This window comes from Mauremys mutica, chromosome 13 (assembly GCF_020497125.1).
Source record: "Mauremys mutica isolate MM-2020 ecotype Southern chromosome 13, ASM2049712v1, whole genome shotgun sequence".
Taxonomy (NCBI): domain Eukaryota; kingdom Metazoa; phylum Chordata; order Testudines; family Geoemydidae; genus Mauremys; species Mauremys mutica.
Window position 1 is genome coordinate 1933945 of NC_059084.1, and position 143055 is coordinate 2076999.

General features: G+C 46.8%; 4 protein-coding genes across 12 annotated transcripts; 1 reads left to right on the plus strand and 3 right to left on the minus strand.

Moving 5' to 3' along the window:
- Nucleotides 1-1345: 1345 nt before the first annotated feature.
- On the minus strand, nt 1346-38505 carry EFCAB8 (EF-hand calcium binding domain 8). Its single transcript, XM_044985790.1, is given in 27 exon segments — nt 1346-1582; nt 1998-2096; nt 3215-3419; nt 5180-5312; nt 7370-7538; nt 9579-9737; nt 10134-10355; nt 10450-10593; nt 11024-11278; nt 14281-14485; nt 14728-14798; nt 15270-15497; nt 15660-15767; nt 17804-17941; nt 18981-19129; nt 20597-20664; nt 24928-25058; nt 27291-27364; nt 29882-30003; nt 31345-31429; nt 31728-31833; nt 32782-32962; nt 34271-34374; nt 34598-34716; nt 36119-36293; nt 37614-37671; nt 38304-38505. Coding segments are annotated over 27 exon segments (3825 nt in total). The 5' UTR covers nt 38384-38505.
- Nucleotides 38506-42461: 3956 nt separating this feature from the next.
- Nucleotides 42462-53643, minus strand: MAPRE1 (microtubule associated protein RP/EB family member 1). 4 transcript variants are annotated; one of them, XM_044985608.1, is made up of 8 exons: nt 53491-53643; nt 52256-52379; nt 48991-49136; nt 47628-47835; nt 47218-47295; nt 46915-47033; nt 46152-46304; nt 42462-45766 (listed from the first exon to the last, which is right to left on the minus strand). In XM_044985608.1, the coding sequence occupies exons 2-8, from the start codon at nt 52374-52376 to the stop codon at nt 45710-45712; spliced, it is 882 nt and encodes a 293-aa protein (XP_044841543.1). In that variant the 5' UTR covers nt 52377-52379; nt 53491-53643; the 3' UTR covers nt 42462-45709. The 4 variants fall into 4 exon arrangements, with proteins under 4 accessions (XP_044841543.1, XP_044841544.1, XP_044841546.1 ...); XM_044985609.1 differs by lacking the exon at nt 53491-53643 and adding an exon at nt 52898-53015; XM_044985611.1 differs by lacking the exon at nt 47218-47295 and having other exon boundaries at nt 53491-53642.
- A 3996-nt stretch (nt 53644-57639) lies between these two features.
- DNMT3B (DNA methyltransferase 3 beta) lies at nt 57640-104514 on the minus strand. Of its 6 annotated transcripts, XM_044985976.1 has the most exons (23): nt 98035-98135; nt 96427-96565; nt 94887-95022; nt 94098-94257; nt 91299-91405; nt 88022-88174; nt 87498-87689; nt 81833-81991; nt 80363-80470; nt 78818-78959; nt 77659-77790; nt 76944-76988; nt 75610-75689; nt 74857-74969; nt 73349-73532; nt 72492-72576; nt 70390-70535; nt 70084-70174; nt 69469-69617; nt 68300-68385; nt 64838-64907; nt 63818-63936; nt 57640-61745 (listed from the first exon to the last, which is right to left on the minus strand). In XM_044985976.1, exons 4-23 carry the CDS (start codon nt 94237-94239, stop codon nt 61604-61606), a joined length of 2445 nt encoding a protein of 814 aa, XP_044841911.1. In that variant the 5' UTR covers nt 94240-94257; nt 94887-95022; nt 96427-96565; nt 98035-98135; the 3' UTR covers nt 57640-61603. The 6 variants fall into 6 exon arrangements, with proteins under 6 accessions (XP_044841911.1, XP_044841910.1, XP_044841908.1 ...); XM_044985975.1 differs by lacking the exon at nt 98035-98135 and having other exon boundaries at nt 96427-96981; XM_044985973.1 differs by lacking the exons at nt 94887-95022; nt 96427-96565; nt 98035-98135 and adding an exon at nt 104400-104514.
- A 16130-nt stretch (nt 104515-120644) lies between these two features.
- Nucleotides 120645-130141, plus strand: COMMD7 (COMM domain containing 7). Its single transcript, XM_044985791.1, has 10 exons — nt 120645-120659; nt 121892-122053; nt 123977-124030; nt 124132-124234; nt 126895-126951; nt 127029-127066; nt 127686-127776; nt 127939-127988; nt 128480-128528; nt 129835-130141. The coding sequence occupies exons 1-10, from the start codon at nt 120645-120647 to the stop codon at nt 129909-129911; spliced, it is 696 nt and encodes a 231-aa protein (XP_044841726.1). The 3' UTR covers nt 129912-130141.
- The last annotated feature ends 12914 nt before the right edge of the window (nt 130142-143055 follow it).

Here is a 143055-nt window from a genome sequence, read left to right on the forward strand (position 1 = left end):
TGTCACCCCCTCTTTAGATTTCAGTCAGAATTTTTTTTTTAAGATCAGAAAATGACTATACATGGCACAGGAACCTGGAAATATTGAAGTAACTTGCAAATATTTAATGGAAAAAAAGAAGGATTTCCCACCATCAGTTTTCAAACTAAACTGGTTTGACTTGGTTCGCTATGAGATCTTGAAATGTAAATAACCTGTTTTTCCCGTGTGCGCACACATTTCCGCACATGCCCATAGATGAGCTGAGACACTCAGCATCAGTATCCAGAGGGGAGGAGTGAAAAGAGGCTCTAAAGTTAATATACTGAGCAAGTTCATGCGATTAGGCACCTGTAGATCATGTGCCCTCTGACCTTTGATGCCCACCAGATGGAAGCAATAGCCCATTGTAGTCTTTGGTTTACCAGATTTATTCCAGAGCTGTTTTTATCAACTGAACCACATTTTTATCTCATGATTTAGTGAGGGCACCACTTGCATTACACCTATAGGCACGGAGACATCTGCTCCCTGAGTCATAAAGATCCCTTCAAAGCTTTTACCACCACTTTGCCTAGTCAACATCGGCAGAATATTACACTCCTTTGTAGAAGGAGCTAATTAAGTAAGGGAAAGAATTGTCTAATGGCTAAAAGGTGAGGCCATTCTCAACTCTGCCTTTGGCCCACTGCAACACTGGGCAAGCCACTTACCCTCTACCTAGCTAGGAAATGGAAACCCTTGCCTGTCTTATAGAGACAGTGTAAGAGTTTACACAGCTCTTAGAAAAGCTGCTGCAGGAAAGGTATTAGTATTAATACTTTGGACATATGATGAAAGATGAGACTTCTTCCTTGTGATTATAGATTACATTAACTGTTGGGAGCAGAGGGGCACCTCCCTACATACCCAGGAGAACCCTGCCATTGACATGTACTTATCTAGAAGCTGCCAACCCTAACTTCTTTATGAAGCCTGCTGCATTCTGGTATTGAGAGCTCTGTGAAACATTCCACCCTGGCTTCCTGCGGCTCTTCAACAAGGTGCATTTAACAGTTGGAATTGCTCCAACTGGCAACATTTCAAGGCTCCATGTCTCATTCACTAAGAAAAACATGCAGTGCATTAAACTCCAAGCTAGCACATAAAATAAATGTTACCTTTATTTGCAAGATCCAGTGTTTTCTCAAATACATTACCTGGTCAGAAATTGTTTCTAATACTTATAAAAACAAATGGCTAGAATGTCTAGGACTATTACAAACTATACATGATGCATACATATTGTATGACTCTAGCATCTGTTAAGAAAACAGAGTTCATTTTTTCACATTTCCTACACATTTTTTCCCTGTTACAGGTCAATCTATTTCAAAGGACCAGATGAGCTTCTTTCAGTAAAGTTCAGTCTCTTGTGAGTGAAGACAGTTTACTTTGTTTTCAGATTTAGCTTGTGAGAAATGGCAGCAGATAAGTTTTTTCCTGACCTTGATTTTCTCCTAAAGTTTAGTTGACATTGTTGCATCTCTACCAACATCTCAGGAACTGGAGGAGGAGTGACATCCTGCAGATCAGCATACTGGATACAGTGATAGATCCTGGCCTGGACCAGACAACAGAAGTCTTGTTAGGAAATTTTTAGAGGCGTATTTTGCATGTTTAGGCCTTGTTTTGTAGCAGTCATAGAAGGAAAAAATGCAGCAGTAGCACAAAAAAAAAAAAGATTGTACTGCCCCAGCCCCCACCATCAGCCTCCAGTTCAAGATCCAAAAATAGCTGCCTTGCTTTAAAGCCTCTGCTCCATCCCAAGTCCTGCCTGTCTCTACTCAACTTAGTCTTTTCACATTCCTACCATTTGCCTCCTTTCTGCTCCTGTCCATCTTACCATTTGTGCAAGATCCTTCTCCTCTGCAGTGCCTACATCTGAAACCACCTTTCCATTGTCAAGGACAAAAGACATCTCCCTCAGCCATTCAGGCCCTGAGGGTGTAGCTTCCGGTGGAAAGACATTAACTAACCTGCTCTTTGTGGGTAACACAGGCCTTTACATCTGGGAGGAACTCAGATAAACGACGCCTCACTTTTTGCTTGTAGGAGGAGCCCAGGATCTCACTCTTCTGTGATAATTATATTAAAAAGAAGAATCACGGGGTAGCCATGTTAGTCTGTATCCACAAAAACAAGACGAGATGGGTACCCAGAAGTCACCTACTACAGGACAGGCTTAACAAGGAAAACAACAGAACGCCACTGGCCATCACATACATCCCCCAGCTAAAACCTCCCCAGCACATCAGCAACAATCTACAACCTATCCTGGAAAACGATCCCTCACTCTGACAGACCTGGGGAGGCAGGCCAGTCCTCACTTACAGACAGCCCCCCAACCTGAAGCAAATACTCACCAGCAACTACGCACCACACCACAGAAACACTAACCCAGGAACCAATCCCTGTAACAAACCCCGTTGCTTACTCTGTCCCCATATCTACTCTAGTGACACCATCAGAGGACCCAACCACATCAGCCGCACCATCCGGGACTCGTTCACCTGCACATCTACCAATGTGATATATGCCATCATGTGCCACCAATGCCCCTCTGCCATGTACATTGGCCAAACCGGACAGTCTCTACATAAAAGAATAAATGGACACAAATCGGACATCAGGAATGGTAACATACAAAAGCCAGTAGGAGAACACTTCAATCTTCCTGGACATTCTATAACAGATTTAAAAGTAGCCATACTTGAACAAAAAAACTTCAGAAACAGACTTCAAAGAGAAACTGCAGAACTAAAATTCATTTGCAAATTTAACACCGTTAATTTGGGCTCGAATAGGGACTGGGTGTGGCTGGCTCATTACAAAAGCAGCTTTTCCTCTCCTGGAATTGACACCTCCTCATCAATTATTGGGAGTCGAAGACATCCACCCTGACTGAATTGGCCCTGTCAACACTGGTTCTCCACTTGTGAGGTAACTCCCTTCTCTTCAGGTGTCAGTATAATATGCCTGCAGCTGTAATTTTCACGCCATGCATCTGAAGAAGTGGGTTTTTTACCTACGAAAGCTTATGCCCAGATAAATCTGTTAGTCTTTAAGGTGCCACCGGACTCCCTGCTTTTATTAAAAAGAAGGCAGTTTACTACGTTTGTAGGATTCTTCCTCCAGCCCTCTGTACATTGTCCCTTTTAAACAGCATGTCAGACAACAATACTGATTTCCTCACCAGCTTCCCCTTCTCTTCCCACCGGTGCCACTCAGCCTCAATTTGTTCATCCATGTAACGGGTGAGTCGCTTCTCTTTCTGGATCATTTTTTGACTGTTCGGATTAACATCTGAGATTAGGCCTGATTTTCCTTGCAATAAATTCATCATCATGGACTGCTGCCGCCTCTGCTGGTTCAGCGTGTGCATAATGCTTCGAGTCCCTCTGGGCACAAAGGCAGAAGGAGAGGATTAAACTTCCACAGCAAACTAATAGCCTTTCCCCTCTTCCCTAATGCAGCAGAACGGAGCCCAGCCTACTCATTGAACTAGGAAATATTTAAAGCAGACGCCACATTAGGATTATGCAAAATAATTAGGATAAAATAAGAAAAGACTTGGACTGGACTTTCTTTGGGTTCAGAAAAAGTCAGCCTCATTTCCCATTCGCCCCTCCCAGCCCTCTTATCGATCATTCTCTCAGATCTCTGCAATTCCTAGTTCACGGTGGGACTCGGCACTTCTGCTTCTCACGCTGGCTGCTCTCCTGAGCCCAGCTCGGCGCTCACTACTCAGAGCTGAGGGGGCTATGTGAGGACAGGACTACCCCTCTGGCATTCAGTGTCCAGTCAGACTTAGAACAAATCTTCTCATAAGAACATAAGAAAGGCCGTACCGGGTCAGACCAAAGGTCCATCTAGCCCAGTATCTGTCTACCAACAGTGGCCAATGCCAGGTGCCCCTGAGGGAGTGAACCTAACAGGCAATGATCAAGTGATCTCTCTCCTGCCATCCATCTCCATCCTCCGACGAACAGAGGCTAGGGACACCATTCTTACCCATCCTGGCTAATAGCCATTTATGGACTTAGCCACCATGAATTTATCCAGTCCCCTTTTAAACATTGTTATAGTCCTAGCCTTCACAACCTCCTCAGGTAAGGAGTTCCACAAGTTGACTGTGCGCTGCGTGAAGAAGAACTTCCTTTTATTTGTTTTAAACCTGCTGCCTATTAATTTCATTTGGTGACCCCTAGTTCTTGTATTATGGGAATAAGTAAATAACTTTTCCTTATCCACTTTCTCAACATCACTCATGATTTTATATACCTCTATCATGTCCCCCCTTAGTCTTCTCTTTTCCAAACTGAAGAGTCCTAGCCTCTTTAATCTTTCCTCATATGGGACCTTCTCTAAACCCCTAATCATTTTAGTTGCTCTTTTCTGAACCTTTTCTAGTGCTAGAATATCTTTTTTGAGGTGAGGAGACCACATCTGTACACAGTATTCGAGATGTGGGCGTACCATCTCAGAGCAGCCCGAGGAATACAGACCTATCAGGTGCTTTAGAGAAGGCTCCACACAATTTTCTTGTGAATAGAACCTTTGGGAATGGAAAAATTGATTGAATTTTCTCAAGTCTAAATATTACAGACCCCCAAAAGTCCAAAGCTATGTCTACACTACAGACCTTACAGCTGTACCTCTGCAGCGGTGCTGTTGTAAGGTCTCCCATGTATGCTGATGGGATAGCACTCACCTGTCAGCATAATTAAACCATCCCCCATCAAGTGGCGATAGCTATATTGGCAGGAGACGCTCCACACCAGCACTTTTGTCGGTGAAACTTGTGTTGGTCAGGGGTGTGGTTTTACTGACAAAAGTGCTAGTGTAAACACAGTCCAGGAGAGAGAGCCCTAAAAATCCAACTTCGAACCGTGGAGAAAGAGATTGAACACTTGCTGAACAGAGATTTGTAACAGATCATGGCAGCTACTGGGTTTACCCCACACCCTGCTGACAAAAAATGAATGGAGTTTATCACTTCCTTTAACTATCCCTGTCCATTATTTCGAGGTCAGATACAGACTGGTCCAGCATACTGAAACCACACGTGACAAAGACAGAGGCTATCATATTCATCCTCCACGCTGGAAAGGCATTTGCTTAAATGTGACTCTTCAAAGACGCATTCCAGTTCACTCACTCCCAGTGCGGGAACCTGCCCTCATTTAGCACTTTCAGGGTTTGAGTGGAACCAACTCTTCGGATTTCCGATGGCACCTCAGCTGGCCTCAGATACTGGAGCCCAACGTTCCACAGCGACTGCCCAAAGGTCCCTGCCATTTAAACCAGCAGAAAAGAAAGGTCAGAATGAGGGCTGAATGGATAGAGCAGTTAACACCTGCCTACAAGCAAACCTCTCACTCTTGTTTGCCTTTGGAATGGCTGGCGAATCCCCATCTCTGCAGAAAGGAAGGTTTTTGCAAGTGAAACTGATGATAAACCCAGGCCTTTATGGTTGTCACTATGCTACAGATCACTAGAGCTGGGTGGAAATTTATCGACAAAACATTTTTTCATCAGAATATGCCAATTCATCAGAACTGAAGCTTTCCATGGAAGCTTACTGGCTTTGACTAAACTTTCATCGGGAAGATTTCTCAGATCCAGGATGGAATTTCCATTCAAAGCCAGAAGGGGCGGGGGAAGGGAGAGAGAGAGATAGAGAGACACCCCTATCCTAGAATAGCCCTTTGCAATGGTTCAGACTTGCCCTGAGTCTCCCACATCCCAGGTGAGTGCCCTGGCCACTGAGCTATTGGCTAGTCTGTGGTGGATCGCTCTGATTTCATCACAAAACACTTCAAAAAGGTCTCCGTTTTATTCTGAAGTGGAACAAAAACTAATTGTGAAATCTCAAAGTTTTTCACAAAATGGGACCTTAGTTTCTGGCCAGCCCTACATACCACAGCCTGGCTCCAGGGCCATCACCGGGACAGAACTCTCCGGGCCCAGCTGAAGAGCGGAGCACTCTCCATTCCCACTGAAACCAGTAGGAAGTGAGAGCCCTCCGAACCGTCCAGGCCTGAGCCCTAAAGAACAGCCCCCGACCGTCTGAACTACAGGAGAGCCGTTGTGCCAGCCAGAGATCACTAGAGCGCAGCCGCCCTTGAGTCACAAACGCACCCTCTCTTCTCTGTTTAGGTTTAAGCTCTTTGGGGCTGGGTCCCTCTCCACAGATCATTACAGGGACCCATTTCAGTTAGGGCTGCTAGGTGCTACCATATTACAAACAACAAACAGCATCCCACACCACCCCCTGCCATGGGCATGCCCCTGATAAGCCCTCTGCTCTCTGGGGGTAGTGCAGAGCCAGCACCATTTGGGAAGCTTTATGGCGCCATTCCACCACCAGGGCAGTGAGAAGGGACCTTCACATGGGCCGGTATCCGGCCCTGAGTGTTTGGGACAGACCTCTGGCTAATGGAAATGGTATGACATCAGAGAGTCACCTACCCCCACCTTCCTGGTAGCCATGGCTAACTTGAATGAGATCGGTTACCAAAATAATTTTCTTATTTCCCTCAACAAATGAGAATTTTTTAAAAAATTGACAAACTGGATTGAAATGTTCTCTCTCTCTTTTAAAGTAAAATTTACAGAAAAGGGGGGAAATCCTAGAAATGGGAGTTGTATGGCATCATTTTTCTTATCTGCAATACTGTACACAACTGGCGTCATTTCCACAACATGGGGGCTCCCGGTCAAGCCCGTACTACAGACCAACCTTGCCTTCCCAAGGGCTGTCATGTGTTTATCTTTGACATTTTAGTAAGAAATGGCACTATGCCTGGGATGGCTTCAGGCAGCAGCTGGGCATTGGTAGCTCAGCCACAGAGGTTCATTCCCTCTGGGGCACCTGGCATCGACCACTGTCAGAAGACAGGACACTGGGCTTGATGGACCTTTGATCTGACCCAGTCTGGCTGTTCCGATGTGCAGTGTTCTCCCTGAAGATTTTCAGCTGGGTCCTGAGCCATGAGGCGACACCCTTGTAATTTCATAGTCTTTGGTGAGAGTTGGCTGACACTCTCTTCTGCAGCACTTTCCTCACATTATAACCAAAACTGCATTGATGGGCTCAGAATATTTCTAAGGATGTAGGTTTTGGTGGGGTCAGCTGTGGTCCAATTTAGACTGAGCTGAGAGCCAGCCATCCTACCCAAATAAAAATCCTTTAGAGTTAACAAACTGCACTTAAGTTAGAAAGCCAGTTTTATCTAACAAGCCAGCAGAGTGACACGTCTATTGGTCACTTCTGTCTCATATCAAAGGTGGATCTCTAGAAAACACCAGCTTGTACGAATGGCGTTAGCATTCCAAACAATTGTACCTATGTGCCTGCCTGAGAGCAGCCAGAGTTTGACGTTGCAGTCATAGCTGGACGTGACAATCAGTCTGAGCTTTTCCACATACACAATGTGGGATACATTCTTCAGATGACCCCTCCAAGAGTTTAGAAGATCTGGGGGGACGAGGGTGGTACTCCAGCCATCCAGGACCTGCAGAACAGATGACATGAGAAATTAATTGGTGAAGATGCTCACTTGGGAGAAGGTCAACAGCTTAGTTTAAACATGACACAAACCTTTATAATCTATAAATCATCTCCACTCCCTATCTAAGCTATTTTTATGGCAGTTATCACCAGGGTATTTAAATACCATGAGAATGTAATCTACCAAGAAACAAACTTTCATCCCTTTCAGTTTGTGGACAGCAATAATAATGGTATAAAGCCAGTAGGGTTCTATAGTTCTGACACCTTTTCAACCATAATCTGTAACTATCTTGATAGCAGTATGCATCAGCTGGCAAAGTCTTCCTTTTGTATCCCAGTTCCACTGGGAATCTGCTAATGGATTGTGTCCAGTATAACACTAGGGAGTCTACAAAGTCAGGATCTTCTTGGCCCATATTTCTCAATTCAAACAAGGCAAGTGTATTTGTTTTTCCCTCTTGCTATGAAATCACATCTTGCTGAGCCAGGAAGGGCTGAAGAACCTCCTCCCTTCTTCATAGAGGTGGTGTGAATTTAGTGCAGGTCACCTCCAAGGGTGAGGAGAAAGGTATGTTTTCATAATGTCACTCCAGAAAGAAAAATAATCCTGATATTTATATTGAAAATAATGTCATGCATCAGCATGTCTATTGATACCTTCCCAAAAGCAATGAGACCAATCCACATAGCCTAGTTAATCTACCAAGTATTTCAAGAGGTGGTCACTGACACTGGCAGACCAGGTGCCAGCTCACACCAAGGCCTGTAGGTCTCACTGTAAAATGACAAATGTATGGCTGGAAGCCAGTCTGACTCACCTGTGTGTTAGTATTGTTAAAATAGGTATCAAATTTATAAAAATGTGTTTAGTGTTAAGCATTTCATAAACTCTAGTGAGTTGCTGCCTGCATTAATCTCACTTGTAATGTCTGTATCCCAGGTTATAAGGTAGTATTTAAGTGTTTACTCTGAACGTGTAAACCCTCACAGTCAGGAGAGAAGCATTACCAAGTGTGAAATACTAGTTTGCCACAAGGGGTGTCATCTCCTGCCCAACAAAAGAAGGACCATAGACACCAGACACCCTATTGTGGAAAATCAGGGGACAGAAGACTTTGCTAATTGCTCCCCCGACACTCACAAAGAGGAGATGTGCACAAGCACTCGTCCCATCAGCTTGAACTCTGGGAGGAAAGCAATAAAAATCCACCAATAAGAAATTGATCTCTCTGTGCCGCTTGAACTCTGAGAGGTGAAGATTTCTAAGCATAAGCAAGGGATCCCCAGCTTTTTTACCTGGGTTAGCCCAGGAGGGCTTACAGAGCTTGCATATTACAGCAGCTTCCATTGCCTTTTAGAACCTAAGACTTACTCATTCGTCTGTGTGTATCTGCTTTAACTTTGTAAATTACTCATTTCTTTTTCTTAGTTAATAAATCTTTAGTTAATTTATTATAGGATTGGCTACAAGGATCTAAGGTGCAGTTGATCTGGGGTAAGTGATTGGTCCTTTGGGACTGGGAAGTTGTGATTTTTTGTGTAAAGGCAAGTTTACCTGGGTGGCAAGACAGATCGGAGTACCCAAGGCGACCGTCTGTGACTCCATGTGAAGCCTGTTATAAGTGCTTGAGGAGTTCACACTTGATACGTGGTTGGTGAAATCTAAGTATAAAACTCACAACCAGTTTGGGATTTGTGCCCTGCTTCTACACAGTCTGCCCTGAGGCTGGTACTCATGTTTGAGCGCCACTTCAGACATCTTGACAGTCATACTTCCAATAACCTTCTAAAAATGCATGGGCAATATTTGTGAATATAAGCAGGTATTTTCGAAAGCACCTGCATGATTTAGGAGCATAAGTACTATTTATTATGCAGGGACATTTTAGAGGCCTGCAGAAAATTCAGTCCATTACAAAAACTCTGAAATGCCAACCCCTCCCTGAAGGTGATGAGGAGAGCTTAAAGGAAACAAGGCTATGCCACTGCTAATTAATATAACGTATAAACTCTTTACAGCACAGATTCTGCAATGCACTACCTCAGTTTCCATAGATGGATTTTTTCTGGCAGGAACTCTGCAGTATTTTGGGATTAAGTCACGAAACATGTTCTCATTTCTATGAGATGTTTCTGTCTTTCCTGCCCTGGAAACTTTCTTTACCTCTTTTGATTTGCAGTAATTCTCGATATCCCAGATCTAAGGAGAGACTTTGTTAGTAACTTTTTAATTTTCATTTACAGAAACACCATATTGCACATTCCCCTGAAACTGGCTAGGAAGTGACCAGTCACACCGCTCCCATTTACAATAGTACAAGTGGTGCACATAACTCATCCTCCAGTTTTCATTCTTGTGACATCTCTAGGGACAAAAAATAGTCCCATTTGCTCTCCAGCTTTGTTTGTTCATTCACTAGATTTTAAATTAAGGTCTCAAGTTTTCACACAGCTCATTACTTTCCAAGCCTTTAAAATGGAACAAGCTGTTTGGTCTATTTTGAACAGCAGACAAGTTAAAAATCCTATGACTTTATTTCTTATCTTCAGAGTCAGACTCAAAGAGGCTGTTTTTCAGACATCATAAAACAATCACCTTAATATAACCTAGGGAATCTCCAGTCAACAAGATGAAGTCCTCTGGATCCGTGGACATGGTACCGACTACTGCATTTACATCATCCCCATGTACTGCCTGAAATTTGCCCAACATCCCCCCTTCACTACTGACTGACCAGGCATAGATATAGCCACCTGCAGAGCTGGTTAGCAAAATGGCTGTGTCAGGAGACGGCTCACGTGTCTCCAGGAAAAGTATCTGCAAAAGAGAAAGCCATAGCAACATGTGCCCTGTCCACTCTCACATCCACTCTGATTGCTGGGTAGGTCAGAGAGAAATGTAGACATTTAACCTTTTCCACAGCAGCTGGGAGGCCCTTCAACTCTTCCTGCCAATTTGGATAGTTTTGCTCTTGGTTGCTGGTTTTAGCAGCATCTTGGTCTTTGGGAGAATCACTTTCTAGGTCAGTATTTTCCCCTCCTGGAGGCTGGACTGCCTACAGGATCAAAAACATCACCACATACCTATAGCCAGGCCTTACATTGGAGGCTGATTATGTTCTGCTCTTCTTGACAGCAGACTCTGCAGGGTGGTAAGACTTTTTTGAAGGGCCAATATTTCTTTCAACCTTAACTACAAGAAGTTCTCTGTTATAAGGCCAGGTCCTGAGACCCCCTTACAGAGGTGAGTAAGGGCCAAAAGCAGCAGAGAGCTGTGTAGGAAACATGCGGCGGAGGATGAGGGGTGAAAAGAAGCAAGAGTAGCAGGAAACCACCTTGAATTTTTACCCTTTGTTGTTTAGGGCATGGTTCACTGTGTAAAAGACAACAATGCTTATGCTGTGACATGTCTTCACCCCAGCTTGGAACAAGCCAGAGATTGTTGTGGGTTTAGTCTAAATCACAAGAGCTTTCACAGAACCATACCTGCTGCCCTTTAGCTTCATCCAGTTGCTTTTCTCTGGGCTGTCTTATAACAGATGGAGCAGGAGCCAAATTTCTGCATTGGCCAAAAAAGGAAACAGAAGGATTCTCAGTAGTTGAAAGCCTAGTTGCCAAGCTAGTCCTCGAGTCTGCCCAGCGCTTTTTCCCAGACTCGGCATAACTGCTGAGCTTTACTGATACTGATGGTTTCTTTGGGATATTTCCTCTGCCGGGATCTTCCTTGCTCTCAATAAACACCTAAGCAATGGGAACAAAAACTGCATTTCAGTGTGAAACGGTCCCTTGAGACTTTTCCCATCTTCCTTCTTCAAACTGCTACATCCCATCCCGTCTGCTGGGCTGAATTACTAAAGAGGCAATGGGTTCTTCACTTGCAAAGCAGACCCAGCCATTCTAGCCAGCAACATCACTGTTCTGCTGCAGTAGCTTAAGGAGAAGTAGAATTCCTGTTTCTATTGAGAAGTAGCTGCCAGTGTGACTAAATTAGAGTCTGATTTATCTCCCATTCATAACGTCTGTGACTTCAGTGAAAGGAGGATGAGCCTTCAACTTGTGGAACAAATACCAATGCAGTATATTTTCAATACAAGATCTGGAGGTTCATAGTGGTCAAAGCTTCCCACAATCCAGCCTTGTAAAGCATTGGAACAAAAGGAGGAGGGGGAAAAATTGTTGTTCTTAACCTCTAAGGATAGGACAAGGAGCAATGGGGTTAAATTGCAGCAGGGGAGGTTTAGGTTGGACATTAGCAAAAATTTCTTAACTGTCAGGGTGCTTAAGCTCTGGAACAAATTGCCTTAGGAGGTGGTGGAATCTCCATCATTGGGCATTTTTAAGAGCAGGTTGGACAAACACCTGCCGGGAATGGTCTCAATAATATAGTCCTGCCATGAGTGCAGGGGACTGGACTAGATGATCTCTCAAGGTCCCTTCCAGTCCTATGATTCTATGCAAACATGATGCACTTACAAAGCACCACACAAATCTATGCTCTGTCCCCCAGTGTGCAGACGCTAGTTCTGTTCTGTAAGAACTAAAACAGAATTCTGGCTACTGACATGCAAATTAAACATCAAGTGATTCCACAATTTCAATTTGCTCCAGTGATAGAACAGCTGCTTTCTCAACAAGATGTGCACGCTCTGATGTGGACAGGAACAGACTTGTCCTGTGCCTCAAACAACTAGAAGCCAAGATATTTATTAAAAACACAATTGACTGTACTTTAAATATCTTGTTTCTGATTGGTTGGAGTATTATTAATATTCATAATTTTATTTGCATAACTTCTCCATCACTCTCAACTTAGTGTGTAGAGGATACCTGTCCAATAGCGCAAAACAACTGTAAAACTCATCAGATTTCCAGGTCCCCATTCAGGAAATGCCCAGGAGTGGAGAGCAGGGACATTATAAATCAGGATTGCAGAACATTCGTAGAACTAAAGGTGCACAGCCTGGCTCCAGCTATCATCAGTACCTAATTTTAGTGAGCAACAAATTAAACTTTTTTTTAAATAAAAATATATTTTCTAACTGTCAATCATAAGAACACGAGACCAGCCAGACTGGGTCAGAGTAATGGTCCTTCTAGCCCAGTGTCTTGTCTTCTGACAGTGGCCAATGCCAGGTGCTTCTGAGGGAATGAACAGAACAGAGCAATTTATCGAGTGATCCATCCTCTGCCCTCCAGGCCCAGCTTCTGGTAGTCAGAGGAACAGAGATACCCAGAGCATGAGGTTCTGTCCATGACCATCTTGGCAAATAGCCATTGACAGACCTATCCTCCATGAATATATCCATGAACAGAGTGGCTGAGACCTTGCGAATTTTTGCCTTCCTCTGCAACACGGGGCATGGGTCTGTGACGCCGTAGGGAGCAGGGCGGATTAACCTGGAAATGTCGTTTAGTTTTACTGGAACAGTCTGCATGGAAAATGGAAAAGCAGGGAATAACTTTAGGTAAGGGATGGTACCTAAGCCTGTAACCTGAGCCAGGAAGGGGGGTGGGGCAAGTCGACACCTTTGCCCAAAAAACTGGACAAAGGAAGAGGGAAAAAGAAGAAGAGGAAGAGAGCCTGCAAAAGGGTTTTTGGGTTTCAGTTTTGGGCTGGCTGGGAAGAGGCAGGGAACCCCAAGTCTGGGGTCTAAGATCCTTGCCCCCCCCCAAAAAAACCTGGCTGTGGGTCCTGGTTGCACGTACAAGCCCTGCTTGAGACTGTGTTCCTGTCATCTAATAAACCTTCTGTTTTACCGGCTGGCTAAAAGTCACGGTAAATCACAGAAAGTGGGGGGGTGCAGGGCCCTAACTCCCCCACACTCCGTGACAGGGTCACTTGCAGATTTAAATTAGTGTAAATAGTGGATCCTCTGTAACTTGAAGTCTTTAAATCATGATTTGAGGACTTCAGTAACTCAGCCAAAAGCTATGGCTCTATTTCAGGAGTGGGTGGGTGAGGCCTGCAAAGCACAGGTCAGACTAGATGATTTTGATGGTCCCTTCTGATTTTAAAGTCTATAATTCTTTTTGAACCCAGTTATGCTTTTGGCCTTCACAACATCCCATTAACGACTTCCACAGGTTGACTGTGTTATATGAGGAAGCACTTCCTTTTGTTTGTTTTAAACCTGCTGCCTATTAATTTCATTGGGTGACCCCCGCTTCTTGTGTTATATAAAGGAGTAAATAACACTTCCTTATTCACTCTCTCCATACCATTCATGATTTTATAGACCTCTATCATATCCCCACTTAGCTGCATCTTTTCCAAACTGAACAGTCCCCATCTTATTAATCTCTCCTCACTTGGAAGCATTTTTGTTACCCTCCTTTGTACTTCTTCCAATTCTAATATATATTTTTTTTGAGATGAGGCGACTAGAACTGCATGGACTATTTAAGGTGTGGATGAACCATGGATTTATAATAGTGCCATTATGATATTTTCTGTCTTACTATCTATCCCTTTCCTAATGGTTCCGAACATTGTTCGCTTCTTTGACTGCTGCTGCACATACAGCAGATCATTTCAGAGAACTATCCACCATGACGCCAAGGTCTTGAGTGGTAACAACTAATTTAGATCCCACCATTTCTATGTAGTGACAGAGCAATCTGATTAGCTGTTAGAATGTGGTGCACACATCCCCTCAATTTACCAGTAATCAGAAGGCACATTTAACATACTGAAGCACTGAACTGTGTAGGAAACAGAGCTGGGCAGCTGTTCTTGAACTTACCCTGTTTGGCATAAGGGTCAAAGGACTCTGGGATGCGTTAACCCTGCAGAGTGCCTGTCCCGTGTCTGTTCTCCAGATCACTACATCTCCATCGCAGGAGGCAGTAGCCAAGAGTTGACTGTTATATTTGGCTATAGATAAGATGTCCTCTGAGTGGTAGGATTTCCAGTGCTTGTATTCAATTACCGCATCTTCTTTAACATCTCTGGTGAGCAAGATCAAACAGTCATCCAGGAAGAACAGTGTATTTAATGAAGTTAGAAGGCAGTGGACTGTAAAGTACAACAAATCCCTCTCAAGACCATAATCTGCTTCACCTTTTAGACACTGGTATGTTTAAGGAGACATTTGGCACACAGCAGGGTTAGAGATAACGCGCCAGCAATGGGAACCAAGGAAATACATTTTTACATGGGCTCATGGAATCCCCGCCCACTTCCTACTTACAGGTACCATGTAACTCTTTTACTCCAGCCAGTCACATATACCTTCAGATTGATATACAGAATTCCACTGATCTACGGGAAAGACACAGAAACAATGCTAAGGTATAACTAGTAATTGCCTGAAAAACATCTGCTCACATATGCAAAATCCACACTTCTCCATTTGTGCAAAATTTGCACAAATCAGATAATTGTGCACCAAATTATCCATCACTGCTGTCAAACTGCATGCAGGAAGGGAGGTTTTATATGTACAATGGATGCCTCTGCAATGTTTTCAGGGTTTTTACAGACAGTTTGAAAGTCTGGCCCTGAAAGGGCCACCTTTCCAAGTAAAACTGTTACTGGTATTTCAGCTTGTCAGTCTTCTCCCGCTTACTCATCCTAGGACAAAAAAACACTATGATAGCACCACCCCCTGCTTCCTGGCAAGCTGAATCGGAGCATAATGAAATGGTGCTTCTACTCCAGGCTGGGACAGAGGAGAGATGGATGTGACAGGCACTGATAAAACACATCTCTCCTCTTTCACGAGGTGCTGACCTCCGTTTTGTCCAAGTGAGGCATCTCAAGCAGACAGGCCCCATTGTTGAAGTTCCAGAACTTGATCGTCCCATCTTTCAAAGCAGTGATGAGGCGTCTCTCCGGCCCATCAAAAGCCATTGCTGTTATTTCTGTGTGCTTGCCCTCTGTGGTCATAAACTGCATCATCTTTTGCCCAGTCATGATATCCCAGACTCTGACCATCCCACGATGGCAACCACTCACCACCTGTATAGACCACCATGAAGAAGTGCATATTGTCAATCTATCAAGCTCTCGGCATTTCTAGGTCATAAGATATAATGGGGGGAGTGCATTAGACATTAATGTGTCATTACGGCAGTTTTAGTGACCACAGATATTAAGACAGTTTATAATCCTGGCACTCACCTGTTTGAAGTTCCTGTTATACAGGGCTGTACATAGCGGCTGGTCATGGGATGTGACTTCTGAGTTAATGGTTTCCATAAATTCTACCTCTCCATAGAAAATTCCAATCTGGATTGAAATAGATTTAAAAAACCACAAGATGCAAAAACAAACATTTATGCAAAAAGAACCATCAGGATTTGAATAAAAGATGAATTATATGAATCAGAGCTGCCACCTCTAGGCAGCGAATGGAACATGGACTAAAGGTATCTAGATGCTTCAAGAACAGGGAACCCATCAGCAAAGATAGCCCCCCAATATTGCTACACCTCCCAAGGAAAAATAAACCAGGACCTCAAGAACATCTGCATTGCTGTGTTACTGATACCAAAGTGACACTTCAGTCCACTGAAATACCCTGACTATATTAGTTTTTCAGGATGACCATCCTCCTGCAGATACAGTGGAAGGAATGTTAGGTTACATCCAGATATTCCTTCTTTTACGGGGGGATATCTGGAACTGATGTCAGAGCATCAGTTGGTCTGCAGAGCCCTGCATGGATACAAAATTTGTATCCGCGTCTGATCCGCAATCCGCAAAGATGGTCCACAGACATATGCAGATCTTCAGGGCTCCAGATATAGAATTTGGATCCGCATCCACCCATGATCCACAAACATGGTCAGCAAATATCTGTATCTCTATTCCGAGCCTCCTACTGAATAAAAATCCAGCATTTACTAATACCACCACCATGTATCACTGACAGTATTTAGCACTTTATGTCATCAAAGCACTGTAAAAACACTGATGGACAGGACCTTGCAAAGTGCTGTGTTCATGCAGTTCCCATTGACTTCAGTAGGAACTAATGGCACCCTACGGAAGCACTCAGAACTCTGCAGGATCAGACCCCAACAGAGGGCCAAACCCTGCTCCCCTGACTAATGCGAGCAGTCCCACTGACACTCTGTTCACATGAATAGGGTGAGAATTTCAGTCAAAATCTTGTTTACAATATCCCTGTGAGGTAGCTAAAGAATATTACTGTCCCAATTTTGCAGATGAGTACAGAGACGGAAGTTAGCTGACCTCCACTAGGCCACACAGCAAGCCAGTGGCAGAAATGAAACTAAAACGTATGTGCTACTGAGTCTGTCTCCACTAGGCCATGCTGTGTCTCAGTGGGTAGACATTCACCTCAGGTACAAGGTCCCATGCAGGACTGGTTAGGATATTTTGATTAATTGTTTTTCAGCAAAAATATCAATTTGGTGAAACACAACCTGCTGGTAAAACGGGGTCTGCTTCAGCAAATTTCCCAACTCAACAAAATGTAGAGGAAAAAAAAACACTCTGAAAAATAGTTGAAATATTTCATTTTAACATTTTCAAAAAGAAAAATACTGGTTTTGCGGTTCAAAACAACTTTTCATTTTGAAACTTAAGCTAGTTAGACTGAAAAAGTTTAAAAAAGAAAAAAGGGCCAAAAATCAGACATTCCAAAATTATCAAAACAAAAAACATTTCAATTGACCCAAACCAAGAGCTTACGCTCCATCTACATTTGAGCTGGGAGGTGGGATTCCTTGTGTGTGTACAAAAACCTGCACTAGTTCTGCTCAAAAGCCGGAAAAGCACAGGCAGCATCTCAGCTCCCTGCAGTTGTACTTGAGCAGCTGTCCCCCACGCTACCTCCAACTACACTGCTATTTTTGGGTGCTTGCTCGAGCAGAACTAGCACAGGTATGTCAATGCAAGCTGGGAACCAGACTTCCCAGCTCAAACAGAGGTGTGGTTTCAGGTTTTTTTATTTGTTTATAGTCAAGATTTCAATCTTCCATTCCCATTCTGATGGTAAAAATTTTCAAACTCTCAAAAACATTTGCAGGTTGGGAAAGACATTTCCTACCCAGCCCCGGTCCCACGTAGGCCCTAAAGGTTTAAATGGTGCATAAGCTTCGTGTTGGCCCTTTGCACAAGAGTGAATTTAAATCAACAAGAACTTTGAACTTCGGTCAAAAATTAATCACTCACTGATGTTTGCTAGAAAGATGAGCAAAGAAAGGAGAGATGTCATCCCAAAAATATGTTTTTCCCTTTTGTGAAAGAAAAGGGTACATTATGTCTTCTGTTAAAAGGTAAAATAACTAACTCACAGAGAAGGTGGTGCAGATGAGCATATTGTTTAACGCGCTGTAACAGGCATCAACAATCGGGCAATTCCCTAATGAGATACTCCTGCCAGGAATGGACTGGAGACAGAAGTGATCCAGCAAATCCCAAACACGGATATTCTGAAGGATGCAGGAAAGAAACCAGAAGTCAAAGGGATTCAGGCATTTGTGAGCACATTAGAGAGTTCATGCTGTTTAGCAGCTCAACCCAGAGGAAATAAATGCTTCCCATACACTCAGGCCAATATCCAAACACATGCACAATCCCAATGTAGAGTTGTGTTCCCTGCAATAGCCCAGGAATGGAGGCAAAGGACCTACCAGATAGATGCCACCTTCCCCAAGGAAACCAAATATCAACATTCTCCAGGAAATTTTTGTTTTGTTTGCAGAATTCCAGAGAAGGCAGCACTAAAGTATGATGCTGCACTAGCTTTAAATTACAATACAAGCTATATGAATGGAATCCTTGGGGGGGGGGGTTTGAATCAAACCCACAACCTACAAGGAGATTCAAAGCTAAAGCTAAAATCTTAATATTTGAGCCTTTTCTACTGCCCTGGTTCTTCCTCCCACCAATGTTAGTGAGCTGAGCACAACAGACAAGGACACAATAAAAAAGGCTCTTTGTACCTGACATCTACTCAAGATGGAGCTACCAACAAAGGTAGAATGGCACCACGGAAGATGGCCAGGGACTGAACAGGGCCAGAGGAAGGCAAGGAGGAGCAAACTGCATTTTCATGCTTTGGGGGCCCCTAACTAAGCAGATGTGGGAGCTTCCCAGGATCATGGCAGCTATAATATTTGACTGACTGATTCTGGTGCCCCTCAGTCACCTTCTCCTGGCCCAGAGAGGATGCAAAGATGTAGTTTTCTATTCAGCGAAGCTAGTTTCACCAATGTTTAGCGTGTGCTCTTCAAAAAGAGGTTAATTACACCAAAGACTCCTCTCTCCTGCTCCCATGTCTAGCATTAAAAGAATCTCTCTCAAACCTAATACAAATCCAGCTGGTCGTTCAGACACAGCTCCGGCACCCATCATACCCGCAGAAATAAATAATATGGATATTTAGACGATGCTTTCCCATTGCCCGAGCACAGAAATATATGGCTCCAAATGCAGCAAGCCATTTTTCCTATAATCCAGACTTTGTACTTTGTCTTTGGAGATGCTGAGGATGGTGTTTCTCTTTCCATTCACTATTATGTGAGTCACAGCAGTAACGTGGCCTTTCATCAGCGTTATGGGGCTGTTGGTAACAAATGGATTCCATATTCTAACCAGTGGATCCAATCCCCCGGTCACTAATGTAAAGAAAATACATTTTAGTTAAAGAAGGCCATGACTCACCTAACTTCTCCAGCACCCCATGAAGGAAACACTGGAACAATACATCAGAAGATGCTTAGGTCCATACCTAACCCGTCTCCTTGTTCTAATTCAAAGTAATTACCACACCTGACACACAGAGGAGAAAACCTAGGACCATGATATGACTAATGAGGGGGTGATGCACAGATTGGGAGAGTTCAGACCTGTAGCCAAACTGTGTGTGTTCTTCCACAATCTCCACTGGATATTTATTTGAAAATAGTTTTTTTCCCCCTACATGTGCTTAAATCTTAAATAAGGCCAAGCCTGTGTGTCATACTAAGTCTCCTATCTCAAGTCTGAAATAGCACAGCATTCTAAAACTGGCTAAGGGAGTGACAGATTCCACCAGAGAAACACAGTGTCACACGCTTTAGTCTGCAATACAAGTACAAGTAAGGGGAGTTAGATGTGAGGTGTCTCACATCTCTCTGTGGATGACGACGTAGGGAATTTGTATTTTTTGCTGATTGATAACTTCAATGAAAAATGTTCTCAGGACACTAAGAGCAGAAGGCAGAAGAAAATTCTCAAAGCCCATGCTCCACTTAACCCGTATTTTGAGGGTTTCAATGGGACTTAAATGGAATATCATACAGGCCACGTGCTGGCTTTTACATAGGGGTACATTTCACACATACAGAGTACAATCAACCTATGGAACACTTGCCAGCAGGGCCGGCTCCAGACCCCAGCGCGCCAAGCAGGCGCGTGGGGCGGCATTTCGTGGCAGGGCGGCATTTGGCTCCGGCAGATCTTCCGCAGTCATGCCTGCGGGAGGTCAACCAGAGCCCCGGGACGAGCGGACCTGCCGCAGGCATGACTGCGGAGGGTCCCCTCTTCCCGCGGCTCCGCTTGAGCTCCCGCAGGCATGACTGCGGTGGGTCCGCTGGTCCCGCAGCTCAGACGGAGCTCCCGCAGGCATGCCTGCAGATGCGCCACTGGAGCCGCGGGACCACGGGACCGTCAGCAGACACTTCTGCCCCGGCCGCGGGACCGGGGAAGGGCGGCGCGGCACGCCGCCCTGCTTGGGGCAGCGTAATTTCTAGAGCCGCCCCTGCTTGCCAGGAGATGTTGTGAAGGACAAAACTATAACAGGGTTCAGAAAAGAACTAGATAAGTTGCTGGAGGACAGGTCCATCAGTGGCTATTAGCCAGGGTGGTCAGGGATGGAACCCCATGATCTGAGAGTCCCTGCTCCACCATTATTAGGAGGCCACTGCCATTAAAGTAACCCGTTTCTGCTGGCCCCCTACGTGGCAGTTTAAGAGGCGGTTCTCTGTATTTGAACTCAGACTCTTTCTGGACACTTGTCTTTTTATCAAAGCTTTCAACACAGCAACTATAGACGAGTGCAGAGATCAGTGGGGTAAAAATGGGCTTTGATGATGGCGACTTACCAAGCACGTTCATCTCAGGTGAATAATCGAAGCAGAGAATGCCTTTCTTTAAAGCAATCGTTGATGACCTGGAACAGAGAAAATAAAATGAACAGACTTGTGCAAGAACCACAGCTGGATCTTTTAAAACATATTGCAGATTTGGTGGGCAAGGCTGTGGAAAATACATCTGCTTGTGTGAAGGACACTCTATGCTAATTAAACAGGGGAGCTCCAGAATAGGTGGGATGGTCAGAAAAGGGGGAAATACAGACACAAGTGTAGAGAAGCAGAAGGAACAGCAAGAGAGCTCTATAAAATTAGCCAAACTCTGTAACCTGCACATCCCCAAACTTTGGAAAAGTTCCCCTCCAAAGGGTGTAGCTCAGACCCATCTCTAAGAAGAAATAGTTAAGGAAGAGAAGGGACCAGGGCTGGCCTTCAACACAAGCAAAGCAAGAGGCTGCTTAGATCTCCACATCCCATACAAGCTCCACAACTTGCTAACACCACCAGCGGGAGCCAAGGGGAAAAATACTGTAGGTCTTTCACCCTCTGCGAGAATAGGACAGGAAAAAAAAATAATAATAATAATTGGAGATATACCAATCTCCTAGAACTGGAAGGGACCTTGAAAGGTCATTGAGTCCAGCCCCCTGCCTTCACTAGCAGGACCAATTTTTGCCCCAGATCCCTAAGGGAAGGGGAGGCAGGCTCACTTCCCGACTGCTAGGACCTCTTGCATTGGGCTTCTGCATATTGTTAGGGTGACCAAGCAGAAAAGAAATTGCAAGGAGAGAGGAAGAGCAGGGTAAAGACTCAAGTCGGAGAGGTGCTATGGCGGGGAGAGAAAAAAGAGAAGGTAACCAGGAGAGGCAGGATCCCAGAGAATGTGCCACTTGGGAAGCCACCGGCTGGCAAAGAGGAAATGCAAAGAGAAGGAATGGAACAGCTATAAGGAAGGAGGCTGAACCCAACCATCCTCTAACCCATTCTTATGGGTAGTACAATAGTCAGGAGCAGGACAAGGCCCTGGCTGGGCCTATCCAGTGATTTATTATCTGAGAGCCGGGGGTCATAACAGAAGAATAATGCCTGTTATATTAGAGTCCCTGGAGCTCCGTCTCAGATGATATTCGGACCCCAGGTGTGACAATTCACCCCACTGACAGCTGTGAATTCCGTGGCCTCCACCAACCCATTTCAAGGTACACAACCCATTTCTGAAAGGGAAAGCAGCCGTGGTTCAAAATAATGAGTTGCGGGGGAGCACAAAGGTGAAAATCATAAAAATGGGGTTAGTGCAGAGCAAGAGGCTCAGCTGCATTATAGCAGTAGCCACAATAGCTAGTTCACAGGTGGATCATTAAAAATGAAGAAATCTGTCTTTACTAGAGAAAAACAACTTGCAAACAACTAGACGACTTCTAAATAGATTCTCTCTTTGACTGTGTCCTTTTTATCCCCTCATCATGAACACTCACATGAGCAAAGATTTGCACATACAAATGGTTGCAGAGCAAATTCTAAGCCTGCCATGTGACCCAGGGGTCCATTCAATCACTAACCAAGCTACTGTTTGAAAGGAAGCTGGAGTGGCACTCCTAAGAGTTAGGCCACCCTGCCAAGGAACAAAACAATACCATGAAACATAGTTAACCAGCAGCACAACTTAAATACCGAGTTATGAATACTCAAGGGATAATGGGCAGTTGGCAAGTAACCCGCGAGCTGGAATTTATTCACCCAAAACTTCCATACAAATAGCATAATAAAAATGCTGCAATGATCCAGGCTAAAGCTGCCAAATAAACTGTTCAGTGGGAATTGCTCACACAGCTCTCATCTACATAAAAGAACACCAACAATAATTCTCTCGTTGCAGGTAAAGGAAAGCCCAATGGCACCACCTGCTGGTAAATCTTCCACACGGTAACCGGGGTTGTGAAATTCTGAAATAGCTATTTTAGCATTAATCCAGATCTTCTTGAATTAAGCAAGAGAAAGAGACAGACACACACACTACCACACAACTCTTCAGAAATTATCCAACATACAGATACAGCACGGGACAATGTCTCTGGATTTAAGTATGCACAATCTTCAGAACTGCAGACAAATCCATTAATAAAGCAAGTTTTAGTATTAAATGCAGACAAACCCAATTACGTAGCTCTGCACACACCATCTTTACATTCACAAATCACTGGAATCCATTCCTTTAAATCCATCTGTCACTAGAGGAACATATTTCTACAGTAAGAATCCCACGACCAAAAAGAGAGATTGTTAAATTATATGAATTAGCAACAGGAGACTTTGGAGCCTCTGGAGAGAGTAATGCCAAGACAGATGAGTTTCAACACCCAGGTGTCAGCAGCATGCGATTGAGATTTTAGACTCTACTCCTGGAGGTGGTTATTTAGCATTCACATCTTTTGTTATTCCATGATCGTTTGGACAGATTGCAGATGCAGAGGCCTGCAATTTCCAGGCCAACACATAATTCAGCCTTTTCAAGAGCAATAGCCACCGCTGTGAAAGGGGCTGATTTCGGAGGAGGGATGAAATAAAGATCTGGACAGGATGCTGTTCTAGAGCCAAGTGTTGCATGTACTGGGAAAGGGGAGACAAAATGGTGATTGCCAGGGACCAGGGAAAATTGCAGAGAGAGTAAAATTGTGGATTCAACCCACTGTCCGCTATCTGCACGATTTACAGTGAGCCAGCTGCTGAAATAGGTCTTTGGCCCATTGCCAGGATGCTAGCTAACGAGGGGGCTGTCTGCTGCACCCCATTAGCTTTCAGGAGGCGATGGACTGCTGCCAGTCCTAATGCACTTTGAAAGCAGAGAAAGGGACAGGGACAGAATACAGAGCTGAAAAGGGCTGGGAAAGAAGGAATGAAAGAAGCAGAAAGGATTGAGGAAGAAAAGAAAGAAGGAGGAGAGAGAGAGGGGATATGGAAAGCAGAAGGGGAGAGAAAGAAGCAGGGAAGGGAAGGGGATTAGAGGAAAAGGGAGACGAGCTAAGGCTGCAAAGAGAATAAGCAGAGGAAGGAGTGAAGGGTAGAGAGAAATGAGGGAGGTGAATGGCAGCTGGGGTACACAGCAGATACAGCAATGTATGTAAGACAACCTCATCTTCCCCTTCCTCAAGCATTTTCACAAACAGTCTTCACCCTGTACTTGTCCTGCCGGATGTGTATTACTCTAGATCCAATCCCTGAAACATTTTAATTGGAGATAGGCCTGAACTGGAAACACTGGATTCAAACTCCCCTCCCCATCTCGGATGTTAACTCTGGGGTGAGCTGAACTTTGGATTGGAATTTTGCTGCCCAGCTCCATACAATTTACATTCACCTGCCCATTCCCCCCACAACCCACTGAGCCTGCCCTATTCCCACCCGCTCCTCCTCACAACACAGAGTCCTACTTGTGCTGCTCAGCTCTGGCAACACTCGGGTTCAGCACCACTGCCTACAAACAAGCATGGCACGCTCGGACCCAGCAGACCAGGAGCAGCAACAGCAGGATGGGCATCCACACCCAGAAAACGGACCAGAAGGCTGTTCCCAAGCTTTGCTACACTGAAGCCCCACTTCACCTTGCCTTGCCTCTTGAAGACGGAAAGGAGGAAAAAACAGGAAGTCAGACACCATTGCAGCTGCATTTTGCTTTTTTTTCACTTCAGCAAATCTAATAATAATTTATTTTTAGCTAAAAAGAAATACGTTTAAGAGACTTGCATTTGTTTGTTCACTTTTCCTGTGGAGTAAACTTCCCATGCAGCACATGAGGGTTACAGGACATTAAGAAGAAATCCAACTCAACCAAAATTTAGATCCAAAAACCCACAGTTGCTAGGGAAGTTTGGACCAAGATTGGGACTTCCCAGCTAGACCTTTGCTCTGTGACAGGTCAAACCAAACCCTTCAGCCCATCAGCTCTGGGGACATCTGGGTCTAGGCTAGACTTCTCAGGTCAGGCCCATCTCTATCAAATATAGACATAATAGAGCTGGAGCAGTGTCTTCCCATCTTCTCTGAAATTTTCCTCAAGAAACTGTTCCGTGTCCAGCAATTTTCCCACTGCCCAGAGGCCCCAGAAATGACTGTACTTACAGCCTGAAAAGTCTGTTGGAAACTTCATCTATTTACAGGCCACCGAGTAGTGTCAATTATGGGCCCCTTTACCCACTTTCTGTAATTTAGGTTTCCTGAGCCCTGCCTGAAATTTGAGTCCCAACAGGATTTTCCTGGAGGAAATGGAATTTTAAGAGAATTGTAACATTGCCTGCTACCATTGTGTGATGGATAATTTACAGAACAGACAAAGAGACCTGTCTTACTGGGGTTTACCCAGGATATGTAGTGGAAGTGAAGTAAGCACCATGGCTCTCTTATCAGCTGCTGAGCAGGAGGCAACAAGATTGAGCTGAGGAATGAATTTTATCTGGTGGCACCAGTCCCCATGGAGAGCCTGGAAGAGAGAGGAAAGACTTTACTTACTGACACTGCAGGTCATAAACAATCGCACAAGGAGCTCGTTCTTCGTCAGTGGGGGCTCAGCAGTGCCACTCCCATTCCAACATGCCTGGGTTCATGTACAGTTTGAAGTAGACAGAAAAACGCCAGCGAAAAACAAAGTGAAATGTGAAGCTGAGGAACAATAAACACAGGAAAAGTGGGACAAGGAACAGAGGCAGCAGAAAGAGGGAGAAGAGAAACATTAGGGTGACGCCCACAGCAGGACCCCGAAAGGGGAAGGGCATGGTATTTGATTGGACGAGTGCAGTTTTGAATTAAGAGAGATGGTTCATTATGCACATCAAGAAACAAGAAGAGGGTCATGACTTAGACATGGGGATTGAGAGGGTTCAGACCAAAGGGATTCTTATAGACAAGGCTCTTCTGGGACCCAGGAAGCAGTGGGGCTTTGAATGTGCATTAGCCATTGTAGCGAGGGGACGTGGTCTCCCCCTCTGATTGACAGGGAGAGACTCACAACTGCCCCATGGTGGGCAGAACCGGGACACCCGCGGGGGCGGGATAGGAACCGGAACTATAAAAGCCTGGCCCTCCAGCTCAGTTGAGGAAAGAGCTGCCGGAGGAGCAGGACATCTCCCCCCGCTGCTGAAGCCCGGCTGCCATACTGCCAGAGACCTGGAGGAGCTGCCAGACACCGGGGACACTGAGGAGCTGTAGGGGCTGCCACTAGCTGTCTACCCCAGCGAGGCGAACGATGACCCCAGAACCCAGGTACCCCCGGACTGGGAGGGTAGGAAGGAGCCAGGGGAAGCTGTATAGTGTTCGGCTGTGTGACTGACTGCAAGCTGGTCAGCGTGTTGTGGACAGACTTCCCCGCAGACGCAGTGGCGGACCACTCCTCCACTGTTAGGGCCCAGGGCTGGGATGCAGTGGAGTGGGTGGGCCTGTGTCCCTCTACCCCTTGCCACTCCCACCATCAGGGTGGCAGCCTCCCCACCTTTAGGCCAAGCGGCCTGCATTGGTCTGACACCCACCCGAGCTAGGACGCCGGATGGTTTTGCTGACTCTCCCAGCAGAGAGCTAATCTTTCCCTAGACTGCTGAGTTGCTCTGCCTGACAGCAGGCCAGAGCCCTTTCACTGATTACGACCCTGTCCTGATTGAAGGTGCCAGGCCTAGAGATGTGCCACTACCATGCCTGACTGCGGGCCAGACCCATTAACTATGTGCTGCCCGGCTCTGGCTGAATGTCAGGGCTACCAGCCCCAACTGCTGCCTCAGGGCCTATTAACTGTTGGCTAATTCCCCCGAACAGAGCCACTCTAGGAGCGTTACAGCGACTGATGGGGAGACACCCACGGCCGCACTACAGCCATCCAAAATGGTCTGAATTGGTGCTTGCTGAGCTGCAAGATCGTGAATGTCTGGCTGATGGAATGATATAAAACGACCCAAGGTAAGTCATTTTGGTTTGCAGAGCCAGCCTTCGGGATGTGTAAACAGTGCAGCCCTCGTGGCACTCCGCAGCCCATACTCCACCCTGAAGGGGCGTCTACACAGGGAGTGGCAGCAGGTCCTAGAACCCAGCTCTACAGATTCAGACTCACAAAACTTGCACTACAGCACTAAGAATAGCTGTGTAGGAGTTCAGGTTCTGAAGCCCACCCCCTTCCTTAGGCTAAAGAGTCCGAGCTCCAGCCCAAGCTGCAACACTTATACAGCCATTTGTAATGCGACAGGGAAAACCGGGCAAGCCGGACTCTGTTGACCTGGTCTCTGAGACTCACCACTGTGAGCTACTACTCAGTGTAGACAGACTCTGAAAGGCCACAGGTCTTGGTCTACGAGCATCAGCAGTAAAGTACACTTTGCCTTTTTATGTAAGACGATGGAAGGAATGAGAGCAATGAGCGTCCCACAGACCTATTAGTAGTAATATTTGTATTATGGCAGCACTCAGAAACCCCACTGTGCCAGGTGCTGCACACACACAGGTAGATGAGGCCTCTGCCCCAAAGAGCTTACAGATTAAGGCGGCGAACAACATACAGAGGCTCTGGGAAAGACAATTCTGATAGACATTGTACATAATTGCTTTTGAGTATTTTAGTTTATAATTTAATAAATATCAACTTTCCTCAACTTTCTTCAGGATAGGGGAGCAACAGGAATCTAAGTAGGAGTGAGGTTTGTCTCAAAATGTAACTTTAGACAGAGAAACTCACAGGCACTCGGAAATTTCTGTATAGGCTGGCCTTTCCTTTCAGGAGAAGATGCACTGGGATTCTGGCTAAGACACCTGAGGGAGAAAAGCCATATATTAATCCTGACCCAACACTTGCCACATTTCTCAAAAGAAGTTATTTTAATTGTGCTGAAGTGCACCTAAGGCAATAATAGTAGCCTAAACCCCATGCGTGACCTAGGATATATCGTGTACAGGATAGCTAGTCACAAGGGACATTCATTAATACCTGGAAGGATTATGTGGTATTTTCATAGATCCACCTTAAATGTCGAGACACAAGCATGGCACTAAAAGCTTTAAAGTGTTAGCTACAATCTAGGCTTAGGAGAAATATTAGTAACATTCTACAAATACATTAGAAGAGGAAGACCAAGGACTGGGTAGGCCCCGTTACTCAATGAGGGGGAAAAATGTGGAAATGGCAGAGGTGCTTAATGACTTCTTTGTTTTGGTTTTCATCGAGAAGGTTGGTGGTGATTGGACGTCTAACATTGTGAATACCAGTGAAAATGAGGTGGGATCAGAAGAGACTAAAATAGGGAAAGAACAAGTTAAAAATTACTTTGACAAATTAGATGTCTTCAAGTCCTAGAATATTATTACTATGAAATGTATCCTAGAATACTCAAGATGCCGACTGATGAGATATCTGAGCCATTAGCAATTATCTTTGAAAAGTCATGGAAGATGGGAGACATTCCAGAAGACTGGAAAAGGGCAAATACAGTGCCCATCTATAAAAAGGGAAATTAGGACAACCTGAGGAATTACAGACTAGTCAGCTTAACTTCAGCATCCAAAAAGATAATGGCGGAAATAATTAAGCAATCAATTTGCAAACACCTAGAAGATAATAAGGTGATAAGTAACAGCATGGATTTCTCAAAAACAAATCGTATCAAACCAACCTGACAGCTTTCTTTGACAGGGTAACAAGCCTTGGGGGGCGGGGGGACTGGTAGACGTGGTATATCTTGACTTTAGTAAAGCTTCTGATACTGTCTCGCATGCCCTTCTCATAAACGAAGTAGGGACATGCAACCTAGATGGAGCTACTATAAGGTGGGTGCAAAACTGGTTGGAAAACCATTCCCAGAGAGTAATTAGTTGTTCACAGTCATGCTGGAAGGGCATAACCAGTGGGATCCCACAGGGATCAGTTCTAGGTTCAGTTCTGTTCAATATCTTCATCAATGATTTAGATAATGGCATAGAGAGTACACCGATAAAGTTTGCAGATGATACCAATCTGGGAGGGGTTGCAAGTGCTTTAGAAGATAGGACAATGATCTGGACAAACTGGAGAAATGGTCTGAAGTAAATAGGATGAAATTCAATGAGGACAAATGCAGAGAACTCCACTTAGGAAGGAACAATCAGTTGCACACATACAAAATGGGAAATGACTGCCTAGGAAGAAGTATTGTGGAAAGGGATCTGAGGGTTATAGTGGACCACAAGCTAAATATGAGTCAATAGTGTAACGCTGTTGCAAAAAAAAAAAAAAAAGAGAGAACATAATTCTGGGATGTATTAGCAGGAGTGTTGTAAGCAAGAAACAAGAAGTAATTCTTCCACTCTACTCTGCTGATTAGGCCTCAACTGGAGTATGGTGCCCAGTTCTGGGTGCCACATTTCAGGAAAGATGTGGAGAAATTGGAGAGAATCCAGAGAAAAGCAACAAAAATGATGAAAGGTCTAGAAAACATGACCTATGAGGGAAGATTGAAAACACTGGGTTTGTTTAGTTTAGAAGACTGAGAGGGGACATGATAACAGTTTAAGTACATAAAAGGTTGTTACGAGGAGAAGGGAGAAAAATTATTTTTCTTAACCTCTGAGGATAGGACAGGAAGCAATGGGCTTAAATTGCAGCAAGGGAGGTTTAGGTTGGACATTCGGGAAAATTTCCTGTCAGGGTGGTTAAGCACTGGAATAAATTGCCTAGGGAGGTTGTGGAATCTCCATCATTGGGGATTTTTAAGAGCAGGTTGGACAAACACCTGTCAGGGATGGTCTAGATAATACTTAGTCCTGCCATGAGTGCAGGAGACTGGACTAGATGGCCTCTCAAGGTCCCTTCCAGTCCTATGATTTTATGATCTTAACAGCAATCATACACAATTACCTAGAGATTAGAAAACGTGGTGCATCAGGACAGACACCAAAGAACAGGGATGATTCTGGTTTTGCAAAACCTGCAACAGAGTTCGTTTTTTCAAAACCGAAACGAAGGTGCTTTGGATCTAGCCCTGCTTAGGGAATCAGGATGGTTAAGGAGCAAGCAGAGACCTGAGGGCCAGGTCTCCTGGATTCTACCCCGACCCTGTGAGACTTTGGATGAGTCGTGGAGGGTGTCATTTTCAGAGGGGCAAAGCCCTGGCAGCTCTCTGAAGTCAATAAAATCTCAGTCAGTCTCATAATACCTCTGTGTTTGTAAAATGTGTAACATTTGCTCTTCCTCTAGGAAGGGCAATTCAGATAAATGCTCAGTCCTCGCTCATCTCTCCAGTAATACCAGACAGGAGAACATGTGATTATAGCTATGCTTGGACAACGTATCTGTACCTGGCTTAGTTATATAGTGACGGACGTTGAAGATCCCATTTGCTACAACATCCAGCGAGGTGAAGATCAGAATGTTTCCTTTCACATCACCAACACAAAACACTCCTTTGTACCCATCTGTCCTGACTCAGGGAGAAAGGAAAGAAAACAGATCAGACCCCATGTACATTGCCATTTCAGGCAAGTATTACACTAGAACACTAGTGGGCGTCACAAATAGAAAACTCAGTTTTCCAACAGGGCCAGCTTAACTGAACATTTGTGCTCCAATTGGCTCACAGACACATGTAGTAAACACCCATCTTATGCACCTAAGTGCCAATATGAGCATGCATAGGCAGGATCCGGAGAACCTATTTGAGAACTCATCTTTGGAAAGTGCACATCTAAATACCATAGCCATGCACTGGGCACAAGACACATGTAGGAAGGAGGGCCTGTCATCTCTCTGGAAGCAGCTTTTTTTTTTTTTTTAAGATTGGCTGAAAAAAAATTCCTAGGTAGTATCTGAAAGCTGAAATGTTGCTCTATTATACACAGCTGCAATTCAGATACAACAGTATTTATTTATTATAAGCATGAATTTGAATTAATAAAAGTGACCATCCCAAACTCGGCCCCCTTGACAAAGTTTTACGGATACATATCCTAAAACAGACTCCAGCAATTATCCAGTGATAACACTACACCCAGGCAACCTAAATACGGGGAAGAGGGAGGATTCAATAGATTTTGCACTTGGCCATGTTTTTGGTAGACTCCAATGCTCATTGAAGTCCCATGAGCAACTAAAAGAAAAACATTCAAGAATAATTCTCGGTCCATGATATTCACTGTCCCCTGGCCATACATGACAGGACAAGCAGTACACCAGAGACAGTGACATTGAGTCCTCTGGGAGTCCTTAGAGGGACACAGAAGTGTCAGGCCTGCTGGAGGAGCTACACAAAACATATGCCCCTTGCAAAACACGTTCTTGTTTTTAAAAAGATTCATGTGCAGTTGAAAAAGGTGTGTGTAAAAAACAAAAGAATAGGGTTGAACATCCCTAAACTCCTGTCACTACACTATTTAGTACGAAAATAGAAAAGGAGAGAGAGAGGCTCACTATGTAAAGTAAAAGAATGTAGGTGACAAATCTGTGGCGTCTCACAACTTGCCATTGTCTCTACAGTATATAGGGTGGCCACTCAGAGCATCACAGCAGCAGTAGATATAGAACTCAGATCTTTTCTACTCCAAAGAGCATGGATCCATGGCCTTAAGTGTTAGCGAGTACAGGGGCTGTGATTCAGTGAGCAGTTCTCTCTCCGTCCGGTAGAGGGAACATGAACATCCCCCAGTTCATTACAATATAAGGGTTAGTCATTTCTCAAGTACCTTGCACAGCAGAGGAGCCATAGGTCTGTGATGCGAGTATCTATGTATTTTAAAATCCTGCTTGGGAGAAGCAGGTAACCTACCAGTAATCCAAGGCCGTAACACAGCTGTCAAGCTCAACAAGGGAAAAGAGCCTGTCACATTTGTTGCCACTGATATCAAAGAATTCTGTGCAACAGAAAAAAAGAGAAATCCCATGAATCTCAACATTAGCATCAACATCTTGATGTTTGGTGTTCATGCAAAGATAGACCTTTTGAACCTGTCATATGCATGTATGTTTATTTAGACATTCTGCCATGCAAACATGCCTGTTGCTGAACAGGTATTCAACTGACCAACGCTACTACATCCATACGTAGCGGACCTCATGCTCACTTCAGTCAATGGCAAGGCTTCTATTAACATCAGTGGTGCAGGTTAGGGACCAGATCTTCACAATGGGGAATGATTTGTCTCTATTTACCAATAATCTGATCAGTAGATGCTATCGCCAACAGGTTGATATTAGACAGACACACCATGTCAGTGACCCACATCTGCTGACTGGGCCGTCGTCCAGACTGATCAAGCTACACAAAGAGGAAACATACACTGAAAAATCAAGTAACCCCAAAGTAGTTGCAAATCCCACTCAGAGCTCACGTAATAAAGCACTACCATGGCACCAGGCTTAAGCAGGATGTAAGCAATGCATAGGCCTTGGGCTCGCTGTCTGACCTGAGGAGAATTTCCCCCTAAGTTAGCAGCAGCTCTGGTATTTTCCACCCTGAATGAGAGCTCCAGACCAGCACTTATTTTTAAATAGGAAGAGTTTTACTGCTGAAATGGTAGAAAGATGCAGTGATTCAAGGGTCTAATTGGTCTTGTCCTATTGTGCTCAGCCCTCATTCATTATCTTATGTTCAGTTTATAAGAAGACAAAACTTAGCAGATAGATCAAAACTTGAGCTGAGACCAGGTGCTTCTGTTTAAAGAGATTCTCCAGGGACATTAGTGCACAATATCCCTTCCATGAGAAACGGTACATTTTCCCTTTATATGCCCTCAATATTAGGTTTTTTGAGAGTGCTGGTAATCCAGAAGAGAAGGCTTTGACCCCACCCTCTGTGCTAGCAGTGTCCAGTGTAACACAGCACTGCCTCCCCGCTGACTAAAGTGATTTGGTGATTTAGAAATGCTTCATATGATCGGCAAAACTCTCCCCTCCGAGCCACGCTGTGGGTCTCTCATCTGCAGTGGGGGGGCTCTCTGGTGCATCCACATTTGTGGAATCACCACTCATGGCAATGGGATGTCGCCCATGCAGAACGAGCACTACACACACAAAGGAGACATCTGCACTGTGAATACAAGCTCCATGAAGGCATGGGTTGAGACTCCCAGGGAGGCCACGTGGACCTCATTTCTAGATGGCTAAATGGGAGGGTGTCGTGGTCTGGGAAAGGTTGAGAGCCCTGGATTGTGTGGATTAGATAGAATCTAGCTCTTCATTTCGATCAGGTTCATGAGCTATGTACCTGGACAGTGCGGAGCAGTTTGAATGTGTCACTCCAGTAGAGTAAGATTCCATCCCTGCTGACCGTCAGGAATCGCCCTGACAGATTCCAACCACTACTTTTCTTGGCCTTTTCATTCCTGTCCATTGCCCGGCCCTGGCTTGGGAAAAACTGCACCTTGATGATTTCCTGGCCTTGGATCCTGAGCAAGGGGAAGGAGTGAGATAGGAGAAATGGAGCAGAACAGTCAGGAAGCGGAAGGGTAAGGTGGGCCTGTAAGAGGGGGGAATAGAGCAGGGGGGAACACAGGGACTGAAAGCACTTAGCAGAATTTAGAAACTCAGGCCCCTGAGCTCAGGAGCTTTTGATGCGTGTTAAGTAAGTCTGAGCCTCCCCCAGGGCGAGAGACACAAGGCGAAGTGGTGGGAGTGGGAAGGAGATTTTCACACTATAAGGTTATAAGGTGGCTGGTGTCCACGCTGCAATGTCTCCAACCCCTTAGCACAAAGATACATTACAGCACATACAGAGGAAAAAAGACCTGTGGGAGGGACTGGCATGTGTGGCAAGAAGTTGAAACCTGGACACATCATGTGGGATGTTTTTTTAAGCTAGCCACAAACTCTTAATGCAGATGGGCTGAGCCTTTGTGTGCAGCTTGAAACCCCCTGTATTACACAGGACAGACTAGATGATCACAGGTTTAAGATCAGAAGAGACACTACGACTGAAGTATTTACAGTGCACCCATTTCTGAGAGGCCTGGACAACAAAAGACCACCTGTCCCTTTATTTAACACCCTAGAAACTGAAGTCAGCCCAGAGTCTCCATGGCACTGGAGCATGCTTCCCCAGTCACAGCATTTGCTAGCCTTCAGTTCATGCTGTAAAGCTCATCTATTCCCAGGCTCTATCCAGGTAGGAAGGAAAGGGGACACATTGGCTGGGGGGAGAGTTTTGGCTGGACTAGAGAGGATTTGAGTTCAAACAAAATTGAGTCAGAAGCAAGTGTGCAAGAGAAGTTAGCCATATTTCACCACCACACTCGCTCTCAGGTATTCATCATAGCATCAACCCCAAGTGGTATCACACTGGCAGGTCTGAGAAAGAGGCAACACCTCACTTTTAAGTGACCCCCAGAGAAGGGAGTGTTGTCGTTTCTCATGTTCAGGTTTGTTGCTATAACAGCAATAATCTAATGCGTCCCTAGTTATACTCACAATATCCTACTGAGACTGATTAATACTGATGGGAATTCATCTCAAGCAGCCATTTCACCTAGGCTATAATCTTTAATAGAGGTTGTTCCTTAAATGATTAGAGGCTAATTTATTAAGCCAATTTCATATGGGAAGATGCGCATGTTTGCCATTTGCTGTTAAATACCTGATTTTAAAAAAAGAAATTTTTCACAGCTAGGATGTCACAAGAACACACTAAACTGGAAGACTAATACAAGCAGCTTTAATGTGGATCACTCCTCCTCAGACAGTAATGGCTAAGAGCTTACACTGGAATGATTTTCATGGGTGTCTGAAATAGCAGAGGAGATTTGCTTTTCAGCATGTCATCCTTTCCTCTGTACTCTCGCAATATATAGTTCAGATATTCTTCCTGTGAGAGAGAACAATTTCATTAGCACGGTATAAAAAGGAGAACAGAATTAATTATCTCAAGTTCTATGGTGCTGACAGATACAGCAAGAACTATGGCAAAGGTAACAGGAATAGCAGGAAACACTGCCTTCCCCCAACATTAAACCAAAGTAAATAAAAATCAGGAAATTTTTGCAACTGCTACACAACCACCATTCTCTTTGATTAGAGCACAGTATTACCCAGCCCACGGAGCCATCACAATCAGTGTCAATTTTCATAAATATGATATCAATATCTTCTTCAGTAATATTGTCCATTATCATCTTCATTGCCCTGCGGAACTCTTTAATATCCAGCCCTGGAAGAATAAGCACAGTATATTCAGCCCTAAACTTTTCCAGATAATTATATCTATTGAAAAAATAGACTGCACAGAGCACATTAAAATGGCAATTAAGCATCAAAAGCAATCCCCCCAAAAACACACAAAGGGGGCAGATTTCTCAACAATTTGTGCATACAAAAAGGCACACAGTTGGGTATCAAACTTGCTCATACAATTTATTGCAACTGTGTAAGTAACGCATCGATGTGTGCAAATGCTTCTCAATTAGCTGTTTACAGATGCAATTTCCCAATCCGCATGCACATCTGCAGTAGCTGCAAACACTGGTAGGCACCTAAGAAGTGCAGAACTTCTTTGAAAGTCTGGTCCTCGGCAAACAGATTTTTGAACAGGGGCCCCTAACTAAGATTTTCCTTAAATGTCTAAACCGGAGTCAGAACTTGAAGCCATGCGAGGCTTAACTTACGCTCATCAAGAAAGTCAAGATTCTCATCTGGAAGATGCTGTGGAAGTGTTAGTGTCATTATTACAATATCAAGTATCAGAGGGGTGGCCGTGTTAGTCTGGTTCTGTAGAAGCAGCAAAGAATCCTGTGGCACCTTATAGACTAACAGACGTTTTGCAGCATGAGCTTTCGTGGGTGAATACCCACTTCTTCGGATGCAAGCAGTGGCCCGAAGAAGTGGGTATTCACCCACGAAAGCTCATGCTGCAAAACGTCTGTTAGTCTATAAGGTGCCACAGGATTCTTTGCTGCTTATTACAATATGTGATTTTACCCTGTTTAAACCAAACCTAATTAGAGATTGGTACATTTGTTCTCCTGACTTCCTGAATATTAAGCATCAGAGGGATAGCCGTGTTAGTCTGGATCTGTAAAAGCAGCAAAGAATCCTGTGGCACCTTATAGACTAACAGACGTTTTGCAGCATGAGCTTTCGTGGGTGAATACCCACTTCTTCAGATGCAAGAAATTTTTGCATCTGAAGAAGTGGGTATTCACCCACGAAAGCTCATGCTGCAAAACGTCTGTTAGTCTATAAGGTGCCACAGGATTCTTTGCTGCTTTGAATATTAAGCTTGACTTCTGTACCATAGAACTATGGGACACAAACCTACATCTAACAACTGAGGAAGAGGAAATCTGTGTCTACTTCACCATACAGAAACCCAAAGCTATCACAAAGAATGGGTGATATAGACTTGCTGTGAGAGGTAAGCTGGAGATCTCTTCAGTGGAAAAAATCAGGTCCAAAGTAACTGATGAAGCCTGAAGGGGCTAATTCTGATGGATACTGTTGTGTAGACTGCATGCTTCTTAACAGCAACAGAGATAGCTATGAAACTAAAAAAGTGACCAAAAGAGCAGAGTTATCTAGAAACTGAAATGCTTTGGGAAATGCTGCATTATCACCTCCACCCTTGTCTAAGTCGGCTTCCCGGAACGATCGCTCCAATTTTTGCAAATGCTCATAATTGATCTGGTCCTCAACTTGCTGTGCACGGGAGGTATCAGTGGATTCTGGGAATCTCAGTATCTGTTTGGGAGATGAGCAGCTCGAGACAGATTTGCTCTGAAGTCCAGTGATCTGAAAAAACAGTTAGAATCAAGAACAGCATGTGCAGAGCTTTTATTACACCCAAGAGAGCCCTCTTTACTCACGTCTTACATAAATGGGGCAAGAGCAGGAAGATAGTAAACCTCTTATAAGCAGTAACCTTATGAGAGCATATACAGATAAGCAGAGAAATGGCCACTGCCCAAAAGCCCTTAGAAACTGAAGGTCCAGTTCTGGAAACTCTTGTTCATGGAAATAGTCCTCACTATTGATAGTAACCCCATGGACTTCAACAGGGGTAAATCCATGACAGTGCAGAGACCCCACACAAGGTCTTATGCACCACAACTCTCACTTAAGCCCCATTTCATTACTACCATATCATTAATTTTAAATCACTTAAGAAATACAGGATCCAATTTATAGCGGCTACCAAGCAATTACTTTACATAGAGGGCTTTGCTGGCTGGGGTACAGCTGGCATAGCTAGCTCTCTGCCATCCTCTGCAGGAGACCCTGGCACAAGGGGCATGGCAAAGGCAATCCCAGAAACAGGCAGGCATGGCTAAGATCTGTCTATTCCCAGTTGCTATGCTGGCCCATTTGTCACAGGCAAGCTGAGTGCAAATCAGCACAGCACTCAGGCTGTTTCAATCTGTGCTGCAAGCTGAATAGGCCCTTCGCTGGTCCAGGATAGGAAAGGTGCAAAATGAGCATAAAGCCAACATTTCCTGCACCCGCTCAGCAACTGCACAGAGTTTAGCCCCAAAGCCAGGATGAACTGGGCACATTGGGGTTTCAAAGCAGGGAACACTGCGGTAAGTTTCAACTTTAAAACAAAATATTTTCCTTGCCCACCTGATACCTTAAGGTAAAGGTATAACCATTAAAGCTTGCTTTAAAAAAAAATTAAAACATGACTAGCAGTTCTTAAAGTCATTTAAATCTGAGAAAAAAAATATAGCTGGATGCAGATATTAGAGGGGTCACTGAATACTGCACTTGAGAGAAGCAAGGCTATCATTTGGGGGGAGGGATACCTCAGTGGTTTGAGCACTGGCCTGCTAAACCTAGCGTTTTGAGTTCAGTCCTTGAGGGGGTCGTTTAGGGATCTGAGGGTAAAAATCTGTCTGGGGATTGGTCCCCCTTTGAGCAGGGGGTTGGACTGGATGACCTCCTAAGGTCCCTTCCAGCCTTGATATTGTATGATTTAAGCTTCCAAAATATGGATATGTACAGTTAAGAAAATAAGACCACCACATCAATCCTGCTCCATTTGCATTTTAGAAACACCTAACAGCCTTTTTTCATATAACACTGTGTCCATCAATAGCATTACTGCTCATTTACCTTTTGCCCCATTTGATACTGTTTAAAGCTTCCTTCATCTTCAGAATCGTTGTCTACCCTAAAATTTTAAACAGATAAAATGTTGCTTTATTTGCTTTGGGGGTGGGAGAGAGATTGTAATCATTAATAAGGCTGCAAGCCTTTCAATCCTTAAAATGGCTATTCAGGTATTAATATTTGTATTAAAGTAATTCCAGCATAAATTAGTGTAACCTGACGTAGGAGATGACACTCTGTATACTGCCTTAGGTACTATGATGTCATTAGTTCTTACTGCAGAGCTATGTAATCCTGAACTCACATCCTGGTAGCTATGGAAGGGTTTGATCATGAGAGGTGCTAAGCACCTTGAACTGAAGTCATTTAAGGCTGATTTTCTGACATATGCAGAAAGTCCAGCTAGTCAATTGGAGCTGCATGTGCAGGCTCTTATTGTTTTACAAGTTTTAATTAACCCTTACAATGCCCAAAGAAGGTAGAGACATTTTTATTCCCATTTCACAGATGGGGAAATTAGGAAAGAATTTCAATGCACTTACACACTTACCCACTACATCATCCTAGCAAGGAGGAAGGATGGATTAAGAGAAGGGGTTACTATACTGGAGGGTGGCTCAGAGAAGCAGCAATAAATTAACTAGGTATTGTGAAAAGCAAAGTTCCTTGGGTATCGTGTCTTTCATCACTCACCATGCCACAGAGGGATGAATACTAATCCTATGAGTCTCTGAGCCCATCAAAGAGCTGCTCAGCTTCTCAGAAGTAGACATTCTCCCTGTTCCTGCTGTGTATCCACTGGCGACTTCCACCCCAAGACCATCAACAGACTCAACTATGATGTCATCTTTGGATTTGTGACTTCATCCACAGAACTTCAGGCAGACTGCTTTCCCCAGTCTCTGTTAGAAGGGGTTCTCTTCCTTAGAAAGACTGGATGGAGGTCTCCATGCCAAGAAGCCACCGAGCAGCCCATTTCTATCCCTCTCCCTCAGAGCAGCTGGATGGGGAGAGGGAATTCCTTTTCAATTGCTCCATAAGGAGCACACACATGTGCATGTTCGCACCAGAGATGACTTGAGGCAGGGGCGCTACAAAGGATCCATAGAACACGAGAGGAACATTTCCAGGGATTTATGGCTAGAAATCCTTTCCTTTTCCTGCCCCTTTCAAGGGCTGATAGGAGAGCAGTCTCTGCAACAGATCCAGAGTCAGGACTCCCACTGGTCTTTGTCATTAAACCCGCCCCTCACCTCCAAGTGATGGGATGATTGAGAAAGCCAAGCTGAAATGAGGTTTGTATTTAGATTTGTTGAGATGATCTCACCTCAATTGTCCCTCCATTTTAGGCCAACCTGCTGCTTGTTTATTTGATATAAAATATTGAATCATGAAGTTGAGGTTATATTGAGACGTATGTGAATGTAATCCCACATTATTTAAAGCTTCCTGGATAACTGTTCTTGTAGCTCCCATTAGAACAGCAGTAGATTCAGAGAGCTCCTGGAAGATTAAGAGGCAACCAGTTTATGAAGCTACTTTGCAAAAGCACATCACTCTTCCGGGGCCTTGCTGAAATTTCTTGCAGACCTCAGAAAAAGCACCCTCAGTTCCTGTTTTCTACATTTCCTGACAGGTCAGCCACAGATTTTTAAAAGGCTGATGTTTGAAAACTAGCCAGGCTTACTAAATGACTGAGAAAAATTTGCTTTAAAGAGACAAGCATGTGTTCTAACAAACACGTGTCTTCCAGATCACATCACTATGGCCTGCAGGAAAAGAATGGGTTTGTGCCAATATTTTACTTCTATACCATGTAGAAATAAGGTGGCTGCTTCAACCTTAAACAAAGGGTTTTTCCCTTCACCTTAGTAATATCAATATTTAGCTTTGTACTTGTTTGGGTTGAAGCCTTTCTCGGACAACGCCGACTTGTGCCTTGGAAGTTCTTAGCCTCTAGATAAAGATTCAACACCCACATCCTTTTCACAAATGATTTTTTTCTTCCAACTATTAATTCAGCTATTTGAGTGAAGCGGGGGTTTCCAAAATGAGTTTTAACGCTCCCATTCCCTTGTCTAATATGAAAGCTATAGGTTTTACCCAGGCTCGCTCCAATTTTTGGAAGGTATTGCTATTGAGGACATCACACATACCCCAATCTCCAGCTCCAACCACCAAATACCAAGCTCTTCACCCATTCCAACTGGAGAATATACTGTTCAACATATTCATACATGATCTGGGAAAGGAGGTAAAGAGTGAGGTGGCAAAGTTTACAGATGATACCATACTACTATCTTGAGTAGTTGCTGACTGCAAAGAGTTACAAAGGGATCTCATGAAATGGGTGACTTGGCAATAAAACAGCAGATGAAATTCAAAGTTGATAGGTGCAGAGAACATACACTGGAAAACAATCTCAACTATACATATAAAATGATGGGGTCTAAATTAGCTGTTACCACTCAAGAAAGAGATTTTGGAGTCATTGTGGATAGTTTTCTGAAAACATCCACTCACTGTGGAGCAGTAGTCAAAAAGGCAAGCAGAAAGTTGGGCATCATTAAGAAAGGGATAGATAAGACAGAAAAGATCTTATTGCCTCTATATAAATCCATGATAGACCTACATCTTGAATACTGCGTGCAGATATATTGGAATTGGAAAAGGTTCAGAAAAGGGCAACAAAAATGATTAGGGGTATGGAATGTCTCCGTATGAGGAGAGATTAATAAGACTGGGACTTTTCAGCTTGGAAAAGAGATGGCTAAGGGGGGATAAGATTGAGTATAATAAAATCATGACTGGTGTGGAGAATGAGTAAACAACACTTTCTCATAACACAAGAACGAGGGGTCACCAAATGAAATTAATAAGCAGTAGGTTTAAAAACAAACAAAAGGAAGTATTTCTTCACACAATGCAGTCAACCTGTGGAACTCTTTGCCAGAGGATATTGTGAAGGCCAAGACTATAATAGGGTTAAAAAAAACTGAAATTCATGGAGGATAGGTCCGTCAATGGACAGGGATAGTGTCCCTAACCTGTTTGCCAGAAACTGGGACTGGGTGACAGGGGATGGATCACTCTATTGAATGTCCATGTTTTGTTCATTCCCTGTAAAGCATCTGACACTGGCCACTGTCAGAAGACAGGATAATGGGCTACATGGACCATTGGCCATACTGGGTCAGACCATTCTTAAGAATGAACCCCTAAAGCAGACTGGTCTGTGTAAATGTTTTATCCTAAGTTTTCAACACACACTAGGAAGGAAAACTGCCCAGCTGTGAGACCAAAGGGCTAACAAGTCAATAGAACAGTAGGATCACCAGATAACTACTAACACCAAGCTTCCCCCTCTCAGGGCAGGAAGATCACCAAGGTTCACCATTGAGAATCAGGAAATGAAGCCCATAAAAAGAAAGCTAGAATGTCAGGAGGACAAAGTATGCTCTGAACCAATCCAATAACAGAACAAAGGCTTTTCATAGGAATATGCCACCATAGTAAAGGAAGCAGAGAAATTTCTATTTGGTCATCACAGCTGGCACAAACTACCCCCATCTAATAAAACAAGTGGCTGCAGAATCCAATCGTGGGCCCCCAGCACCAATCCTAATTTCACAGGAATTGTTAATGAGCAAGAGGTGTTGCTAGACCAGCACCTTTCATAAAGCTCTTCCACCATAACACAGGGAGCGCAAGACACAGACACTGCACTAATCCTGAGAAGAGTCCTATAACCAGGGAAGGGAGAAAAGCAGAAGAACGCATACAGGCCATTAGGGATCCTCCACCAACACATAATTTATCTGGATAAGAGCTCCGGTTTTTAAGTCCTTTCGAATCTTCATATGTCAAAACCCAAAGATGATCTGCAAAGGGAAAAATTAAGTTATCTTTCAAAGATGGAACTCAGAGAATAATTTTTTAATCAATTATACCACCCAACTTGTAAGAAAAAGCAGCAAAGGAGAAAGAAAAAAAACACCTCAGCCATGATTTTATACCTGGTAATTCTAAGCTGAAAGCATCACATCTAAGCTATGCTGCTCTGGAAGGTCTCTGACATTTAAGACTTCAGTTTGCTCTTAGTTACATACAAACTGCTGCCATCTTTTGTAACAATATAATGAAGCTGCTCTGGAAAGTCAAGCAATTTCCAGAAACAAGGGACTGGCACCCTCTTTTAACCAAAATGCAGGAGTTTATCTTACAATGACTAGGTGGGCTGCTGTCATCCTCTGCTCCATATCACAAGACTATAATCCACATGGCAGGCATCTGTTTAAGAGCCCCATTCTGCCAGAGTAGATGTATTGCAGCCCATGCGTGGGCAGTATTAGAAGACTTCAGTACTTACACATTATGCCTTCAGTGCTGTAGAAGCAATCTGACTACAGTTTAAGAGTTTCCTGCACAATGGGCCAAGGTTCTTAATTGCACAAGTGTAGATGAGCTGTTTACACTAATGAACGGAATAGCTGCATAATTGTCATTACTAAGCTCAGAAATTCATAGAGCATTGCATAGTGCCATTTTTCTTTAAACTGGGTTCTGAAGACTTACATAATTTTAGTCAGAGCACTGTACAAACAATTCCCAGCTAATCCTCAAACCCTCTGAGATATAACCCCATCTTAGTAAGCGCAGGAGAGAGCTATGATCAGAACTACTTCCGAGCTCCCAGCAGTGCTCAAATCACCAGGCTAAGAGGATCCCCAAGTACTAGTTCAACTTCAGCCAATTCCATAAATGTGTTGTGTGTTCTAACATCAAAAGCAACAACAGGGTATCATTTGTCAGTGAAACAGTGGTCACATTAAATAGTAATAGACAAATGAGTGATGTAAATTCTTGGCTTTTATTTGGAGCCTTTTAACAGTTACAGTAAGAATTGTCATTGCAAACCAGGAATTTTGAAAAGATTGAACAATTAAGTTAAAAAATCTGAGTGCACACCTGTAAGACACGTGGGGTGCAGAAAGACAGATATAAGCTTTTGGTTGTTCTATCTTGTTTGTTTCAGATAACCGATAAAACTAAATCTAAGAAAGGTTGGTTGTTTTCTGAAATAGTCATTCCAGCAGAAAAGCACTTAACATCTATCAACCAATGCCGTACCAGGTCAGAGTAGCCACTTGAGTTTTAAGTTTATTCTGGTTATCTGCTTTCCAGCAAGGAAATTATAAAAGACTGCACAAAAAGTCTATGATACAAACTTGTAAATAAGTTACCTGTATTATGAATTTCCAAATTTTATTTACGACTTGTCATTTCTTGGTATATTAGAGAATGATGCAGCAATCTGAAATTTCACAGGACTTTGACTTGCAAGATTGAAAGCTTCCACACTGAGTTGTGGTCAATTTTGTGGTCAAGGAGCACCAGTAGTATTTCTACGATTCCCATCATTCCCTCCCCTTTAGCTTAAGAGATTTGTTTGCTTTTGGCAGAAGCAGAGGTCAAATTGATCACAGCGCAACTCATCTAGTGTCATGGTAAACATGGATCCATCCTCGCTCCTCACCAGGTGGGATCTTGCAATACAAAGGTGAAACCACAATGATCCATAGCACGTAGCTGACCCTTCACAAAATGTGGAAAGCCTAAAAATGTTATTTCCCATGGCAGGTCACACAAGCCACATGTTGCTACTTTGCCTTGAGTATGCAGAAAGGATAACAGAGTGATGTACACAGGTATCAGCAGTTGAAAGATAGTAAATTTTTCACCTAATACCAAATAAGTAATGGTAGAGAAGATTTTATGTGCATCAAAACCCCATTTTACCAATGCACTTTCACACTGCAGTACTAGTTTTGTTGCCATTAATAACTATTCCTTAGGATAAGACTTCAATGGACCATTCCAAAGTTTGCCTGCATGAATACTGGCAAGACTTTGGGGGATTTGTCAGAACTTTTAAAAGGCTAGACATGCCACATTAGCATTTGTTTCTGCAGAAGCTAGTTAGTTCTTGTCTAACATTAAAGCTTGGCTCACTGAAATTTACGGCAAGCTTAACAAGATGACTACATTACAAGAGATTATGTTTGCTCAGAGCTGGTGACAGAACCTAAGGTCAAAAACATGGTATTCTTTTAACTTTGGTGTTCTAGTAATGCAATGCATTAGACGTCACAAGTCAGATACAAAGAAAAACAGACCAATATTGCTGTCACAATGCACCACTACATTACACCAAAGGAAGGGGAAACCTACAGTCCAACTATGATTTGTATTCACTGTAAGCCTAACATACGAAAAGAAGTTCTCTCCCAACAGAATACAGGTGAGCCCCAAGAAAAATTATTGCAGCAGTAATTTGAGCGAGGAAAGGAGCTATGATTGGAGGATGAAGGCCAATGTTGCAAGTTGTGTAGCTTCAGACTGAAAATACCAGGATCCTTTGCTTAATCTAATCATATCCCCAGAACATGACGACTCCAGCAGACATGACACTCTTGAAATACAGAACTTTATTTAGAAACGGCTTAAAGTAGAAAAAACCCTGTCAAGAAAAATCCAGGTGGAATATGGTTTTTCAGTAAAATGGAATTTTAGGGCAACAAAAGTCTAGAAGGCCACAAGAGAAATAGCACCACTGGAATTTTAAACAATGGCTAGTTACTTGCTTTTTTTTTTTTTTTTTGGCATTCACTGAAATTGGGTTTTCCTCTGAATTTCACAAAGATTCATGCACTACACAACAGTTACAATAAATGCTTGCCTTCTACACACATTTTAGGACAAGCTACAACCAGAAACAAATGCATACAAGCACATCAGGACTGATTAGACTCAGTGTGGGTGGATCAGGTGTCCTGTGGGATCTTGCCAAACACAAACAGCAATGAGAGGAACTTGATAGCAAAGGAAGGGACAGTTCAAGAATAAAGTATCTTAAATATTAATATTAAGTTAGTCTGGGTACTGTATTTTCTGCAACATTAGCTTTTCTATTAGCTAACATTAGTTTTGTCCCCAGAAGGTTACTGTACTGGCAAGTATCACTATTAAGATACACCAAGGGCTGAGGAAGACTTCCCAACAGCCACAAAATAGGTATATCCTCAACCCACTCACTCCCTTTAATACAACCGAGACACTTGCATAACGCAAGTTCTATTAGATCCATTGGTTTAACCAGTACTCTAGGATGGGGGAGAGAAGAGGAAACCAGAAACAAACATACCAGAAAGGACACCACAAAAATAAAGGGAGACAGGACAAGTAGAAAAATGATCCAGAGAGTGAAGTGAGAAACTTTTGAAGAACCTTCTAGGCAATACGACTAGATCCATGTTCTCAGAAAATATAGTACATGAGTTTGGCAAAGTTGTTAGCCACAATGCCAGAGAAGGATTTAGCACTCAAGATAATTTTGCATGTTTGTCTGAGCTCTTCATACTCACTCCAGTATTGTAACAAGCAGCATTAAGGCCTATTTTGTCATTGAGAACTAACCACTTAGTGAGCGGCTTTACACAGGGAGGGAGTTTTATTTTACTAGCCCCTTTTGAGTAGTCACTATGCCGCACAAGGCCTCCCAGACAGCAGTGTAAGTTAGACACTTTCTAACCCCAGTATGAAGCACATAAAATCTCCTGTCACATTACTTTATAATTTGGCATATGGAAGCATATTTTAAATACTCTTAAGGCATTTTTATTAAAAGTTCTCTGCTGCAATTTCACATTAACACAATCTTTCCGTGAGTCAGTGTTTAGTTTCTCTATTACACACTCCACCTCAGTAAGGTACAGAAGAAAAGACTTTCCACAAACCAATGTTTTACCAACAACCAAATAATTCCGCAGCAAGCATCAAAATATTCAACCTCTTGTTCCCTAAATATACCAACTAGATGTTAATACTGTTTTGCTACGAAGTGAAAAAGAGCTCCTAACTCAAACCCATTGGAAAAGAGTAAAACTTCTGCAAAGTGCACTTTAAGAAGAGGTACTTTTTACTTATGAAAAGAAACCAGTGAGTCCTCTAATAATAAAGTGGAGTATTTTACAGTTAAGCACATGATTTGGGGCAAAGAATTCTGATGTTCCTGCTCTGCTGGTACAGTATATGGACTGTTAATACTCTTCTTGTTCCTCTTGTGGTGCTCCTTCGTCAGGTATCACAAAGCCTTCCTGAAGGGGGAAAGAAAGAATATATTAATGGAAGCAGGTGTCAAATCAGGCCTACTGATCCAACTGGTTGCACATACCCTTCCCTGCAGTTTTACTTGGGATACTGTCAAGGAGGTATACACTCACTTATGAAAGACCAGTTATGATACTAGAAAGATTTTTCCTCTCAGATCTTGGATCCAGTTGTCACGGAATTTCAAGTAGTTTTCTATTCAGACAATCTCCGGCGTAACCACAAGGATGCTATCTAGAGCTTTAGTACAAAAGATGCCTGCCCCAAAGCACATAGAAGCAAGCAAGATTGGACATTGGCCCCATGGAAGACTTCTAGTTAGAGAAAATTCGCCCGCTTGCCAACTAGTAGTTTATGTAAAGGCAGACTTACATCTGTTGCATAAAGAATTTCCACAATCCTCTGCAACACTGGATCACTCTCCCCTTCATTCTCTTGGCAGATCAATTCGATATTTCTCAGTTTGCCAAAATAGAAGTCCCTCTCCTTCTCCAGATCTTCAACAGTAAGTTTCAATACATTGATCTGCCAAAGATAGTCACACATGATCATTTCTCCACCAGAGAGAAGTGCACAAAGCATTTACTCAGAAAGCAAGATTCTCATAGTTCACAAAAAAAACAGATTTTTGTGATGTATGAGAGCACTTTGGGAATAATCAAGACCTGCACTGGTCTATTACTAACACTCAGTTTAGCTCATATGTTCTATTTCTGTGTTAGACGTCCAATTCACACGAGGGGTGGTTCTCTTTGCTAATGCTAAGGGATCGCTACTTTATACAGATAAAAACCCAAACGTCTGCAGGGCTTATTCTTTTAGAGGCTAAATTACCATTTACATGAGGTCAGTTTAGCTTCTAACAGTGTGACCCATGACATCTCACACTGCAGCATAGCAACAGCCATTCATAGTTTAACTGCAATGCTGCTAGATATCTGCAACAGCGCAGCAGGATGAAGTATCAGCATGTAATAGATTTAAGTTAGTGTGTGTGTGTGCCATGCTGCAAAAGGAATTTGAATTATTTGCTATATTTCCAAGACCCAGTCATTTCTTAACTTAAATAAAGATTCATGTAGATTAATCTAAAGCACTTTCACTTCACCTGACAGTCCACAGGTTTAACACTCACCTGCTGGATCAGCTCTGCTGATTCATCCTCTACTATTCCTACGGGAGCCTTTTTAACCATTCCAGTGCCAGTTTTAGGAGCTGCTGTGGTTCTCTGAGTAACAATAGGCCTCTGAGGAGCTAGAAGGTAAGATGCAGTGTTAATTCTAAGCCTAATCATTTTTAGAACCAAGTCCCCATAGGAGTTATTTCCATCCATGCTTAGATAGAACAGTGAAGAATTTGAAAGCCAGCGTAATGTAGCAAGAAATGCCCCAAGCTCCCCATGTGAAGTGTCCCTTCTCCCTGGCAAGAGTGTTGGTACCAATCATCGCCATTTTCTTTAAGGAAGAAGCATCTGTTCTTGCAGCCTTCACTTCTGTGGCTCCCAGGTAACTGTCATCTAGAAGAGGTATAGCAATTCTAATGGTTACACACTATCTGACCTGAAGATGCCTGCCATGCCAAACCTACAGATTAAGTGTCTCACACGGAAAAGAGCTTCCTATCCTCCATGAGATAAGAAGTTTAGCACTACAGTGTGATCTCAGGCATATGTATCACGATTTGATTCTGTGTTTTAAGAGACTGGAATCTTTGTGAAATAGAAGCAAGCTATGAAACTACCACAATTTAATGCACTGAAATTAAGCAATGAGTCAGTTTTGCTATTTAGGTTACTGAAGCTCTTATCAATTAGAAAGACTTTCAGAAGACCGTCAATGTTTCCTTTACCTGCACTGCTGGAACTGAGAGCTTTCTTGGGTTTGTTCAGTACTGGAGCAACAAGGGTGGGTGCTGGAGCTGTTTCTTGGCCTTGTCGAGCTGCAACAGGGTCATACTCTTTCCCATCATAGTTTGCATCAAAAAATTTTTTGAACCACTGAACAAATTCAAAATTGTCCTGAAATTTTCCTTTCACTAGTTTGTCCACAGGGATTATCTGGGGGAGGGGGAAATAAAGCTGGTTAAACAGAGGGAAATGTTCTGAGAGCAAAGAGCAAGCTCTACAAAGTGACAGATTGCATTTACACAATCCTGAGCACAATCTGTGGTCCAAGTCCAGGGAAGATTTCTCTTATATATTTAAACACAGGAGTGGTCAAAGATTTTTCTCCACTCGTTGGAATGGAGAGATAGTTGGACCATTAAAGTTGAGTGGCGACTATCACATCTTATACCATTAGGCAATCTCTGCAATGAGTTCCAATGTCAAATTTGTTCCTCCTCTGCTGAAGTCCATCCATCTCTCCCTACTCTAATATCTTAACTTCATTCCAAGTCTCACCTGTTGGCCCACCTCCCCACACACTCAACACCCAGTTTTGGGGTGGTTCCCCCTCTCCCCCACCCCACCCTGCGAGAAGAAAGCCAGAGAATTATTAAAAACCTCCCTATAGACAACCAGTATGGGGTCAGTCCAAATGGGCAATGACCAAGGCTAGCCATCTGCTGGTTAGTCAGTGATTTGAGACATAGCAGTCCAGCCCAGTTCTTACTAGACAAGACCTGCACAAACTAATGCAGTTGTCACACTAAATAGTAGTCTTAGCCCATTCTCTATACCCATGCAGTGCGCCTATCTAGTCACCCTTAGATGAGGTTCCCTCAAAATAAGAGATAACATTGACATGCTAATTCTGAAACCTTGTACTGATATTGCTTGAAAGCACCACTTTCACATATCTACTCTACAGCTGCTTGGAATTTGTGGGAAGAAGTACAACTTGCAGTCCTTGGGACTACCATACCAATTGGTTGTAGCCACATGTCTGGCACAAACAGAGCAGGAAGCTCAACTGCAGTGAGAAGAAGAGTTTAACAGTGGTCTGTAAACAAGCATGTATGTTTCAGGTAGTGAAACTCATTCAGTTAGTAAGAGCCAGAAATCCAAACCTAGCAGCAAAGTTTCCAATTTGGGGAAGTTGGAAGGGTAAGTACTGTCATCTAAGCTGATGATTGGCAGACACCTAGATGTAAACAGAAATCCAGGTCTAAGCCATAGGGTTCATACAGCTGTGCAGCTGGCAGTACTGATGACCTGAAACTAAATTGCATGCACCCAATGCAAGGAGTACCAATTACAATTCCAGCTTACTTTGTCAACACCCATTCGCTTAAAACCTGCTTGTAGAATCTTGAAGTTTTGAATGTATTCATGTTCCAACTTTGCTTGAAATTTCACTTTCTTGAGTGCTACCGAACCAGGGAAGAGCATGTCCAGAAACTGACAGTAGGCAGCACCTGCCAAGAAAAAACAGAATGTTTCCATAAAGCCATTTTATACAAAGAGAAGTTGGGTGAGGTAGTATCTTTTATTGGACCAACTTCTTTTGGGGAAAAAGAGAAGCTTTCAAGCTACACAGAATTCTTCTTCAGGTGTAGCTCAGAAGCTTGTCTCGTTCATCAACAGAAGTTGGTCCAATAAAAGACATTACACCTCACCCACCTTGTCTCTCTAAAATCCTGGGACCAACATGGCTACAACATCTTATTCAAAGTCAGTCAGAAGCAGAGACTTCTGGGCAGACTATTTACTGCAAGAGAGAGGAAATATGAAGGATATAAGATGGTCCCTGTTATGATTTGAACCCTTATAACATTGCCTCCATAACTCTCTAAGTGAGCATACTAGTTGGACATGTAACTAAGATCTGCACCATGACAGGCCTGCAACAATAAACTCAGTGGGGTTGCACGGGATAGATAGGCAAGAAAACTTGGTTCTCAACCTAGTGAATAAATTAAAGATTATTTTAGAAATTAGAATGAATAAATAAATAAAACAAACAGCACTTATCCATAGCTCTTGATGCCCTGGGAGTTAAAAGGCCATATCAATCCTCACTCCCTAACAAAAATCCAGACATAATAAAAGTAACAAAAAAGCCAGGGCTTCATTCCACCCACCTCGAAGACCTCTCATTCCCTTCCAGTCCCCTCATAACTACAATTAGAACTTGGGGGGGCAGGAGGAGAATCCACTCACTCAGAAAAAAATAGAATTCTTTCCCCAGCAAGTATTATCTTAGATTCTGCAAAGATTTTAATTTAAAAAAAAGTTTCTAGCCCTTATTGTTGGCTGCAGAGGTAATATGTATTTAGTAATAGGTTTGGAAGGTTAACTAGTTATAACAGTTCATGCCACATACATGGTAGGTGCCTATCTTAGAGGAGTTATTTTTTTCCTGACATACCAGAGGAGTCCACGTCCACATTCATTGGTGGCAACAGAAGCCAAACACCCTGACCTGTCATACCAAGACAGGTGGTATGTGGGACAGACTTTTGTGGAACGTTTGTAAGAAGTCTGTTTAACTGCCAAGAACATAGAATTCCAAGTTCCCTTTTGCCTTCAGTCCTAATGTGTGGTCTAGTCATGCCTGCAGCTGTTAGGAAGGTGGAGAATGCAGGAAATTCAATCAGGGTGCTGTTCCTGCTTGGGGGCTCCCACCATCTCCTCCTGTTATTGGAGGAGAGCTTCTTCTCCCTTCTCCACAGCCTCCTGATAGTGAAAATTAAGGTAGGAAAGAAGTGTCTGCAACTGAATCCTCCAGCATCTTTTTCCCCTATTCAGTGAATAACTCCAGTGTCTGCCTCTGCTGGAAGTTCATGACATTTCCCAGGAAGTTGACATGACCAATCAGTTTTCATGGAACAGCAGTGAAGCTGTTTCATCTTGCTTATTTCACTCTGTAGAGAAATGAGCAGCAGCAGTGGAGAAGTCTGTCTGCAAACACCGGAAAGTGACACTACGCAGTTTATAGCAAGTATACATTTGAAAGTTTTTCTTTGCAACTGTGAGTGGTAGGATCTAAGACCTGTAAAAATGAATCAAGATTCTGCAGAAGCTGATGTAGGTTCTCTCACTCCTCAAGGCAAAGTCCTCATGGAGTTCCAAATCCTCTGGTCCTAAATGAAAGTCACCAGCAATCCAAAAGTATTCTTATTTTGATTTAAAACCTTAGACACTGGGTAACTCAGCTCTTTGGTTCTCGTAACACTGTATTTTTGGTTCTTTCTACCCTTGCTGACCATTTTTGCAGCTTATAAATTAGCACCTCATTCGCCTTTCTACTTCTCTGTACTAGTTTGTTTCCATGGATTCAGACACAAACTCTGCTGACAATTCCCAAATGTACCTCAACTTCTGCACCTCCTTTGTCAACCTAGGAAATTTCGTGCTTCCCACCTACTGGATGTCCTACCACTGTCTCAAACTCACCTCCTAGAACTGAACTATTTTCTCCTGATCCTCTTCACCTTCCTTATCTACCACTACTTTTCCTGTGTCCCATGCTCACAACCTTGGTTTAGTCTTCAACTCCTTTTCCCTTCCCCATATCCTGTCTTGAGGTCTGTTACTTCATTTTTATCAGCATCAAAAGATACCCTTTTGTTTCAATTTTCACAACTAATTCCTTTAAAATGTGACTCTTCAGTACCATAACCCTTCTCTTCCCCTCCAAGTCTATCCAAAACAGCACCATATCAAAAGCCTCTCAAGTCCAACTATATCACCTCAAATCCCCTTGTTGGCTTTGCCTCCTTACCACATTAAGTTAGAGCTTCTTGACCTCATCTTCAAAGTCCTACCCATCTGCTGTCCCAGTTCAATCCTTAAACTCCTCCCAGGCCTTCCACCTTACTTTTCTTTTCATCTTTTTAGTAACCAGCTGTTCAGAGAAGTTGGTCACCACCACCATTTATAAACGATGGCCACAATCTAGTTTCCATCTTTCTCTCGTGTTGACATGGAAAGATGCTTGGAAAGTCTACTTCCTGTCCATGAAAGCCATTTCAATTCCTTCTTTAGAATTCAGTTTCTCCCAGGAAATTTCCCTTCTCCACACCAATGATATTACTTTATTCTCCCTTTCCTGAACTTTTGTCCTGTATCTTAAAATACACCTTTCACATTAAATGCAGGGTTTTAGTGACAGTTTCACAGCCAAGTTATAATGCAAGATGACAGATTAACTCTGACTATGGATTTGTCTATACTAGGATTTTAACCAACCATGTAGTTATGGCAGTTTAGAGGCGTATCATAACCATGTTTTACAATTTCCAGCTTTAGCCCTGTTGTCAAAAGAAATAGGCAATGAGCTGAAAGTTCAAAGCTATGTTCTAAGGCAGTCTTCAAGTTCCACAAAGCTATAGAAGCAATCCTTTGTACTCACAACTAGGAGCTATAGTTTGGGGTTCAGGTTAGCAAGTCTTAAATCAAGCAAGATCCCAGTGACAGACTACTATATCTTGTATACTTGCAGTCACTTTGCACACTTATTAACCTTTTGATAGCCACCATCAGAGAGATGCGCTTAAAACCCCTAGCAGTGCCCTGTCATCGGCCCTCTTACCTGAGCACAGGTGTTCAATCTTTGTCAGGTTCAACTGCAAAGACTCGTTGATCCAAGCAAGCATGTCATGTCGACTCAAGTTATCACTGGTCACTGAAGTAGAATACACATTAACTGCCATTTTCTGAAAGATAGAAACCACAGATGAAAGTTTCATACTAAAGTATGGTTAGAATATGATCTGCTACAGACTTGACTCATTAGAACAGTAGTGTACACCCGGATTTACACCCTCCTGTTGCTACAGAGAGCAGATTCTAACACTGCCAAGTAACAGAACTAGCTGCTGGAAGTACCCCACATCATCAGAAGCAGAGAGTAGTTGATTTAGTATTTTGTGAAGGACATGGAAGACAGCTCAGGTAGTGGCAACCGAAACTTCCCCTAGTATGCTTCCACCCTGACCTAAAGGAACCACCTCTATAATGAACCGGTTCAGTCCTCTTGTCCATCTTCCCTAAGAGCGCCAAAAAGGACAGTCCACTATACTACTAGGCAGGTTTCCTAGTGGATTATAGCTAGTGCACTCCAGAGGGCTGAGGCCACTAAACCATTCCACAGAATATTAAACCGCTCTTCAGGGAAGCTGCTCACCACCAACCTCTATAAGCAGTAGCCACCCTCTAGTTTCCCAATACAAACCTTCAGGGAAGTCACCGCAGCAAAAAGCAAGAGCCACTCAGAGTCTCCTTTTCACACTGACACGTGATGTAATTTGTGCTGCCCCCCCACCCCACCCCACCCCGGGGCGGCCGGAGCCGGACTCCCCTTCCCAGGCAAGGAAGGCAGCACGTCCACGTCGCTTAGATGCTCACTGGCACCGGCTAGGAGTTCTCCCGTGGTTCAGCGTCACCCCTGGAAACACCCCGCAGGCCCCACGCTGCGGGAAGGGCACCGCTAGAGCATGCAGGAGCCCCCCCGCCCCGCACCCTTCTCAGCTCTCAGCCCACGGCGCGGGCCCCCAGGGGCAGCCTGCAGGGAAGGCGGCAGCGGAGGGTCCCACACCGACCAGCCCTCGCAGGGCCCGGCCACCGCAGCCCCCGCCCGGCCCTGCCCGCTGGGCGGCCACACGCGTGTCCCGGGAGGGGAGCAGCTGCCATCGCAGGCCAGGCCGGCCCGGCCCCGCCCCACCCCCGGGCCTCGTGCCGGCCCCTCACAGCCCGCCGGCCCCTCCCCCACCGCCCGGGGGCCCAGCCCGCCCGCCGCCGCCCCGACCCGGCCCCCGAGTCCGTTACCTGCCCCCGCTCTGCCCCGTCTCCTCAGCGTTCAAACCGGCCCCGCCCGCCTGCCCGCCCGGGAGCAGCACGTCACTCGCACCGTACGTGCTCACGTCACCACCCAGCGTCCGTTACAGCGAGCGTCGCTTGTCACCTTTCCTCGAGTTAGGGCGGGGCGGGGCGAGGAGGGAAGTGGTTACTAAGGGGCGGAGCCGAGGCATCGTTGCTAAGGCGCCGCACGGCCTCCTTTTTTGGGTCACGTGATATTATTTACCCCCTCCCCCATGGATGTCAGAGGATTGGTGCCCCCCTTCCTGGGTCATCCCGGCCCCTCCCACCGCAGGCTCCCGCTCATCACTTCCCCCCTCCCCCCCGCTCTCTGCCCTACAACCCCGCCTCTCCCCCAACTCACTTCCCCCCCGTTCCCCCATCACTGCCTCCCCGGCTCAGTGCCCCCCCGCTCAGTGCCCCCTCAGCTTATCGCTTCCCCCCCCCCCCGGCTCACTGCCCCACAACCCCGCCTCTCCCCAACTCACTTCCCCCCCCCCCACTACTCCTTAGCTCATCACTTCCCCCCCGGCTCACTGCCCCCCCCGCTCAGTGCCCCCTCAGCTTATCGCTTCCGCCCCGCCCCGCATGTCCCCCCCCCCGCTCTCTGCCCCACAACCCCGCCTCTCCCCCAACCCACTTCCCCCCCCTTCCCCCATCACTTCCTTCCCGGCTCACTGCCCCCCCCCGCTCAGTGCCCCCTCAGCTTATCGCTTCCTCCCAGCCCCTCACTTCCCCCCCCCGCTCTCTGCCTCACAACCCCGCCTCTCCCCCAACTCACTTCCCCCCCTTCCCCCTTAGCTCATCACTTCCCCCCCGGCTCACTGCCCCCCAGCTTATCGCTTCCCCCCAACCCCTCCTCTCCTCCAGCTCACTGCCCCCCAGCCTCTCTGCCCTCCAGTCCACAGCTCATCACTCCCCCCACAGCTCACTGCCCCTCCCCCCAACAGTCTCCCCTGCCCTTAGCTCATCGCTTCCCCCTAGGCTCACTGCCCCCCAGCCCCTTCTCTGCCCCAGGCAAACGCCCCCTCCCCCCAGGTTCACTGCCCCCCCAGTCCCTCCTGCACCTCAGTTCAGTCTCCTTGCCTCCTCCACAGGCAAGGCCACCCAGAGGATTCAGGGGGCCTGTGGCAAAGCAATTTTGGGGGCCCCTTCTATAAAAAAAAATTGCAATACTATAGAATACTATATTCTCATTGGGGGCCTGGGGCAAATTGCCCCTCTTGCCCCCCCCCCCTCTGGGCAGCCCTGTCCCCAGGCTCACTCACCCCTAGCCCCATCCGCCCCCAAGGCTCATCCCCTCCATGCTTACTCCCCAGACCTCACTCCAGGCTTATTTCCTCCTAGAATCCCTGACCTGCACCCCAGACCCCTGCAAACCCTTGCCATCCTGCACACAGACCCCTCTAGGTCCTAGCAGCCTCCAGTGTTCCAGTTTGTTTGGCCTGTTTCTTGAGAGCCCTTTTCTTGGCTTGGGCGCTGCATACAGACCCTGGCAGAAACAACTGGGCTCTTCTTTATGTAAAATAATCAGCAAAGTTTGAGGTGTTTACTCAGGCTTGTCTTGTGCATAGTGGCCATGGCACCAATCCCCATTGCCATGTCTAAAAAGCCCTCCGCTTACTGCCCAAGCCAGACCTTGGCAGCCCCCAACCGCCACATAGGGCCATGTTCATCTCCACCCAGCTACCCATCCCCAAATCAGGGAGATAAGCCTGTTCCCACTTGGCCAAGAGGACTGGAATGACTTACCCCACCCTCTCAGAACACATCATCTGCCACTTCAACTCCCCATGATATAAAAAAAATGTCCCTGATTTGCCAACAGGAAAATATGGCATCACCAGTCCTCATCCCTGGGTACAACAAATGAGTAGCCATTGCTCATCCTCAATACAGGGCTAAAACAGATCCCCACTTGAGATGAAAGACAAGTGTAAATTGTTCTTTAAATATGCATGGAATCTACCTCCGTACCATCAGTCAATGACTCTGTCTTCCCTGCATTCACATACACAAACTTCTTATAGCTTTCTAGAAGATCATGCTACCCTGGGTAAGTGTTAATAGCTAAGGGCCTCAATCTTCTTTGTTCTGCATCCTGTGTTGTACTTTTCACCTGTGCTCTGCACTCACTGTGTATAGCTGTAGATGGAGACACAAGATGCTAAGCAGTGGAGAATGATGTCTCCTTGCTGTATCTCTTCATTGCACATAGCAGGAGACACAAAAGAGAAAATACCTCATCTTTATGACTACAATGTGCAAAAGCAAACAACAAAAATACAAAGTTTGTGCTGCTCCTTGATGCATGTATATTTTTAACATATCTTGCAGTTAGTTCCCTTTTTTGTTTATCTTGAAGATGTGGCTTTGCTCATGTGATATTTAGCAGCGTAACGTAAAGAGCATGATGAACACAAACGAGGAGTGTTTCTTTAGCAATAACTTTAGAAATTCCTGTCCAATCATGTGAGTTTCTAATGCTTTGGAGAGCAGAAGGTTCACCAATTATAATTTAAATATAGTTCTTTTTGCAACAGCTTTCTCTAAGGCCTTCGCTATCTAAAAAACAGTTCAGAAAAACAGTTAAAACTTCTAATTAGCATCACGGGCTTTAAGAAAATAAGGAAAAAGTCTTCAGTCAGGCCAGACCAAATTCTCCAGCAGAGAATTCACAGCCAGGAGCAAAGGTTTCTAGGTGACCAAAAAGCAGCAAAGAGTCCTGTGGCACCTTATAGACTAACAGACAAATTGGAGCATCAGCTTTCGTGGGTGAATACCAACTTTCTCATGACCAAACACATCAGTATGAAAAGAGGTCCAGCTCTAACTGATAAAGTACCACTGGCTTCATATTGACTTCAGAGTGAGGAACAATGTGGATACTCATAGGTATGGTACTCCTGGTCACGTGCCCTGACAGCTGCTGAAGAGGATGGTTCTTAGGACAACTGGAATGAATAACAAGGTCCTGACCCTGCTCCTACTGCAATCAATAGTTTTGCCCAGTGTGAATAACTCGATATTTGAGGCATAGAAGCACAGCATGTAAGGCCAGAAGGGACCCCCAGATCATTTAGTGTGGCCTCCTGTACATCAACGGCCACCAACACCACTTAGCACCCATTCTGATCCCCTGACCTAAACACTGAGGGGTCCTGTTAATTAAATATCTCTGTAGAGACAGCAGTCGCTCCATAGTTAAGGTTGCAACCCAGGGAACCGAGCTGAGCAGCTGTTATTGTTATGCAAGGATGTGAGGTGGGCTGCAGAGACCCAAGGTTAGACTCCATTGTTGATGGCGAGGCCTTGGCTTGCAGGGGCAGAACTGAGTGGCAGGCTTCAGCCAACAGAAGGCTCGTGTTGCTATGTTACATAATGTGTGAAATAAGAAATAATTTAATAATTAAACACAAGCTCTCCATGGCTTAGTGGACAGAACACCACAGGCTCCATTATAAGGCTGAGCCATGGCGAATAGTAGACACTATAGCTGTAGAGATGATGCTTCTTGCCACAGGATTTCATCAGCAAGAAGATCCTTAATGCATAGCTGAGGCTCACGACAAAAGTTCTTTGGAGAACAGCTCATGCTTCTGGCTTCCTACAGGCTCACTCCTGCAAGGAGTAGAACATCCTTCATTTTAAGGTGAGAGATTCAGCACTTCAGGATTCAACCTACAGCCTGATCCTGCATCACCTTACTGATGTGGCAGTCCCACTGCCTCATACTGTGACACATGCCCCTTTGCAGAGGGCCAGCGCAAGCTCTAGGAACCCCTTAAGTCTTTCTTATGCCTGCAGCAGGATTTTAATGGTGTGTGGGCCCATGTGCTGGCCTTCTGCTCCAATTAGATTTCACTCTAAGTGGGAATCTTTTATCTAAACCAAACCGCTAGATAGCTCTAGGAATTGTGGTCCTGATCACCTCAGCGAGGTGTTGAAGATGCTTGGTGGATACTCCTGTGGGTGTGGTAATAGTGCTTCTACTCACATGAAGAGAATACTAAGTGGACAGCTAACTAATTTCAAGCACATTTCATCACCACCATTTCCTAGCACCATACTGTTTTTTTTAACTTTCTTTTGTTTCTGTTAAAAAATATTGTCCAGTCATATAGAAATACTGATTTTAATTAAACTGTGATAAATGTTAAGGTAAACTCTGGGCATTGATCTTTCTTCTTTTCCATAAGAAAATGAGTAAACTGTTTAGACAAGGCACAGTTTTGATTTTTCATACTTTGGTACTAGGCCAATTTTACAGAAAACATGAATTATTGCAACACAACAAAAATACAAGCTTGTCGTGATTTTAAAAGATCACCCACAAAAGTTTTGACATTAAAATCCTTAGTCTAAAAAAATAGCACCAATGAGAGTAAAAGGCCTTTAAGATTCATTAAAATAGCATTCCTGAAATGCAGCTCTCTCCTGAAAACATTTGTATAAACATGTAATAAAAGGCAGATTTAACAGGGGAAAAAAATATTTTGTGGAAGATTACAATTTTTCATGTAAATTTAATGCTAAGACAACCCTTATTCCTCTTTTCCTAATCTTTGTTTGCTTTCCAAATCTTCTGTATTGTATTTATTTTTCTTTTGATGAGGAAGGGAAGGATATAAAAACTGGGGTAGAGAATTCAAAGATAAAGCTGAGTTGGAGGACTCACATGGGGATTTTGTAATCTTATCTCATTTGAATCTAAAGTCTCAGTTCTGCCATGAGCTCCATGTAGTCAGACTCCAGCAAACATGCAAAACTCTGTTCTTCTCTGTGGGGTTCTGCGGTCCACCCCCTTGAAGCTCATGGACTATAAAATGCTTTCCCAGCTCAGGGCTGGGATGAGGAATTAGTGTTCTAATCTAGGTCCAGAACAGGTTTAGGGTTCAGAGTTTAGCTTTTAGTTCAAGAGTTTCAGCCGAGGTAGGCATGCAAATGCATGTGGAGTTCCTCCAACTTTGCACACAGAGGCACCCAATTAGGCAGCTGCATGTGCATTACTGTGTGCAGACTTGTCAGTTGCATGCTCAGGTGAGAAGAGCATTTTGAACACCTACATCACTTGAAAATCTGGCCCCATGTGTCTCCTGAGTCACATCTGTATAGTTTATGGGTGTGAGATGACAAAGGGAGATGATAGGTTGCGGCTTGTCCCTGAGTTGCTTAGGAAGAATGGAGGTAGCACACAGGAGAGCGCTGCTTGGTTTTTCTTCAGCGTTTTGGCAGTCAGTGCATTCTCAAGTGGAGGTCCCCTGGGAACAGCTAACTGCCAGGGTTTCCAAGTGCAACTGGATAGGACTGAGAGGAGAGCGCTACTCAGTCTCTCCTCTCCTCCGTGGGAAAACCTGTCTCCCATGGCTGTGACCTGCTTCCCCCTGCTGTCAGTTCCCAACAGACTCTTGACCTGGGCATCGAGAGGAGGCAGGCTGCAGCTGCGCTTGGAGGTGGGAAACAAGCTGCAAAAGCAGCTCGACACAGGGTAAGCTACACCATGAGAGGAGTGGGAAACATGAGAGTCTTCATCCACTGGGGATGATGCCCTCTTCTAGGACGTGGGAAGGAAATGCACAGGGGTCTCCTGCTATCAAGGAGGAGCAGAGAGAGGGACGCTCTCATTTCTCAAGGATCCTTGTTAAAGTGGAGGCTGCCCTTTATGAATGCTGCTGAGCACAATGCAGAAAGACTTCGGTTTGCCTAGCTTTTCACAATGCCTGCAAGATTGTCTGGGGGCCAGGCCGATGTTTACTTTGCCATAGGAGACAGAGGCTTCTCTTAATTTAGAAATGGAAGCCATTCCAACGACTATCCAGAGTCCATTGGTCTGTCTCTTGCGTGAGCCTTTTCTTACATACAATGGCATTTGCTTTCAGTCAAATCAGATATAGCAACACTTAATGCAATTCAGCAAAGCACTCCTAGAAGCACGTGTGTTCTATTGAGCATGAGCATAAAAAGTGCTTCACTTCACTGGGGCCACTGTTTTGAGTGAAGACCAGAGCTAGGAGAAGACAGAGGAGCTGGAGTCCTAGATTGTTTCAAAGCATGGCACATGAAGGTGCCGCTTTTAGGAGAAGCTTTGTGGGGAAAAATGTCTGACTTCCTATCAAAGGATCCTGTGTCATTAGTAGATCTGTGAGAGAGACTGTTCATCACAGTATATGTACGATACGCAAAACAGCCCTACACACTAGCTTGCCCGGCCCATGGTTACCGTATTTGATAGCTGAAATCTTTGGGTCCAGGCTTTATCCGATTCAGGGTCCAGCGAGCGCTAGTCAGGCTTGGGACTTTCTTTCAACATTTCAAATGTTTGTTTTTTTCCAGTAAAGGCAGGAAAGAAGGTGAGGCCCTCAGCAAGGCGCTGGGGCAGCAGGTCTGCCCTACCCACCATCATGATGGCCAGACCTGACTGGGACGTCCCTTTCTGAGAGCATGGCAGTGGATTAGACAGGAAGGTTCCAGTGGCACTAGATCCATATTTGGTTGTTCAGCCTGAAGCCAGATTTACAACCCGGGTCAAACCCAACTCAGCAAAGGGCATCATCCACTTCACAATGGGTAGGTGATTGCACCTGCTAAGGCCGGGGCCATGCACACAACTGGTGCAGGTGGAGGCCCAGCTGTCCCACCTATGTGCACACCATTTTGTGCCTGTGGGCGGGCAAAGATCAGAGTAAAAATATGTCCCTCTATGCTTCTTAACAGACATTAGCTGTATGTGCAGGGATGGCAGATGACATAAGAACAGTGGGAATCTGTCTGATTGACCTTATAATAAAAACTGACTCTCCCGGGGGAGGATGGGGGGTGTTGAGAGTTTACTCCATGGCAAGAGGATTCCCTTTTCCATTAACACAGGCCTGCTCCAGCCCCACTGTAGTCAGCAGCAAAAGCACCACTGACTAACCCAGGAGAAGAATCAGGCCAAAGCCCAGGGCAAAATTCCTAAGGTGAAATCTTGGCTGCACTGACGTCAACGGGAGTCTTGCCATGGACTTCAATGGGGCCAGGATTTCACCCCTGGTGACTTAGTGGGATCAGGATTGGGCAACACTATGTTGGCAACACTGTTCAAGTTTATAAAACTGTTAATAAAAATAAAGTTTTGAGGTTTTTTTTAAAAAAAACAAACAAAACAACCCAGCATTGAACATGAGTGCTGCCCCTTCCTGCCCATTTCAGCACATTCGTTTGCAAAACGTTAAGAGAACATTTTCCTTTTGGATTTGGGGCCCAAACCCTCCAGAAACTGATGAATGTTTTACCTTTCTAGCTGTTCAGCCGTTCTTAATGTAAAAATTAAAAGAATGTTTTAAAAAGGAAGGAGCGAATATTGGTAAAACTACAGCCAAACACAAACAACAACATTTCTTTAGCTCTAACTAGAACAGTAATTCTATCACCTCACAGTTCAGTTTCAGCTACATTCACGTCTAGGAATTTCCACATTCTCATGTAATGCCTTAAAGCAGCAACAAAAGTTTAAAAACAAAATTAAACTTTAACAAATAAAAACAAGTAAAAAGCTATTTGGTTCTTGTATCCTGCTGGTTTGTTCAGTGTATGTAACCTGACCGAGTTCTTTAAACCCGTGGCTACAGTTCTGATTTCTTAGCAACTGTTTTGAGAGGCTGGTTTTTTTCCACAAAAGCCTTGTTTCTACCTATTTCAAGTATGGTTGCAGCACGCCAGCCAGCGGCTTTCACCACCCAGCCTCTGAATCACTACTTTTCAATTGTACAGACAAATGGAATGGTTAATGCTCTGTGTGAGACACAGTGGTCTCATCCACCATACCGCTGCTCTCCTGGGTGGGGTAAGCTAGATTCTGTGTTCGGTATTTTCTAAAGAGCGTTGTCTTCTGTCCCTTTGAAAAAGTCTCCCTAACAGGTTCTTTGGTTAAAGAAAGTTTCCTACGCTCTCCCTGCAGGGGCACACTTCCTTCCCAAAGCGTGTGGCTCGGGGGACCATTTCCTACCAAGTAATGGAGCTTGTGGGCCGTTCTCTTCCTTCCCTCTCCCACACAGGCAGTTGAGCTAGTGCGTCTTTACCAGAAGAGACAAGGGAATCCCTGCTATTCACAGGCAAAATAATCCTTGAGCGGGGCAAACAGGTGCCGAATGACCGGGACACTCCACGATCTCCCAAGTAGCTTCTGACGAGCTCCACGCCCCATGTTGGACACATCCGTGTAGTGAAGGGGGAAGCCAAAAATCCTGCAGGGGGAAGGAAGAGACGAGGCGCTTTTAGAATAGCAGTTACCCTTGGATGACGTCTTGTCCTTGTAGTCATTGCCCATGGTACTGGGCTTTGTGCATTCGTTCTCTGGGTGTTCCAGGGGAGGCATTCCCACGCCCACTATACAGCTCCTGCATTGAAGGAGTTTTGGCCTGTGGCTCTTTGCAGTAGCAAAGCCAATGTCTCACCTATGCCCACTTCTGCGTGGTCACGGAGACAGCGCCCTCCACCCGTATGACACACAGTTGGTATGGAGTGCCCTTGCAAAGCCTCAAGGCATTATTTCTACACGGTGTCTCTTGCGCTGGTCACTGTTTTGTCTCACTAAGGGGCACATTTCCACAGGGATGAGGCCCAGACTCCCACTCTGTGGGCACAGTGTCTGCCCACAGTCTGCACTGGAAGTAAAGGTGAGGGTCTTCAAGCCTCTCTCTGATTTGTGCCCACAGTTCCATTGTAGGTACATGTGACACTCACATTAAAGAAGCCCCCCTCCCTCTTTTACAAATCTGGTCCCCAAATCCTGGCCCTTCTCTCATTGAAGCTGAGTGTTCCATATATGCTACGTATTTTTTCTTTCCTGTAGAGATCTGTATCCTGAAAAATCACTTCTGCACCCATCTGTGAAAGCTTGTCTAGTCACATTATTCTGGTATGGGGCTTTTATGTTTCCACATGGCTCTCTCACTCTTCCATACTCATGATTTTCACAAACCTAACACAGGTTTAAGGGGTTTTTCAGCTTCCATTCAGATGCTGAAATCTAGTGATCCACACTACTGTTAGATTCATGGAGGGAAAAGTACTCTGTGATCTTGGTTCGCTTATATTACTGAAAGGCAGAGATAATCTCTCTTCTCTGAAACACAGCACTGGACTCTTGTCATACTGAAAAGCCCTGATGTGCCATCAGTCAGGTGAAATGCAGTGACTGTCACACTTGACTGAAGTGCAGTAATGTATTTCTCTTAATGGCAGTTTCTAGTATTAGTATTATTACTGCTGTCCACTGAAACACAAGGCAAGTGAATATATCCAATCACTTGCCTGAAGAGCTCAAACAGATGTGTCAGGTACTGGAGAATCACTGCACAACATGAAAACCAGTTTCCACCAGAACTGAACTTTGGAATCCCCTTAAACTAAAGAAGAAGCACGTTCCGCCAACACATGCATGAACTAATTCCACTGGGAGCACCCCCACAGCAGAGCCCAGCTGTCCCGGCTGACAGAGAGACCCTGGATGGTCTGATTAACAAATTACCCTTTCCTGGGGTGCCAGCTTTATTTAAACCATAACCAGGGAAGGGGGAAATAAAAGAACCAGACGACACACCCAAGGTCTCTCTGTCCAGGGATCAGGGCCGGGGGCTCTTTCAGTCATTAAACTGTAGGCTTCCTTTTGCTCTTGCCTGCTGCAGAGTCTAGAAACCATTGAGAAGTCCCCTTGTTGGGCCATAGCCCTTAGTGACAAGCCAAGGAGCCTGCAGTGTAAACTCCTAGGCCCCTGCCAAGGAGGGTCAACAGATTCTGCTTCTTGCTGAGGAACTGCCAGGTTAGAAAAGGCCACCTCCCATGCACACTTCATACCTCCCTCCCGTGTATGCTGGAGAAGTGTTTCCTTTCCGGGAACCAATTTAGGGCAGGGGGCTTCTGGACCATGGCCTCGCCCTCTTGGCGTCTCACCCTGAAGAGCCAGTGAACTCCCTCATAGACTCCCATGGGAAGAGCTGGCAGATGCACAGGCCTTTAAGGGCTTGGCCAGATGGACCCTGCTACTGTGCACTAAAAGTTCCACAGTCCGCTTTGATCTGAACAGCAGTAGGTCAACGCACTCCACAGTACTTTTTGCTCACAGTAACAAGCACCACATGGCCAGTCAGTTGACAGCAGGCTGCAGCGCTGTGGATTTACACCCCAGCCTGACATGCACTGACTCTCCCTATAGACATGCCCTGAGCGTGTGGGTTCTACCTAATCCCCCTTTTGTTTTTTCCCCTCTCCCATCCCTCCACCTCTCTCTGAGCCACCCCATGGTAGTGACGCTCACCTTTCTAACTCAGTGCACCACAAATTGTCTTCTTTCCCATTCATGAGCACTGGGAGCTGCATGCTTTTCCCCTGCCTGAGGGAGTTGGATTTAGTCGTTATGGTTTGCACTTTTCTCAACTGAAGAACAAAACAACAAGAGTTGACGTGAACTTCTGGGTTTAGTCTTAGGGATCAAATGGATGTTCAGTGGGCTACCCTGCAAAGATCTCATACTGAGAACAGGGCTGAGCTAGGCAGGGAATGATAAAAGGAAGGAGCAGGGATTTTGCATGCCAGCATTTTTAGTATTTACACCAATATGCATCAGATGCCAGCAACGGATTCTGCAACCACCGGCATGTCAGCTCTTAAGAGAGTGGTTGCACTCGCAGAAGAGGGTATTTGTAAAAGGGTAGATGGAAACGGATGGAGCTACTTTACCTGGGCACTGAAATCCATAGCTCCCAAGAATTAAAAATATCTATACAGAGACCCAGAGGGAAAGCAGCAATTTGTGGCTCCTGTAGGAACAGCGTTGGCATGTAGGAAACAAGGGGAAGTAGCAGGCCAGGGTGTGTGCCCATTAACCAGGCCTGCGCCATATGGCGTTACGTCCCCACAGTTACAGCCAAACACTTGGCTTTGGGCTTCATTTGTGTGTGGACGATACCTCAACAGAAAGCCCCTGTGAACAAGACAGAAGCCCAGCATCATCTGTCTCACCAGATCCACAACGCAGAACAGAGGGGAAAGTAAGGGAGGTGTGGGGGAGGGAGAGAGAGGTTGGAACCACAGAGAAATCCCTCATTAGGTTGAAATGAGAGAGAATATCCTCAAGTCCAGGAGAAAGCAGAGAATCCTCGAGAGTAAATCAACTAGAGCCTCCACCAGACAGGACATCCCTTATTATAGCATGCAGTACTGCACGACGGAGCCCCAGGAGGTGCCTGAGCCCCGAGTATGTGGTATTCATGGCAAGCTGAGAAATACCAGCCTGGCCCAAGGAAGGAAAGGGAAGGGGTTGAACAGCAAGTCTTACCTTTGCTATCCTACTGTACTCCAGGCAGTCCTGAAGCTCAACTCTATCAGTCCTGGAAGCTACCAGAGGCCTGAGAACAGGCAAAGCTCATTACACTCTAAACTCTACAATTAACTCTGTTCTCTAGTCCTCCACCAAGCTTATCTTTTGTGCAAAATTCATTGCTTCCTCTGCTGTAGCAGGGAATGCGGCATCATTTAAAGAAAAGGTGAAAATCAAATGTAATCCCAGACTGCAAGTCAAGTGGGTGAAAATAAAGCCTCACCATTATCATCATTTCATACATGTGAACAGCCTTTGTGAAAGCCCCACGCAGCCCTGCTCAGCATAAGCAAGTTTTATGCACAAGAGGCAACAGAATCCAGAAACCTCCCAAAAGAGAGAAGAACTAAGAGAGGTCATGGGGGAAACATGACATTAACGGCTGCCCGGGGCTTCTGGTTTTGTTCTTTAATTATAGTTGTAAGAAGTGGAAAAATATTTTTGACTTTTAAAAAAATCCAAGAAAAAACCCACTGGCCTATTGGGTTTTTTTTTTTTGTTGTTGTTGTTGTTGTTTTTTTAAAGACAGTGCGATTGTTGAAGATTCATGTGTGATGGGGAATAACCTGCACAACAAATCTGGCAACTGATTACTAGGATTTGTGCACGTCCTTTCTGTGCCACACCTAGCAACTGTACCCCTGGCCTCTTATATCATTTCATTCCCCACCTTAAAATGGCAGGTACAGATGAGGAGGGAGGTTGTGAGACAAGGTCAGTGAGGGCCGCCAGCTTGAGAAATATAACCAGAAAAATGAGTGGTCCAGTGGTGAAGCCCCCTGATGCTCAAACGCAGATTCACATTTCTTGACTACTTAAGAGGCTTCAATGAACATGCCTATTTATTAGATGATGCAAGAGCATATAATCTACTTACAAATATCCCACACAGTACGGAGCTCTGGGCCCAGCTAGCAAGTCAATTTGAACGGCCGTGTTCTTTAAAGTAAAGGTAACAACTGAGTGCTTCTTCCAAGAGAACAAATAAGCTGTTTCCTTCAAATGTAGGACCACCCAGGAACCCAGCCCAAAGGCTGCTTTCACTGGAGCTACGGCTTACAGAATTGAGCTGTTACCCCTCTCCTTGCAGTGTGCTGCCAGCTGTCTGAATACGCAGCTCCTAGGTCGTCTGTGGATCTCTCTCATACCAAGCTTTCCAGAGAGGACCAGTGCCTCTCTCCCTCTCCAGCTCCAGACCATACCTGCCTCTTCAACCACATTATAATGCCATTGCACATGCCCTTGTTCAACTTCATTGGCTGGGGTCAGCCATATTACAAAACCAACCACACCCCTTTACAGGCTGCTAGTGCTGTCTCTTTGCAGAGTTCACTTGTTTCAGGCAACGTACAATAGTTACGCAACTTACAGTGGCTGCCTGTATCCATCAGACACATCACGATGTGATCAGAAATGATTAAAGGGTCAGGGAATGATCCATAACAATAAAATTATGGTGCGTCATTGACAGTCTCTCTCTCAATAGCCTGAAGGAAACATTTTAAAAAATTATAGCCTACGTGATGAGAGAGACAAGGTGAGGCAGGTAAGATCTTTATCTTTTATTGAACCATCTTCTGTGGAGGAGAGAGACAAGCTTTTGAGAAGCAGGTCCAATGAAAGATATTACATCACCCACCTTGTTTCTCTAACACCCTGGGACCGACACGGCTACAACTACACAGCAACGACTGTAGGTTTTATCCTGTTACTGCTGTCCTGGATACCTGACAATTTTAAATGAATACAAGCAGATCAAATAGCAATAACAGCTAGTACAGTTGGCCTCATTTAATTAGCTATTGTTCATAGGCACATGCTCTAAATTGGGACATGTGGCTGGTAACTCAGTTTCTGCAAAGCCCTCAGTAGGTTTTCATGGGTAACATTTTCAAATGTGCCAAAGTCCCATTTTCAAAAGACCCTTAGGACCCCACGTCTCATTAAAAGTCAATGGGACTTGACTCCTAAGTGCCCATCGATTTTGAAAACGGGACTTAGTCACTTTTGAAAATTTGACCCCAAATCCACCTTAGTGGGACACCACTGAGCCCTCATGCTTTAATCTCTATGCTCAGTTACAAACAAATTAAAGTGCAACCACGATTTTCAAAATGCAGGTGTAACAGAAGCCATGGAGCTTCTCTTTCACTTTTCAAATGCCTACTTCCAGCAGGTGCAGCTTTAACTATTTATAATTCCTCAACATATCTGCAATTAAAGTGCAATCCAGCATATCAAGTTCAGAAATCCATGAGGGATTCCATTGGTTTCTTTTTGTCCCTACTTACTTACTGAGAATTTTGATGTGTGAAAATTCCCTCTGCTGTTGCTAGGAATCTCTGGTTAACAGGTCACTATTTGCGTCATTTTATTTAATTGCAATGTCATTTTATTGTAACTTTTCCCAGTGAATGTGGTGGTGGGTGAAAGGGGCAGGCCAGAAGGCTCAGGGAGAGTGGAGCCTCTGTTCATCCTCAGAAAGCTACGGTTTAGACTGCAACAATGCCGGCTTTCCCCCATGGTGCCCTGCAAACGGGCCTCACTACTGCCCTGGCTGGACCATCTCCTGGACGGAGAGATTCGTTTGATCTCTACAGCCCATCCAAACCCTTGTTCCCTTATGCTGAGGCTGTCAGCATGGGGAAGGGCACTCAGTGCCACTCACAGTGGTGGGTTTTGGTCCATAGGGAACTGGACTGTCAGTGGCCTTCGGAAAAGGCCATTGTGCCTGTGCGATTGCAAACACTGAACTGGTATCTGTAGAGGCAAGAGAATCTCCAGCTCATGGAAACAGGGGAGTGTTTTGCTTAAGAGAACTGGGTACATTTATCACAAGGTCTGTTAAAGCAACAAAGAATCCTGTGGCACCTTATAGACTAACAGACGTTTTGCAGCATGAGCTTTCGTGGGTGAATACCCACTTCTTCAGATGCAAGGTCTGTTAAACGTATCAAACCCAGAGTGCTGGCCGAGCATGGATCCCAGCCTCACAGCACTGTGCAAGGGAAACCAAGTGCCCTGTGCGGTGGCAGAGGGGAATTCAGATTACTCACTGTCCCATCAGCAGGCCAGGAGTTTGCTGCAGCAACCCATTAGGACGGAGGAGAATGAGTTTGAAATTCCTACCATAGCTCCAGCAAACTGCTTGAAGGGCCTGAGCCAGTGCACCCTGCTATCCAGGGAGGGGTCCCATTGACTTCAACGGGCTTTGGATCAGGCCCAAACGCTACAATTTTTCCAGATTCACATAATTGCTAACAGTAAGTGCAACGCAGAAACAGCAGCATTGTTAGGAAGATCACTGAGCTCCGCAAAGGGCTGTGGGGTCGCAGGCTAGCGAGTCTCATTGGCTCCCAGGAGCTGCACATGGTGCCGAGGAGGAAAGAACCAGGAGAGCGTCACAAACAGAAGAGTTACCTGTTCATCCCAGGCAGGTTGCCCCAGAAATAGCGCGCTCTGTGTGCGGCTGATACCTTGATGGCGTCGATCATAACTGGGTTGCACTGCATTCCAAGATAGAAAAAGGGAAAAGATTAAAGAGAAGCACCTGTGGCCAGCACAAACCGTATCATCCAGCACTAACTGCAGCCACCTCCAGCCGCGTTCTAAATCAGCTCACTGCATGGAGACGGCTGGCAAACTGCCCTGCTCCTCAGGCAGCCAATGAACAAGGCCTACTGTATAGGACCTTAAATTTCAAAGTGCTGCTGCTGCATCCTCCAGCTCCCTGAAGTCCAGTGCGGCAGTGGCCAGGGCTGAAGCAGCATCCTCCAGCTCCCTGAAGCCAATGCCCAGCATGGGAAGTGCATTCTCCACTACATGCAATTTTAAAAACGCAGTCGATCCTCTCAGAGGGAGCCAGCATAAATGTCTTTTTGTTCTGCGTGCTTACAGTGCCCAGCGCAATGGGGTCCTGATCCAGAACTAGGAATCCTAGGCACCAATGCAATACAAATGAGTAATAATGATACATGTTGATCAAATTCGAGTCTCTCACTGTTCATTACTTTGGGTCAGGGACAGAATTATCCTCCTAGGTAGAGACTTTTACAACACGCAATAGACAGGAAGCAAATGATGCCACAGAAGTTGCAGCCTCATCTATAGCACCGTCTTTGTTATTGTGAGAGTTAATGCTTTGTACTTCCCTAAAACCTTCCAGCTGGAAATATCAAAGCACTTTACACTAATGAACGGACGCTCACAATCCTCCTGCCAGGTTGCTAAGAACTATTAATCCCATTTTACAGATGGGAAAACTGAGGTACAGAGTGGGGAAGCCATTTGCCCAATGTCAGAGAGGAAATCTGAAGCAGGGCCAGGAATAGAACATATATCTGCCAGTTCCCAGCTCTGTGAATCATCCTCTGGAACATCCTTCCTCCCCAGTTGTTTTGTTTGAGCTTTTTAACCTCGGGTCCCTATACAACCACCACCCATACATATTCTTACAGCCCAGTGTCATCCTCAGGCTGATTTATAGGATATATTATATGACAAAGCACATGAAGGATGCAAGAGCCTGCCCATTCTAGGCCCTTGTCTGCAGAGCAGGAATGCAGGGAATGGCCCCCAGTGACTCCTACCTCCAAAAATCGAGAAATGTCCCTTTTATCATTGACTCTCATGGCCACGACATTCTCAAACATCCAGAAGAAGGGGCGCTCCTCCCCCACCTTGGGACGGGCGTAATTGAGGAGATGATAGAACTCGAAGAACAGCCTTCCAGTGCCTTCTGCAACAGGGAATGTATAAGACTGTGATGTCTTACCGCAGCCCAAAGAGAAGAGAGAGACTCCCATCTCCTGGAACAGCGACAGCACAAGCAGGAACAACAAGAGCTCCCTTCACACAGTGCTCTGAACACGCCTCCACCCTGAACTAGCCGTGGGAGCCCTTCCAGAGGTTAGACAAGCTCAGTCTCCACGGTCCATTCAGTCCTGGACCTCCCTGAAGCAGGTGCCAATTGGGGAACATATTAATGCCATTTATGGTGGTGGTAGTTTTAGACTCCTGTCCACCAGGAACTGGAATGAGACACCAAGTCATTTCCCAGAAACCATCAAACAGTCACCAGACCAGATGGTAGAATCCTGTGGCCAGCACCAAACCCGGCTGGATATGAACCAGGGGGTTAGAGGTGAAGTGTTCCATTCCCCATTAGCCACCACGCCCCTCCAGAAATAAACAAACAGTCTTACCATACAGACCCTTTCTGGCAGGATTCACAATAGAGAGATCGTTACAGGGGCTTCCACCAATCACCAAGTCGAAAGGACCCCATTCCTCAATCTAGGACAGACAATCGGATTCAGGGTCAGTGAACACCAGGTAGCAGTCCTCTCCCATTAAAGTACATGCCACTGGGGGCACAACAACAACTGTATCACAGGTCTGCACACTCAGCTCACACTTCTTTTCAGTAGTAAATAAAGTAAATCCCCCTGGGCATGGCAGGTGTGTTCGCCAGCCCTTCCGTGGAACACATGTCTCTTGGTTATGCTCACGTTTCTCTTGGTTATGTTCCTGACATCATGCACGTATGTGATGTTCCCTTCATGCCGGACAGTTCCCACAGCAATGGAATCTTCACAAATCTCAGAGGCGATGTATTTCTCTACTTTAATGCCTAGGTCCTTCAGAACCAGGTAACCTGTTGGGGAAAAGATACGCAGGTTGAGTTCTGGTTGGGTGGTTCTTATCAGTCCCTCATCCTCCTCCACTGGCTCATAACACACACACTCTGCCACGCTGGCGCATCATGAGCCAGTGCAGACTAAGGATCTTCTCTATGTCAGTAACAGTGGCAGAATCTGGTCCTCTGAGCTCCCCTGCACCCCTCTAAGATCCTCTCCATGGAGGGATACCTTCAAAGAACACATTGGACTTCTCCCAGGAGTACCCATTCAGTCTCTCCGCAGAGCCAGGGAGCTGTGTGCAGAACTGGACCTTCAGTAGTCAAGCCACCTGCACGCAGACATTTCCCCACTGGGGGCTCCATCTTACAGGGAAGCCTCCAGAGATCCCTTGCCTCTCCCTGAACAGAATGGGCAAGAAAGGTGCTCAGCAGCTCAGACAATCAGGCCCTTGCTTTCTAAAGCCCAACTGTTCCAGCTTCCTCAGCAAAACCAAACGGGGCCATACTGCCCCAGAGCTCCCCCTCCTCAGTATTACCCAGGACATGCTGCTTATCGAGTAGGGTCTCCACGAATGTTCTACGCAGCTCTGGTTAGCACTCACTTAGCCTTTCCCGAAGGCATGTCACCAGGTAAGATTAAGATCCAAACACAGCATTTATCTCTTGTCAAGTTGGCTGTATAAAATCTATTCCCCATCCAGATCCAGTTCAGGACTTTGGTAGAACCTATATAGTGTGCAACTGAAGAATTCATCCTAGGTTTTGCCCAGGACACAATGTGTGCGATGACACACTGCCCTTGGTGCACTTAGTGAGTGAGTATGACATGGTTCTTCACCTTAAAGCTGAATTACAGGGTCGAATCCAGGCTTGGTGTAAACAAACACAACTCGACTGACTTCAGTGGAATTGCATCTTACATACAGCAGAACGGAATTTGCCCCGGATGTGTTATTAATTCCAGGCTCTGGGGCCCTGGGACCAGAACTGGTCAGGAATTTTTTTGATGGAAAATGGTGATTCGTCAAAACAGATGCTTTTTGTGGGAAAGAGTCAGTTTCTGTGAAACTTTCCTTGGGAAGGTTTCTCAGGCGAAGGATGGAATTTCTGGTTGGGGGAGAGAGGGGTGTGGGAAAGGAAAAGAAAGGAAAGATAGATAGACAGACAGACATCCCCCACCCCCACCCCAAACAGTCCAGTGGGTAGGGACTCAGCTGGGATGCAGGAAACCAAGTTCAAGTCCCTGCTCTGCCTGATTCAGAGAAGGGATTTGCACCTCAATCTCCCTGCCCCAAGGCGGGTGCTTTACCAACCAGGCTATTGGCTGTTCTGTGGTGGGTCAGTCTCTCCCCCTTTCATGGTTTTTCAAGAAAAATTCCGGAAGTTCTCATTTTCATTCCAATGCAAAACTAAAGCGACATTTCGAAACCTCCAATTTTTTTGCAAACTAGAATTCTTGTTTTCCAGCCAGCTCTACCTGGGACAGAGTGTCGGCATCAGCCTCTGGCTTTGATTTTCTTTCTTTCTTTCAAGCAAGCTGGGTCTGTGCTCAGGCTTTGCTGGTGAATGGACGGGACAACAGCAATTGTGTCTCATGTGCCTGCCCTCTCCCACCACAACTTCCCTCCGTCGAGAGAAAAAACAGCTATTCAGATTCTGGACTCTTCGTCCTCCGCATTTAGTTTTAAGGGGCGGTTTTGTGGATAAAGCGCTGGACTGAGAATCCTGGCTCTGCCTCAGGCTCACTCTGTGTGAACTTGGCCAAGTCACTTCATTGCTCTGGGCCTCAGTTTCCCCATCTGTGTAATGGGCATGATGACAATGATCTAGCACCGTGGGGTGCCATGAGGCTGAGTTCATTCAGGTTTGTGAGGGGCTTGGATCTCCCTGGATGGCAGGCGCTAGAGCAGTACGAATCATCAGTATTTAACACTGTTAGTCATTCATAAATAAGCTCTCTTGACTCCTCACCTGTTGCTATGCCATCAAACAGGGACAGCACTCTGATTGGCCTCCTTTCTGTTGCAGGGACCGCCGGGTAGATTTTAGGCGCATCCTGCAATTAAACAGAGAGAGAAATGAAGTAGGCAGCACCTTCAGCGTGGGCTCATGCTCCTATCGCAGCAGGACGCCCCTGCTCTGGGTAACAGCTCAGTGCTCCACGAGGCAGGCCCCGGGCCCAAGCCCTGTCGTTACGTGGCTCTCAGCTGGCTTCTCTTCAGGAGAGCTTGGGAGAGCCCAGAAGCCTTGGGAGACGAGCGTGCAGGAAAACACAAGCCAGGTACACAGAGGGCACCACGACTGGGTCAAATGCTAACAGAAAAGTGTGGATTTTGAGGAGTGGTTTTAAGAATCCAGCAGATTCCCATAATCCCAGGTGACAGTCAGTAGGACCCCTCAGGAAGATGCCAACCTCCCTTTTATAGGCAGCACAAAGAATTCAAGCACTCAGAGATCACAGTGACAGATGATGTACAAGAACCCAGAGAGACAAAACAGTCCTTGTTGCCTCAATTCCTCCTCCCTATTCTGCTGTCCTTCAGCCATTCTGCTGCTCTCCCCGGGGCACATCCTCAGCTCAGGCAAGCTGCGATGGCTCCACTGAAGTGCACTGGCCAACTAAAACCAGCTGAGGATCTGCTCCTCCACTTGCATGTCTATATGCACAGCTAACATTTCCTCTCTGCTGCTTGCCCTCCTGCTGTATGGTTCTGTGCAAATCCCCACTCCCAGCCTCATGTCCTTCCCCATCGCTAGTGTCCTTCAGTATCTCTCGCCCATCCCCATGTGTGATCTGTTGTACTCCTGCCCCAGGTCGATTTCCTTACATATTCCTGTCCTTTGTCGCTGGTGAAGAAGTCTTGCAGCCGTACATTCCAGTCCGGTCGGCGCTGTAACACCCCATAGCACTTCTGTGGTTGACACATGTAACAGCTCCAGGGCTCTTGCTCTTTTGCCTTGGCCGAGGTACCCTGCCCTACCAGGACCTCCAAGCATTCGACACAGAAGCACCTGCGCAAACCAGGAGAAAATGGTAACTGAGTTCCAGAGGCTCCTCCACTGAGCCACCTTCCACCTCCAAGATTATGCTTGTAAATCTCCCCAGGACAGGACATTACCATGGAGCCCAATTCTCTCATCTCTCCCATCTTTAAGGGAGACAGTGGGTCTCCAGGTCTTCTCTGGCATCACTGTGGAATGCATGTATCTCTAGGTGTTTAGAGCTGATGACCCAGCTACGTGTTCAGCCAGGGTATTCACGCCCCTGCATCCTGGACAAGGCACGTGCTATTCTCTTTAAGGGCTACATGCACAGACCTGCTCAGGTATGAGGCAGGCAGGTCTGCTGAGCACCACACCACAGTCGGGCCCAGAGCATAGTGCTTTCACCTGGGACTTGCTGTCCACAAGCCAGGTCTGAGCAGCTGGGCTCTGAGATGACACTGTGTGAAGAGAAAGGCTACACATCCTTGGGTTACAATCTGGGGAAGGCGAGTCAAGAGCCACTCGGCAAGTATTACAGAGGCTTAAAATAGTGTCCTCTGAACTGAGCCTAAGTGGCGTCTCCCTTTGTCTGGCTGGGGTTTTCAAAGGAGCCAGCCCCTACTGAATTTCAACTCCCTCCAGTTTCCTTTGAAAATCTCAGCCCCCATTACTGCACTGATCGGCCTGTCCCAGTCCACACCTATGGGATGCATTAAGGTTGGAGGCCAACATTTTCAAATCAGACTGCTTATCCCATGGATCCTCCACCTAGAGTTAAGTACGGAAACCCAACTGGCCAGATTTTCCAGCAGTGCTGAGCCCCCCCCCCGCAGCGACTGCCCCAGGAATTCAGTGTTCCCTCTAATTTTTCCCACCCACATGTGGAATTAATTTTGTTATGTGACACGTCCCCTCCATCTTGGTGCACAGAACAAAATTCATGTGGCGGGGGTGGGGCCAAGGGGTTCGGAGTGTGGGCGGGGGCTCAGGACTGGGGGTGTGAGGGCTCCAGCTGGGGATGCAGGCTCTGGAGTGGGGCCAGGGATGAGATTTGGCCTGCAGGCTGCCCCAGGCTACAGTTGGGAAAGAAGACTCCCCCCCAGCTCTCTATCCCTGCAGCAGCACCTGGGCTGAGGTGGGAGAGGTTGGGCTGGAGCCGGCCAGGAGTGGCACCTCTCCTAATCATGTCAGGTCGAGGGCTGTGGGAGAGGCATCTGTCCCCCCCGCAGCCAAGCGCCTGCATGGTGCTTAATAGGCTGCGACGCAGCCGCGCAGCTTAGAGGGAACTTAGGCCAGGATCTGCTGGAGAAGGAGAAACACCCGTGGCAGGTGCCAGGGCGGGGGTGCCTACCGGCAGCAGCTGGCATTGCTACACAGCAGCAGCTCCTTGCCCTCGCAGCACACTGTACAATACGACTGGTACCCGTCCTCGTCGTACATGTAGAAGAGCTCCAGGAATCGATCCTAGCGAGAAGCATGCCCAACAGAGAGAGTCAGAGTCCCAGAGTCTGCTGCAGAGGCAGCCCCAGACAGCACCAGGCAAGATGGAGAGAACACAGAGGGCACATGGCGCACGCGAAAACCCGAGGCTCCAGGAAGGCTTTGGCTCATACTGAGAGGCAGCACAGAGCTGCACCTCTCCGGTGTCCCTTGGGAGCCTCTTGAGCTCCTGGGTGCACAGGGCAGCAGATGCTGCATCCGCACATGCACGTAGGGCTGGATCCAATGCCCGGGGAGCCAATGGAACGAGTCTCACTAACTTCCATGGGCTTTGGATCAGATATTAGAAGGGTGTCGCGTGCTCTCCCCTAGGATGCCAGCACAAGGGTGTGGCACCCTGGCTCCACCTCCCCCAGCCCTATCCCGGGTAGGGTGAGCGACCCCCTCCCCAGCCTTAGCGCACGGTCATGGCGTGGCCCCACCCTAACCCCGACACGGGAAGGTTAGCAGTGCTCCCATAGGCCCTGGGGCTTCCCACCCCAGCTGGTTCTCACCCCACCCCACTCGGCAGCTGCTCTCAAAAGCCAGAGTCACTGCACACTGACAGTGACCTGACCCAGCCTTCTCCCCAGGTCCCCCGCACCCACCCTCACTAGTGACTTACCCTGCAAGTCTGGCAAAGGCCCCCCTCAAACAGCGGGTGGAATGTGGCTGGGTTTTTTCTCCCGCACGATAAACAACTGTCTGTTTAATACAATGAACACACCCTTTAAAAACAGTGTTATTGATCCCAGGAGCACCTAGAGGCCCAGAACGAGAGCGGGACGCCACAGTGCCAGGCGCTGCACAGACGCACAGTGAGAGACAGCTCTCGCCCCGAAGAGCTCAATCTACGCAGACGAGAGACACAGGAGGGCAGAAAAGAAGGACGATTATTCCCTGCATTAACGACGGGGAGCCTCAGCTCCGAGAGACAAAGGGCCCCAATTCAGGTGCTCAGCACCCACAACAGGAGCCAGATTTCCCAGGCAGCTCAGCTCCCCGGTAGCTTTCTCCTTTGCTGCAGTAATCGGTGAAAAGGGACCCCTAAGAATCGAGTGGCAGGCAGCAGCCCTTTGTTTGTCACTGCCCCCTCCGTGGCTCATACCAGAGCACCCACCAGAAGCCCACAGGGCCCTTCCTGCTAGTCTGCAGAATGAAGCATCTTAAGAGCCAACCACCACCTCTGTGACGTAGGTATGATCACGATTAGTACTTTGCAAAGCGGCACAGAGAGTGAAAGTCAGTTCTGAATCAGTGGCAGAGCAGACTAGAACCCAGCCATCCTTAAAGCCCCACCTGTTCCCGCTTAGGCCTTATGGCGCTATGCTCCGGTCCCTTCCGGAGTTTCAATTTTGCCAAGTTTGTAAGGAAACACTGTCCATAAAGACAGGCTACTTCTCCCCTTTGCTGCGTCCCACTTAACACTGGACTAATTCTATTTCCCCCCCAGCCCCCACCTCATTTTCTCCATTTTCCATAGATCATTATACGGCCCTTTGCCCCATATAATTTTTTACAGCATGTTTAGGTATAGCGGAATTTCACGAACAAACCAATTTCTGACCAACCTGAGTTTAACTTTTAGCCAGTAGCCCCCTCTCTTAGACTGACCTTTACCCCTGTACGTACAGAGGGCCAGTGAAAGGTCTAGGTACCAGTCAGGGCCCGATCCTGCAGGGATATACACACATGCTTCACTTTATACACTGAGAGAGGCCTCAGCGAACTCCAAGGCACTACTCCCAGCATCTCAAGTTAAACACCTGGGTAACTGTTTGCAGGGTGACTTTCACCCTGCGGGAAGGATGGTCACCTCTCCAGCAACCTGGAGAACTTCCAGTAATTCCACACGGTGCAATTAGACGGGAGAGACCAATTATCTCTCATCTCAGGCTGTATCCAAGGACCTGACTTAGCCACTGACTTTTGACTGAGAGAAGAAAGGAAACTAATTACCTTCAAGGTTCCTGTTGTTGTTTGTGACTTCGGAAACCATTTGCTCTTTACAAATAAAAAATAAAAAGAAAATGTGCTCAGTCCTTAAACGATTTTATGTAGCAAACTTTACATGTTACCTGTTTAATAGCACTCAAGTTCCTTAATTTAAACCACTCTAGCAATACTGAATATTCACCCGAAGGCATATATATAGTCACATATTATGCACTTATCTTACACAGACTGTGTGTCCTTTTCGGAGCTTTACTCCAGTGGTTCACTGCTCTGAAACAGACCCAAATGAACCCAGGGGACAATACAGTTCAATACATTTTGGCAGAAATCCTTCTGTAGCCGTATATTAGCAGGCAGCATGAGGATGTGCATGCATGGCGGTGCCTAGATTAGCTATGTCACGCTAAGCGTGTTTGTGTGCAGATTAGGGGACGTGCGGGCGAGGGCTATGTGCAGTGGGGCCGTGTACACATTATGTGGGTATGCACTGTACAGAGGTGTGGATTCTGTATTGACACAGCTAGGCAAATACTTCAGCTCCCACATTTCTGGTGCTACACCAAAAAATGTTGTTCATTCCGTGCTGCTTGAGAGGGAGTCACAGCCTGTCACACGTCACCTGCCCAGAGGGGTCTCTCTCTGGTGCTTTCTATGTCTAAGTTTTTGCTGAATTGTGACATCCCCCTTGGTGCCAGGCCCCCCCCATCTCCCGAGTTACCTCTGCTCTGGTCCTCCTCCACCCGCTCCTTGCTGTTGTTGCAGAAGTTAGTCTTTAGTCGCTTGGCCGGGGGGCATTGTTCAGGGGCACAGACCTCTTCAATGCCGTTCTTGAGGGGAGCCACTCCGTTCTCTGTGAAAGGAGAGCAGCCTCAGCCTTCGCAGACTCTGTCCGGTCCTGACCCACTACCCTGGCTCCTTGCAGTCTTGGTGTTGAATTTCTCTCTCTCCCTCATCCTCACCAAGAATAAGTGCCCTACTCCCCTGGCCAGATTTATCCTGGTCTGGTGAGAGGGCCATGACAAACAAAGGCCAGAGCGCTCCCGAACTAGAATCATGTTACACGTTCTTCCAGTGGGAAGCCTCTTCCGCTAACACGTGCTCGACCCAATGCCACGTTCCCCATAGCGTCTGGCAACACGGCACCCACACCCCGTCCTTCCGGCAGGGATTTAGTCTGAGCTTCTGGTGAGACCCTCAACATTCCTGCTGTGTGCCAGGAGAGTTAATCCCGATGCCAGCCCGGGGCCAGGGCTGCATGTGCTGGAGATGATTGAGAGATTGGGATGGGGGGCTGGGAGATTTCTTTGCACCTGGCACAGTTCTCTCCCTCACACACTAAGCCCTCCCGGCCAGCCATGACTCTGGGAGAGGCGTCTCAAGGGCCATTCTTACTTTTTGCCTTTGCTGGGCATCAAAATATTTCCACAGAGGGGGAAGCTGTGTCCCCCGAGCCCCTCGTGTGGTACCCAGCCCAAGCCCTGCCTGATGGATGAACACAACCAAACAACAGTTTAGTTCCTGGAGCAATATTTTTATGCCAACTGAAAGGCGCTTTGTGTCTTTCCTCTGGCCTTTTGCTGAGCTGCTGTTGGGCGTCTTTTGTCTAATGGCACCCACTGTGCTACTGCCCAGCCAGGGCCAAACGCATCCCTGGGACAACTCCACTGCAACCTCTAGAGCTAGCTCTGGCCCCCGGCGTGCACAGGGAAGCCTGCGCAGCAGGTGACGATGCAGACAGGAGGGAAGAGGTTGGCCAAAGGGTCAGTAGCAGCTAACCAAATTCAAATCCAGAGCCAGGAAATGAGGGCAAGGGGCCAGGTGTGCTGGCAAGTCTTGACCAGGCCAGCTCTGCTGTCTGGCTCACAAAAGCAGCAAACCTGGAGTTTTCGGCGGTTTCAGTCCCTTGCATCCCATGGGCTTGAAGCCGCTGAACGCCCAGTCAATCATGGGCTTTAGCTGCTCTTCCAGAGACTCCCCAGCGGTGCCTGGGAACGTCTTCCCTGCCCGGCTCCTTGCAACCTGCCGGAGAGAGGGGAGAAGTTACCACGTTCTACATAGCCGGATGACAAGGCAAAGTGTCTCACAATGGCATCCCAGTGACAGTCTCCCTTGGAAACAACCCCTCGAGGAGAGAGGGCCAGGGTCATGGGGGCTCCCTGTCTTCTAGTCTGGCTGAAATGCGGAACCCAGGCGATACGGCTGGCCTGACTTTTCTTGCTTGGATGCAGCCTCCTGTGCCAGCCCTCCCCCCAAACATATGTGCACACTGGCTCATTCATACCAGCACCTGCAGCAACAGCTGCTCCCCAGGGTGGGGGACGCACAGGCCTTTCCTGAGGGCAGCACAAATTCCAGCAGTGGGTGTGCCAGCTCCGGAGGGCTCTCTTGGGGAAGAGCACACCTGCAACCAGGCATGTCTGCGAGCCCCAAACCAGGCAGGAGCAGGAGGAATCAGCCCACGGCCACTGGCCCAAATTCCAAAGGCAGCGGAGTCCCTGCAGGTTTGCAGAGAGTAACCAGGAGTGGAATGTGTCCCACTGTGCATACCAGATATTAGCGTCATGAGGCATTTAGCACCAGTGCCAATAACAAGGCCTGCTGCTCATCAATCATCAGCCTGGATCAACTGCTCCCAGGATAACATCCCCGAGCGACTGGGGAGCTGCTGCCGGAGAAGCAAAGATCCTGACACAGAGCCAGACTCAGCAAGACCAGCGTGACTCTGGAGGAGCCAGCAGTTACTCCGATCCCCTGCAGCGTAAATGTGAGCAGCGTCTGGCCCCAAGTCTGCACCTCGGCATGGTGCCAGGAGAGCAGCGAGAGCATCACTGAGCCCACCCCGAACAGCTGGGAAGCATCACTGACACTTTGCAGCGTTAGCCCCTTTTGTCCCCGGACCTCAAACCCCCCCCCCCACACACACACACACACACCCCTTAACTAACGCCTCAATGCCAGGAACTCTCCTAACCTCCCCGTGCACAGAGGGGAAGGGACTTGCCCAAGCTTACGCAGTGAGAGAGCGACAGAGCAGGGAATGGAAGCCAAGAGTCCTGACTCCATCACCTGCTCTACCCAGAAGAGGGTGGCAGGGCTGTTTTCAGGGGTGAAGGAGCCTAGTTTCCTGGCCCAGGCACTTTCACCCTCCTTACTTTCTTCAGTATTAATGCTGAGCAGCCCAACTGCACCACCTGCCTCAGTCAGTCACTCTGGGCAACACGAAGTGTACGCCTCACGTGGCAGATCACTAATTACAGCGTCAGTGTGGGTGGGATATGGCAGGTTCTGACTTCCCTTCCTACGTCCCCCGTGCTCCCCACGCAGGCTGGAGCCCTGAGAAATGCTCTGCCACCCTGCGTTGCCAAGAGACTCCCGCTGAGTGAGCAATCTTGCAACAAAACCCAGCCCTGCTCTCCACTTACCTCTAGGGCATGGTGTACGGCTCGTCGATAGGAGACCAGCTTATTAAACGTGGAGTGGTTGAAATGCTGCCTAAAAGCCATCAGACCCACCAGCTTGTCTGCTGAAACCTAGCAGAAGAGTGATCAATACTTAATAACAGATATTATTAATTATTTATTATTATTAATAATAAAATACAAATAATAAGAAGTACCAGGCATTTATCTAGCTCCTTCCATGTAAGGACCTCAAAGAGCTTTATAAACATTAAGTCTTGCAACATCCCCATGACACTGAGTTGCATTATCTCCCGCCACCCGCAAGGAAAATAAGAGACTCGCTCAAGGCTAAATAGCGAGTTAACGGCAGAGCCAGGAATAGAGCACAGGTGTTTTGGCTCCAGTCCCTTGCCTCAGGCACACTAGAGCACGTCTATATTTACAATATTTAGTCCTGCAGAGAAGGAACCTGTAACAAACAGAAAGGCAATTAGCAGCGTTTGTAAAGGGTGCTTGAATAGCCAGGCATGGAGTCAGCTTGTTGTTTACTCTCAAAACATCCGGTCACACAAGGCCCCTACGTGACACGGTTTGTTTCCCCCAAGAAAGCTCTGCTCAGATCCAGCATCTAGCTCCCAGTGATCGCACCCACCATGCACTGTCCCTGGGGAGTGGGAGGCAGGGCTCGCCTTGCTCTCCAGTGACACCAACATGCACAGAATTGTTAATGGGCATCTGGAGGGAGACTCGCTGCTGGAAGGAGGGTCCGTGCCATGGGGAGAGTGGGTGAGTGTAAGGGAGAGTGTAAAGAACATAGGAATAAATGGCTGACACCTGAGGCTGCAAGGTGCTCTCAGAGGATCTCGCCAGGCTAAAAGGACCCTGAAGCCCATGTTTTCAATCAGCCTCCATAGCATCACCCACAACATTCACAGGGGCATCCATTCCGCCCGTGCAGAATGGGCGACTTCCCATGCGAATGGCCATCTGCACAGTCCCCTGCCCCTTCTGCCTGGGTCGGAGGCGAGAAAGCTGCACCTGTGCGGCTACGGACCAGCCCCTGTGGCAGAGTGTTTTTCATAGAACCATTTCTTATCTGAATAACCTGAGACGTCTGACACTAAAATCTAGTCCCTCATTCACAAGCTGTCCCTCCCGTTGTTGTAGGCTTGCTCCAGTCACTACTGGCGCTTCTGCTGCAGATGGGATTATTTTCTCTTTTTGTTCATTACCAGAATCTTTGTTTCTGAGAATGAAACCATGCTAAGAAATCCAATCCAGGCTTTGCAAATAGGGGCAAGGCAACAAGATCCTGGAGGGGTCACAACGACGAGACTTGGGCACCCTCTACTGGCCATCCAGCTGCCTCTGCAGCAGCACAGGACACAGCAACCCAAGTTTCAAAGCAATCTGCAAGACAAGAGTCCCCAGCCTGACCTCCACTGCTAGAGGGGCCAGTGAGCATCCACAGCCCCGGTGCTTTCAACGTACCTCAGAGAACTTCCCGTCCCCAAACCATTGCACCCAGCGCATTCCAGAGATTGCCTGACGTTTGGACGTGACTCTGTAGGAGACGATGATTGCAGGCCACCAGGAGAAGCCCTTGATCTTCCCCCACACGAGCTCCCCAATTCCAAAATCTTTCCCATCCTGAAAAAGACCAGGGCAATGCAAATCAGCAGCAGAAAACACCAGCCACACATTGCACGAGGAGCCCACAGAAAAGCCAATAACAAGCACCCTCAAGTGATCGTGAAATTGCTTTGTGTACACATTGCAGCTGGGCATTCTGTTTGCACCTCTCTCACCTTTACACAATTCACATGAGTCCAGCTACTCACGTGTGTAAGCATTTACAGGATTGGGCCTTGAAAGCTAGCTCCTACTCCCTCCCAGATGAATGCCAAAGCTGCCCTTGGCGTCGATGAGACCAGGTTCAGGCCCTAAGTCATCAGGGAACAGGGAATTTTGGTTCCAAGCAACTGTCTGTAGAAAGTATTGTAAGATTTTTCAGAAGAATGAGGGAAAGCTTTTTCTGTTGGCAACTTCACACTCAGCTAGGCCTCCTGGGCACTAACATACAGTGCATGCCTCCTCCTGCATTCACCCAACCAGCATGCCCCCTCCTGCTTGTGTCCTGGCTTGCACTATGCAAAAAAACTCAGAGCAGCCTTTTCTCTGCATTCAAACACGCCAGTCTCAGAAGCACCTGGTTTCACTGATGCAGAGACATACGGGTTTACCACCTTCACACTGTTGGCCACATCCTCAGCTGGTGGAAACTGGTGAGGTGAGTGAGCTCCACCCATTTCACCAGCAGAGGCCTTTTCCCCCCTCCCCCCCAGATTCCCTCAGAGGTATGAATTATGCTGTATTATTGGGCATGCAGCAATTCTCCAAAAAGGGCTATATTTCTGGAGTTCAATGTCCCTGCCCTAGTCATCCACATCATGTATAAATTGAAAACTTATTTTATGTACGTTTAGATGAGATGTAATATGGAGCGCTCGAGTGGCACCATAAGCCTGTAGGCAAGGTGAAACACTGGTACCCAAAATAAGGCAGTGACGTTTTTTGCATAGTTCCAGGAACACTGCAACATGACGATGACGCCAGCTTTTACTGTTTATGTTAATTTCAGCACCTTAGTGTGGTGTTTCATGGCCAAAGCTACCAAACAACAATATAGTAAAAGATTTTTATTGGTTTTGCATGTGCAAGTTTTTTTTTCCCCTCAGAAATAATGCTGATTAGCATGTGGCAAAAATGGCAAATATCAACATTTTGCAATATACTCACATGAACTGTTTTCACATTACGTATTCTTAGTTTGCCAAAGTATTTCACAAGTGATTAGAATAGGTTTTTTATATTTTCAAATGAAATTTGCTGACCAGATCAGTCTCACACTGCAGGTTGTGCATTGGTAGCAGTAGATTGCATCCCCACATTTTGTACTGCACAGTGGGTAGATACAGATGTATGTGAATTCCTGATGGAATGCTTCTCCATTTGTGAGTGTTTGTACATACATCACACTTAGTCTGCCTGGTAGAAGGTTTTAATGTGTAATTGCCCGTGCATGCTGTACTGGCCTTTGAAATTTCTAGAAACTAGCTTTTTAATTCAGTGGCACTTACGCCCAGGTCAGTGTAAGAGATGACAAGCCAGTTTCATACTGGGCTTCAAAGTGTTCACTAAACAAAAATGGCAATTTGGATACTAACATATAGATCTAATTTAGTACAAGTCAGTGTACTTGTACAAAATGAAAAATGGTGGGAATGGTGGTGGGAATGCTCACACTACACACTGGGAATTTTACCTTTGTGGGGAGTTGCAGTATATGAAGATATGGAGGATACAAGCCCCTTTACACTTACGTCAAAGAGAAAAAAAACTCCCCGCAATCTTTGAAAAATGTTTTATCTGTCAAGAAAATCAAAAGAAAGCAAAAAACTGTCCAAAGCCACCAGTGGTGGGTAGAATTTGGTGATGGTGGCAGCAGAAGGCCGGAGTGGTGAGTTGTATCAGCAGCTACTGGGTGAGTTTTCTAGTTTAGGTGATGTGCCACCAATGCTCGATCACAAGTGTTGCTTTCAGAAGTACCCAAGCAAGTCAAATATGGCGCATGTCAGAGTTGTGTTAAACCCAGGGAAGAAAACAGACTCTGAATCTGATCACCTGCTTCTATAGCCACTAGAGCAAGCACGTCCTCCAGCAACGGGTCCTGCTGCCGTGCTTGCTTGAGAAAAAACACACAAGACACTCCATAAAACAGAAACATTTGAGAGAGCAACTAATCTAAGGGAGGCAGCAGTCCCAGTGGAGAGGACGACATGTTGCCTGTGGAAGGCTGAACTGCTAAGGATGCCGTTTATCACTAGCCCTGCCCAAAACCATCTAGTAACACTACAGTCACCTTACAACACTGCATTGTATCACCTAGCTGGAGACAAAACAACATCTCCTGTCCAAGCTGCTACAAAGATATAAAGCCCTGCTTCCCTCGGATGTAGATACAGCAAGCTACTCCAGTAGCAACTTACAGGCAAGATTAGAAAAAACAGTGGGGTTCTGTAATTTCACTCCATGCACAGCATGGACCAGGCAAGTCTACCATTGTTCTATGCAGCGCAATAACATCAGCTGATGCTGTCCAAGCTGCTAGTCATCTGAAGCAAGATCTTAAGTTCGTCCAGTGAGTGAGCCTGATGAACTGCTTTCAAATGATCAAGTGGTTCCTTATAACACCACTTCAACCCTTCAGTCTGAAAGAGCCAGAATGGAAGCCTCAGAATATTATCCAGGTGACTGTAGAGGCCAGGTACTTTTGTGCCTGAACTGGTGCATGAGTTTGGTCTTTCTTTGATAGATAAGCAGGCACAGAACTCAGCCAGCAATGAGTACCATCCTTCTGAAGACACACAGAGAAAGTGCCTTAAATATTGTGCATTCTGCAATCCAAAGTTTTAACACCACGGCACAGAAGCCTTGCTGCACAGCTACACCGTGAGTTTGGATCTCACAGACTTGCACCTTCAGAGAGACTGCATCAATTATGACAAGCTGAGGCGGTGCATCACTAGTGCTGCACAAACAGAAGTAGAAAGACTCCAGGGAGGTGTATTCATTCCAAATGGAATTGTACCACTTCATGCTGGTGGAAAACTCATCCGTGAAGGAGATGATAATATAGACATCGACATAGACTGTTGATGGTATGACAGAGTGCTGGGAACCAATGGCTGGGCCAGCACTCTGATCACTTAAACCCCCATTACATAGGGAGAAAGGCAGGCAGGCTAGTGAAAGCAGAACCAAGAAGGTTCTCTGGATGGAGAGATCTCTTGGCTCTGGTTTCTTTCCAGTTGCTATTGGTTGTTACACACTGTTCTTTGCATGCCAGTGGTTCAGCCCCCACTGGACTGTCACAATTTGTGGTGTCGCTTCTGTGGAGCTGGAGTTTGGAATCCGTGAACCCAATTCACACTTGCGGGACAGTGCTACTTTGGGGTATACGTGCCTCTGAGAGCCTGATCCTGCAAGGTGCATCCTTAGCCCCTACAGGAGCACAGGGCACTCAAAGCTCTTTGTAGGGGGCACTGCATCCTACATGCATGGATTGGGTCTGAGAAAAGACCCAGCGAGCAGGCCCCATCCCTCCCTCTCAGCTCTGTGTCAGGAAAGGCCCATAATTACTGGCTAGTTATTAGGCAGTATAGTCCACAATCCACTGCATCGCTCACCTCGGCCAGGACGCAGGGCTTGCCCCGAGGGACACCACACAGCACCGTCTCTTAGTCAGTCAGGGCGCTAGAGGGAACCACCAGATCTGCCCCTGTCCAGCAACACACGAAAGAATCCCTTTCCTACCCTTTACAGCGAGGCCTGTCTTCTCTAACATAGGAGGCACTACAGGCAGGGAGAGTGATTCCTGGCCGACAGGCCCTCCCGCCCCATTCCTGCCCAGGGGCAAGAGAAAGGAAAAGGTCTGAGGGGAAAAAAGGAGAAGAAACTAAGGGGATGGGCAACCAAGAATAACCCTGAGGGGGACCCCAAATCCTGGTCCTGCACGGAACACAAAGCAAACAAGCCAAATCCAAACTAAGGCCTTTCCTTCAATAATCTAATCGGTAGGGTGGGGGAGGCATCATCATCCCCCGTGCAAATCCTCAGGCTAAGCTTTGGTGTGCATTAGGTGCCTAATTATGTAGCAAAATGCAATTGCACAATTCCAGCGAGCCTCTGACCGTGCCCTGGCACTGGGACGCTGTCACACAGTCACCGGGCGATGCTCTGGAACTACTCCATAGGAAGCCAGTCACGACTCTGGGGGAGCCTCCTCTCTCTGAGCGGACTGTTGCCAGGGCAAGAAGCTTAAACATCTTCGACCTCCCTGGGTCTGACCTCGGACACCCCCTTCTACCCCGTGCGCTTCCCGCAGTGAGTCTGCCTGGGCGGGGCGCCTGGGGCAGCCAGAGGGCCCTGCACCCCAACTCCGCAGTCCGACGTGATCTCAGCCAGCCAGTAAAAAGAAGGTTTAGTATTTGACAGGAACACAGCACAGGACAGAACTTGTTAGCACAGAAATCAGTGACTTTCAGCCAAGTCCATCTCGGGGAGTCCAGGGCCAGAAGCCCTGGACTCCCACTCTTCCAGTCCCCACAAGCAGACTGCCAGCTTCCAGCGACCCAACCTCCATTGCTCCTCCTTCTCTTTGTCTCCCTTCCCTCCCACCTGATCACCACCCGGTTGCATCCCCCTCCTGGGTCTCAGGTTACGAAGGGCACTGGCCATAGCCTCCGTGCAGGCAGCTGGATCAGCCTCACCTGCCCCAGAGGTCTCAGCCAAAGTCACACACCCCTTATCCTCACCACTGAGGTATTGGTGCAGCACACAGGGAAACTGAGGCACACACAGTCGTCATACAAAACAGTAAGACTCACATAGGCTCACATACAAAATAAGGGAAAATCCTCACTTGGTCACAGATGCATTCACCCAAGGGAACAACCAATTCGTCCTCTTTGGCACCTCCTGCTGGAAACATCAGTGTGTGCAACAGCAGGCTCTGCCAGGGGCACAGCTCTCAGCCTGGGCCATGACACACTGGGGACTCTTTTGGAACATCTAATCCTCCGCACCACCCCCTGCCCTCAGGGCTTCTGCTGGAGGAGAACAGCTGTACTGCACAGCACGGGCTCGGTTAACCAGAGCATCCCCTGGGCATCATGGCTCGGTTCCCTCCCTGGCCAGCGCCGCACACGGAGGGCGGCAGACCCCATGGTGGAGCAGGGCTTGCATGTCACCTCGTGCTGACTCATCCCACCTGCTGCCACCAAGCACCTAAACAGAGCCCTGTGTCTCCTGCCTGCCTGGCTGGAAGAGGAACCTTGAGCAGTGACATGTGCCAGGGCAGAGGAGTCAAAGGCAAACAGCAGGCAGGAAGAGAGGTTGCCATGAGACTCCAAATCGCGTGGGTGTGAGACTGCAAAAGCCCAGGAGACACCTGCCTCATCTGGGGAGTCTGTCCTAGCTCTGGGTACTGTCTTGCTGTCCCAAGGTCTCTGTGAGGACGCGATACTGTTCCTGGGTGCAGAGACAATGATTTGCCTGGAACAGCCACAGCTCAGGGATCACTGGGCTCCCCTACCTGGTATTCCACCACTTCCCCTGCAACTGTGCTCTCCTGCTCCCCAGCGACGAGCTCGGGGGATCCGTTCTGGTCCTCCTGGCTGCTGCTGGCAGACGTGGTGCTGCTGCTCTGGGAGGACTCCTTGGAATCCTCCTCGGTCAGGTCGATCAGGGGTGCCTGGACAGACATGGCCGTCCTCCTCTTGGAGCACTGGGGAGAAGGAATAGGGCACGAGGAATAGGAATAGAGCAGAGGGAGGCAGGGAGGGAAACAGAGGGGCGAGGAGGAGAGAGAGAGAACAAAAGCCTGAAGGGCCAGGAAGGCAGCACAGACCCATCCTGCGTCATATTGTCCCTGCAAAGTGCATCCCCCAAACACCCTAAAATACCACGTTTCCAGGCTGAGAATCAGAGCTCCAGCCTCCTCCTCCAGCACCCTGGACAGGCGCAAGGAGAAAGCTACATACCACGTGGGCTTCCGCTCTGCCCTCGCCCATTCAAGCTCTCCCTGTGTGTGGCCCCCGGTCCCACGCACAGCCCTACCCGAATGGGAGCCAGGGACTCCCTGTCACGCTCCAGGTCATTCCCTTCTTTAAGTTTGGTCTCCTGGAGATTCACTCCTGCCTGGAATATCCTGCGAGCTGGAGGCTTCTGCCTCAGGCTGCTCTCCCAGCCGGCAGCACCGCGCAGTCGCACCTGGAACCCAGAGAGAACAGGCCCCGGTTACACCCTTCATGCTCTTTTCCCAGCATAGAGTCAACACAGAAAATACATTTAATTTGTACTGATGCTTTCCCACAATGCACGGCAAGGGCCATGCTGTGATCACAGGCCAGTTTCAGTCTCCTTGCAGGGCCAACAGCAATCGGAGATTGAATTGTGAGGGACAGCAGCATGGGCTACGAAAGGTGTATGGTCCAGTGGGCAGGGCATTAGCTTGCAGGCAGGAGACCTAGGTTCTCGTCCTAGCTCTAGCACAAACCTGCTGGGTGATGTGGGGTGAATCCCTGCATCTCTTTGCACCTGTTTTACCTCCACAAGAGCTCTGCAGACCAGACACTACCTCTCACTGTGGGACTGTACAGTGCAAAATGCGGCCTTGATCTTGACTAGAGCCAACAGGCTCTACAATAACAATATGTATTGTCATGTGGTATCTCAGCATCTCATTGCACGGGCCTGATGCCTCTAAACTACTTGATATCCCATCCACGAGAAACCCAATATTCTGTCCTTGGAGCAGTTACCTTGTCCCAAGAGAGCCCAGCCCAGATCCTAGAAGGGATCCGTATTTAGAGGGACAACTTTTGTTTTCGGTCATTGTGTTTCACTGACACTGTCTCCTCTTAAAACCACCACTTCTTGGCAGAGAGGTAACTAAAAACCAGTTTAAACGGCAATAAAAAGGACCTGAGATTTGGCAGCTATTCAGAATGCTATGGACTCTGGAGCACAGCATCTGCAGCTGGGCTGTACTTGGGGGAGAAGGTTCTGTCTCTGCAGTCCCTTCCTAGGGCCCCAGCCCTCGTGTACGTGTACGTGTACGTGTACACACACACACACACACACACACACACACACACTCTCTGCAGATGCTCCCTCCCATGGCAGCTTTTCCCCTGTGGTTTGTAGATCTCATGTTCAATGAAACATTCTAAAGCAGGCGGGTTTCCTGCATCTGGGGTAACAGAATTTTAAAATAAAACAAGTCTTCAAACCAGCCTAGAGGTGAACAGGCCCTTCAAGCAAACAGAATTTTAACCCCTGGGTGTATTTCAGGGTTTCTGCCATTGGAAGGTCTGTACTCACAGGCAGATCTCTAGCTTTGGGGTTTCCAAGTCAACACAATAAAGTTACACTGGAGGCCAGAAAGGCCTCTGAATTCATGATCGTTTTACACATGGAAGTGAAAGGCAAAAGTAACGAGCCCCAGTTGCAGCAAGGTCCCAGCTCGTGTCTGGGGGAGGCAAAGGTTTGCGAGTTGGTTCCAGTTCCACTCTCAGCAAGGCTTTGACCTTCTCTATAGCACCTTCCACACAAGGGTCTCAAAGCACGTGAGGAGCACCAGTGAAAGAGCCCTCCCAGCTCCCGTGCAAGCAGGTACTTCCCCCACATTTTAAAGACAGGGAATCTAAGGCGGAGAGCGGGGAAGGGACTTGCTCAAGGTCTCACCATCCATGGCGGAGCTGGGATTAGAGCTCCGATCTCGCGCTTGGATCACGAGACCATGTACCCTTGTAAAGGAATGTAAGGCTTGCCCCTCCTCTACCGCACTCCAATCCCCCCAGGCGCTCTGCGGGGCGAGAGGGGAGGGAATTAGTGACTGTCTGTCTCCTTGTTGACATGCTCTTCGTTCTGTAAACAGCAGATAACCCAGCTATAACTGAATGCTGTTTGGCTTTTTGGTTTTCTTTTTGATTAAACTGCCCCTTGGAATTTCTCTGGTTCGAGAAAGAAGCTAGAGCAGTTTGGCTCCCGATCTGCCAACAGAGAGTGTAACAAGGGCCAGACTGGATCAAATGCACAGTCCAGATTGACTATATCTAGGAAGCTGCCAGTCTTGTCACAGGGCCAATCAGCAGCGGCTCCAGGCACCAGCGCTCCAAGCACGTGCCTGAGGTGGCAAGCCGTGGGGGGCGCCCTGCCAGTCCCTGCGGGGGCGGCAGTCAGGCAGCCTTCGGCAGCTTGCCTGCGGGAGGTCCGCCAGTCCCGTGGATTCGGCGGCAATTCGGTGGCAGGTATGCCAAAGCCGCAGGACCGGCGGCTCTCCCACAGGCGCGCCACCGAAGCCGCAGGACCGGCGGCTCTCCCACAGGCGCGCCACCGAAGCCGCAGGACCGGCGGCTCTCCCACAGGCGCGCCACCGAAGCCGCAGGACCGGCGGCTCTCCCACAGGCGCGCCAACGAAACCGCAGAACCGGCAGCTCTCCCACAGGCGCGCCAACGAAACCGCAGGACCGGCGGCTCTCCCACAGGCACGCCACCGAAGCCGCAGGACCGGCAGCTCTCCCACAGGCGCGCCACCGAAGGCTGCCTGACTGCCGTGCTTGGGGTGGCAAAAAAGCTAGAGCCACCCCTGGGGCCAGTTCCTGCAGCACTTCCTCAGGCCACGGGAGTAAAGAACAAATGAGGAGCACAGAATTTGGCCCACACCGTTATTAGCAGCACTTCACAAACGAGCTGTGCGCCTGTTTAACCGAATGGGCTATTACACCACCATGCAGACCTGTGCAGTGTTTCTCAAATGCGGCCACCAACAATTTTTTCGCCTCCAAAAAGCCTCCAACGCCTGGGCAGAGATTGGAGTGGGGGGCAAAGCAGCACGCGGCTGTTGCTCCTGAATAGCTGTTACCAAGGGCAGTGAGATGCACTGCCTTGGTGCTTGCCCTGGGGCCACCACAGGGATCGGCGCCCTGCACCGTGCAGCCTCCTCGGGGGCTCCAGGCAGTGCCTCTGAAGACGTGGAGATGGCATACAGGGTGCCAGAGGCACTTGTCAATGGAGGTGGCCGCAGCGTTCGGTTGCCGGGGCATTCCCCATGCAGCTCTCCCACTCCCGCCTGGCTGGGGCACGGGGAGCCAGGGACTTCACAAGCAGCCGTTGAGTTCTCAAACCGCTTTCCCTGGGGCGTCTCTTGCTGCCAGGCCGCAGGAGATCGACAGACAGGTTTGTCAGAGCGGCCACCAGCAAGAGTTGGTGGCTGCACTCTGAGGCCACCAAAAAATTTGTTATGACAATTCACAGGATACCATACAATACAGACCAGAGAAACTAGAACCGCAGACCAGAGCACGATGTTCTGTGGGAGGAAAAAACTGACCTCTGGAGCCTCCCTGAGCTTCATGGGCCAAGATAGGTCTTGCTTGGAGAGGTCTTCCTTGCCAATCTTCTTGCTTCTAGTGGACACTAATCGTAGGTCCATAGCATCTGCAGGAAACAGTCCAAAACAATACTGCCATCAGTCAGTTGTTCTGGAATGGGACCCACTTACCTCAGCATGGAATTTGGTATAAATCAGCACGTCCTGATTTGGAGAAAGAGAGATCTCACCCACGTCCCACCCTAGGGAAGAAATCTCGCCCAACTCTGAAGATTTTGACATTCTCAGACCTCACTTCTGCAGGATTGCAAACCCCAAGCATTCAAACTAGTCAGCTGCCAACGAATCGTGAGATTGCCTTAAAAATTGTAAAGGGTTTTTATCTTTTAAATCATAAATGTTAGGCCTTTAGAGTGCAATAATGGTAACAGCCAGTTCAGATAGAGCTTTTCAGTAGCAGATCTCAAAGCGCTTTACAAAAGACATCAGTATCATTATCCCAATTTTATACACGAGGAAACTAAGGCACAGAAGTGAGCCCCCAAGGTCATCGGCAAAGCCAGGAAAGGAACCCTGGTCTCGAGTCCCAATTCAGTGCTCAACCCCCTACGCTGTGCTGCCGCCTCCTCTGTGTATTTTCAAGCCTTTCTCCACAGCCACACAGGCTAGAAATTTCCTCCTTTCTCTTTTTAATTAAAGCTGTCAGTCTGACCTAATCACATGATTCCAGGAGCTGGGGCCCTATTATGAGACTCTTGACAGAATCGCAAGAGTTGGCAACACTCCTTTTGTGCATATTTATTCATCCTCTGTGTTGCTTGCCTGGCTCAGGGTGGCGCAGTCAAATGACTCAGGGAGGCAGAGCAGAGCTTGTCACATAATTCAGGATGGCAAAGCCTGTCACATAGCTCCAGGGAATTTGCAATAGGAGCATGTGTTGCCATTATTAGTTATGATGTCTCTGCAGTGTACTCTATGGCTCAGAAGATGCCAGTGGTTTATTATTAACTTGTGCAGCATCAGTGAAATACATCAAGCACACCCAACACCAGCATGCAAATCTGTGCTACTGCTCATTGCCCATCTTGAACCCAGTCCTGCTGCCTCTCAAGTCAATGGCAAAACTGCCGTTGTCTTCAAGGAGAGCAGGATCCAGCCTTCCATAGATGAGAACTTTCAGAGTCGCAGCCGTGTTAGTCTGTCTCTGCAAAAAGAACAGGAGTACTTGTGGCACCTTAGAGACTAACAAACGTATTTGGGCATAAGCTTTCGTGGGCTACAGCCCACTTCATCGGATGCATGCAGTGGAAAATACAGTAGGAAGATTATATATATATAATGTGTGTGTGTGTATATATATATATATATATATATATATATATATATATATATATATAAACACACACACACACACACACACACACACACACACAGAGAGGACATGAAACAATGGGTGTTATCATACACACTATAATGAGAGTGATCCGTTAAGGTGAGCTATTACCGGCAGGAGAGGAAAAAAAAAAACACGGTTTGTAGTGGTAATCAGAATGGCCCATTTCCAGCAGTTGACAAAAGGTGTGAGGAAGAGTAGGGGGGAAAATAAACATTGTATCTTTATTTGACAAATCATTGAACAAAATCTCCAAACTGCTGAGACAAACTTCTTTTACATATTCCCCATCTGTAACCGGCTTTTCCGCTTTTTGCAATGCACTGTGCAATCTTGTAACTTCCTTCTGCAGCTTGATTTTTACTTACACTTAAGCTTTTAAAAACACTGCTTTGCTTCTCAAAAAGGCACTGCTACTGCCTTTTTGATCAATTCAGTCTTGTCTGTTTCATCAAGAAAGGTTTTCTCGTGCTTCGTTTCAAAATGTCGAACGCTTGATGTGCGACAAACAACACTTTCATAACAGAAAGCACAAATAGCACGGTCCTTCTTTTCAATAAATCCAAATGCGTCTGTCCAAGCAGGCAGAAATGACCGGACATCTAGCTTCGCTTTCTTAGGAGCTGCCATTTTTGTTCCCTTCAACTCTCAGTGGGGAAAAAAATGGCGATAGAAGGCAGGCACAAGGTCAGACGTAGCGTGGTCTGAGATAAGCAATTTTAAGATGGGGGTGCTGAGCTGCACCCCCTCTTGCCTCGTGTGCAACCCTCACTGTCCCAGGCTGGGGACAGCGTGCCACAGCGGGGAGTCTGCAGAGCACTGATCCAAGGCCAGGAGCAGAGCCCAAAGGTGGCACGCAAGCTGATTTTTGAATGCCCGCAGTGGTGGGCTGAACGGCTCAGCCCGCCCCCGCTCTGGGATTTCGGCCAGGCCAGCAGCGGGCGCTGAGTGGGACCAGCGGTGGGACCTCGGCTGGCAGGAGCAGGCGGCCGAAACTCCAGAGCAGCAGTGGGCTGAGCCGTTCAGCCTGCCGCCGCGGGCCATCAAAAATCGGCTCGCGTGCCACCTTTGGCACGCGTGCTGTAGGTTGCCGGCCCCCAGGATATGGTAACACCCATTGTTTCAAGTTCTCTGTGTGTATATATCTTCCTACTGTATTTTCCACTGCATGCAGCCAATGAAGTGGGTTTTAGCCCACGAAAGCTTATGCTCAAATTAATTTGTTAGTCTTTAAGGAGCCACAAGAACTCCTGTTCTTTTTATAGACGAGAGCCACATTAGAGAAGCCCAATCTATACAAGCACCCAATGCAGCGATCTTCCCTGCACCCCGCACCACCCCCAGGAAGTCAGCTGTGGAAATCCAGAGCCCAGCCCATGCTGCGAGAGCAGTAAGAGGAGACTGACCTTGGGTATTAGGCGTCCCATTTGCTTCCAGAGCTGGGGGAGAAGCTTCATCTTCAGCAGGGTCACTGCAGCCTCCGTTGACAAAGACCAGCTCTGCCCTGCAGTCTGTCTCCCCATCACCATGGCACTTGTCTCTTTTCATGCTGGCCTGCGGAAATGACTTGAGGTACAACAGGAGAGAAATTTAGCCACCCACTACATACAGCCAAGTAAAGTCTGAGAAAGACAAACTGGGCTGCGTAACCTACTAAATGCAACCACAACTGAACATCCGCTTAGCGGCTTTCTAAGGCCTGGTCCAATGCCCATGGACATTAATGGAAAGATTCCACCGACTGGAATGAATGCTGCATCAGCCCCTTTCTGTAGCCCGTCCTGCTGAGATTCACACACGGCTCTGATCCTCCTCAGCGTTGTTGCTCTTTACACCATTCTGGACGGGGCCTGGTCATGATCTGATCCGCACTTTGCGGCATTAGTCAGGCCAGTTTCACGCAGGTGCAACACCAGTGACTTCAGTGGAGCTGCTCCCAATTTATACTGGTGTACGTGAGAGGAGAATTACCAATCTAACAGACTGGACATCCTTAATCTAGAGCTGAGTTTCTTGTTCTGGATTTCAAGCTGCTGTCTCCAATCACACTGGAGGAATGAGATGTTTCCAAAAAGCCTAAACTACCATATTGCCACTAGACTGGTTATTTTCCTTTGAAAAATGCACAGAGGGGATTTTTCCTGTAGCCCAGGGCAATAGGATGAGCTGGGGAAGCAATATTAAAATACACCAACCAAACAGCCAGTAGGAGCAAAGTCCTGCAGTCCACACTCAGCTGCAACTCCCACTGAATCCCAAGGGGGCTTGGCTGCAACAGAGACCGAGCGAGAGCTGCAGAATCTGGCCCAGGAGATGTGGTTTATTCTAGTTCTAAAAAAACCAAAAAATTCAACAACTTTGATTTCCAATGCAAGGAGTTTGTCAGAGGAATCCAGACAACATGTACACAATAGGACACTTTCTGCACAAAAATCCCCAACACACACACACTTTAGAAAATAAATAAATACACCAGGTTGGCAGCTCAGGTCCCCACAAGAGGGGCCTGGCTCTAGCTACTTTGGGACAGCAGCTGCTGCAACTGCAAAACCTGACATCAACACAAGGTCAGTTACAAACATTCATATTTACTGGCATTTATGCTAATATCAATAGCTTAAACAACTCTCTTTATGCACTGGCAAGCAGTTGTAGTGTCTGGTTAAACAGATATAAATCTCCCCCTAAAATGCTGCCTGGCCCTGCTCAGCTGGGCCAACCAAACCAAAGCCATTGTGAGATTCTTATCCAAGCTCCTGTGGAGACAGAATGAACCACAAAGTCAGAAATACAGAACCTCACAGGGCAAGGGGCATTTTCAACCCTCCCATGTTTATAATGTTTCTGATTCTCATCAAACCACCCATGCGCCTCCGCTCCCTGAGGTGAGATGCAGCAGCCAACATGGCAGAAAAAGCAGGGTCTTTTTCTGCAGGTGGTTAAAAATCCAGCTTATTATGGGCTGCTTCAAACTGACTAGGGGGCAGCCACTGCCACCCCACACAATATGTCTGCTGAAAAACGGGGCCAAATTCTGCTCTCAGTCACATCGGTGCGGGGCTGGATTAATGCTGATGTAGTCCCCAAAATACACTTCCAGCCCTACCCTGACATTGCCTCAGGCCTCTGCCTCTTCCAATCCAGTCACACCATCTTCCAACTCTATCCCCTACTGTTTGGCCTCACCGAGGCTAGTGCCATTCTCCTGCATTGTTTTTACAGTTGTCCACAGGGGCCAGAGAAAGATGTGAGCAGAGAAGCTAGGCAGGGGGGCAGTGGAAGTGTTGTCTCTCCCAATGCTGACATTCAAGGAGCCCCTTACACTCCCTTCTCCCTTAGCACACTGGCTTGTGAGCTCCACTTTGCAGGGGAGATTCAGCAGCCAGGGACAAAGTCTGCTCCTTGTGACACTGGTGCTAGCACACTGAAGTTGCAGAGAGCACAAAGGGGGAGGAACTGAGAGCATGCGTCCCTCCCAGGAACCTGGCGGGCAAAGGGTCGCAAGCTAATTGGGAGTAGGGACTCAGCAGCCATGCTTGTTTAATTATGCAGAATGGCTTCAAGTGAAGTAGACGCATAATCTTGGTAGAATCAGAGAAATTATTAATTAAAAATGTTTTTTTCTTCAGCCAAACCATATAAACCATTTAACCAAGTCCAGAGCCGTTGGCCCACCTAATGAATTGTTTATAGGGGGATAAAACCATTTCAGAACTGGCAGTAAGATGGATTCACCTCTGCAATGGTACTGCTCAGTTGTGAGGACTGGCCGAGGGAAGGCCCAATCCTGCTCCAATTGAAGTCAATGGTAACTGCCATTCACTGCAGCGGAAGTAGGATCTGACCCATTCTGGATGAACACAGCACATCAGCTCTAGGGGTGAGAAATGTGTCTAATTAGAATTTCCTCCTCCTTGGTCTAACTTCCCCTCATCCAGCTAGATTCAGCACCAGCTTCCCCTTTTCCTAATCAGCAAAGATTCACTGAGAACGACACAGCTACTGTGGATCTAAAGGACACAAGGCTGCAGCTTTGGGCCTGATCCTGCTCCCATACATGAAATAACTATTAGGTTATTGGGCCCAGCTTTACAATATTCATAATTATCAAGAGCCCCCAGCCCTCCTCCCATTGAATCCAATCCGAGCAGGGCCCTTCCAAAGTGTTTTGCAGATTTCAGTAACTAACAACAACAACAAATGGATAACATAGAAAAGGACTGAAAACATCTTCATTACAGACAAAGCCAGTGAATTCGCTGCGATTGCAGCAGCATCACTGACGGCCCAATTGGACCTGTCATCCATTTAGAGATCATCAAACATTTATAACTTTAGATAAGTTGGTGGTTTAAGTACAGGAGAGTCTGTCACCCACAAAATTAAATTCTCCACACCCCACCAGCAATGGCACGATGAACAGGGTCTCAAAGCCCTGTACAGGGTGCAGGCAACAGTGTTATCACTAAAGTGATTTTTCAAATTGCAACTGGTTCTAAAAGTCTTCATTTTGCCTAAAAACAGAACCCTCCATTTCCCTACAGCTCCCCACTAGGGGTCATGCTCTTTCCCTGGGGCACACACACATGTCGGGGAACAAAGAGGGGCCAACAACGAGTTCTGCGGAGGGCCCCAATCTCTGCTTGGGGCCTGATCCCATTCCACTGATGCAGAAGCGGGAGAACGGCTGCTTAGAGCGTTCTCCTGCCAGCACAGCCAGGGTCACAGCAACACACCAGTGCACAAAATGGGGTCTGCTCTGCTTAATCCTCAGCATCTCACGCCTTGTGTCAGCCAGAATTTCATCACTGTCGCAAACCTACATCCTTAATGTCACCCTGGGGCCTCCTTAGCTGTGGGTTGCCAGCTGGGACGCACATCCTTGAGCCAAAGAACAAAGACAGGGCGGGCTGGGTTTTCTCCTCCTCTCTCTCTCTTATTCCGACAAGGGTTTTTTTCCCCCTCTCCCCTCTCTCCTAAACCTGTCCAGCAGCTCTCATGCAACGAGGGGCACCTCACCTGAGCCCGTGTCTCTTGCCCTCCCAGATGTGTCCTTCCTTGGTCCCGTTTTAGGAAATGGAAGCTCCCAGACGATGTCAGAAGCACTCTGGACCATAGGGCTGCAGTCCAGCAGCTTCCCCTGGACCAAGGAAGGAAGCCGTCTCGCTGATGTGTAGCGGGAGTCACGACACGGCATGAATGTTGTCCACAACTTTTCCAAGTGTAAACCCATGTTTTTCCTGGGACATTTATAACTCAGCACGAAGTACCTGCTGTTCCCACTGGCTCAGAACCTGAGGCCCACATTCACCCAAACTCCCATTGACGTCACCAGTATCTTACCTGACTCAGGACCTAGTGAAACCTTCCCTAGGAGCAGAGAGGTGCTGGTACCCATGGACCAGGTCACTGATGTCCTCTCCAGGTAGTTCAGCATCCAGGATCAGAGCCTGGGTGGAAGAATTCTATCTTTTCTCTCTCTCTCTCTCTCTCTCTCTCTCTCTCTCTCAATTTGGACACGGATGCCTCTGTGATCTGTGTGTTATAGGCAGTACAGAAACAATTGAGGTTTCTGTTTTCAGCTCTTCTTTCACCTCGTCTGACAAGAAAAAGGAGCCGTCTGGACTGAACTTTTAGAGAAGACGTTTTGGCCTTAAGTCTGTTACGCTCTGGACACAGATCGCTAGTCAGGTGTCCATCCCACACCTTCCGAAAGCAAAGTCCCCACAAAGTGCACATTCAGATCCTTTCCCCAGAGCACAACAACAGTCTCTAGGCACAGGGACAGAAGAAAGAGAGAGTCTCAAGCTAAGTAAACCCCTACAGCTGTTTGTAGAAATCCCACTGATCCAGCACATCTGCCCTCAGACCAAATGAATAATTACTGGGAGCTGCCCAGACTCGCTGGACTCCCCTCAGCTACTCAGAGACCTGAAAGGCCTGCTGACTACTGCAGCTAGCAGCTCAGGGGGAGCAGCATTTCCTCCCCAGAGATGCCTCACACGGAAGCTGGGAGTAACAGACGCACACACCTCACAGACAAAGGCAGCAAAGGTCACAGTTTCTCTCTCTAGGGACTCCACTATCCCTCAACAGATTTTAAGTTACTACTGAATATTAGGAGTTTATTACCAGAGACAGGACAGACCCTGAACCCTGGATCCAAACATCTTGAAACCCACCCCTACGTCCACATCCAAATTTTGCAAATTACCTCTATCTTTATAATAGGGCTGCACCACAATCCTGGCTTTGAACAGCCCTGAACTCAGGGATGTCCAAATCTGCCTCTGGGTTCTGCTGCCTGATCACAGCTGGCTAGTACACAAGCATTCGAAGTCTGTAGTGGGCAATAAAGGCTTACTCCTGCTTCCACTCCAGCCCCCACTGCTACGGGGGGCTTCTCTAGCAAAGCTGCCTTTTTACCTTCCTAGCATGCACGAGCTATCCCGAGGGAGAACACAGTGAAGAGCAGGCACTTACTTGAGTTTAACCACAACACTGGAGCTCAACCCAGGCGGGTACAAAGGGCTGGCCGCGGTAAAACGAAATAAAGCGCCTTGTCTCCACTGTGTTTTCACCTCCGGCTAGCTCATGTGTGATAGCCACCCCCAGGTAAAAAACACAGACAAGCTTTTTCAGCCATGAAGGCAGGCCCTGAGCATTACAATGCAGCAATCTACAGCAACAGCCCAACTGAAGAGCTGAATCCTGTAATCCTTAGTCAGACACGGGTATGTTCTGGGCTGAGGCTGTACAATGCCTTACTATTTTTAAGAGGGCTGCGGATTCTTGTGAGCATCTCAGCCAGGCTCCACCAGCAACACAGCTCTCTACAGGGGGCTAATACACCAAGGCTACTTTGGCCCACGTGACTTTCGGAAAGGCCTCTCCTTCGCGTTGAACCCCAGAGCTAAGGAGTCCTGATGTTTCACTGGGGGGTCTTTTAGAATTGCATTGAAAAGAACTGTGTGTTGTTTGAAAGTGAACATTCTCCTGCAGAGCTGGTATCCCATACACCACAACTGCACCAGAAATTGAAACAGGCCAGAATGCACCACATGGGCTTCAGAGCTGAATTTTCAAAAAAAACAGCCTGTATGCTGGGCCTGCAAAATATATACAGGTATGGACCAGATGGCTATTTGCATGGATCTGCAACAGCTCATCTCCTTATCATCACAGGCGTTGTCCATTAACACACCACCCCAGTGCCCTGCTTCCTGCACTTAGCTCCCACTGAACACAAAGCTCCAGTGAATATAGGAGACAGAGTTTTTTTCAGGGGCCAGCCCCAGACTGCAAGCAAACTCCCTCAGGAGTGAAGAACCAACCCAAACCTCCCTACCTTCTGCTCCAAATGCAAGGCACATTTCTTCGACCTGCCTTCTCTAGTGTACATAGACAGCAATGTGTGTATATACAGATTATATATTAAAATAAAAAAAATTAAAACATCCAAAACTAAACACCTCACTGCACACACTTCTTCCCCTGGGGAGAGGAGGAAAGAACAAACATGTGATAGTTAGTCACCGTTGCTCAATGCATGACTGGGAAGACACTCATGTACTATGGTGATGAGCACAATGTAAGAACCCATATAGAGCAGAATAGAATGGTTCCAGGTCTTGGTCCCGATATTCAAACCCTCCATGCGACTGGGCCCAGCTACTCCTGGGATGTTTCTGCATCTGGAACCACGACCTCTCCCTCAAAAGTTACATCCCACTGAGACAATGAAACTGTTGAGATCAGATCCAGATCCCAGCTTTGCAGCCCAGGCCATTTCAGGTTTGCCATGCTGGGTAAAGATCACACTGTACTATCCATTGCTCACGAGCAACGCAGATGCACCCTGCCCTGAAGAGCTTCCCACCTACATTCAGGACAAGGAAAGCAGAGCCAGCCTTGCCTTCTAAACCCTGACGAGCTTCCCCCGGAAACCCTATTTCCAGACCTTTCCACCCTTTGGAACCGGCCTGTCCCTCTAGGTCCTGTCAGTCACTGCTGACTACTGCAGTTTCAATGACCTGGCTCACACCCTCCCAGTCCTCACTGCAAATGCAGTGGGGCTAGTTTCAGTTTTAATTCCAGAGGAAACAGAGTTACCCTCATAGGGTACGTTTCCTCTGTAGGTGCAGAGATTGCAGTGGAAACAGTCTGGCTTTGCCCCTAGATACCTGTGTGTGCATGTCAAAAGGCCCACAGGGAAGTTTTACATGATGGCTGGGATGTCAGCCATGACCCAAAATCCATTTGAATGACAAAAAAAGGAATAGCTGAAACCAATGGCTGATCCACCACTCTGGGCCATCACCTCCCAAATGGCCTTTCATTCTCCCTAAAATAGAGCATTTCCCTCTAATCCTGAAAAGTAAAGAGGTACTTGGGATGTGCAGTTTAATAAGAAAAGGAACTTCTTGACTTGCAGATGTGCTCGTTAAAAAGGCCAGTCCCTTCCCTGCCCCACCCACCTCCTGTTTCTATACCCTGCCCTTGCTGCCTGTTTCCCCCTTCCCTCCCCCCAGACACAGGCTTGGAGACTTCCCCAATTTTACCATTTTTTTTTATTTCATCCTCTCCCGCCCCTACTCCCACCCCCACCACAGTGTTCACCTCAACCTGCAATCACATTTTAAAACTACAGCTGCCTTGTCCACACTAGGGTTTCACTAATGCGTTAGTAACCATGTGTTAGCTAAAAAGTGGTGAAAAAATACCTCGTTGCCTAGGGAAAACAAGGCCTAGGCGTTTACTCTGAAGCAGCTACACACATGGCTGGTCACTATTCTCCTTTATTTTATTCTATTCTATATAGGTTCTTATCCCATGCTCAGTACCCCAGTATCTGAGCATCTTCCAGTAATGCATTAAGCAACTTGACTAAATCCATCACGTTATTTGTTCTCTCTGACTTCTCTAACCAGGGAAAATCCCCAATGCAGAGAAGAGATTAATTACTCCCAGGTCTGTGCTGAAGCACAAAGTGGCAGGGAGTTGCACCAGCTATGTAGAAAAAGTTTGTCAGTTTCCGCAGCTGTCAGCTGGGCACCTTTCGCCAGCCCTAAACACATACAAGCAACAGCACAAAGAGAAATAAAGCAACAAAGACTCACTCTTTCCATCCTTCCCTTCCACGCCTGTCCCCCACTCCGTTCAGACTTCAATGCTAGAACAATAACCACAGCAATAAACAAGCCAGTCCTTTAGGAAGAAATGGAGTGACTGGGTGTACCTGCAGAGAAGCAAGTAAGTGCATCCCCTACAGCTGGGCCCAGGGGAACCTTCGCTTCTTTCCTGTCTCCTACTGTCCGTGTTTCCATGGATCATTTTCTCTAATACACATTTACCAACCACAGAGATCCTAACTTTCAGCTCTTCCCCATGGGTATCCATCCAGCTGCCTTTCCCATCCACCTGGGACTGGTACAAGCTCCAGAGCTGCTTCAGAATTTATTTGCTTCTCAGACACCACCCAACACCAAAGGAGTTTCTTCTCATTGGCCTTTGGGAGGATGAGGCAGAATAAATTGCAGTTTCTTTAACTGTGTCACTACCTGAAGGCTCTGTGTCTGGAACCTGCAGTGCAATGTCTCAACACTGAGGAATTCCCTCTCCCCTTCCTTCCCCAGGCCAGGGGTAACCTGATGCCCTAGTAACCAGCCGAGATCTGCTTTTAAAAAAATGGTATTTCCAGACAACCTGTCAAAAAACTAGGAATGTATCCAAAGGTACTTGAGCATGCAAACGTCATAACTCAGGTCCCAGTGGGGAACCATTGCAGCTGTCATTATTTATGCATGTGTATTACAGCAGCACCTGAGGTCCAAATTGAGATCAGGGCCCTATTGTGCAGGGTGCTGTACACATTCATGGAGACACTTCCCTGCCCTACAGAGGCTACAAGCTACACAGACATGACAAAGGAAGGATTGCTATCCCCATTTTACAGCTAGGAAACTGAGGCCCAGAGAGATTAAGTGATTCACCCAAGGTGGCTTTCTGTCTCCCCTCCCCCGAACCAGAACCAGCCCACAAGCAGCCAGAGAATTGCCCTGCCATGGGCACTGCATTGTGCCATCATAGGCAGCCCTACACCGCCCACACTGCACACTCCAGCCATTGGAGGCAGGAAGTCTAGGGCAGAGACTTGAACACAGAGCTCCTATTGCTGCACCCCCAGGACCATCCTTCAGCTCCGTGCAAAAACTCTTCCCAGAAATAAGTATGAACTTCCAAGACAGGACAATAAATACACTGAAAGGCAGTCAAGCTGTCTGACCCATTCCTGAAGCCTACAGCTAAAAGAACCCCAACACTCTACATTTGTGGCACACCATTCTGCACACATAATCAGGTGCATATGCAACAATCTGAAAAGGAAGCCAAACTGAGATTCCTTTAAAAATATGGCCCTTTATGCCTAAATTCAGGAAACACTTCATATAATGTTGCCTACAGGTTAGAGCAGCACACTGGGTTTTCTCGGTCTGTGCCACTGATTCACTGGGTTTCCTTAGGCAAATCATTTAATCTCCCTGAGCCAAATTCATTGTGTCATTGTGTTCCAGCTAATCCCCATCCCTCTGCCAATTCCCCACCCAGAACATGAGGGAAAATCCCAACTAGAAGCCTGGCTGAAACAAACAGTACTAATGTATGGGAGAGGGACGGTTCCCAACTCTAACCAGTGACCTAAATAATGATTAAATTTACCTACTGTGTGCTCATGGGCTTTACAAACCCACAGCTGCGGATGTATGAACATTCTCACGACAATCCCCCAAGGCGTGTGTCCCTCTTTGACATGTTACTCATGCACCACTTGGAGCTCTTTTTGGAGCAGTTACATTCTTATTCATCGATCCCAAGGCCAGAAGGGAGCATTGTGATCGCCCAGGGAGTCTGACCTGCATAACACAGGCCAGGAACTTCCCCCAAATCATTCCCACAGCGGAGCTTTTAGATCTTGATTTTAAAATGGTCAGTGATGGAGCCTCCATCCGGATTATTATTAGTGAACATAAATAAATCCTCTGCGGAGACTCCATCGCTGTTCCCTTTGCAAGGATCCCAACAGCAACACCTCCCCACCCCCAACTACCAGCCCCGACCTCCGACCATCCATCAGCCCCGACCCATCTCCCAGGACCAGCGACAAGCCCCTGATGAGATCAGCCCCATGACCCCAAAGAACAGCCACCGGCCCCCGATCAAAACAGCCTCACGCCGCCGCCCAGCGCTGTCCCCGAAACACCCTCCCCGGCCCGACCCCAGACAAAGCCCGCCCGGCGCGGCCAGCGTCTTTGCTGCAGATGTTGAACCAGCGGCGGCTGGATCCTGAGTCCGATCTCGAGTCTGCCCCCAGCGGTCCTGTGTCCAGCTCGGCTCCTTCCTTCTCTGCCACCCCCAGCCCGGCTCTGCCCCCAGCCCGGCTCTGCCCCCAGCGGTCCCGTGCCCGGCTCTGCCCCCCTCCCGGCTCCCCCCTCCCGGCTCCCCCCGCCATCCCCAGCCCGGCTCCCCGCCCCGTGCCGGGCTCTACCCCCGAGCACGGCTCCCGCCCCCCCCCCGCTCACTCACATGGATGCAGAAAGTTTCGCTCCTGGATACAAAGTTGCAGCGATTGTTGCCGCAGCCCGGCCGGCTCCTCCCCCGGCTCGGCCCCCCTCCCCCGGCGCCGCTGGGGGGCTGCTGCCCCGACTCACCTTTCCGCCCCCCACGTCCCGGCGGGCGCACGGAGCCTCGCGGGCCGGCCCGGCGGAGCCGCTCTGCAGCCCGCGGCGGGCGCGGGGAGCCAGGCGTGACTTTTCCCGGGTCTCGAATCCGAAACTGGCAACCTCAAAGCTACATTTACTTGGCGCTTTAACCCTCCCCGCGCCGGGCAGCCCCTCCTGCTGCTGCTGCTGCTCCACTCCTGGGGCAGGGGGCCGGGCAGCCGGGATCCGCACATCCCCCCAGGCGGGGGCCGACTTCCTCCTCCCGCCCCCAGCTCCCCTGGCGCCCGGGCCAGCCCGAGGCAGAAACAGCGGGAATCTCTCCAGGTCACAGCCTGTACCCTGGGCAAGGAATTAACCCAGCCACCGGCCTCCCCCGGCAGCCCCCAGACCCGGCTTTTAACGCGGGGCTGCTCCTGCCCTGTTCATTACTGGTGACTAGTCCCCCTAGGCTGCAGTTGGCGCCCGGAGCTGGACAATGAACCTGACAATACATGAAATGTGCTGCCCTCTCTCTAGGGGAGAAACCCCATTCACAGTGCTCAGAGCGGGGACCCTGCCCCCTTCTCTGCTCTCCTCTGTGGCCTGTCCGGCTCTGCAGTTTAGACCCTAAGCTCTTTGAAACAAGGAGCATGTCCCCGTTCCCCCCCCCCCGCCCCCAGTTCTCCATAGCCCTGGGGACACTGAAGGAGCTTAATAAATAATCAAATAAACAGTAAATCATAATGGCACTGTATAAATCCAAGGTAGGCCCACACTTGGAATGCACTGTGCAGTTCTGGTCACCCCATCTCAAAAAAGATATATTAGAATTAGAAAAAGTACAGAGAAGGCCAACGAAAATTATTAGGGGTATGGAACAGCTTCCATCTGAGGCAAGATTTAAAAAGACTGGGACTGTTCAGCTTGGAAAAGAGATGACTGAGGGGGGATATGATAGGGGGTCTATAAAACCATGAACAGGGTGGAAAAAGTGAATATGGACGTGTTATTTACCCTTCACATAACAAAAAACGGGTCACCCAATGAAATCTATAGGCAGCAGGCTTAAACAAAAGGAAGTACTACTTCACACAGCACACAATGTATGGTCAACCTGTGGAACTCATTGCCAGGCGATGTTGTGAAGGCCAAAAGTATAACTGGGTTCAGAAAAGAATTAGATACATTAATGGAGGATAGGTCCATCAGCGGCTATTAGTGAAGATGGTCAGGGATGCAACCCCATTCTCTGGCTGTCCCTAAGCCTCTGACTGCCAGAAGCTGGGACTGGACAACAGAGGATGGATCACTCGATGATTCCCTGTTCTGTTCATTCCCTCTGAAGCACCTGGCATTGGCCACTGTTGGAAGACAGCATACTAGGCTAGATGGACCATTGGGTCTGACGCAGTATGGCCGTTCTTGTGTTCTAAATGTTAAATAACAACAACAAAAACACACTGCAATCAAAATAAAGAGCCAGTCATCCCACTGTGGCCAGCTGGAACCAAAGGATCTGGTAAACCCCACAACCTTCAGGTCAACCAGCCTACACAGGATAGAGAGTCACTTCGCCAACAGCACTCTGCATATCTACAGCATCTGAGGATTTCAAAGCAGTTTTTGAACATGAACGAAGCCTCACAACAAATTCAAAATCCTCATGACAAGCTAAGATGGGGTTACCAATGTTTAAAAAAGGGACAGAAGTTTTGAAGTCTGTGTGAGAGAGAGATACCATGTGCCCAGTTTCTGCCCAGGACAGGGCATCAGAGGTCATTTGGGGTTTAATGCCCCATGTCTAATTGCCATTATTTTCTGTTCCTGATTCACCAGCTATAGACCTGTAAGAGACAGGAATAAAATTTTTATTAAAGTTAATGTTTAAAATCAAATTTACACAAGTTAAGAGGGAAGGTACTGTACATCTGGGGTCAGGCTTGGGTTATGGCGGATTGCAAGTATTGGTTACAAGGTTCACGAGGTACATACATATCACATAACCAGCATAGACCTAGATTGGGGTGTGGGAGTTTTTAAAGCATCAGTGGATAAGTGGGCTCAGGTACGCCACCCATGGAATATATGAAGAGTCCAAGTCAGTATTGGTGTAGTGAATAAGTACACGGGTGTGGTGCGTCCCTTGGTTCATCAGGGAAGGAAGTGGATTATTTCCCTGGTCAGCGGTCTCGGTTACTCGACCTGGTACTGGCGGTGTCCCATGATGTGTTCCGTGTAGATGTCTGTGGACCACCTGATGGTGTCAGACACCATGAGCTGTCTCATGAGCCAGGCGTAGTGTCAACCAAATGCACACGCTCTCAGTACTGGCTCGTTGTGGGAGTCCCATGCGCCCAAGAGTCCCACGATCAGGGCGTGTATCTGGACCTCATAGCCCTGGGTTCTCAGGGTGTCTGCCAGCAGGGTGTACTTCAACGCCTTCCATGCTTGGGCCTCGTGGAAGGCTGGTGACCTGTTTTCAAATGGCACCATGACATCTACCATGAGGACCTTCCTCTTTTCTGCGTCGGTCACGACGATGTCAGGTCGCAGTCGGCTGTCGGTTCTGGGGATGGCAGAGTCGATGGTTATCTTCCCCAGGGACGGCAGGATGGCTTTTACCAGCCGGTTCTGGATATATTATTATCCCTATTTCACAGAGGCGAAGTGGTTTAGCCAAGGTAATACAGAAATGTGTGGTAGAACTGGGACTCTAGCTCCAAGACCTTTCTTCCACTTAATGCAAAAGACAGAGATGAAAAATGGAGCTGCACACGCAAAATATGCAAGTGAATAAAGGGAAAAGTCCAAAAACCTACTCCTGGATAAACCTTCTGAAACACTGGAGATTGCAGTTTCAATAAACAAAAAGCCACCTAAACCTATAGCTAATTTGCTCTCTGCTGGGAAAATTAAAACCAGGCAAATAGGTTTTGTTTGTTTTTCCAAATTTGGAAAATAAAATGTTTTCATGAGTCAAACTCTTGACATATTCTAGGCCATGGTTCAGAGCAGAATTTGTGATTATCGCCAAGCCACATTCCTCTGCCTTATGGAGCCATAAACTCTGCTCCTCTGCTAAAATCCTGTCTGTTTCTTTCTCCCCATCGACTCTCCATCTCGCTCAAATCTCACTGGGAAATGCCCCTTTTCATGTCCTCTCCCCTTCAGTTATTATTTCATTCACGGAAAGCATTTGGGAGGATATTATTTGTATGAAAGGCACAGTACAAAACAAAGCTGCATTGTACTGGATTATAATGTAAACACTCACCCCCCTTCCCCACCCCCCAGCCATAGCAACACTACTGGGTAAAATGCAATGATGCTTTGAATCAATGTCTCAACAGTAAAGGGAGTTTGTCTGTGGATCAGGAGGAGGAAGGACATGCCTTTTGAGAGGATTTGGTACTTAAATTAACCCTTTATAGATCCTTCAATATGCTTGGTTTGTTAATTCAGCCACTCCTGCCAAATAAGGCCCCGATCCTACAATATGTTCCAGGCAGATGGACCCCCAAAGCCATGTGCTCTCCAGCATTGTTCCACACAGAGCCCTGGGTCCATCTGCCTGGAAGGAGTTGCAGGGTGGGGGCCTTGGAGCTGAGTTTCCCTGCACATCAGTATCAGGATGATTCAGAGAAGTCTGGAAAGTGGAAAGTGGGATTACATCTGTACAGACAGTATCCCTCCAGTAAGGAGAAGTGTTTTGTCACTCTGCTGGTCTTCCTCAGCCCTCACTTTAAATACATGGAGCCCATTAACCACCCAGCTGAAAGAAGCACTATCTGTCACGACCATCATAACAAAATTATACTGAAATGGTAACATTAATTCAGGGTATGTCTATACTACCTGCCAGATCTTTAAAATTAAATATACACAAATTAAGAGGGAAGGTACTGTACATCCATTACTTCTTATCCTACCTTCAGTGGACATGGAGAACAACTGATTGCCATCCTCTTTACATAAGAACATAAGAACGGCCATACTGGGTCAAACCAAAGGTCCATCTAGTCCAGTTTCCTATCTTCCAACAGTGGTTAATGCCAGGTGCCCCAGAGGGAATTAACAGAACAGGGCATCATCAAGTGATCCATCCCCTGTCGCTCATTCCCAGCTTCTTTATAAGAGCCCTTAACGTATTGGAAAACTATCAGGTCCCCTTGTAACCAAGGGTATAGTTTGGGTTAAAAATGTAAGTAGAAGTTAGGTTTTGCACCTAAGTTGTATGGGAAATGGAAATTGCTAGTGTGAAAAAGTTAGAAACAAGTTGAAAACAGAGTGTTACGGGAAAGTAAGCGTTAGCAAGGCCATGAGCCAGGGTTATGTTACTGTTATCTCTTGGTTATAACTGATTTAAGCAAGGTTTTTAGTGTTTTTGAGAACTGTGAATGTTCTATTCAAATGCTATCTATATTGATAGTATGGGAAGGACATTGGTGCAGAAGTTAATTTAAATAATGTATAATTAAAGAGCCAATAAGAAGGTGGTTGAAATATAATGATGGTAAAGAACAGTTTAATGTTAATTAGTTTTATAAAGGAGTATAAAAGGAGTAGTTTTGCCAAATTGCAAGTGCGTTCCAATTAATATCCAGAGGGTACTGGTAGGTTCCAGGATTACACTTCACTCTGTTGTCAGCAGAAGGATCATCCATTGATACACTATTTCATCTTGGAGTGTAAGTATAACTGTACTACTTTGTAAGTGGTAATTGCAGGCCTGTTTGCTAAACTAATTATTTTCCTTTTAAGTAAAGTTTGGTTGTATCAGTCCAAGTTCACCTAGTGATCCTCTACTAAATACATTTTTTGTAACCAACCTAAAGGCTCAAACCCGAAAACTACGTTGGTTTTACTGCACCCTTCTCCTTAACAACTTAATATTAATTGGGAACATTTCAACATAAAGGTTACAAAAGGTTACATCCCCTCAGTCTTCTTTTCTTGAGATTAAACATGCCTATTTTTTTTAACTTTCCTCATCAGTCAGGTTTTCTAGACCTTTTTATCAGTTTTGGTGGCTCACCGCTGGACTGGCCAATTTATCCACATCTTTCCCAAAGTACGGCACCCAGAGCAGGACACAGTATTGCACATGAGGCATCACCAGTGCCAAGGAGAGCAAAACAATTACCTTCCGGGTCTTACATACAACACTCCTGTGAATAAACCCTAGAATGATATTAGACTTTTTAATAACTGCATCATATTGTTTGCTCATATTCAATGTATCCACTATAACCCAGATCTTTTTCAGCAGTACGACCACCTAGCCAGTTATTCCCCATTTTGTAGTTGTGCATTTGATTTTTTCCTTCCTAAGTATCCTACTTTGCATTTGTCTTTATTTAATTTCATCTTGTTGGTTTCAGACCAATTCTCTAATTTTCAAGTTCATTCTCAGTTCTAATCCTGTCCTCCAAACTGCTAGCAACCCCAACCCACTTGGTGTCATCTGTAAATGTTATAAGCATACTCTCACTCCAATATCTAACTCATGAATGAAAATATTTAATAGTATCAGACCCAGGACTGGCCTCTGCAGGACCCCACCAGATAGGCATTCCCAGTTTGACAGCGAATCATTGATAACTACTCTTTGAGTACAGTCTTTCAATCAGTTATACAACCACTTGATAGTAATTTCATCTAGCCCACATTTCCCTAGTTTGCTTATGAGGCTGTCACGTGGGACTGTGTCAAAACCTTACAAAAATCAAGACATACCACGTCTAGTGTTTTCCCCCAATTTCATTGTTTCCTTGTGCTCCCTTGTATGTCTGTATCCATCTGTTGTCTCTTGTTTTATACTTAGACTGTCAGCTCCTTAGGACAGAAACCATATGATAAAATAAATAATATCTCCCATCGCTTTAATTAGTGCAATTCCCCCTCCTCTGGTCCCCTTAAGTCCCAGATTTCCAGACTCCTGCATGGGCAGAGGGCTTCTTCTGCTTTCTCAAACATATCAAGCCGCACCAATGTGCTCCATCACATCATCCTCATCTCTTCACCTAATATTGCTCTGTAATTGTAAGCTCCCTGGGACAGGGACTCTCTGGGAAATCCTGGCTCTTCTGTAGTCAATGGCAAAACTCTTATTGATTTTATAGACACCAGAATTTCATCCCATATCTTTGCAGGCATTTGCACAGCACCTAGCACAATGGCCCTCTCCACAAAAAATCTAACAACAATAATAACATTTACTATTTGTTATTATTATTCCCTACAGATTTCAGGACCCAGTTTGGATCTGTCCTTCTAGAATTTAAAATCTTCCATGATTTTTTTCCATCCTACTTTATCACATGGACCCTGTTCCCTCCCCATCGCTAGGGTTTATCTAGCCTCGCCCTTCACTCAGTACCTCCATCTTGCTGGTGAGAGAGCTTTCTTCTCTGCAGTGGAACAGTCTCCCTATATCTCACTGACCATCCATCCCATTTCAAAGCTCCTCTGAAACATTTATCTGCCCACTTCCGCAGCCCGCTCTTCTCTCTCTCCCCAGGTTGTATGAAAGACATGACACAAAAGAAAGCTGCAGTGTATGTTATGAATGGTAATGGAGCAATACACCATCCATGCCTTTACTGTCCCTGTGTGCTTGCTTAAATGTAGGTCTAACTCTGTTCTGATTGCATGAAAGTTCCCTCATGCTGCTGTTGCCTCCGCTCACAGCTGGGCTGGTGCTTCACGCCTGTTGGGAAATTCTGTTTATGCTACATAGGAAGTGTTATCGCTCCTGCAGGACGCTTCCTGTGGGCTGGCCAGGACCACATAATATGGCCCTTTAATTACAAAAAAGGTTAATAATCAATGACATCTGTTTAACCAATACTTTCAGGAAGACCGAAGAGCCCAGTATTAAACCCTCAAAAGAGACAGGCATGTAAAGGAAAATCGCCAACACAGCTCGGAGGGAGCAGACCACAAAACCTCCTTTTTCCCAGAGAGAGAATATGAATGTGGCAACCAGGGGCCTAAAGGAAAGTGATTGGAACTCCCTGAACCGCTGCTCTGGGTTTATGTAACATTTACTGCTAGAATATTCTTCCCTTCTAACCTGTCTTTCATCTGGGAACCCCATAGCCCTTTTCAAACATGAATTAATTCTTACAACTCTGGGCAAATATTGTTATCCCCACTGCACAGATGAATAAACAGGGTTCAAAAAAGAACTAGATCAGTTCCTGGAGGGTAGGTCCATCAATGGCTCTTAGCCAGGCTGGGCAGCGATGGTGTCCCTAGCCTCTGTTTGCCAGAAGCTGGGAAGGGGCGACAGGGGATGAATCACTTGGTGATTCCCTGTTCTGTTCATTCCCTCTGGGGCACCTGGCACTGGCTACTGCAGGGGTCAGCAACCTTTCAGAAGTGGTTTTCCGAGTCTTCATTTATTCTCTCTAATTTAAGGTTTCACGTGCCAGTAATACATTTTAATGTTTTTAGAAGGTCTCTTTCTGTAAGTCTATAATATATAATTAATCTATTGTTGTATATAAAGTAAATAAGGTTTTTAAAATGTTTAAGAAGCTTCATTTAAAATTAAATTAAAATGCAGAGCCCCCCAGAACGGTGGCCAGGACCCAGGCAGTGTGAGTGCCACTGAAAATCAGCTCACGTGCCGCCTTCGGCACGCGTGCCATAGGTTGCCTACCCCTGGGCTACTGTCGGAAGACAGGATACTGGGCTAGATTCAGGGTGGGTGCAAGGATGTTTCGTGCCCTAGGTGAAACTTCCACCTTGCGCCCCCCCAGCCCTGTGGCAGTGCTCCGCCCCCCCCCCGCCCTAAGGCGCCCCTCCCCGCGGTAGCTCCCCCCCCCGCATGCTGCGGCCTCCCTTACTTGCTGCAGGCGGCCCTCCCTGCGCCCCCCTGCCCCAGCTCCATCCACCTAAATACTGATGACGACCCGGGCGGCTGAAGATCCGGCCACCGTGGTCGCCGCCGAAGAACCCGAAATGCCGCCTTCCAAATGCTAGCGGCGGTCGCCTAATGGGTTGCACCGGCTCTGGCTAGATGGACCTTTGGTCTGACCCAGTCTGGTCACTCTTATGTTCTTTATGAATCACAGGGGAGGGAGAGGAAGTGATTTGCCTGAGGTCACACAGCAAGTTAGTGACAGAGCTGGAAGCAGAACCCAAAAGTCCTGACTGACAGCCACTGTTCTCAGTGCCGCCAAAACTGTACACTACGTTATGTAACCTACAGTGCAATATTCATCATAATTTGCTCCTGCAGAAGACTGTGATGTTGCACAGGATAATGGGATCCAGAGGGGAATAACCTGGAGGAGGAACTGAAATCCTAAGAAACAAAAATCTGGTGTGAGTAGTAATGCTCCCAGAAAAACTGTTTCCAATTTCTCTATCAGGCATTACCAGCTCTTTAACATCAACCAGTCAATACAACAAATAGGAAAGGACTTCACAGATTGCAAGGCCAGAAGGGACCATTGTGATCATCTGGTCTGACCTTCTATGTAACACAGGCCAGAGAACTTCCCCAAAACAATTTCTAGAGCAGATCTTTTAGAAGAACGTGTCTACCCTGAGGCTGGGGGGTGCTTTCCAGCCCAGGAGACAGATTCACACTCTTGGCTCAAGCTAGTTCCCTAAAAGTAGCAGCGTAGATGTTGTGACACAGGCTAGCTGCCTGCGTATGGACTCGTGGAGCCAGGCAGGCTTGTACTGGGGCGGCCACAATGTCCACACTGCAATTTTTAGAGCCCTAGCTGGAATGGAGCTCGTGCATGTCTGTCTACCTGGGCCGGGAGACATGAGACACACTTCCAGCTGCAGTGTAGACATACCCTTAGGGGTACAGGTATTATCCAAGATCTACTCCAAATGAGAGTTCACTGTAGATCAGACATAATAGAATCCATGAGGCTGGATGTCAGGAGGTCAGAGTTTTATTCCTGACTCATTGACAGACTCACTCTGTGGATTTGAGCAAGTCACTTAATCTCTGTGCCTCAGTTTTCCCATCCAGAAAATGGGAATAAAAACATTTCCCTACTTTATAGAGGTGTTGTGAGGCTCCATTCATGAATGTTGGTAAGGTGCTTTGAGATCCTTGGATAGAAGATGCTATCAAAGGGCAAAGTGTTGGTGTATGGTGTTTAGATGTTGCCACAAATAGAATAAGGGATTTTCACAGGATAATGGGTTCCAACTGCCAAGTAAAGGCCGAGAAGACATTTTTCAATCTAAAGAAAATAGATGCTGAGTTGAAGATGAGAAATTCATTTTCAAAGCAGGAGATGCTTATCCTGGGACTCATTTTGAAGCAAATCATTTTTTATGCTTCCTTGTTTCCTTCTCGCCTGCTATTTCCTCTTGCTGTTTGCTCTCCAATATTTATGGTTACATGTTACAAAGGGCTTATCAGCAGCACAACAAATGCTATTGATATCTACTAACTTGATGAGTCAATCAGTGACAAGTTCTGCATGAGAATGGCTCAGGACATGCACATGTCCCTACATCTGATAACTGACTACAGAAACTTTCTTTCAACCTGAGCCTGAATTTCCATGCACCCACTGTAGCCAAAGGGAGTTTTGGGTATGCAAGAAATGCAGCAATGGTATGGGACCTGAGAGTCTTCTACACTGAAAGAAAACCAAGTGCCACTATTTCAGTTACATAGCTCCACACCCTACAATCCCACAAGATCCCAGTCTCACCTCACCACATTCTATTTATCGCATTATTTGGCCAACTTATGCTCTCTCCTCCTTGACTGTCTTTCTTCAGAGAGCGCGACCAAAACCAAAAAACGGTCTGACCAGGACTTTATGAAATGATAGTGCAACACCATGGACTTCTGTAATATACTCACTTCAAAGAAACCAGTATCCTAGGAGGTGTGATTGCTGAGTTTCCTGCTGATTGCTAAAACAGGATGTTATGAACATGTATTTTGATTAGAACTCTTCTTCTTGGACACTCAAGGAGGATTCCATTTGCTGCATGAGAAATACTGGAAAAGTGCTAACTTCCCAACCCTCCCCATGCCCCACCCCCACACTGCCAAGTTCTTTTATTAACTCTCTTTAAGCATTCCCTAGGGAAAGGGAGAAGGATGCAAGCACAATGGTTAAGTGCTATATTGTGAAACTTGTCACAGGATCCTACAGAAAGTTGTCATGCCACTATTTCACAGCTGTTCCTGTAGTGCAATCCTCAGTGTAATTTTGCTTGGATTTTGTTGGGTTTGGAGAATTATAGAAAATATTAACTGACATTGATTAAAACTTAGCACAAACAAGCCTCTTTTCTTTTTCAGATAAAATATGGTTAAAGTGTTTCATATATTTTAGGACTCAAGCCTGCAAACACTGCCACAATGTAAGTAACTTTTCTCACATCAACAGACTCACTGAGTTCAGGTTATATAAGAAATAATTGTTACACTATTAGATATAGAAAAAAAATCTGGAGTCGATTCTTCTAGTCAGACCATCAGTAAACATCTCTTTTAACATTGGTGCTTTGTGGCTTAACTCACTGTTTTATAAAACCATTTGGGATATCTTCAGAATGAAAGGCCCTATACAATTTTCCATGTTCTCATTTGCAATTGAAAGTGACAGTCATCAGCAGAAGCACTGCGGTCTGCAGCACTTTCACTTTTCACAAAGGCAATACAGACATACCAGCCACTCAGGCAGCCAGTCAGAAACTTTAACAAACAAACAAAATAAAAAAGGATGGGATATCACATTGACAGTGAAAGGGATTTGGTCCCTGCTCTTGGAAAGTTGCAAAGTGGTAGCTTGAGGCCCCAATCAAGTATTTAAGCACATGATCAGTTCCATTGTCTTCAATGGGAATACTCCCGGTCATCAAGTTAAACACATGCTAAAGTGCTTTGCGGGAGAAGGGCATCAATTGTAGCTATTGGAAAAGTGACTATTTGATTGTGAAAGCGTCACCTTCTTACTCTCATTACAGCTTCCCTCTGTGCACTTCATCCCAATGCCACTGAAGTCAAAGTGAGTTTTTAATTGATTTTAGTGGGAGTTGGATTAGACTATGTGGGTGAAATCTGGCCCTACTGAAGTCAATGGGAATTTTGCTATTGATTTCAAAGGGGCCAGGATTGTGTCTCATCCCTGGTCTACACTACAGAATTACTTCAGTAAAACTATAACACTCAAGGGTGTGAATACCAACCTAAGGGCTATGTCAGCATGAGAGCTTCTCCTGCCAACATAGCTACCACCTCTTGTGGAGGTGGAGTGAGCCAACAGGAGAGCTCTCACCAGAAGTGCTACAACAATGCAGCTGCATTGGTATAGCTGCACCGCTGCAAGTTTGTAGTGCACAGACCTGCTCTGAATCATGTCTCTTCACTTGCCTTCCACAAAAACTTTTCACACTGCAGAGTCAATGTAGCTATGAGAGAATAAACTGGATTCTCTTCTGGCTCATGCAACATCAGCAATGCTTCTCTGATAAACTGTGACTGCAGAACCTTTATTACCGGTGACAATGTAAAAGGCAGAAAGATCATGGCTGAATTTTCAGCTGCCAAGTGGAGTCTGCAGGAAAACAAATAACTTGACTTGTAAACTATGATGTTTTAAAAATCTCTTTAATTTGAATTCTAAATGCAGAAAAAACATGTAACAAAATGCAGTTGTCATTCAGACGTCAAGGTGGTTTTTAAAAACAATCTCAGCAGTTATCTCCAACTGTGTCTGTGTCTTAAGTCACAAAGATGCAAACAATTACATGTTCAACTTTACATGGGACCACTCATGTGCATAAAGTTAAACAGGTGCAGAAATATTTCCAGGATTGAGGCCTCAAAGATGGAAACAAACGAAGAAAAAGTAAACCCAAAAAGCAAGAGTATACAGTTAAAGTTCAATCTTTGCGGGCTCTGGCAAGTCCTTTAGCATCAAGATTTAGTTTTTGTAACAAGAAAAAAAAAGTGTTAATAGCAGAACTGAGAACAGAAAAACAGAACTGAGAACAGATTTGTAACACTTGTTACTTTAAAGCAAGTTGGAGATGGAAGACCCAAGAAAGAATAATCATGGAAACCCACAATGCCTTTCTACCAGAGTCACTTATCAGAGCTTGGGGAAATTACAGCAACCATGCAACAGGGCAAAGCCACTGAAGGACAAGAGCAGCAAATGAGGGCTAGTATCCACTAGAAGCGCTATATTGGCACAGCTGCATTGGTGCAGCTGTGCCACTGTCGTGCATCTAGTGACAACGCTCTCGGCAGAAGAGCGCGCTTAGGTCGGTGTAATTTATGTTGCTCAGGGTGTGGCTTATTCAACCCCTGACATAAGTTATGTCGACATAAGTGGTAGTGTGTACAAGCCCAGAGTAATTCCCACCCAGAGCAAAGGACACTGAATGCTCAGGCTACTGGCACACAGGTGATATTACAGATAAATTGCAATCCCTGGGTTTGAGTGAAGTGCCAGGAATATACGGCATGTCATCTATTTGTTATTGCTCTATTGAAGCATGCCTAGAGAGAGGAAGAGAGGATAGGAGCAAGCCTTGTTTGGTAGCAATGAGGATGTGTGTCAGAGAGACTGAACATAACATAAGAACATAAGAAAGGCCGTACCGGGTCAGACCAAAGGTCCATCTAGCCCAGTATCTGTCTACCGACAGTGGCCAATGCCAGGTGCCCCTGAGGGAGTGAACCTAACAGGCAATGATCAAGTGATCTCTCTCCTGCCATCCATCTCCATCCTCTGACGAACAGAGGCTAGGGACACCATTCTTACCCATCCTGGCTAATAGCCATTTATGGACTTAGCCACCATGAATTTATCCAGTCCCCTTTTAAACATTGTTATAGTCCTAGCCTTCACAACCTCCTCAGGTAAGGAGTTCCACAAGTTGACTGTGCGCTGCGTGAAGAAGAACTTCCTTTTATTTGTTTTAAACCTGCTGCCTATTAATTTCATTTGGTGACCCCTAGTTCTTGTATTATGGGAATAAGTAAATAACTTTTCCTTATCCACTTTCTCAACATCACTCATGATTTTATATACCTCTACCATGTCCCCCCTTAGTCTTCTCTTTTCCAAACTGAAGAGTCCTAGCCTCTTTAATCTTTCCTCATATGGGACCCTCTCTAAACCCCTAATCATTTTAGTTGCTCTTTTCTGAACCTTTTCTAGTGCTAGAATATCTTTTTTGAGGTGAGGAGACCACATCTGTACACAGTATTCGAGATGTGGGCGTACCATGGATTTATATAAGGGCAATAATATACTCTCAGTCTTATTCTCTATCCCCTTTTTAATGATTCCTAACATCCTGTTTGCTTTTTTGACCGCCTCTGCACACTGCGTGGACATCTTCAGAGAACTATCCACGATAACTCCAAGATCTTTTTCCTGACTCGTTGTAGCTAAATTAGCCCCCATCATGTTGTATGTATAGTTGGGGTTATTTTTTCCAATGTGCATTACTTTACATTTATCCACATTAAATTTCATTTGCCATTTTGTTGCCCAATCACTTAGTTTTGTGAGATCTTTTTGAAGTTCTTCACAATCTGCTTTGGTCTTAACTATCTTGAGTAGTTTAGTATCATCTGCAAACTTTGCCACCTCACTGTTTACCCCTTTCTCCAGATCATTTATGAATAAATTGAATAGGATTGGTCCTAGGACTGACCCTTGGGGAACACCACTAGTTACCCCTCTCCATTCTGAGAATTTACCATTAATTCCTACCCTTTGTTCCCTGTCCTTTAACCAGTTCTCAATCCATGAAAGGACCTTTCCTTTTATCCCATGACAGCTTAATTTACGTAAGAGCCTTTGGTGAGGGACCTTGTCAAAGGCTTTCTGGAAATCTAAGTACACTATGTCCACTGGATCCCCCTTGTCCACATGTTTGTTGACCCCTTCAAAGAACTCTAATAGATTAGTAAGACACGATTTCCCTTTACAGAAACCATGTTGACTATTGCTCAAGAGTTTATGTTTTTCTATGTGTCTGACAATTTTATTCTTTACTATTGTTTCAACTAATTTGCCCGGTACCGACGTTAGACTTACCGGTCTGTAATTGCCGGGATCACCCCTAGAGCCCTTTTTAAATATTGGCGTTACATTAGCTAACTTCCAGTCATTGGGTACCGAAGCCGATTTAAAGGACAGGTTACAAACCTTAGTTAATAGTTCCGCAACTTCACATTTGAGTTCTTTCAGAACTCTTGGGTGAATGCCATCTGGTCCCGGTGACTTGTTAATGTTGAGCTTATCAATTAATTCCAAAACCTCCTCTAGTGACACTTCAATCTGTGACAGTTCCTCAGATTTGTCACCTACAAAAGCCAGCTCAGGTTTGGGAATCTCCCTAACATCCTCAGCCGTGAAGACTGAAGCAAAGAATCCATTTAGTTTCTCCGCAATGACTTTATCATCTTTAAGCGCTCCTTTTGAATTTTGATCATCAAGGGGCCCCACTGGTTGTTTAGCAGGCTTCCTGCTTCTGATGTACTTAAAAAACATTTTGTTATTACCTTTGGAGTTTTTGGCTAGCCGTTCTTCAAACTCCTCTTTGGCTTTTCTTATTACACTCTTGCACTTAAGTTGGCAGTGTTTGTGCTCCTTTCTATTTGCCTCACTAGGATTTGACTTCCACTTTTTAAAGGAAGTCTTTTTATCTCTCACTGCTTCTTTTACATGGTTGTTAAGCCACGGTGGCTCTTTTTTAGTTCTTTTACTGTTTTTCTTAATTTGGGGTATACATTGAAGTTGGGCCTCTATTATGGTGTCTTTAAAAAGGGCCCACGCAACTTGCAGGGATTTCACTTTAGTCACTGTACCTTTTAACTTTTGTCTAACTAACCCCCTCATTTTTGTATAGTTCCCCCTTTTGAAATTAAAGGCCACAGTGTTGGGCAGTTGAGATGTTCTTCCCACCACAGGGATGTTGAATGCTATTGTATTATGGTCACTATTTCCAAGCGGTCCTGCTATAGTTACCTCTTGGTAGGTGGGGTTAGCATAACGCTACTTACAATTTTTATCAATGACCTGGTAGAAAACATAAAATCACCACTGATAAAGTTTGCAGGTAACATAAAAAATGGGGGAATGGTAAAAAATGCAGAGGACGGGTCATTGATTCAGAGCAATCCAGCCTGCTTGATAAACTGGGCACATGCAAACAATATGGACTTTAATATAGCTAAATGTACTCTATCCTGGGAAGCAGTGACTCTGAAAAAGATTTGGGGGTCATGGTGGACAATGAGCTGAACATGAGCTCCCTGTGGGATAACTGCCCAAATGTGGTCCTGGGATGCACAAACAGGGGAATCTCGAGTGGATGTAGCGAGGCTATTTTACTTCTGTATTTAGTACTGGTGCAATCACTGTTGGAATCTTGTGTCCAGTTCTGGTGCCCACAATTCAAGAAAAATGTTTATAAATTGAAGAGGGTTCAGAGAAGAGCCACGAGACTGGTCAAAGGATTAGAAAACAGATGTCTTATAAGGACAGATTCAAGGAACTCAATAGTCTCATCTTAACAGACAGAATAACAGAGAAGGTTAAGGGGTGACTTGATTACATTCTGCAAGTATGTACCTGGGGAACAAACATTTAATAATGGGCTCGTCCATCTAACAGAGAAAGTGGTTACACAGTCCAGTGTCTGGAAGCTGAAGCTAGACAAGAACAGAAGTAAGGTATAAATGTTTAACGCTGAGCATACTTAACCATTGGACCAATTTATGAAGGATCATGGTGGATGCTCCACTGACAATTTTTAAATCAAGATTGAGTGTTTTTCTAAAAGATCTGCTCTGAGAATTATTTTGGGGCAGGTCTCTGGTCTGTGTCATATAGGAGTTCAGACTAGATGATCACAATGGTCCTTTCTGGCCTTGAAATCTATGAATAGGAATATATTGTCCTTGGCACCACCAGTCAAATGTTTGTATGTGTAAATGTGCACTTGGAGGGAGCAGGAATAGGCTATTTTGCGCTTTGGTACCAGATGTGTATGTGTGTTGGGGGGCAGTTTTGGGTGCCCAGGTGAGGAGGCAGATTATCCAGGTGCCAGTTGTTTTGGTGGACAGTGTGTTGGTTGCCCGGATACCAAGCACGTTGGAGAGGCAAAGTATTGGGTGCTCAGCTGTATGACGGAGCAGGGTATTGTATGCAAAATGTGGGAGAGAGCAGGTGCTAGATTGCAGGTGGGTGGGATGGTATAGGGTGCCCAGGTGAATGGAGAGGGCAGATGCTGAGTGCCCAGGTGAGTAGAGGGGACAGGGAAAACAGGTGAGTGGGGAAGGAGGAGACTGGGTGGTGGGTGGCCAGGTGAGTGGGGACAAGGCACTGGTGCCGAGGGGGGATATTAGGTCCGGGGTTGCCAACCCTCCAGGATTATCCTAGAATCCCCAGGAATTAAAGATTAATCTTTAATTAAAGATCATGTCATGTGATGAATGGAATACCTCCAACCGAAACTAGCAACCCTACTAGGTCTCTGGGGCAGGGCAAAGGATACCCAGGGGGGTGAGGAGCAGGGCATGGGGTGCCCAGGAGGGGGAGCAGGACATGGGGTGCCCATGTAGGAAGGGGGCAGAGTGCGGGGTGCCCAGGAGATGGGTGTGGGAGCCCAGGTGGGGAGTCAGGGTAATGTCCAGGTGAGGGGCTGCAGTGTGTCCAAGTGGGTAAGGCAGGGCACTGGGTGCCCAGGTAGGTGGGGAGGTAGGTCAAGGGATGCCCAGGTAGGTGGGAAAGGAGGGTCGAGGGTTCCCAGGTGAGTGGGGCAGGGCACGAGGTGCCCAGGTGGATGGGAGCGCAGTCCCAGGTGGGTGGAGACAGGGCATAGGGTACCCAGGTAGGTGAGGAGCAGGGCACGTGGTGCCTAGGTGGGTGGAAGCAGGCGACTGGGTGTCCAGGTGAGGGGGGCAGGGCACTGGGTGTCCAGGTGAGGGGGCATGGAGGGGCAGAGTGTGCAGTGCCCAGGTGAGGGGGGCACACGGGGAGTGCAGGGTGCCCAGGAGGGGGGCAGGACACAGCGTGCCCGGGTTGGGGGCACGGAGCAGGGGCACGGAGCAGGGGCCCAGGTGTGGGGGCGCAGAGGAGTCCGGGGGGGGGTCAGAGTGCGGGGGGGCCAGGTGGGGGGGCTCAGGGGAATACCAGGGGGTCACAGTGCAGGGGACCCAGATGGGGGACAGGGTGTGGGGGAGTCCAGGGGGGTCAGAGTGTGGAGGCCCAGGTGGGGTCAGGGGGGGGGGCAGGTGGGGGGCAGGGCATGGGGGGGACCCGGCAGGGGTCACAGCACGGGGCCCCAGGTGAGGAGTGGGGGGGTCACAGTGCAGGGGCCCAGGTGTGGGGGCGCAGAGGAGTCTGGGGGGGTCAGAGTGCGGGGGGGGGGCAGGTGGGTGGGAGTGGGGCACTGGGTGCCAGGTGAGGGGTGGCGGGCGCGGGGCACTGGGTGGCGGGGGGGTCTCAGCGCGGGGCCCCCCCCCCCGGGAGGCGCGGCGGGGGGCGGCGCCGCGCGCGGAAAGTGCGGCCGCCAACGCTCAGGCTGAGGCGGGCGCGCGGCCGAGGCGGGAGGCGGGGCCCGGGCGGGAGATGGGGCCGGCGGCGGCGGCGGGGAGCGGCGCCATGCAGAGCCTCAACCAGCTGCGCGCCCAGGTGCGGGGCGCGGGCGGGGAACGGCCCCGTGTGCGGCTCCAGGCGCCTGGCCGCGGCCTACGCGAGCGCGGGGCGGGTCCGGTCCGGTCCGGTCGGAGCGGGGGGCCGGGCCGGGGGGCAGCGGGTGCGATCCAGGCCCCGCCTGGCGCCGACTCCTCCAGGGGCTCAGAGCGGGGGCGGGAGCTGTCGGCCCCCCCCCCCCCCGCTTTGCCTCCAGCCGTTCCAAGGGTGTTAACTAGAGACCGTGTATCGGGGGGGGGGGTCGCGCTCACCCTGCGGCGTGATGAGCGGGGTCCCCGCTGCGCCGCGGGCGTTTCCCCCGCTGTGTGACCAGCCCGGCCTGGGAACAGCCTCCGAGTGTGCCGGTGACCACATGTCCCAATTTTACAGGGACAGTCCCCATGTTTGGGTCTTTTTCTTATATAGGCTCCTATTACCCCTCCCACCCCCGTCCCCATTTTTCACACTTGCTGTCTGGTCGCTCTAGTGCAGGTGCACAGCAGCGAGAGATTCCAGAGACGGGGGGGGGGGCTCCCCAATAATTGCTTACCAAAGTGTGCTGTGTGCCCTGCTGGTCCCTGCAGGGTGTTAGGTCTGGGATTACAGTGCATATCCCACACAGGTGCACAGCAGCTGGTCCTCACTGTTGCAGTAGCTAGCCTTGGATTTGAGATTAATATTTTTCAGTCACTGGTACCCATACACCTACATGAGCTTCCGACTCTCTGTAACAATTTTGGCTTCCCATCTTTATTTTAGGTGTTGAGCTAAATTCACACCGGGGTCTTTGGACAGCTTGTCTGCCTCCCTTTTGGTTGTGCAGTGCTGAAACTCTTAATGGTCTCTCCTGCATTACAAAGTTTGAACACAGTTGTTTCAAATCCACTTATCTAACACAATGGGGACAATATAAAGGTAGGCCCAGATTAATCTCCTTCAGAAATGCAGCAGCTAACCATGATTAACTTGGCCTACTCTAGCCACAGACCCATGGCAGCAACAGGTCATCTAGCATCAGAAAGTGATAACATTTTGTAATGGAGACAAACGCTCAGTCTCTACTTGCAGGTACAGGTTACAACAGGGATCGGCAACCTCTGGCACGTGGCTCGCCAGCGTAGGCACCCTGGCGGCCTGGGCCAGTTTGTTTACCTGCCGCATTCGCAGGTTTGGCCGATCGTGGCTCCCACAGGCCGCGTTCATCACTCCAGGCCAATGGCGGCAGGAAGCAGCAGCCAGCACATCCCTCGGCCCACGCTGCTTCCCGCAGCCCCCATTGGCCTGGAGCGGTGAACCGTGGCCAGTGGGAGCCACAGTCAGCCGGACCTGCGGACGTGGCAGGTAAACAAACCAGCCTCCCCCCCCCAGGGGGTTTACCCTGATGAGCCGCGTGCCAAAGGTTGCCAATCCCTGGGTTACAACCTGCTTACATGATAGAGAGCTAATGGACATTAGCTACTACAGCCCAGATACCCTGTAAAGTTGTGGAAATATCAGGGTAGGTCCACATCCCTTCTCCTATTGTGTCCCTGTCTACTGAACTTGGGTTGCATAGTCTTGTGCTATCTCAGCTCAGCACCATACAAATCCCTTTCCAAGGACAGTTACTAGCTGTGCGAATATTCTTGAAGACAGAGTATTCCAAAAGGATCAGTGAGTGACCTCTACAAAGCCAGAAAGTTGTGTGAGGAAGCAGCATTTCCTTGTTGCCATTGGCGGGAGGTGGCCAAGGAAGTGCTGTGAAGTAAACTGTACAGTGGTGAAATGAATCTGTGCCTGTAGAGCTGCATTGAATAGAAGGGTGTTAATGCAGAACAGCACATGTTCCTCTTTCAAGGATCTGTGGAGAGAATTTGGAAGAAGTGAGTGAGAAATGTAGCCTGCTAGTCCCTGGTTTAGTGACACTATCCTGTTTCTTCACAGCAATTCTCGGCACTGACTGATGTTGTCTTCCGCTTTTTAACAGAGCCCAAGGAGGTAAGCCCTCTGCAGCACAATATGGAGACGGGGTTGATTGCAGCGGTCAGATGAGATGAGCGCAGAGTTACAGCTTTGTCTCTTCTCTTTGCTGTCTGCAGGTAGAAAGGTTTCTGACTCAGCTCTCTGAATTTGCCACCATGAATGAAATCAGCCTGGGTCCTCTGAAAAATATTATCAAAAGTATCCTCTTGATACCTAACGGTGAGTAGCCTGGAAATGGTTGTGTATGTGAGAATGTTACTCCTGGCCTGAGCCTGAAAGGAACTGCTGTGTTTGTGCCTGCACACTAATCCATATAGAGCCCCACTGATTTCACTGTGCCTATGAGCTTGCAGGACAGAACCTTTGATTGCTAAGAAAGCAGTAATCAAGAATTAAAAATGAGTTCTCAAACATCCTTTAGAAATCCCTCTTTCTGTTAGAATCATAGAATATGATATGGAAGGGATCTCAGGAGGTCATCTAGTCCAACCCCCTGCTCAGAGCTAAATCATCCCAGCCAGGGCTTTGTCAAGCCTGACCTTAAAAACCTCTAAGGAAGGAGATTCCACCACCTCCCTAGGTAACCCATTCCAGTGCTTCACCGCCCTCCTAGTGAAAAAGTTCTTCCTAATATCCAACCTAAACGTCCCTCACTGCAACTTGAGACCATTACTCCTTGTTCTGTCATCTGGTACCACTGAGAACAGTCTAGATCCATCCTCTTTGGAACCCCCTTTCAGGTAGTTAAAAGCAGCTATCAAATCCCCCCTCATTCTTCTCTTCTGCAGACTAAACAATCCCAGTTCCCTGAGCCTCTCCTCATAAGTCATGTGCTCCAGCCCCTTAATATTTTTTGTTGCCCTCCACTGGACTCTTTCCAATTTTTCCACATCCTTCTTGTAGTGTGGGGCCCAAAACTGGACACAGTACTCCAGATGAGGCCTCACCAATGTCGAATAGAGGGGAATGATCACGTCCCTCGATCTGCTGGCAATGCCCCTACTTATACAGCCCAAAATGCTGTTAGCCTTCTTGGCAACAAGGGCACACTGACTCATATCCAGCTTTTCGTCCACTGTATCCCTGTTCCATTCATCAGGCTGTTGTCTCTCTTAAGCCATGTCTATACACAAGTTCCACTGTCCTAACTAAAATCTGTTAAATATTTTAGTTGAACCTACAAAAATCCTTTATGCAGACACATAAGAACGGCCAGACTGGGTGAGACCAAAGGTCCATCTAGCCCAGTATCCTGTCTTCTGACAGTGGCCAGTGCCAGGTGTCCCAGAGGGAATGAACAGAACAAGGAATCATCAAGTGATCCATCCAAACCACACATCTGTTGGTTTAACACTTGGTTACATGAGTTTAACTTGCACCTGTGAAACTGTATCTATTTGGTGAAACTAGTGCAGTTTTATCTTCAGACAGAAACACTGTTGCAGCTGCCAGCTACATGATGCAACATTGTACTTCCCGGTAGGTGGACCAGCTTCATCAGACAGAGAGGGCTGAGCAAATTGAGACCCCATTAGAAGACTCTGGAAATCAGAGCGATTAAAATTGCGTTAAGGTGACTTCTATCCTTGCAGCCTCCTTTTAGAGAAACACGTATCTATGACAGGTTTCAGAGTAGCAGCCGTGTTAGTCTGTATCCACAAAGAACAGGAGTACATCCGAAGAAGTGAGCTGTCGCCCACGAAAGCTTATGCTGAAATAAATTTTTTAGTCTCTAAGGTGCCACAAGTACTCCTGTTCTTTTTACTTATCTATGAGCAGCTCACCAAAACAGGTGTATGTTAATCACACATAGTGGAGCCAGAAAAGACCAGCCGAGTCATTCAGTCTGACCACTTTCCTGCTACCACCATAGCCAACTTATTCTCAGCAATCTGCATTGCCTGTGCTTCACCCACCTCCCTTGGGAGTTTCTCCTGTTGATCCATTACCCTTATTGTCTGTGGGTCTTAGATTTTTCTGTAGTTCCCATCACCATAGTACTTAAGTGCAAATTTTCTTCTAGCATTTTGCTTGTACTAAATTTTCTTTTTGTAGCTTCAGGCCATTTCTCCTTTTCCTGCTAGCATAAAAGGCAGTGAAAAAATTTCCTTCCTCCTTTTATATAGCTACCTTAAAGGTATTTACAGTCAGAAATCATAATTTTCCCCATTCTGAGGCTTTTCTTTTCTAGACAACATACATTTATCTCCCTCTGTTGCTATTTATGTCCTTATTCTCAAATCCTTGAATCATTTTTGTCAGAGCTGAGATGCCATGAACGATACCTGCCATCTGTTCTGATAACTTCACTGAGTGCTTATGTACAATACAGATACAAAGCCGTGTGGGGCAGGCAGTCTATCAAAATTTACCAGACAGACGCCTTCTCTTGGCTTCAGAGAACAGGGTCCTTGTAAATTTCAATGTGCAGCCTGCTCCACAAGAACAAAGCAGGCAGGCACAGCAGGAGAAAAATGTTATAGGCACATGTTCACACCCACCATCCAAAACACAGCAGGTAGGTTAAATTAGTAGCTTGCCAGCCGTTAACAAGCAAAGCTTCTGTAGGGGAAAAAGCAGTAACTTCAAAATGAAGCTGCTCCTGCCATTACCATGGAGACCAACAATGTAGCTTCATCTTGCTCTCATGCACACGCATCTGACTGACTCTTTAAGCAGAAGCTTTGTCTCCTACTGTACCTCTGTAGAAGCCAACAGTATTTCCTACTTTGGTGAGTAGCGAGTTGCTAAACAGCACAATTGGAGAACAAAAATATCCTATTAAAACCTCTCTGTCCCTGTGTTTGTTTGACTTAACACAGTGTGCAATTCTGTATTTCAGTAAAAATGATTTCTTCCTTTTGCAATGTTTATTCTAGGGGCCCTGAAGAGGAATCTGTCATCTGAACAAGTCAGAGCAGATTTCATCGCTCTGGGTAGGTCACTTGACTTTACTAAATATTAAATATTAATTGGTGGTTATTTTGTTAATCTTGTGTTGTTTCTCCTACAGGACTCAGTGAAGAGAAAGCCAGTTATTTTGCAGAGCAGGTATTAGTAGAATTCCTTTACTTCTTAACTTAAACCGCCCCGTCCCAGTGAGTTTTTTTTTTTTTAATAAACTTGTGGCCACATATTCAGAGGTGCCAAGAAGTCAGCTTGTGTGTTGCTTCATACCTAGTTGAAAATCATAAACTGAAGATGCCAGGACAACTGGTATGAAACATTTTGTCTAAGCAGTTCTGATTTGGCATGGCATATGCATTGTAGCATATAAGCACCTTAAACAGTTTTATTGACTGCGGCAATTAAATGTGGCTTCGATTCTGTTTCTTCCTTTGCTTGCATTGAACATCAGTGTTATCCAAATAAATGAACACAGGACTTTTTGCATTAATGTGTTAAGTTGGTCCCATGGGAAATTTTTAAAAAATGCCTAAATCAACTACATAAATAAAAAATAAAATAAACTGTTTTTTAAACTTATACCCCCGTCCATTTTCATATTTTGGTATTTATGCAGTTCCTTGATACATGCTGCATGTATATCTGCTTTATGCTTCTGCTGGGGCTCTGCCCAGTTCCTCATTGGTGTTGGAGCTACAGGTAATATGGTAAGGAGAAGTATTTTTGCATCAATTGCTTAGGTGTCCATTTTTTGCTCTTACAGTGGAAGCTGAATTCCCCCACCCTGACACGCCTGGCTGTTGGACAGACGCTGATGATTAACCAGCTTATAGATATGGAGTGGAAATTTGGAGGTAATGGATGTGAAACATGAGTAGGCTGAAGTGTCTGTATGATGTCAAGGCTGAAATCCAGCAGTGATTCTTAGCTGTAGACTGTCTTGAAATAATTTCACTCAACTAAGCTACTTTAGACCTCAGGGAAGTTATCTGCCATCTCTTCTCTCCATTTCACAGTGACCGCAGGGAGCAGTGAACTGGAAAAAGTTGGAAGTATCTTCTTACAGGTAAGTCTCCCAAAATGAGAGTTTAGGGAACGGGTTGTAGTTCATCACTTGGTAAAGGACAAGCTAACAGGATGAGCCTGCTGGTGCTGACTCCAGTGGGAGCCAAGGGAACCCAAGAGTATGGCATTTGGAGTTGGCTCTGCTTCTGATTTCTTGAAGACAGCAGCTAAAACGTGCACCGCTGCTGCTTTTTCTGCATGCTTCACTTACCTAAGGAGATTTGTGGCCAACAGTAGGGATGATGAAGCACCAGCATTTGCAGTCTAGTAGAAGTCCTGATATTGTGTGCGAGAGGTTGAGTTGATTTGCTTAGCTTAAAGACACTCCTTAGGATGATCTCTGAGAAGGATCTACTCCTATAGTAGCTTTTCCTGGAAGACCAATTGAAGTGGTCTCTCTACAATAATCTGTGCTGTCTGAAACTAAAGTTTGATGCCTTGATTTTTATGATGCTAGGCTGTTTCAATTAAATGTCTCTGATTTCTTCCCAGTTGAAATTGGTGGTTAAAAAAGGAAGCCAAATGGATCACGTGTATGTAGGTGAGTTAACTAACTTCAGAGGGGAGTTCTAGAGCAGAAACATTTCATGAAGGGACTTCAGAAGTATTTCATTAAGCCTTTGAAATGCATTTGAGATTCCAAGTATTTACAGAAAAAAGTCATATATATTCAATGGATCTTAATGAGCTTTGGAAGCAGACCCAGCAGGGGGTCACTATAGAACAGTGGTTCTCAACCAGGGATACGTGTACCTGGGGCTACGAAGAGGTTTTCCAGGGGATACACCAACATATCTAGATATTTGCCTAGTTTTACAACAAGCTACATAAAAAGCTCTAGCGAAGTCAGTACAAACTAAAATTTCATACAAGAACTTGTTTATACTGCTCTCTATACTATACACCAGGGATTGGCAACCTTTGGCATGCGGCCCATCAGAGTAATCTGCTGGCGAGCCGGGACAGTTTGTTTACCTGCAGTGTCCGCAGGTTCGGCCGATTGCAGCTCCCACTGGCCCGGTTCGCCATTCTAGGCCAACGGGGGCTGCGGGAAACAGCACAAGCCGAGGGATGTGCTGGCCATCACTTCCCACAGCTTCTGTTGGCCTGGAACGGTGAACCGCAGCCAGTGGGAGCTGTAAACAAACCGGCCCGCCAGTGGATTACCCTGATGGGCCGCGTTGCTAAAGGTTGCCGATCCCTGCTATATACTGAAATGTAAATATATTATTTATATTCCAATTGATTTATAACTATATGGTAACAATGGGAAAGTAAGCAATTTTTCAGTAATAGTATGCCATGACATTTTTGTATTTTTATGTCTGATCTTGTAAGGAAGTAGTTTTTAAGTGAGGTGAAACTTGGGGGTACACAAGACAAATCAGACTCCTGAAAAGGGTACAGGAGTCTGGAAAGATTGAAAGCCACTGCTGTTGAAGCACTGACTATAGATGCTCACAGCTATTCCAACCCTGGCCTCTCCCAGCTAGTGGCACTATAGGAAATAATTCAGAAGTACTGGCTGTGTGGAGGGTCTTCATATCTATGGATATCAAAATATTATCATCACACTCTGACAATTGGAGCCTTTCGAAGTAGTCATTAGAGAGTAACATACTAAAGGAAATGAGAGCAATCCCAATGTCGGTCATATATTATGAAAACCTTTGCCTGAAATCCTGTTACATTCAAATGATGTATAGAAAAGCATGTTAAGAGCTAGAATCTCTAATACAATCCAGCCCAGGTGTGGTTGAAAATTGCTCCTTGATATGGCTGTGAATAGCTTTGTGTTAGAAATAGGACTTTAAATATAGCTAGTTTTTTTCCCTCCCCTTTCTTAGAGTTAACATTGCCGCAGTTCTACAGTTTTCTACATGAGATGGAACGAGTCAAAACCAGTCTGGAATGTTTCAGCTGAAACCTCAAGGGACTGCATTTATACCATAGAGGGGTAATTTCTCCTCATGGGCCAACATGTCTGATCTTAACTCTGCAGATTTGTAACATATTGGATGAAGGTTGCACTGTTTATTAAACAACACTGTCAAATAGTTCTGGACCCAGAATGGAAATGGTCTTTAAAACTGTTATATTTCTGTCTTTCAGAGTCTGAAACTTTTACAAATATTTAGTACAAACAGAAGTACTCATGTTGTTTTTCTGTAGTAACCATTAGAAGAAAATATTGCCAGAGCTATGTAGATATTTATAGTGGTATGCAAGCTAGGAATCCATGTTAGTATCCTGCTTCCTTTTGTATTGGATTTACATAAAAGGGATAAAGCAAACTTGTGAGTGAAGAGCATTTAAAAAGAGAGAATCCTAACTAGATGAATCAGTTAGCAATGGTCCACATCAAAGCTAAGAACTGGACTGATAATGTACTGCCCCATAATGGAAATGATTATTAAATGGTAGACATGGGAGAACAGTGGGCTTTTATTTAAAAAAAAATTCACCCTGATAATCCCCCTGTTTTCTGAACAAACATATGATTCTAGTGAAGAGCTCCTAAGGACAGGACTGTGCAAAATAAGTCTCCTACTTCCTAGTACATTTGTCACTCTTGTTAGTCTTTTGGGAAGATGAACTCACTTGGAATGTTTGAGACACCTCTAGGGCCAAGCAGAGGGCTTGTACTATCTACCGCTGCTTTCACTTAGGCCTGTTTTGCGGCTTACTAGACTTCATTCTCCAGGGTTGTCACTTTAGCACCTTTTATCAGCCTAAATTCACCCTAAGCACACCTCTTGAGACAGGTCTTCTGAAAGGTGACCCCACTTGCAAAGAATTCTCTTTCCAACACTAAGTGTTCCTGAGGATGTGAGATCTTCACATGCAACTCCAGTCACAACATGTGTGATGGAAAGAACTAATACACTGTGATGTGTAGGAATAAGAGCTTGAACTAGCACGCAGTCAACACCTAAAATAACAGTCCTGCAAATACAGGGAGTCCTTCCTGGCTAGTTTCAGTGAATGATCAAACATGAGACCTTCCTTTCTTAAATCACTTCTCTTCCAGTGAGAACATTCCCATCCCATAAAACCATGCAGTGAGATTATAAATACCAGAATTTGGACAGACTGCCCTCTGATGCAGTATTACATGCTAATTTTAATCTGTTACAGGAAAATACAAACAATTCCACATTATCTTTTGTAAGTAGGACCAAGTGACAAATGAGAACGGTGTCTTGTGTTTGGAGAGTCTAACATGGGGGAAATCCTACTTGAAATGTCCCGGGTTGACTCATGGCAAATATTTGCCTTTTTCTTTCCCTGTGTCACACTCCATTGATAAGGAATTCCTGCTTTGTCACATGAGAACTGTAAACTGGAAATAAAACTCTTACTCAAAGGGTTTTGTTTCTAAAACATTCCTTGTCCATTATTTTTTTACCCCACCCCCATCTCACATAGAAAAGCCAAAGGGTCATTGTGTCAAGAAGAGGGGCCTTTCTGCCTTACATTTTCTGCTGCTTGTTCTTATTGTTTCACCCAGCCCTGCTGTTCCTAGCTTGTCACTATTAGATGATAGTTGTAGTGGGGGTGGAATACAGCAAAGCCCTGAAAGTGCCACTCTTAGCTGCAGATCTAGAACAATCTAACCTGCTTCTCCCTCCCCCCCCCCCTGCTTTAAGTTCTGGCCTGGTGAGCGCTGAGGCCTCATGTCCTCCAGCTAAGGGCTCCCGCTGTGCAGCCTGACAGTCCCTGGGGGGGTCTCTGATAAGCAGCATTAGAGCACTGCTGCTGCACCCACAATGCCTCTGGAACGTGAAGTGACCTTCATGTGCTACCAAAGTCTCGGCTAGCCCCATAATATACCCCCTTTCATCCTGTGTATTTGACACTGCATGACTGAACGGGCAGCGCCTCTCTGGAAATGAGCTCTAGTAGATGGCCTGAGTGGAGCCCTGGATGCTGTGACTTGAAACGTTTCTGTGGCATGAGCACAAAGGAACATCAGCTGCAGTGGATTAAAATGGAAGTGGATCTCTACATTGGACTGTCAGGTCTGGGAGGAAACCAGGCCTCCAGAGAGCACAACAAGAAATCTAATGAGACAACTTTGTCTTCGCTGCACAGCAAGTCTCGTCCCTTTCTTCACCTCCACAGCCACTCCCAGGTCTTGGTCCAAGAGTGATATGGGGAGAGGCGTTGGGCCACGCTCCCTCTGGTCCTGCCCTTACTCCTGAACACTACTTCCTTGTTGTTAGCAGTGCAGGTGGGGGAGGGAAGGCTGGAGTCAGACAGTGGGCAGGGGAGGGGGACGGAGCGAGAGGTTTGAGAACAGAGCCCTTTCCTCAGTTCCCACTGCAGCAGCTTTAGCAGGGGGCGGGCGAGGGGAGTACTGGTGTGTCCTGGTCCATGTGTCAGTTTTATGAATGATTTCCTGACAGGTACAAAGGCTGACTCAGCTGGCCTCCTGTTGTGTTCAGTATGGGACCGGCTTTTCCGGCTGCCAGTCAAGCCCCATGAGCCGAGAGCTAATCTCTACAGGACAGCAGCTCAGGGGGAAATAAGGGCCTCTTGTAGCCTGGGCTGAAAGCTAACTGTATTTCTGCAGTGGTTTTGGTTCCCTGGTGGTTTTCTCAGCCCATTTCCTTAGGGAGCAGCAGCAGCTCTTCCCCCCTCCCACCACTTTGGTTTTCAGAGCTCTGCTATGAAGAGCTATGAAAAAGTTGCAATTTCACAGTTCCAAACAAACAGACACAGGACCCTTAGGTAGATCTCGCCTCCTTTTCAGCAGCAAGCAGCCCAGCAGCCGGCTTTCCCTAACTCCCTTATGCAGTAGTGGCAGGGCAGGGGCAATCTTGGGTATTTACACGTCACGGCTGGGCTGCTCCCTCCTTCCCCCTGGTAAGGCACGGCTGAAAGCAGGGAAGGAACCAGAGCTCACTCTGTCTTCTACTACTAGATCTTTGAGCCATTCTGCTCCAATTCAGGCCAAAGCTACAGTAGTGAGCCCGGCTCGGTTTTCTGATTTACCCCTCCCAGAATACCTAGAGAATGTCAGACAGTCCAGGGCAGGGGCGGCTCCAGGCCCCAGCATGCCAAGCGCTGGTCCAGGGACTGTAGTTCTCTGCTCTGCAGAGGGCCAGCACATGGCCAACGTGCTACCCAAGCAGCGCCTAGACTCTGCACAGGAGAGAATTTCACCTAGGTCAGGGCGATTGGCCAATCCAGACTGACTCTTGTGAGATATGTTGGATGCAGTTTGCCAGATCCTCTAAATGGGAGACCATCTTGGGAGACAGGCCCCGAATGGTCCTGGGCTCTGATAGGTTTATGATATTTTAATATATTTGTTCTTTTTAGACCTCAGTAGCAGAGCTGTGGGGAGAAGGGGCTGGAGAGGCTACTGTCAGTTGTGATTATTAACATTTCCCGCTGCTAATAATGTGTCAAGTAGGGAAGTTTTAGCACATGGTGTCTTTACTTCATTCTGTAATTCTGTGCCATTTAATTCATCCATACAGGACTCCTGTAAGAATGAAAAGCAGAAGCAGCCGAGCTCCCCCTGCTTGGAGCGTACAAATAGGCACCATTTCAGCGCCTGCCTAGGAGTGGTCAGCACACGGGCTGGAGAGGAAGGAATGGGGAGTTCTGTTCTCAGCTCTATCCATGACATGCTCTGTGACCTTGTTCAGGTCACATGCAGCGGGATGTTTGAGAGCGCAGCTCCCACTGAGAATCGTGGAGAATCCCACTCCTCCACTGGTTTCAGTGGGAGCAGCTGGATGCCAAGCTCTTTTGAAAACCTGGCCCTTAATGTGACTCCATTTCCCCATTTGTAAAATAGGGTTAATCAGCCTTCCCGTGGGGTCAGTCACACTTGGGAAGTACTCAGACAGCCTGCGGGCGAGTCCGTATTATTTTACAGCCCAAGCCCCAGACAACCTGAAGAGAAGGAAGCTGTGCATAGTTTCTTAAAAGTGAGCTAAGATCCCAGCACAGTTGGGGCTACTGCCTTCGGACGTAGGTGACATTTTCAACAAACTATTTTGAAAGCACCTTTGCCTTGGACTCTGTTTCCTCTGCAATAACAGCCACTTGGACTAGTGCATGGAGGGGCTAGGAGGTCATCAGGTGTCAGAGGATTCACCTGGCATCTTGAACCTGGGTCTTGGTACGTACTTAGAGCAGAACGAGGGTTGTTTTCAACTGCTTTGTCGTAACATAGCACGGTCCCCCTCTCCTAAGTGCTCCCTTTGTCTTCTCTTATGTCTGGCTTTGCATTCTTTCACTGCCTGGTTGGAATGACCCCCGAATGCACCATGCATCCTCCTGCAGCTCCTTCAGATTTCTCTTTAAAACCCACTTTTAGGAAGGCTTCCTACCCTGACGATCTCCCCACAATGTCTGAGCCCCTTTGTTCGTCTGACATGCCCTGTGTACTCTTAATGGTGCATAGTCATTTCATTCTATGGGTCTCTTCTGCTTTGTGGAGTCTTAAATCTGTTGGGTAGAATGTTTTGCATTTCACAGTGAAAGGTTGTGACATTGGTAGGGGGGAAGAGAGAGTAACTCAGAGAATCTCTTACTAGAGATGTGCTGGGGATGGGGGAGAATACTGTATTTGGAATAACACCAGGCCACCAGCAGCTGGACAGGGCAGTGGGAGGCCATCACTGCTTGCCTTGCTAATGGATGTGAATTACATCTTCTAAAGTCTCTGACCTATTAGCAAAAACAAACCAATAAGATGTGGGTAAATTACTGCAAGTGTTTTGCGTGGTTACGCTGTAGAGCACGGTGCTGTTACTAATCTCTCTGGGCTTTCCCAAGACTGGAGAAAGACACAACAGTGAGTCCACTGGGCTACTAGAAAAGTATCAAGAAGATCATATGGACTGGAGATGGAGCCCCAGTGCTCAGAGAAAAGGGATTCAGTATCACACCCCTCCAGCCATTAAATCAAGGATAAAGCTAGACCTCGCCGGGCTGATCCCGGAAGGAACGCAGTGACCAGTTTGGGGAAACGCCGATGATTCCTGGCAGAGCCATGCAATACACACGATGGTTCTTTTGTTCCCAAGACTTCTGTATAAACTTCTCTTCAGTTTCTATTTACAGAGGGGTCGTGTGGCTTCCTTGGCTTGGCTTTGTTGGGAAGCTGTAACTGTCAAGGGTTGTTCATAAGACTTGAGGAGGAGAGCGGAAGTCTAATAGGCAGAGCATAGGACTAGGAGCCTGAACCCCTGGGCTCTAGTCTGATCTCTGCTTCTGACCTCTCGTGTGACCTAAGACAAGTCAATTAACCCCCCAGAGGCTCAGTTTCCTGCCTTGAAGTGGAGATGACCCACTCACCCCTGCCCTGGGCACTACAAAAGTACCACTTGTGTTTTCAAACCTGAGTTGATTTCTACATGCTGCAGATGAATCTCTTCTTACCCAAGGCTGGTGGCCCTTTGGCCAGAATCCCTCTCCAAATAGTCATTCTGGTGTCATTCCAGCCCTCTGAATAATGCTCCGGACTGCTTCAGTCTTTACTATATATACTTGCAAGTCCCTCTAGCACAACAAGCCTTTTAGGTCTGGTCCACACTATGGCTTGAACCATGCTACTAACCACCCCTGCTCAAAAACTGATCATCCTGATTCATGCCGGACAACTCATTCACAACATCCTTGTTGCCAGTACATCTCTAGTCCAGATTCCCACTTCAGCCAGGACAAGGACTTCTTTAGAACCATGCTAACACCGACCAGTGCCAAAGAGTAACCCTAGGAACTCAGAGGGACTACAGGGAGACTGCACTATTTGCCTTTTTAAAGCTCATATGAATTGTTGTTGTAGCTGTGTTGGTCCCAGAATATTAGAGAGACAAGGTGGGGGAGGTAATATCTTTAATTGGACCAACGTTGGTGAGAGAGAGAAGCTCTGGAGCTTCCATAGACCTCTTCTTCAGTCTGGGAAAGGTATTCCAAGTGTCACAGCTAAATACAAGATGGAACAGATTGTTTAGCCTAAGTAGTTAACATATTTCAAGGGACACTCCGAGTACCTTTCCCAGACCAGAAGAGAAGAGCTCTGTGTAAGCTCAAAAGCGTGTGTCTTTCACCAACAGAATTTGGTCCAACGAAAGATATTACCTCACTCCCCCACCCTGCCCTTGTCTTTTTAAAGCTCTGCACTCTGAGTACACTCCTCTCCTCCTGTCCAATTCCACCTCCCCGGTCTTTTTTTAAAACAAATAATATGAAACACAAAATGTAACCAATCAGTGCAAACAATTGTTGGAGGCGTGCCAAAGGCTTTTTCTAGAAAGAAGTCACTGTGGAGGAGAAGGTGGCGGGATTCAGAACTTCTCATTGACAAGAGGCCTTAACACCCCCCCCCCCCCGCATTGAATTGATGCACTAGTATCTATAGAGCATTGGCTCCTGGAGATACCCCAGCTGAAGATCTGGCCCAGCATCTAAGCCAGCGCAGTTCCATTGAAATCAATGGAGCGATGCCATTTACACCAGCTGAAGCTCTGGCCCAGCGCGCCTAATCTTCTGCTCAGCACGCACAGACAGCACCTAAATTAGAGCTTATTCGCCTCCCTTTAAAAGGGGATTTGCTCCTTGAGGTTACTAGATAAGACTGTAAAACCCTTGGCTGCTTCCAGATTTCTGCCAAGACACAAATATCGTTGAGAGGACTCAGAGTGTTCGAGCTCCACTTCCTCCCTCAAAGATTTGCATTACACAACGCTGCACCCAACTTCAAGAGCACCCCCAGGTTCAGATCAGATCAGTCCCTGTGTCCAGTCCTCTCCTATTGAAGTCAATGAACACTTTGCCATTGACAGCAGTGGGAACAGGATTGGGCCCAGAATCCTCCAACAGCGGCGCATGCCAAGTCTCCAGCCAAAAGTGGGATTTCTCCCAGCTATTGGAAAGAATCTTCTCCCATCCGTGCTCTTATTGAGGCTTTTAGTTAGACACTGAGGGCCCTGTGTTGTGCTGCTATAGCACTGTGGCATAGACACTTCCTGGAGTGACGGAAGGGGGTTCTCTGTTGAGGGAGGCACGCCACCTCCCCGAGCGGCAGCAGCTAGGTCGACAGAAGAATTTTCCCATCAACCTACACATGCCTATACCGGGAGTTAGATCAGCTTACCTACAGTGTTCAGGGAGTGTGGATTTTTCACATCCCTGAGTGCCGTAGCTGGGTCGATCTACATTTTATGTGTAGCCCAGGGCTGAATATGGATCTGGACTAGACTGACTGGCTCCCATGCCGGCTTGTGTGAGGAAAGAGCTCTGGTTTGCACAGCAATGGCAATGTTTCTAGCACCTTATCTTGCTGTCCAGCCTGGCGTCTCTCTTCCCCCTAGCCAGGTGTATTGGAAATACTTGTGATTCTCAGACCAGACCCAGTGTTGTCTACTGGTACACGGAATTAATGCCCAGGCACCTACTTTCGCACCATGGGGTGAGGACCAATAAAGGAAAGAATCCTGTGGATTGATCACACAGAACATCCTGCCTTGGGAAAATCTCTTGGGCACCAAAGTTCCAAGAAGTCACAGTTTTTAAGGCTCAGAAAGATCGTCATGATTATGTAATCTGACTTCCTGCCTTACCCAGGCCAGAGAACCTCACCCAGTGATTCCTGCATGCAGACCAACAGCTGGTGGTTGAACTCTGTGCTCTACTGTAAATCAGGATCTATAGGCAGAACAGCAGCGAACAGAGACCACAGCTCCACACACGTTCATTCCCTCTCCTCCTGACAGCACCAGCCTCCTCAGGGCTCCACTGGGCCACCTCCCCCAGGTGCACACTTAAGTCGAGCAAAGAATCGGCGAAGTTTCTCCGTGGGACTTTGCAGCCTGATGGCACTACAGCAAGAGGCAGAGGGGGCTGGGCGTCTCAACCCAAAAGTTGAAGGGGGTGTTTGTGGTTGGGATTGGCCCATTACAGCAACTGGGACCAGCTGAAAAATTCAGGTTCAGGCTTGAATTTCAAAAGCCCCCCCAAGTTCAGGGATGTTCGGATCCCAAGACATCTCAAATAATTCCTTCTCAAATTAGTATCTAACTCAAAGGCACTGGGCTTTGGGGGATTTTTCCAAACACAAAAGCCCCCACAGTCATTTCTAGAAGGGCGAGTGGCTCAGTGGAGGCCATGGTGGGTCTTCACCCCAAAATACCTATTACACCATCACTTCTGGAGCATTTCTCACCCTCCTCTCAGACTCCCCCATGCTAAAAACATCTCAGAGCAACTAAAGCAAGTCCCTGCAGTGCCCGATCCAGTGCCCCCCTCACTCAGGTGTGACTGCTCAGCTTTGACAAGTCATGAATCATCCCAAATGCAACTGCAAAGACTTTTCAGCAAGAATAAAATAAACCTATCAGAGATCTTATCATGGCTGTGGGGAAATGCGCATGTCTAACTCTTCTGGAAACTCCATGTACTGAACAGCAAAGGAAACTCCATCCCCCATTTCCCAGGTCTCTTTCTACAGTTCAAAGAGCCATTTTATAGGTCTGTGCTGTCCCAGGGGCATTGATTTAACACACAGTTGAATCACTAATAAGGTTATCGCCAGACCATGCCACCTGATTTAGTAGCCAAAGAAAGACAGCCCTGGTGTTAACTCCTTTACTGCCAGTGCACTAGGTACACCAGCAGATTAACCCTTTCCCCCCCGTATGTCCAGGTGATGTTTGAGGGAGGGGCTGGCAGCCTGACAGACCTACAGGCTGAAATCCTCCCCTTATCTGAGAACACACATAGCACAGGCAGGAGCAGAACAAACTCCCCAGACCCACCCAGCCGGGACCTGAAAGGAGTTCAGCCTCCATGGTCTGTGCAGTCCTGGCCTCTGCGCTGAGATTCCCAACAAAAGGTGCCAGTTACAACCAGTGGGGGCTGGCACCTTTGTGCCCTGGAAACTCAATTAAGACCCGAGTTAACAGCTTTCATTTACTACCTACCCATGCTGGCTTTCAACCAGTCACCTAGAGGGGGAAAGCTGGTATCCTGCTAACGCTCCCGAGTCATCTACTCCCAGCTAACTTTTACTGCCATTTAAAAGCAAACATCTGTTCCTCACGGTCATGTGACAAAATAATCAGCACGAGAGAGGTGCTTTCTGCAAATGCTGAACAGGAGACTTCACGGGAAATGGGGAAAATATGGTCATCCCTGAAGTTCCTCAATCTCTGCTTCACTACAGAGCTTCTCCCTAAACCATCCCCTGCCTCCCTCCTGCTACAGGTTTAAAGCATCAGTCAGGTTCCACAGTCTGAGCAGGAGTTGCATTTACTGCTTGTTCTGGGTCACAGCTGCACGGCCTCAAGATGTGAGGAACTGGGCCACATGCTTCAGTCCACAAAATGTTTCTATGCATGATGCTCATACTGTTAATACGTAGCAGCTCAAACAACTATGCTTAGCATTTACTATGTACAGCCCCTTTCAACTGGAGATTTCAAAGCATCTTACAATGGTGGGTCAGTAGGATTCTTCTCATTTTACAGATAGGGAAACTGAGGCAGAATCACTTGCCTGAGGCCACACAGCCAGGACCTGAACCCTGCTCTCCTGATTTGAAGGCCTGTGTCCTAGTCATTAGGCTGCAGCACCGCCATTAGCAGAAGAACAGTCTGTGCATTTAGTTCTCCCAGCAGGCTGCTTTCCTCTGCTTCTCTTTTCCTACGGAGTCATTCTCCCAAAGAGCCTCCCCGAAGCAGGGACTGAGCACCAAACCTTTCAGACCTGGGGAACTTCAAGTCTGTACTTAATGACTCAAGCTCATCTGTATGGATCAGAACCAAGACACAACACCTGAGCATCCCCACCAGCCAGACTTGGAGGCAGTTCAGATCATGAGCCATTTGATCCAGTGCAGGCCCATTTGCACAAAGAAATGTTTCCCCAGAGTGACTGCTAAGTCACACCCAGCTGTCATTCACATCTCTGAAGCAGGAAAATGCTCCATAGCTCTGTCCCCTGGCTGGCTGTGGAATCATGCCTGGCATTTTCCTCATGCACAATAACTACCCCCTAATGGACAAAGCATTATTTATAGCTTAGGAAAGATGCCATCTTGCAATGCAGAGAACTAGGCAGCAGAGGGTGGCAAAGGACCACTAAGAGAATTCCGCACAGCAGTTGCGGGTCAAAGGCAAAGAAGGAAAGTGGCTGCTGACTTGAGTGACTGGTTTCCTTGCTGTCTTTTCTTGTGCAATGGCTCCCAGAATAGTGGGCCCGGTCAATACTGCTGGGCTCTGAGTGTGCAGTGTTACAATGCTGTGTGACACACCCTAACGCCACATCTCCCCCACGCCCCACCAGAGACAGATTTTCCGGAATCACCATTTAATTAACTGCATTCTAACAACACCTTTGCTGCCTGCAGCTTTCCACCCTGGGGAGACGTACGTAGCTCTCTGCATTCCTGTGCATGTCCAGCTTGTGCCCTCAGAGGCAGCACTTGCACCTCTGCTAGTGGGAATCCCTCCAGCTGCCATTAGGATCCTTTCGCTGGTCTCTGTTGGTTTCTACCAGCCCCTCTAGGCTTTAGCTGAAGGATCGCTAGCCCCAGGAACAAGCAGACTAGTAGATCTGTGGCCCTATTCCAAGGCCGGGTTGCCAGCTAGAACCAGCTTTTATAGGTAAGTTCCCAATCCGTTATTTATTCAGAGCCTGATCCTGTAAGATGTCAAGCAGCCCCAGCTCCCACTGACCTGACTGGGAGCTGGAGGTGCTCAGAACCTTGTAGGACTCTTTGGCCTGTATATGGAACCCCTGCAGATGCAGGGGAGATTTCCAAGGGCAACTAGGCACCCAGCCCCCACTGACCTTCAGAGAGACTTGGCACCCACCCCCTCTTTGTACCTTAGAAGCCCTCCCCTGTAGCTCTTATGGGACATAAACACCAAAATAATCCAGACTGTGTGGGACACTCACCTGACAGCAGCTAGAACAGGAGACAGTAATACTGCTCTGCTTTTATATAGCACCCCGCACCCCCGTGCTGAGGATCTCACAGCACTTTACTAACACTGATTTAATTAAGCCTCACGACCCCCCTCTTGAACTCAGTAAGCGTCATTACTCCTATCACTCCTATCACAGGGTATTTGCCTGCAAATTCACTTCCACAAGCCACCAAGAAAGAATGCTCTTACTTTGCACAGATGAAGCAAAGCTATAGGCGCAATGTTCCTAAATGGTCTTAAAGTTAAGAACGTGTCATTGTATGGGAAGGACAAATATGTGCATTTTCAAACATCTTTTACTTGACCTGTCTGGGTTCAGAAGTAAACACCAAGCACCAGATGTAATTATTGGCTAGAACAGGGGTAGGCAGCCTATGGCACACGTGCCGAAGGGAGCACACGAGCTGATTTTCAGTGGCACTCACACTGCCTGGGTCCTGGCCACTGGTCCAAGGGGGCTCTGCATTTTAATTTAATTTTAAATAAAGCTTCTTAAACATTTTAAAAACCTTATTTACTTTACATACAACAATAGTTTAGTTATATATTATAGACTTATAGAAAGAGACCTTCTAAAAATGTTAAAATGTATGACTGGCACGTGAAACCTTCAATTAGAGTGAATAAATGAAGACTTGGCACAGCACTGCTGAAAGGTTGCCGACCCCTGGGCTAGAACTACATTTTTAGCCATGTGTGTATGTCTCATCTAAAGTCTGTCCACACTGTGAAATCATGCTTAAGCACAGGAGTAGAGATCGCTCTGAACCATGCCCCAGATCCAAGTCTTTCCCACTGTCCCAAACTTTAGGTGAGGGGAAGTGTTAAGATCTAAACCCATCTGTGGATTCAGATTTTGCGAATGGTCCCTGCCTTTATAACAGGCCAAGCCAAAATGCCAGCTCCACAGACCACTGAATTCAGAAGTGTTGCAAATCTGCATTTGATAATGCAGCATGAGCCTGTTTCTACACAGCATGGGTTATAACACTGTCTGGCCTCCTCAGAGCAAGTGTCACAGAGCTGTGTTAATACCATGCTGAAATGCAGTTCTGCTCTGCAAAGCAACTCTGTAAAACAGGCAGGGGGGAGGAAGGGTGCCTCACTGACAGCATATCAGGTTGCTCGCCTTCAGAGTGAGGAGACGCCTTTTCTAATGGCCAGCCCCAGAAGCTCAACCTGGGATCTGAGAGTCAAGCTGGGCTCTTCCTTCTTGCACATCATCACCAATAAGGCAAGTTCTGAAGACCAAATTATCCCATCAGTGCCCCCTGTACGACCCCACAGCTGCCAATGCAGCCACAGGAGAAGGAAGAAAGAATGTTTGTAATAGGATGGGGGCATGGGGGGGGAATAGATGCTTCAGGACTGAGGAGAAAGAGCCTTGAGGCAGGTGGGGGTTGGGGAGGCTGTGCAGGTGTAGCCTGGGGCAGTGAGCGGGCCTGGCTTACCTCTCCCATCAGGTGCAGTTTTCGCCTGTCTCCCTCTGTGGTTGGATGGCTCAGCCCTCCAGGTATGCCAAGAGTCCTCTCCTCTTGGGACAAACAAATCACAGCGAGTCCCTTTGCCCCTTGACGGCTGGGATTTCTGCACTGATCTCCAGGTGGCAGCGCTGAGGTGTAGAGCCACCTAGTTCCTCTGGACCAGGCCCCAGGCCCATGCTCCACACTTCCCTCTCCCTTCCTGAGGCTACTTCCTACCCTCGCTTGTCTGGTCGCTGCCAGCCTGCCTTTAGGCCTCCTTCCTGCAGCACTGCCAGCAGCTCTCTCTCCATGGGGAGCCCCGTTCAGACACTGGCTCTTCTCCTTCGAGGGCTGCTCCTCTGCTGCTGCTGCTGCTGCTCTCTAGCTCTTCCTAGCCTCAGACTGGGCAAGTGGCTTGGCTTTTATTTCCTTTCCCCCACCCCGCCCTGCCCCAGCAGGCCTTGCAGCACCCTATGACTTGGAAGTAGAGGTCAGTCAGAGCTCGGAGGTGAAGGTTTGACTCACCCTGTGACAGGGAGACTTACCCAGAGCCTTGCAGAACCTCTTGTGCTGGTGACACCAGCTGCCCATTACAAAGGGCTGCACAGGTGTAGCTGACTGACATTGTAAATGTAGCTTGGGAAATAAT

What these genes read in the sequence shown, in the direction of transcription:
- COMMD7 (XM_044985791.1), top strand. An exon ending in TTTTAACAGAGCCCAAGGAG is followed by an intron (nt 124,031 to 124,131) that starts GTAAGCCCTCTG and finishes TGCTGTCTGCAG; the next exon opens with GTAGAAAGGTTTCTGACTCA. An exon ending in TTGGAAGTATCTTCTTACAG is followed by an intron (nt 127,989 to 128,479) that starts GTAAGTCTCCCA and finishes ATTTCTTCCCAG; the next exon opens with TTGAAATTGGTGGTTAAAAA.
- DNMT3B (XM_044985973.1), bottom strand. Translation starts at nt 94,239, where the DNA reads ATGAAAAGAGACAAGTGCCATGGTGATGGGGAGACAGACTGCAGGGCA. An exon ending in GGGAAGTGGTGGAATACCAG is followed by an intron (nt 81,992 to 87,497) that starts GTAGGGGAGCCC and finishes GGTCTTTTTCAG; the next exon opens with GATGGGAAAGATTTTGGAAT. An exon ending in GTTTGATGGCATAGCAACAG is followed by an intron (nt 70,536 to 72,491) that starts GTGAGGAGTCAA and finishes TTTCCCCAACAG; the next exon opens with GTTACCTGGTTCTGAAGGAC.
- MAPRE1 (XM_044985608.1), bottom strand. Translation starts at nt 52,376, where the DNA reads ATGGCAGTTAATGTGTATTCTACTTCAGTGACCAGTGATAACTTGAGT. An exon ending in AGCGAATGGGTGTTGACAAA is followed by an intron (nt 47,836 to 48,990) that starts GTAAGCTGGAAT and finishes CCCCTCCCCCAG; the next exon opens with ATAATCCCTGTGGACAAACT. An exon ending in CAGCAGAGCTGATCCAGCAG is followed by an intron (nt 46,305 to 46,914) that starts GTGAGTGTTAAA and finishes TATCTTTGGCAG; the next exon opens with ATCAATGTATTGAAACTTAC.